This window comes from Papio anubis, chromosome 1 (genome assembly GCF_008728515.1).
Source record: "Papio anubis isolate 15944 chromosome 1, Panubis1.0, whole genome shotgun sequence".
Lineage (NCBI taxonomy): Eukaryota > Metazoa > Chordata > Mammalia > Primates > Cercopithecidae > Papio > Papio anubis.
The window spans coordinates 65536659-65656879 of NC_044976.1; the positions used below are offsets into that span (position 1 = coordinate 65536659).

Genomic DNA, 120221 nt, shown 5'->3' on the forward strand with positions numbered 1-120221 from the left:
TCAGATATTCTGCTACAAGCAACAGAAAATGGACTAAGATAGCATCTTGCAAGTCTTCACTTACTATACATGCAAAAGCAAAATATTTAAAGTAAAAGATTGTTAGATCTGACTTCATAAATATTTAAAATTTCTGTATGTCAAAACAAGTCATTAAAAATGTAAAATGGGTTAAACTTGGAAATGTGTATAAACCAAGAATATCTTAAAATTTTACAAATCACTAAGGACAAACACCATAATGAAAAAGAATGTATGTTGAGTATAGTCACTTTACAAAAGAATACCTACAAATGATCGTTAATTATATCTTTGATGTTCAATGGCATAGTCGAAGTCATGTGCATTAAGCCAATAAAATATAATCTTTTTTATCATCTTGGCAAGCTGGGGAAAGGAACAGAGAAAGATGCACATCTATGCTCTACTGGTTGAACTGTACGTTGTTAGGATGGGAATTTACAATTTGTATAAAAACCTTCAAAACTGTTTTAATCTTTGACTCAACAATTTCACTTCCAAAAATTAATATTTAGAAATTAATCATAGAAATGCACAAAAAGTTGTAACGATGATTTTATTTAATATTTTTTATAATGATAAAAAATTTTAAAGTGGGATAATAATATCTATCATCTATGTATTGAATTCTCACTTATTGGGTTTATTATGTGTCAATTACTGCATTTTCACATACATTGTCTCATTTATTCTTCATTTTATCGATTAAAAAATGAATTTAGAGATAGTAAATATTCTGATCAAGATCATAAATCTACTAAATGGCAGATTCAGAATTTAAACCCAGTGATATTTTTTTCCAAAGCCTATGATCTGAATTACTATTTTTAGATTTTCTTGTCAAAATTTTTATCTAGCCATAGGATGATATATATGATACAGCTATTACAAGTGGTATGAAGAAATACATAACATAGGAAAATGTGTATGATAATGTGTTAATTGAAAAAATTATAAGATTAGAAAGCTTCATCTACAGAATGATTCTTTTAAGACAAAGTATGAGTCTCTGTTGAAAGAAAAAGATCTGTAATTAAGCATCCTCAAAAGAATTATCTTAAGGTGGTAAAGTTATATCTTGGAAATATTTTTCTACTTTGTATACTTTTGTATTTTCTTAATGCACAGACTAATTCATAGTAGAAACTATTAATGTATTATTTTTGCAGCCAACAAGTTATTAAAACACTTCAACGTGGCCAAAAGACTTTTTTGCGAAACTGGAAAAGTCAAAAACCTCTTAAAAAAAAAAATTTGAAATTTCTTTCCATTGGGTGCCCAAAAAAGTTTTTACAAGTCAGTTCCAGGACTCATGACTATAATCCCGGCACTTTGGTAAGCCGAGGTGGTAGGATCATTTGAGGCCAGGAGATCAAGACCAACCTGGGCAACACAGCAAGACCCCATCTCTACTAAAAATAAAAATAAAAAAAATTACCTGGGTGTAGTGATGCATATCTGTAGTCCAGCTATTCAGGAGGCTAAGATAGAAGGATCCCTTGAGCCCCAGAGGTTGAGGCTGCAGTGAGCCGAGATCACGGCACTGCACATCAGCCTAGGTGACAGAGTGTGCAGCGGGATAATTAAGGAATCAGAGAGACCGAGGGGTTGAGGAGGAATTATTTAATTATTTAGGTGCACAGACCCAGTCGGATTAACATCCAAACGACTGAGCCCCGAACAAAGAGTTAAGCCACCTATTAAGCATTTCGTGGGGCAGGGGGAGATTTGTGCAGTGGGAAGCGTATTACAGAAGTGAGAAACAAAGACAGTTATTCGATTAAGACATGCATTACATTATTTCTTACTTTTTAAGGAACAACATGTTTTATGACTTGAGATTATCTGTTTAGTGACCTTGCAGCTGCACAGCTAGAGAAACAGTCTTCACAATGTCTGGGAAAGGGAGAGATAAGGCTCACTAGCCACAGAAAAACAGGCAGTCAATTTTTAAAGGACTTCAGCTCTTTCTCTTCCTCATGGGAAATTGGTTTTTCTTACATACAGCTGAGTTTTTGCTTAAACATTTTAAAATTTCTTTTAATTCCTGTTCCAAGTGAGATCCTGTCTCAAAAAAGTAAAAGATAAAAAATTTAATTTTTTTAAATTAAAAAGAACATTTTTACAAATTGTATAAAGCTAAAGACTAAAACAATAATTTGGTGAGTTTAAAAGTAAAAGATAAACCAATGGAAAATAGAAAAACTCAGAGTGGATTAAAGAAAATTCTGTAGCCATCCCATTTTAAATGCTTCTCTACTCTTTATTCCAGTTTTATGGCACTTTTACCTAAAGGAATAGCAGAGACACTTTTGTGTTATGCAGAGCTGAAGCCTCTCCCATTGGCCTGCTCTCACAGGTATTTTATAAATACAGCAACACAAAAATAATTTTTTAAAATTTATTTTTTATGTTTTGGGACAGAGTTTCACTCTTGTTGCCCAGGTTGGAGTGCAATGATGTGATCTCAGATCCACCTCCTGTGTTCAAGCGATTGTCCTGCCTCAGTCTCACGAGTAGCTGGGACCACAGGTGTGTGCCAGCACGCCCGGCTAATTTTTTTGTATTTTTAATAGAGACAAGGTTTCACCATGTTGGCCAGGCTGGTCTCGAACTTCTGACGTCAGGTGATCCACCCGCCTTGGCCTCCCAAAGTGCTGGGATTATAGGCATGAGCCACTGCATCCGGCCTGGTCTACCTAATTTCATTACAGCATAAACCACTTTTAATTGAACCTTGTGTTCAGAGTATAGCCTTACTTTATCTTCTCCATAGCTTTAAGAGGTAGGTATAACTATGCCCATTTCATAAATAAGACCACTGATTCTCAGATAGATTAAATAACTTGACAACTTTCTTAGATAATGAGAGGTTAATTCTTTTTCATTTCAAAGCCCAGGATCTTTCCACTTTGTCTCACAGCATAACAAAATCAAAGGCTATGCATGTGCTCCCCAAAGAAAACTTAGGGTAAATATCCTGTCTGTGACTCAAGATATATTTTACAAGTGGCTAAGAGAAAAACAATCTTTAGACTGTTTGAAAATGAGTAGCATGACTTTTAATATAGTGCTGGGGAGGATTTTTGCTTTAAAAGTAAAATTAAAGGTGAAATGATAATGAATATATAAATATCATTATAAAGGGTAGTATTGTCTTATTTTTGGCTCTTTCAAAAGCAGACCACGCGAAAACAAGGATTTTTAGTATAAGGATTTATCTGGGAGGTGATCCCAGAAAGTGTGATGAAGTGAAGCAAGGAAAGATGAAATGTCAATGCATTAATCAGTGGGTCACTGCTGTGGGAGACCGGGGCTCAATTTCTCTGAGTAGCATCTAAGAGTTGACGGAACTGATGTAGAACACAGTGCAGAATTGCCCTTTCAATGGGTGAGGAGGCTGGAGTGTTTTTATTCACCAAATCCCATCTATCATGAATTGATGGTTGTTTCTGGGACATTATGTCTCTGGCACTTCCAGCCTGCCCTACAAGTAGGCTGAGCACATTCCTGAGACCAGAAACCATCCTTAAATGGAGAGACACAGGGGCTTGAAGTAAAATGCCACTGCGTGTAAAAAAAATTTTCTGTGAAGCTGTAGGTGACCTTGAGAATGGACTGAGGGAATCTAGGCAGGATATCAGCAGAATATGTCACAGGGATCAATAATAAGTAAATGCACGTTTGTGTGTGTATGTGTGTGCAGCTTGAGTAGAATAAAATGCAATTTCATAAGTAGTTTCAAAAAGTAAAATGCAGAGAAAACTATGTTCTCTTACTGTTATAGACCCTCCTACCACTTGATGGCAGCATACCAAAGTTTAGGTGCTTGAAACTAAAATATCAATAAATAAAAAATAATAATTACTTGATATGATGACAAATATTGACAATAGCTGCAAAACAACTTTCCCCAAATGTGCCCTTTTCCAGTTGATGGTGAAGCTACTGTTACTATATTGTGGGTTTTCAGAACGATTCTTTCAACACGTCGCTTCTCCTTCAAATCCTGCCCATCTTGACACCTATTCTAGATTCACGAAATCATTACTACAGAGCAGTGAAGCGCTTGAATTAATGCCTAAACCACTTTCTTACTTTGTCTATCTCTTTACTTTTCACTGCTACTGGGCCTGATTTGTCTCTTTTATATTGGCATTCCTTATAGAAACAGGAAGATCCTTTTTAAAAAACAAATTTTTTAAGAGAAGAGTTGTTTTCCTAATTCAAATGTTGACAAAAAGGATTGTTAATGCTGATAACTATAACCATTCTTCTGTATTCACTTCTATTATAGTCACATGTCTTCTTAAGCTAGTTAAAATGATTTATTTTAAAACCCTATGAACGAAATTTAATTGAAAGTTAATGTCAAATACCATTATTATCTTAAACTAAATGTAAAATTAAATATTGATAAATTTTCATTAATTCTAGAATGATTGATATTCTGTCAAAGTCCTCCTATAATTCCTTTGATTTCCCCCAACTGATTTGGTTGTAACTATGTGGGTTCTTTTTTTCTTCTAGCTTCTTTTTTTTCTTTTCTTTTCTTTTTTTTTTTTTTGAGACGGAGTCTCGCTCTGCCGCCCAGGCTGGAGTGCAGTGGCGCGATCTCGGCTCACTGCAAGCTCCGCCTCCCCGGTTCACGCCATTCTCCTGCCTCAGCTTCTGGAGTAGCTGGGACTACAGGCGCCCGCCACCACGCCCGGCTAATTTTTTTGTACTTTTAGTAGAGACGGGGTTTCACTGTGTTAGCCAGGATGGTCTCAATCTCCTGGCCTTGTGATCCGCCCGCCTCAGCCTCCCAAAGTGCTGGGATTACAGGCGTGAGCCACCGCGCCCGGCCTCTTCTAGCTTCTTAAATGCTGGTATTCTCCAGGGTTCTCCCTTCAGATTTCCATCTTCCCACAACCTATTCTCTTTTCCTATGTAATCTCACCCATATCCAAAATTTAAGTTATCACCTACTTATTGATAATTCCTGGATTAATATTTCTCACTCTGATCTATCTCTGAAACTCCAGTTTCATTTTGTGAATGCTACCAAACATCTCCACTGGGAGTCCCACAGGCACTGCAAATTCATCATGTCTACATGTTAATTTATATTCCTTCCCAAATTTGCTCCATCTCTGAAGGGGGAAGAAAGAGAGATCAGATTGTTACTGTGTCTATGTAGAAAGGGAAGACATAAGAAATTTCATTTTGACCTGTACCCTGAACAATTGCTTTGCCCTAAGATGTTGTTAATTTGTAACTTTGCCCCAGCCACTTTGCTCCAACTTTGAGCTCACAAAAACATGTGTTGTATGGAATCAAGGTTTAAGGGATCTAGGGCTGTGCAGGACGTGCCTTGTTAACAAAATGTTTACAAACAGTATGCTTGATAAAAGTCATTGCCATTCTCTAGTCTCAATAAACCAGGGGCACAATGCACTGCGAAAAGCCGCGGGGACCTCTGCCTTGGAAAGGCGGGTATTTTCCAAGGTTTCTCCCCATGTGATAGTTTGAAATATGGCCTCGTGGGATGAGAAAGACTTGACCGTCCCCCAGTCCGACACCCATAAAGAGTCTGTGCTGAGGTGGATTAGTAAAAAAGAAAAGCCTCTTGCAGTTGAGATAGAGGAAGGCCACTGTCTCCTGCCTGCCCCTGGAAACTGAATGTCTCGGTATAAAATGTAATAATAGTACACTGGATACCTATTGCTTTGTTTATCCAACATCCTATTGTTACTGGTGGGTCTTTGTTCCTACAGCTCCCAAGATGGGGTAGGCCACTCCCAAGATGGCGGCAAGCCTTTTGTTCTCTGACCTGGGGTTCTTGGCCTCATGGATTCTAAGGAATGGAACCTTGAGCCATGCGGTGAGTGTTAACAGCTCTATTAGAAGCTGTGGGTCATGGAAGAGAACCATGGGATCCCAGCCACCAGTGTTCAGCTCGATTAGGATGAACCTGGACACTTAGCTGCGCAGGAACAATGGCGAGACTAGCCCAGTTGGGAGCGGCAATGGGTGCCTCACTGGATCAGAAACGCACTGGACACCCTGCCAGATTTAGAGGGGTAAAAGTCATTAGTGGGTCTGCGATGACGGCGATCAGCAGTGGTGGATGGCCAGTGAAAGCTCAGCTCGAGCTGGAACAAACATAGACCAGAAGAGTGCAAGATTTAATAGAGTGAAAACAGAGCTCCCATACAACAGGAGGGGACCAAAAAGGGGTTGCTCCTTCCTGCTGGAATTCCTGGGTTTGTATCCCGATCATCATCCCTCCCCTGTGCTCTCAGGTGATAGATGATTTGACTATTTCTTTACCTCCTGCTTTTAGCCTAATTGGTATTTTAGTGAGCCCTCTTTACTACCTGATTGGTCGGGTGTGAGCTGAGTTACAAGCCCTGTGTTTAAAAGTGGGTGTGGTCGGTCACCTTCCACAGCTAGGCTTAGGAATTCTTAGTTGGCCAGGAAATCCAGGTAGTCCTGTCTCTCACTATCTTCTGAGAATTGTTTCTCACATTAAACCCTTGTGGTAGATTAAATGATTGGTGCCACCCTTCCCGCTTCCCTGCCTCCCACTCTTGACAATAGCTTCACTGTGGGCAGAAGGTATTTCTTTCCCCTTGACTTAGTGTCCAGTCATGTGACTTTTGTTGACCAATGGCTTGGTCAGGCAGTAGCAGCAGAGTTAGGATGGCTCTGAGCCTAAACTTCAGAGGCTCTTATGTTCCCTGCCTAGCTTAGGGGCCCAGGAGGAGTGTGATCTGGGTTCGTAAGACCCACTATTCCACTAGAATGGAGTACAGCCACTCTAGTCATCACTGCCTGGCAGAGCTGCCCAAGTCCACCGTCAGATCCGTGAAAATGAATGATAGTGGCGTTAAACCACTAGTTGGGGCACTTTGATGTAGAACTTTGTAGTGATAATAACCTAACCAATATACCTCCCACCCAGGCCAACTCCCAATCATAGGGTTCCCACATGATTTACCAGGTTCTTCTTACATGATCAAATCCTCTTTCCTGTCATCAGTTAGTCCAGAGGCTGAATGGGCCCCTGGGAGCTCTTCTTAGCGTTCTGTACTTGGAGCGGGAGCATTGGGCACTCTTTCTTGTGGCAGAAAGTCTGAAGTGTGAGACCTGGGAATTGTTAGCCTTGTTGGCCACCCTGTGGGGAAAGCAGATTTGCAGTGAGAAAGAAGACAAGTCAGGAGGCAGAGGGTGACACCTAGGGGCTTTTTAGAGTCCCTAGCTGCAGTTATTCCACACTTCGGCTTGAACCTCCACGACCTGTCTCTGCTTCTCCATGGCTCTTAATCGCATTTTGCTTATTTTAGTCCCCGTTTTTTTCTGTTGCAATGTTTCTGAAGAACAGGACAGGGTCTTATTCACGTTTGTATTTCCCGAAGTACTCGATCAAGTGTCTTATGTGTTATAGACACTCAATAAATACTTGTGAAATTAAAGTGATTAGAGCTGCCCAAATCCCTGAGTTAGAGCTAGATCCTCCTTCTTTGTCTGAACAAGTCCATATGTACTCTAAGCTACCTAATTTATACTGGAGGTTCATTTTTCAATCTTTTCCCGTAATTTGACTAAAACTAAATCTGTAAGTTGAAATTGGATGACCCGGTAAGCTAGTTTTTTAAAGTTCAAAGTATTTGTTGTTGAAGAACCAATGGGTTGAATTTTATCATCCTTTAGCTTAAGGTCTATTTTAGCTCAAGATTCCATAGTTTTATGGTATATGCTATGGTATATACAGTTAACTACTTTTCCAGTCATAAACACAAAAATGTTCTGGTAACCCTCTTAAGGATCGTTACTCGAAAAATTGCTTTGGTTCTGAGTTGCTTAGCTAAAAAGAAAAAGAAATGCCTTGGTTTATTTTTCCTGATGTCTTTACATAGGAATTATCTGGGCTCAATCCTAGAACTTCTTTCTTTTTCTATCTATAGCCTATATCTAATTTCTTGGTAATCCCATTAATGCCTGTGGCTTTAAATTTCATCTATATGTAGATGACACTCAAATTTCTATATCCAGCTTGGTCTTTCCTCTGAATTCCAGGTTCATATGACCCAACCAATTTAACATCTCTATCTGGATAACAGGCATTTCAAACTGTTTTTTTTTTTTTTTTTTTTTTTTACTTTAAGTTCCAGGATACATGTGCAGAACGTGCAGGTTCGTTACATGGGTATAGATTTGCCATGGTGGTTTGCTGCAACTATCAACCTCTCATCTAGATTTTAAGCCCTGCATGCATTAGCTACTTGTCCTAATGCTCTCCCTCCCCTTACCCCCCACCTTCTGACAGGCCCCGGTGTATGTTGTTCCGCTCCCTGTGTCCATGTGTTATTATTATACAACTCCTACTTATGAGTGAGAACATGCAGTGTTTGGTTTTCTGTTATTGTGTTAGTTAGCTGAAAATGATGGCTTCCAGATCCAACCATGTGCCCGCAAAGGACATGATCTCATTCTCTTCTATGTTTGCACATTCTGCACATGTATCCTGGAACTTAAAGTTAAAAAAAAAAAAAGTTTGAAACGCCTGTTATCCAGATAGAGATGTTGAATCAGTTGGGTCACATGAACCTGGAATTCAGAGAAGAGACCAAGCTGGATATAGAAATTTGAGTGTCATCTGCATATAGATGGAATTTAAAGTCACAAAGTATTACATGGTGTATATGTACCACATTTTCTTTATCCAGTCTATCATTGATGGGCATTTGGCTTGGTTCCATGTTTTGCTATTATAAATAGTGCTGCAATAAACATACATATGTGCACGTATCTTTATAGTAGAATGATTTATATTCCTGTGGGTATTTACCCAGTAATGAGATGCTGGGTCAAATGGTATTTCTGGTTCTAGATCCTTGAGGAATCACCACACTGTCTTCCACAATGGTTGAACTAATTGACATTCTCACCAACAGTGTAAAAGCATTCCTATTTATATTCCTATGGGTATCTACCCAGTAATGAGATGCTGGGTCAAATGGTATTTCTGGTTCTAGATCCTTGAGGAATCGCCACACTGTCTTCCACAATGGTTGAACTAATTGACATTCTCACCAACAGTGTAAAAGCATTCCTATTTCTCCACAGCCTCACCAGCATCTATTGTTTCTTGACTTTTTAATGATTGCCATTCTGACTGGTGTGAGATGGTATCTCATTGTGGTTTTGATTTGCATTTCTCTACTGATCAGTGATGATGAGCTTTTTTTCATGTTTTTTGGCCACACAAATGTCTTCTTTTGAGAAATGTCTGTTCATATGCTTTGACCACTTTTTGAGGGGGTTGTTTTTTTCTTGTAAATTTGTTTAAGTTCGTTGTAGATTCTGGATATTAGACCTTTGTCAGATGGGTAGCTTGCAAAAATTTTCTCCCATTCTGTAGGTTGCCTGTTCACTCTGATGCTAGTTTCTTTTGCCATGCAGAAGATCTTTAGTTTAATTAGATCTCATTTTTCAATTTTGGCTTTTGTTGCAATTGCTTTTGGTGTTTTCATCATGAAGTCTTTACCCATGCCTATGTCCTGAATGGTATTGCCTAGGTTTTCTTCTAGGGTTTTTATGATTTTAGGTTTTATATTTTAAGTCTTTAATCCATCTTGAGATAATTTTTGTATAAGGTGTAAGGAAGGGGTCCAGTTTCAATTTTCTGCATATGGCTAGCCAGTTTTCCCAGCATCATTTATTCAATAGGGAATCCTTTCCACATTGCTTATTTTTGTCACGTTTGTCGAAGATCAGGTGGTTGTAGATGTGTGGTGTTGTTTCTGAGGTCTCTGTTCCATTGGTCTATATGTCTGTTTTTGTAGCAGTAGCATGCTGTTTTGGTTACTGTAGCCTTATAGTATAGTTTGAAGTCAGGTAGTGTGATGCCTCCAGCTTTGTTCTTTTTGCTTAGGATTGTCTTGGCTATATGGGCTCTTTTTTGGTTCCATACAAAATTTAAAGTAGTTTTTTCTAATTCTGCAAAGAATGTCAATGGTAGTTTGATGAGAATAGCATTTAATCTATATATTACTTTGGGCAGTATGGTTATTTTCATGATATTGGTTCTTCCTCAATGTTTTTCCATTTGTTTGTGTCCTCTCTGATTTCCTTGAGCAGTGGTTTGCAGTTCTCCTTGAAGAGGTCCTTCATATCCCTTTTAAGCTATATTCCTAGGTATTTTGTTACCTTTGTAGCACTTGTGAAAGGGACTTCATTTATGATTTGGCTCTCAGCTTGTCTATTGTCGGTGTGTAGGAATGCTTGTGATTTTGATTGATTTTGTATCCTGAGACTGCTGAAGTTGGTTATCAGCTTAAGGAGTTTTTGGGCAGAGACGATGGGGTTTTCTAAATATACAAATATGTCATCTGCAAAGAGACAATTTGACTTCCTCTCTTCCTATTTGAATACCTTTATTTCTTTCTCTTGCCTGATTTCCCTGGCCAGAACTTCCAATACTATGTTGAATAGGAGTGGTAAGAGAGGGCATCTTTGTCTTGTACTGGTTTCTAAGGGAATGATTCCAGCTTTTACTCATTCAGTATGGTATTGGCTATGGGTTGTCATAAATAGCTCTTATTACTTTGAGATATTCCATCAATACCTAGTTTATTGAGAGTTTCTAACATGAAGGGATGTTGAATTTTATCAAAGGCCTTTTCTGCATCTATTGAGATAATCATATGGTTCTTTTCATTGGTTCTGTTTATGTGATGGATTAAATTTATTGATTTGTGTATATTGAACCAACCTAGCATCCCAGGGATGAAGCCAGCTTGATCGTGGTGGATAAGCTTTTTGATGTGCTGCTGGATTCGGTTTGCCAGTATTTAATTGAGGATTTTCGCATTGATGTTCATTAGGGATATTGGCCTGAGGTTTTCTTTTTTTATTGTATCTCTGCCAGGTTTTGGTATCAGGATGATGCTGGCCTCATAAAGTAAGTTGGAGAGGAGTTCCTCCTTTTCAATTGTCTGGAACAGTTTCAGAAGGAATGGTAGCAGCTCCTCTTTGTGCCTCTGGTAGAATTTGGCTGTGAATCCATCTGGTCCTGGACTTTTTTTGATTGCTAGCCTATTAGTTACTGCCTCAATTTTAGAACTTGTTGTTGGTCTATCCAAGGATTTAGCTTCTTCCTGGTTTAGTCTTTGGAGGTGTATGTGTCCAGGAACGTATCCATTTCTTCTAGATTTTCTAGTTTATTTGCATAGAGGTGTTTATAGTATTCTCTGATAGTAGTTTGTATTTCTGAGGGATCAGTGGTGATATCTCCTTTATCATTTTTTATTGTGTCTATTTGACTCTTCTTTCTTTTCTTCTTTATTACTCTGGCTAGCAATCTATTTTGTTAATTTTTCAAAAAAAAAAACAGCTCCTGGATTCGATTTTTTGAAGGGTTTTTCGTGTTTCTATCTCCTTCAGTTCTGCTCTGATCTTAGTTATTTCCTGTCTTCTGCTAGCTTTTGAATTTGTTTGCTCTTGCTTCTCTAGTTCTTTTAATTGTGATGTTAGGGTGATGATTTGAGATCTTTCCAGCTTTGTGATGTGGGCATTTAGTCCTGTAAATTTCCCTCTAAACACTGGTTTAGCTGTGTCCCAGAGATTCTGGTACATCGTCTCTCTGTTCTCACTGGGTTCAAAGAACGTCTTAATTTCTACCTTAATTTTGTTATTTACCCAGGAGTCATTCAGGAGCAGGTTGTTCAGTTTCCATGTAGTGTGAGTTTCTTAATCCTGAGTTCTAATTTGATTGCACTGTGGTCTGAGAGACTATTTATTATGATTTCAGTTCTTTTGCCTTGCTGAGGAGTGTTTTACTTCCAATTACGTGGTCTATTTTAGAATAAGTGTCATGTGGCACTGAGAAGAATGTATATTCTGTGGATTTGGGATGGAGAGTTCTTTAGATGTCTATTAGGTCCACTTGCTCTGGAGCTGAGTTCAACTCCTGAATATCCTTGTTACTTCTTTGTCTTGTCGATCTGGCTAATATTGACAGTGGGGTGTTAAAGTCTCCCAGTATTATTGTGTGGGAGTCTAAGTCGTTCTGTAAGTCTCTGAGAACTTGCTTTATGAATCTGGGTGCTCCTATATTGGGTGCATATATATTTAGGATAGTTAGCTCTTCTTGTTGTATTGATCCCTTTACCATTATGTAATGCCCTTCTTTGTCTTTTTTGATATTTGTTAGTTTAAAGTCTGTTTTATTAGAAACTAGGATTGCAAGTCCTGCTTTTTTTTTCTTTCCATTTGCTTGGTAAATATTCCTCTGTCCCTTTATTTTGAGCCTATGTGTCTTTGCATGTGAGATGGGTCTCCTGAATACAGCACACTGATGGCTCTTGACTCTTTATCCAATTTACCAGTCTGTGTCTTTTAATTGGGTCATTTAGCCCATTTACATTTAAGGTTAATATTGTTATGTGTGAATTTGATCCTGTCATCGTGATGCTAGCTGGTTATTTAGCAAATTAGTTGATGCAGTTTCTTTATAGTGTCATTGGTCTTTATATTTTGGTATGTTTTTGCAGTGGCTGGAACTGGTGTTTTTCTTTTCATATTCAGTGCTTCCTTCAGGAGCTCTTGTAGGCAGGCCTGGTGTTGATGAAATTCCTTAGCATTTGCTTGTCTGGAAATGATTTTATTTCCCCTTTACTTATGAAGCTTAGTTTGGCTGGATATGAAATTCTGGGTTAAAAATTCTTTTTTTTTAGAATGTTGAATATTGGCTCCCACTCTCTTCTGACTTGTAGAGTTTCTGCTGAGAGATCTGCTGTGTCTGATGGGCTTCCCGTTGTAAGTGACCTGGCCTTTCTCTCTGGCTGCCCTTAACATTTTTTCCTTCATTTTGACCTTGGAGAATCTGATGATTTTGTGTCTTGGGGTTGATCTTCTCATGGAGTATCTTAGTGGTGTTGTCTGTATTTCCTGAATGTGAATGTTGGCTTGTCTTGCTAGGTTGGGGAAGTTCTCCTGGATAACATCCTGAAATGTGTTTTCCAACTTGGTTCCATTTTCCCTGTCTCTTTCAGGTACTCCAATCAATCATGGGTTTGGTCTTCTTATATAGTCCCATATTTTTTGGAGGCTTTGTTCATTCCCTTTCATTCTTTTTTCTCTAATCGTGTCTGCATGCCTTATTTCAGCAAGGTGGTCTTCGAACTCCGATATCCTTTCTTCCACTTGATTGATTCGGCTATTGATACTTGTGTATGCTTCATTAAGTTCTCATGCTGTGTTTTTCAGCCCCATCACATCATTTATGTTCCTCTCTAAACTGGTTATCCTATTTAGCAGCTCCTGTAGCCTTTTATCAAGGTTCTTAGCTTCTTTACATTGGGTTAGAACATGCTCCTTTAGCTCGGCAGAGTTTGTTATTATCCACCTTCTAAAGCCTATGTCTGTCAATTTATCCATCTCATGCTCTGTTCAGTTCTGCACCCTTACTGAAAAGGCATTGTGATCATTTGGAAGATAAGAGGCATTCTGGCTTTTGGAATATTCAGTGTTTTTGCACAGGTTTTTCCTCATCTTCATGGATTTGTCTACCTTTGATCTTTGAAGCTGATGACCTTTGGATGGGGTTTTTGTGGGGGCATATTTTTTTGTTGATATTGTTGTTGTTGTTGTTTTCTGTTTGTTAGATTTTCTTCTGACAGCAGGTCCCTCTTCTGTAGGTCTGCTGCAGTTTGCTGGAGGTCCACTCCAGACTCTGTTCTCCTGGGTATCACCAGTGGAGACAGTAGAACAGCAAAGATTGCTCCCTGTTCCTTCCTCTGGAAGCTTTGTCCCAGAGGGGCAATGGCCTGATGCCAGCCAGAGCTCTCCTGTATGAGGTGTCTGTCGACCCCCCTTGGGAGGTCTCTCTGAGTCAGGAGGCACAGGGGTCAGGGATTCACTTGAGGAGGCAGTCTGTCCCTTAGCAAAGCTGGTGCTCTGTGCTGGGAGAATCCCCTTTGTCAGGATCCGCCACTCTCTTCAGAGCCAGCAGACAGGAAAGATTAAGTCCGCTGAACCTGCGACTGCAGCTGCCCCCTCCTGCCAGGTGTTCTGTCCCAGGGAGAAGATGAGAGTTCTGTCTACAAGTCCCTGACTGGAGCTGCTGTATTTCCTGCAAAGATGCCCTGCCCAGTGAGGAGGAATCTAGAGAAGCAGTCTGGCCACAGTCACAGTGGCGGCCGCCCCTCCACGCACCAACTGATCATCCCAAGGCAGACTCCAGACTGTTGTACTGGCAGTGAGAATTTAAAGCCAGTGTTTCTTAGCTTGCTGGGCTCCATGGGAGTGCGACCTGCTGAGCAAGACCGATTGGCTCCCAGCCCCCTTCCCAGGGGAGTGGATGGTTCTCCTGTCTCACTGGCATTCCACCTGCTGCTGGAATATGAACAAACTCCTGTGGCTCAGTTCCTGCTCAAACAGCTGCCTGGTTTTGTGCCTGAAATCCAGGGCCCTGATGGTGTAGGCTCAGGAGGGAATCTCCTGATTTGTGGATTGCAAAAAATCCTTGGGAAAAGTGTAGTACCCCGGATAGGTAGCACAGTCCCTTACTGCTTCACTTGGCTGGGGGAGGGAGGTCCCTCAGCTCCACGCACTTCCCAGGTAAAGCGACACCCCACCCTGCTTCTGTACTCTCTCCATGGGTGGCACGCACTGCATAACCAGTCCCAGTGAGATGAACTGGGTACCTCAGTTGGTAATGCAGAAATCACCCGCCTTCTGCATAGGTCTTATTGGTCTTGCTGGGAGCTGCAGACCAGAGCTGTTTCTATTTGGCCATCTTGCACCCCGCCCCGACCCCGTATTTCAAACTTAACATGTTCCAAAACAAATTCTTCATTTCCTTCCCCATTCCTCTGCAAAATATATTCCTTTTAAAGTTTTACCCATCTCAGTTAATGGCCACTTTACCCACCCTTTCTAGTTACTTTTGCCAGAATCTGTAGAATAAAATTGTTTTCACTTCTTGGCTTATAACCCTTCAACAGCTTCCCATCTCAACCATCAAAAGAGCTTCCCTACACGACTGTGCACTATTCTTCACTGCAGTTACGTGTCTGAACCTCATTTCCTTCTTTTTTCATCTGCTACTGTTCTCCTCTTGCTCTTGCCACACCTGCCTCCTTACTGATCCTCAAATGTAGCCCTGGGACTCTTTTTCTTACTCCTTGCCATCCCCTGTCTGTCTGAAATGCTCTTGTCCAAATTAACTCAGTGGCCTTCTTCTTTGCTTCTATTAGATCTTTGCTCAAATATTATATTTCAGAATGATCTACTCTGAGCATATGAAACTTGCTGTCTACCTTTCCCACTTAATTTTCTCCAAATGTTTATCACCATCTAATACTGTATTTTACTTTCTGTCTCTCTTCTCAGACTAGAATGAAAGCTCCATGGGGACCAAACTTTTGTCTGTTTTGTTTACCCCTTTATCCTCAGTGCTAGAATAATTATTGGAACATAGTACACACTCAAGAAATATTTTCTGAGGCTGGGCATGGTGGCTCATAACCGTAATCCCAGCACTTTTGGAGGCCAAGATGGGTGGATCAACTGAGGTCAGGAGTTTGAGACCAGCCTGGCCAACATGGTGAAACCCTGTCTCTACTAAAAATACAAAACTGGCTGGACATCATGGTGGGGGCCTGTAATCCCAGCTACCTGGGAGGCTGAGGCAGGAGAATAGCTTGAACCCAGGAAGCTGAGGTTGCAGTGAGCCAAGATTGTGCCACTGCACTCCATCCTGGGCAACAGAGCAAGACTCCATCTCAAAAAAAAAAAAAAAAAAAAAAGAAATATTTTTTGAATGAATGAATGTTGTAAAGTGATGTAGGACAGGTGAGCCCCCAAACTGGGGCTTAACCCAGGAGCGTTCTTGGTTTCACCCAGGAGGGAATTCAAGGGTAAGCTGGAGGTGTTCACTAGAAACTTGTATTGAAGTAGCAGTGTACAGCAGCATCAGAGATACTGCTCCTTGTGGAGCAGGGCTACTCCATAGGCAATGTGCCCAATGGCCATTTTGAACTTATATTTATACCAATTTTAATTATATGCAAATTAAGGGGAAGATTATGCAGAAATTTTTAGGAAAAGGGTGGCAACTTCACAGTCATCAGGTTGTTGCCATGAAAAGGGGTGGTAACTACCAGGTGTAGCCATGGCAATGTTAAACTGACATGGCATGCTGGTATGCATGTCTTGTGGAAAGCTACTTTGCTTTGGCCCTGTTTTAGCTAGTCCTCAATTTGGTCTGGTGTCCAAGTCCTGCCTCTGGAATGAGGTACCATCTCCTACCTCAAAAGTAGATAAGTATTGATAAGGTTTGGATTTGTATCTCAACCTAAATCTCATGTCAAATTGGAGGAGGGGCCTGGTGGGAGAGGATTGGATCATGGGGCAAATTTTCCCTTTGGTGTTCTCCTGATAGTGAGTGAGTTCTCAGAAGATCTAATTGTTTTTTTTTTTTTTTTTTTTAAATTTATTTATTATTATTATACTTTAAGTTGTAGGGTACATGTGCATAACATGCAGGTTTGTTACATATGTATACTTGTGCCATGTTAGTCTGCTGCACCCATCAACTCGTCATTTACATCAGGTATAACTCCCAATGCAATCCCTCCCCCCTCCCCCCTCCCCATGATAGGCCCCGGTGTGTGATGTTCCCCTTCCTGAGTCCAAGTGATCTCGTTGTTCAGTTCCCACCTATGAGTGAGAACATGCGGTGTTTGGTTTTCTGTTCTTGTGATAGTTTGCTAAGAATGATGGTTTCCAGCTGCATCCATGTCCCTACAAAGGACGCAAACTCATCCTTTTTTATGGCTGCATAGTATTCCATGCTGTATATGTGCCACATTTTCTTAATCCAATCTGTCACTGATGGACATTTGGGTTGATTCCAAGTCTTTGCTATTGTGAATAGTGCTGCAATAAACATACGTGTGCATGTGTCTTTATAGCAGCATAATTTATAATCCTTTGGGTATATCCCCAGTAATGGGATGGCTGGGTCATATGGTACATCTAGTTCTAGATCCTTGAGGAATCGCCATACTGTTTTCCATAATGGTTGAACTAGTTTACAATCCCACCAACAGTGTAAAAGTGTTCCTATTTCTCCACATCCTCTCCAGCACCTGTTGTTTCCTGACTTTTTAATGATCGCCATTCTAACTGGTGTGAGATGGTATCTCATTGTGGTTTTGATTTGCATTTCTCTGATGGCCAGTGATGATGAGCATTTTTTCATATGTCTGTTGGCTGTATGAATGTCCTCTTTTGAGAAATGTCTGTTCATATCCTTTGCCCACTTTTTGATGGGGTTGTTTGTTTTTTTCTTGTAAATTTGTTGGAGTTCTTTGTAGGTTCTGGATATTAGCCCTTTGTCAGATGAGTAGATTGCAAAAATTTTCTCCCATTCTGTAGGTTGCCTGTTCACTCTGATGGTAGTTTCTTTTGCTGTGCAGAAGCTCTTTAGTTTAATTAGATCCCATTTGTCAATTTTAGCTTTTGCTGCCGTTGCTTTTGGTGTTTTAGACATGAAGTCTTTGCCCATGCCTATGTCCTGAATGGTACTACCTAGGTTTTCCTCTAGGATTTTTATGGTATTAGGTCTAACATTTAAGTCTCTAATCCATCTTGAATTAATTTTCGTATAAGGAGTAAGGAAAGGATCCAGTTTCAGCTTTCTACTTATGGCTAGCCAATTTTCCCAGCACCATTTATTAAATAGGGAATCCTTTCCCCATTTCTTGTTTTTCTCAGGTTTGTCAAAGATCAGATGGCTGTAGATGTGTGGTATTATTTCTGAGGACTCTGTTCTGTTCCATTGGTCTATATCTCTGTTTTGGTACCAGTACCATGCTGTTTTGGTTACTGTAGCCTTGTAGTATAGTTTGAAGTCAGGTAGCGTGATGCCTCCAGCTTTGTTCTTTTGACTTAGGATTGTCTTGGAGATGCGGGCTCTACCAGAGGTATAAGGAGGAGTTGGTACCATTCCTTCTGAAACTATTCCAATCAATAGAAAAAGAGGGAATCCTCCCTAACTCATTTTATGAGGCCAACATCATCCTGATACCAAAGCCTGGCAGAGACACAACAAAAAAAGAGAATTTTAGACCAATATCCCTGATGAACATTGATGCAAAAATCCTCAATAAAATACTGGCAAACCGGATTCAACAACACATCAAAAAGCTTATCCACCATGATCAAGTGGGCTTCATCCCTGGGATGCAAGGCTGGTTCAACATTCGCAAATCAATAAACATAATCCAGCATATAAACAGAACCAAAGACAAGAACCACATGATTATCTCAATAGATGCAGAAAAGGCTTTTGACAAAATTCAACAGCCCTTCATGCTAAAAACGCTCAATAAATTCGGTATTGATGGAACGTACCTCAAAATAATAAGAGCTATTTATGACAAACCCACAGCCAATATCATACTGAATGGGCAAAAACTGGAAAAATTCCCTTTGAAAACTGGCACAAGACAGGGATGCCCTCTCTCACCACTCCTATTCAACATAGTGTTGGAAGTTCTGGCTAGGGCAATTAGGCAAGAGAAAGAAATCAGGGGTATTCAGTTAGGAAAAGAAGAAGTCAAATTGTCCCTGTTTGCAGATGACATGATTGTATATTTAGAAAACCCCATTGTCTCAGCCCAAAATCTCCTTAAGCTGATAAGCAACTTCAGCAAAGTCTCAGGATACAAAATTAATGTGCAAAAATCACAAGCATTCTTATACACCAATAACAGACAAACACAGAGCCAAATCATGAATGAACTTCCATTCACAATTGCTTCAAAGAGAATCAAATACCTAGGAATCCAACTTACAAGGGATGTAAAGGACCTCTTCAAGGAGAACTACAAACCACTGCTCAGTGAAATAAAAGAGGACACAAACAAATGGAAGAACATACCATGCTCATGGATAGGAAGAATCAATATCGTGAAAATGGCCATACTGCCCAAGGTAATTTATAGATTCAATGCCATCCCCATCAAGCTACCAATGAGTTTCTTCACAGAATTGGAAAAAACTGCTTTAAAGTTCATATGGAACCAAAAAAGAGCCCGCATCTCCAAGATCTAATTGTTTAAAAGTGTGTGGCACTTTCCCCTGCTCTCCCTCTCTCCTGCCACCATGTGAAAAAGGTGCTTGCTTCCCCTTCATCTTTCATCATGATTGTAAGTTTCCTGAGGCCTCCTAGTCATGCTTCCTGTTAAGCCTGCGGAACTGTGAGTCAATTAAACCTCTTTTCTTCATAAATTACCCAGTCTCAGGTAGTTCTTTATAACAGCGTGAGAACAAACTAATACAAGTATATAAGTCAGAACGAAGATGGATGGACCAAAATGATAAAGAACAATTCTCTTGCTGTGTGCAGTGGTGTGTGCTTGTGGTCCCTACTTGGGAGGCTGAGGCTGGAGGATCCCTTGAGGCCAGGAGTTTGAGGCTGCAGCAAGCTATGATAGTGCCTGTGATAGATGCTATGCAAACATTCTTATTTAATAGCCATATACTTCTTTTAATGTGTATCAGAAAAAATAAAACAGCATATCACAAATGTGAGTTTCTGGATATGACTTATTAGGATGGGGCTAAAGCAGGTAGAGCTGTAGTAATCTGTACAACTCATTAATTACAGGAGAGGACTCAGACCTGCCCATGATTGTCATAAACCTGCAGGGACTGAATTTTCTCCTATAACTGTTCATAAGAATGTATAACTTGGATGATGCTATTCACTAGGATGTTTTTAAATTTTTAATATTTATTTATTTATTTTTTAAAAATACAGACAAGGTTTCACCATGTTGCCCAGGCTGGTCTCAAATTCCTGGACTCAAGCAATCCATCCACCTTGACCTCCGAACGTGTTGGGATTACAGGCATGAGCCACCGCGCCCAGCCTGGTATGTTCTTATGTACTGAATTTTTTATTCCTGCATTACTTTCAGCACTAAATTGAAATATGACTTTAAGAAGCTGACAATTGTTGAGTGCTGAAGTATTAAAATGATTGCCTTGAAAGCACAATCTAGTCACTGTTGTATGCTCCAGTAAAAAACAAAAACAGAAAATACCTGAGAATGCACTTGAAGTTTGGAGAGAAGTGTTTAAATGGTGCTTTTCAAATTGCCAGTTGAATTGTAAAACCACTGAAGACCACTGGCTTCCATGCAGACGGATCCACACTCTTTCATTTGAATAGATGGCACCCTAAATCTCTCTGGAGAAAATCCTCATGTTTTAGGATTGTTTGTATGAATAGATTTGCAAACTAGACTATCTTATTGATATCTTTGTTAATTTAGACAACTTAAAATCACTCTTACAATGCACACTTACATTATATGTGAAGGGCGAGTGAATGAGAAGATCTGCAAAACAGAATGATGGGTGTGCACCTTGATCATGTGAACTGTATTCTTTTTTGTTCCCCCCCTTTTTTTTTAGAGACAAGGTCTTGCTCTGTCACCTAGGCTGGAGTGCAGTGGCATGATCATAGCTCACTGCAGCCTTTATCTCCTGGGTTCAAGCAATACTCCTGCCTCAGCCTCCTGAGTAGTTAAGACTACAGGTGTGTGCCACCATGCCCAGCTAGCAGAGCTCTATTCTTTATCTGAAAAATTCTCTGAAAGTATTTAGGACATTATGAAAGACTTCATAAGATTTTGTTCTTATTGATTGGCAAGATTGAATCAATAAAACTTTATCTTATCATCAGCTATTGTTTATAGCAATTGATACCAATTTTCCATCCAAACAATAATACTAATAAATAATAAAAATGTGTCACTGTTAACAATAATTATCATCATTGCATTTCTGATATGGCCTTTTTTACTTAGAGTCACTGAGGCTCTAGGTCAATTTTGAAGCAGACAGAACAAGCAGGAAGGGGAAGTTAATGAGATAAAATCCTTCTCTCCCCTTCTACTCATAGTTGAATTTGCCTAAATGAAATCTGTACATCAGTAGGCCAGTCAATAATTCCCTGCAACTGTCTCATATTCTAGAATTGACTAGAAAGAGTCCTCTATTTACATTCCTTTCTTTGAAGTTTTTCTTGTCTTTAATGTGTTCAGTATTTTTAAAATTATTTACAAATTATCATATATAATATACTCATCCTAAAAAATAGGAAGTTATGGAAAAGCAAAAGGAAGAAAAAAAATCATAATTCCATAATCCACAGAAAACCACTATTGATAGTTTGGTGTATTTTTTACTACATATAGTTTTTGTTTGGCTTATAAAGTTGAGCTTCAGCGCAGTGGTCTTCCAAATGTTTTCCTTGAGTCTTCTTAAAAGAAGATTTTTAAACTATGTACTCCCTTGCATATTTTACAACTAAAAAAATATATATATATTTATATATTATATAAAATATAATATATAAAAAATATATTATTTATATATTACTCTCACTCTGTCACCAGGCTGGAGTGCTATGGTGCGATCTCAGCTCACTGCAACCTCTGAATCCCTGGTTCAAGAGATTCTGCCTCAGCCTCCCGAGAGCTGGGACTACAGACATGCGCCACCACGCCCGGTTAATTTTTGTATTTTTAGTAGAAATGGAGTTTCACCATGTTGGCCAGGATGGTCTTGATCTTCTGACCTTGTGATCTGCCCGCCTCGGCCTCCCAAAGTACTGGGATTACAGGGGTGAGCGCCCAGCCCAAAATATTTTTAAAGCTCTAAATAAACTTACTTTCTTTTAAATATAATAGAGTGATTGAACATTTCAAAGATGAAAAAACTAAGACTAGGCTGTTATAGAAACAGATATGCCATGATATGATTTGATAAAATAGCTTTTTACTGTCTTATTGAATAAAGTTAACCAAATCTGAAAGAAATCAAGTAAAATTTTACATATAAATTTTATCCAATGTTTTAAAAAAAAAAGTAATGGTTCATCAAAAATCCCATTTATGGCCTGGCGTGGTGGTGGCTCACTCCTGTAATCCCAGCACTTTGGGAGGCCAAGGCGGACGGATCACGAAGTCAGGAGATCGAGACCATCCTGGCTAACACAGTGAAACCCGTCTCTACTAAAAATATAAAAAATTAGCTGGGCATGGTGGCACATGCCTGTAGTCCCAGCTACTCAGGAGGCTGAGGCAGGAGAATCGCTTGAACCCGGGAGGTGGAGTTTGCAGTGAGCCGAGATCGCACCACTGCACTCCAGCCTAGGAGACAGAGAAAAAAAAAAAATCCCATTTGTGTTCAAGAGGATAGCCATAAGTCTCCCATATTCCTTCTGATATCCTATATTCAGAGTTCCAAAATGGGCCCAAATATCCCTGATTTGGCTAAAATTCAGAGTATCCCAGCATGGGCTGAAATAGAAGTATTTTAGTAAGCTTCACATATAGCTATATGACAGGAAAAGGCTTAAAGTCTTAGATGTTTAAAATGCCCTGCTTAATTATCCAAGAAGGCCTCCCTAAAACCAGTATTTCCAATTATCCATTTGTTTGATATTCTGGAGCTATTGACACCCAAGGCAATGCACTAAATGAGATTTGAGATGGAGGGATACTATTCACTATGAATCTAGAGAATGACTACTGTGAACCCAGGAAAGAGCACATATAGAATTTGAGAATCTGGAAACTGACCTCCTTAAAGGTGCGCATGTAGTCTCCAAGAGCTAGAGTTGTATGTTGAAGGTTTTGAATTTACCTTCACTTACTGGCGTTGTAAAGTCTCTAAGAAGCTCTTAGGAAGTAAGTCAACATTGGCTTTTAATACACACCTCACAGGAAGTGGTGATGATTCAATCTGTAGCACTCTTTCCAACAAAGCTGAATGAGCCATGAGGTGCTTGACACTGAGAAGAACAGAGCAGCTGCTGCAGATACCATCCTTTGGATGAGTCAAAAGATGAATGTGGCTGGGTGTGGTGACTCACACCTGTAATCCCAGCACCTTGGGAGGCCAAAGTGAGCAGATCACTTGAGGTCAGGAGTTTGAGACCAGCCTGGCCAACATGGTGAAACTCCATCTCTACAAAAAATACAGAAATTAGCCAGGTGTGGTGGCAGGTGGGTGTAGTCCCAGCTACTTGAGAGCTGAGGCAGGAAGATCACTTGAACCCGGGAGGCAGAGGTTGCAGTAAGCCAAGATCATGCCACTGCACTCCAGCCTGGGCCACAGAGCAAGACCCTGTCTCAAAGAAAAAAAAAAGAGAAATGTAATCCCCAGTGCTGGAGGTTAGGCCTAGTGGGAGGTGTTTGGATCATGTGGGCAGATCCTGCATGAATGGCTTAGTGCCATCCTCTTGGTGATGAGTGACTTCTCATTCAGGGTTCAGGTAAGATCTGGTTGTTTAAAAGTGTGTGGCACCTCCTCCTGGTCCTCTTGCTTCTGATCTCTCCATGTGATCCACCTGCTCCTGCTTTGCCTTCTGCCATAATTGTAAACTTCCTAAGGCCTCACCAGAAGCCAAGCAGATGTTGGTGCCGTGCTTGTACCGGCTACAGAACTGTGAACCAATTAAGCCGCTTTTCTTTATAAATTACCAAGTCTCAGTTATTCCTGTATGGTAACACAAGAACAGTCTAATACACTCCTAGAATAAAACATAGGGAAAAACCTCTTTGACACTGGTCTAGGTAAAGATTTTTTTTAGATATGACACTGAAAACACAAGCAACAAAAGCCAAAATAAATAAGTGGGACTATATCAAACTAAAAAGCTCAGCAAAGAAAACAACCAACAAAATAAAAAGACAATCTACAGAAGGGAAAAAAAAATTTGCAAATCATTTATCTGATAAAAGGTTAATATCCAAAATACATAAAGAACTCGGGCCGGGCGCGGTGGCTCAAGCCTGTAATCCCAGCACTTTGGGAGGCCGAGGCGGGCGGATCACGAGGTCAGGAGATCGAGACCATCCTGGCTAACATGGTGAAACCCCGTCTCTACTAAAAATACAAAAAACTAGCCGGGCGTGGTGGCGGGCGCCTGTAGTCCCAGCTACTCGGAGGCTGAGGCAGGAGAATGGCCTGAACCTGGGAGGCGGAGCTTGCAGTGAGCCAAGATCGCGCCACTGCACTCCAGCCTGGGTGACACAGCGCGAGACTCCGTCTCAAAAAAAAAAAAAAAAAAAAAAAAAGAACTCAAATGACTCAATAGCAAAAACAAAAACAATAAAGCTCAGAAAATCTGATTTAAAAATCAGCTCTTGGGCCGAGCGTGGTGGCTCACGCCTGTAATCCCAGCACTTTGGGAGGCTGAGATGGGCAGATCACTTGAGGTCAGGAGTTTGAGACCAGCCTGGCCAATATGGTGAAACCCTATCTCTACAACAAATACAAAAAACCAGACTGGGCACAGTGTCTCACGCCTGTAATCCTCGCACTTTGGGAGGCCGAGGCAGTGGGATCACCTGAGGTCAGGAGTTCGAGACCAGCCTGGCCAACATGGTGAAACCATGTCTCTACTAAATACAAAAAAAAATTACCAAGGCATGGTGGTGCATGCCTGTAATCCCAGTTACTTGGGAGGCTGAGGCAGGAGAATCACTTGAATCGGGGAGACAGCAGTTGCAGTGAGCTGAGATTGCACCATTGCACTCCAGCCTGGGCAACAGAGCAAAACTCTGTCTCAAAATAAAATAAAATAAAATAAAATAAAATAAAATAAAATAAAATAAAACAAAAATCAGCTCTTGATTTTCAATAGCCTCCTAACTGGGCTCTTCATCTTCAATCAATTCTCTGCACAGTGTTGGAGTCATGTGTTGCTTAATGACTGGGATACATTCTAAGAAATGTGTCGTCAGGTGATTCTGGACCTGAATAGATTTTTTTTTTTCAAGGAGGACGGACAAATGGCCATTAAGTACATGAAAAGGTACTCAACATTACTAACCATCAGATAAATACAAATCAAAACTACAGTGAGCTGGGCGTGGTGGCCCATGCCTCTAATCCCAGCACTTTGGGATGCCAATACCGGCAGATTGTTTGAGTTCAGGAGTTCGAGACTAGTTTGGGCAACATGTTGAGAACCCATCTCTACCAAAACTACAAAAAAATTAGCTGAGTGTGATGGCATGTGCCTGTGGTGCCAGCTACTCAGGAAGCTGAAATGGGAGGATCACCGGAGCCCAGGAGGCGGAGGTTGCAGTGAGCTGTAATCATGCCACTGCACTCCAGCCTGGGTGACAGAGCAAGACTCTGTCTCAAAACAAAAACAAAAACAACAACATAAACCAAAAGACAAAACTACAATTAGATACCACCTCCCACCTTTTGGGGTACCTGGTATAAAAACACAAGATATAAGTATTGGTGAGGGTACAGAGAAAGGGCAGCCTTGTACACTGCTGTTGGGAATGTAAACTGGTACAGTTATCATGGAAAACGGTGGGAAATAAAAACAATTGTATTTAAAAAATTAAAATAGACCTACCTTAGGATACAGCAATCCCTTTTCTGGATCTATAGCCCCCCAAAGAATGAAATCAGCACCATGGGAGATACCTGCATTCCCATGTTCATGAAGCATTAGTCCAAATAGCCCAAACTTGGAAATAACCTAAGTGCCTATCAATGGATTAATTGGTAAAGAAACTGTGGGCTATACAGGAATATTATGCAGTCATAAAAAAAGAAGGAAATTCTGCCATTGTGGTAACATAGATGCAACTTGAGGGCGTTATGCTAACTGAAATTAGTCAGACAGAAAAAGACAAATGCTGTGTAATCTCACATACATGTAGAATCTAAAATAGTTGAACCCACAAAAACAGAAGATAGAATGGTGGTTACCAAGATTAGAGGGTGGTGGTGGGAAAAGAAGTCATTGGTCAAAGGGCATAAACTTGCAGTTATAAGATGAATTAAGTTCAGGAGATCTAATATACAGTATAGTGATCATAGTTAACGATACTGAATTATACAGCATACTTGAAATTTGCTTAAATGTTCTCTCTGCAAAATAAAGAGTAACTAAATAGGATGAGAGATGTGTTAACTAACCTGATTGTATAATAATTGCACAAAATATGTGTGTATCAAATCATCACGTTGTTTACCATCAAATTGTAGAATTTTATTCATCAATTATACTTCAAGAAAGCTGGAAAACTAAAAAAAGAAACAGGTGTATAATTAATAACAATGCTGGTTGTAAATTAAAACTAAGCGCCATATTTTTGGTGTCAAAATGTTTGACATTTTTAAGAAAACATGTATAAGTGTTCTGCCTCTTGGATGAGACAATTTTAAATTAAGCTGTAAAAAAAAAAAAAAGTACTGACAAAACAGTTCACTTTCAGTAATCTGGGTTTTCCCAAGTAGTTACACAAGAGCCAGTCATTTCGAATTGGACAGTTTGAGTGCCTCTTCAAGAGTCTGAAATGTAGGTCAGGGCTCTGCTGACATTTCCATTGACCTCAGAGCTGAAAATCTAAAGTGATCACTGACAGTCAGGCAGTGAGGAAAGAAGACATGACACAGCCAACAAGGGTGGCAGCCTGGCTCTGAAGTGGAATTATGTCCTTCAAACAGGTTGAAAGGTAAATAGGCAGCGATCATTCAAATACTTAAAGACAGATATATTTCCTTTTGAAAATACATGGGCCAAGTTGTTTTCTCTTGCAAGTTTTCATGATATTGCATGCAGTGGTTACTGATGAAGAGGGAATCTATAATGTTATATGGCATCACATCACTTTAAATAATAATTATTGTATATTTCCATCAGTTAACTTCTAACTAGGAACATTTTTAGGGCTTCTGCTTCTTCTATGAAGAGAAGAATTACAATTGCTAACAAATTATGAAAGGGATCCTTATATTTCTGAGCCGGGGGACCCCAGTTTTTTTTAATGTTACTAGATATTTTATGCGATTTGATGAGCTATGCATTGCATTCTCTTGTTTTACAGAAAAAGCTCAGGTTTTATTAAACAGATAAAATAACTGAATAATGTTGATTGTTGAGTAAATGAGTTAATTAATGTAACTGATTAATTGAATAATGTAACTTTAGTTGTCAACACGACGGTATTATTAGGAATTTCTATAATGTGTTCCTTTCGAGTTCTCTACAGATGAAAGCTTTTTTCCTCTTTTTTGGGGGGTGGGGGGACAAGGTCTCACTCTGTTGCCCAGGCCAGAGTGCAATGGTGTGATCATGGTTCACTGCAACCTTCACCTCCTGGGTAGCTGGGATGACAGTCACATGCCACCATGCTGGGCTAATTTTTAAATTTTTAGTAGGGACGGGGTTTCACCATGTTGCCCAGCCTGATCTCGAACTCCTGGGCTCAAGCAATCCACCGACCTCTGCCTCCCAAAGTGCTGGGATTACAGGCATGAACCACGACGCCTCCCCAGATGAAAGGCTTTTTACAGTCTAACTGGTGATAGCACATATTGCTTAATCTCACTTCACTTTTCTTCATTTTGAATCCATTTTCTGTGGGAATTCTGAAATTTTTGGCTCTTCCCAGGTTTAGCTCATTAAAGACTAGTATTTCTAGAGTGTGATAAGTACATAACTTTGGCAGGCAGAAGAATTCATCACCAAAAGTTAGCTCAGCCCAGGCACGGTGGTTCGTGCCTGTAATCCTAGCACTTTGGGAGGCTGAGTTGGGAGGACCGCTTGAGCCCAGGAGTTTGAGGTTATAGTGAGCTATGATAATGCCACTGCACTCCAGCCTGGGCTACAGAGCCCAGCCCTTGTCTCTAAAAAAGTTTAAAACATAAAATAAATACAGAAGTTAACTCAGAGGAGGAGGTTTCTGATGAGAAAGGCTAGATTAGGAGGAATTGTAATGAATCAAATGCCCTACTGAGTTAATTCATAGTCACTTTTGAAGAGTATAAAATTCCATTTGTTTGCTTTACTTCTCCATCTCTTGTTATATCTCCTAAATATACCAGTAACATTTCTTTGCTCTGTTTCCTTTCTTCCTTCCTTCCTTCCTCCCTCCCTCCCTTCCTTCCTTCTTCCTTCCTTCCTAATAAAAGGTTCCCATCAAATACAATAACTCTTAGGGAAAAATGTAATGCTTTTTATTATTTTACTAAAATACTACAATTTAAACATTTTTCATATTTTTTTCCAGAGGATAACGTCTTTTCCTGCTTCCAGACATGAATCAGGTCACTATTCAATGGGATGCTGTAATAGCCCTTTACATACTCTTCAGTTGGTGTCATGGAGGTATGGTGTTTTGTGTATCTACTGCTGTCTTTCATTCAACAAATGGAATATTGAGTGATTATTATTTTCATAGTGTTATGTTAGAATCTCTGAAGAATACAAATATTTTTAGACTGGAAAAAATGTGTGCATAAAAATTACACAGAATGAAATAGAAATGGCCCAATCATCCAAATGCAGGATTTCTTTCTCAAATTTCCCTTCTGGACAGCCCTCTTACATGTGAATATTTCCACAAAGGAGCTTATTAGTTTGAGTTGGCATTTTCTATCTTCAAACTATTATAACTGTTATATAATAACCTGTCAAACATTTGAATGTAATTCTATTTCACAAACCACTTATTGATAGTTACTATGTGCCTAGCACATAGTAACTGTGTGGGCCATTGGCAAGAGTATGGTTTTATTCATTATATTCAAACTTTACTGAAACAAGTAGGCTTTATCTAAAAAAGAACAAAAGATTGGTTGAGTAGCTAGAGAATGGGGTTCAGATTCTACAGTGCCCAGTGTTATTTCTAATCTTACCTTTGAAAAATACTGTAGCTTCATAATCTCTCAGTTCTCTAAAGTAGGAGAGCTAATTATATTTGCTCTTTAGACACTTAGAGAAGCTTCCAAGCTAACTCTAGTCTTGTGCCATGGTGCTGAACATCAACAAAAGCGTAACAGAGGCTGGACAAGGTGGCTAATGCCTGTAATCCCAGCACTTTGGGAGGCCGAGGTGGGTGGATCACCTGAGGTCAGGAATTTGAGATCAGTGTGACCAACATGGTGAAACCCCATATTAGCAGGGCGTGGTGGTGCTCACTTATAATCCCAGCTACTCAAGAGGCGGAGGCAGGAGTGTCACTTGAACCTGGAAAGTGGATGTTTCAGTGAGCCGGCATTGCGACACTGCACCCCAGCCTGGGTGACAGAGCAGGACTGTCTCAAAAAAAAAAAAAGCCTAACAGACTAGTTTATGAAAGATACATCTAGTCCTAAAACAGTTTTCAATGGAATCATTTAATTAATAGAAATAATAAATTTAAAATGCAATAGTATGTTCTTCTGAATCTCTTGTTTTAATGTTTTACATGTAATTTATTATTTTTCCATTTATTTCTAGGAATTACAAATATAAACTGCTCTGGCCACATTTGGGTAGAACCAGCCACAATTTTTAAGATGGGTATGAATATCTCTATATATTGCCAAGCAGCAATTAAGAACTGCCAACCAAGGCAACTTCATTTTTATAAAAATGGCATCAAAGAAAGATTTGAAATCACAAGGATTAATAAAACAACAGCTCGGCTTTGGTATAAAAACTTTCTGGAACCACACGCTTCTATGTACTGCACTGCTGAATGTCCCAATCATTTTCAAGAGACACTGATATGTGGAAAAGACATTTCTTCTGGATGTAAGTGTTGGGGCACATTCAAAATGCAAACAAAAGCTAGTCTAACAATTACCTGGTCATTACCACACTAGTCTAAAAATAGGGACAAAATGATATAGTTCAGTTTTTAGATTAGTTTCATACAGGAGCTGCAAACTCAAATGTCTCCAGGGCCAGATCGGTGAACTATATGAATTGTAGAAGCTGATAGGAGCTATGCAGAGAAGAAAGTACACAGGTGGTCTCCTGGGGGGAGCCACTGCCCAGATCCAGTAATCACAGGGGCCCAGTATTCCTACATCTTTTGGCTCTTCAAAGGAAGGCAGAAATGTAAAATTTTAATGTGTACTCTCTAAATTTTAAAATGTTGCCAATACATTCAAAAAACATTTTTTCACCTCTACCCTGAATGAACACTACATATGTGAGGGCCAGCACGCTTAGATTTAAAATGTTGCTTTTTTAATCTTCTTGTTTTATTTTTCTAAACTAATATAATTAACCTTGAAGCAGATCCCATTGAGAAATTTTGAGGCCAAGGTTTAGGGGGAGTTGCAAAACTAGTTTTGTGCTCCCACTGTACTCCTAGGTTTGCGACCTTGGGCAAGTTGCTTAAGCCTCAATTCCTCGCCTGTAAAAGGAGGCTAATTTTACAGGCTGTGTTATGCACCTGATTTCAATAATTTATTTGGAAGCATATGATAAAATTTAAAGTACATCAGTACCCAAATCCTTAAAAATACATCCTTTTGATAAAACATAGGGAGAGTCTTCTACAATCCTCTGTTCCTAATCTCACTATTCCAATTTACAATCACTGTGTTTGTTACTGTAACTATTAATTTTTTTTCTTAAAACCCACCTTGAAGGGAATAATTATTAATTTATTTAAAAGCTTAGTCAAGTTAATCTTAAAAATATATGCTAAATTCAATCTGTGCTCTGAGTGTCCTGGAAGTGTTTAAATCACTATAGTGATATGGGCTGGCTTGTATATTTATATACCTAGTTTTGGTTCTACTATTATGAAGGGGGTAAATCAATAAGTTCGGCACTGTTTTAACTCAGATATTCATTCTCTATGGCACTTGAACCCATTTTCAGTAAAAAAAATAAAAGAGTTTGTGTCTTTGCCATGTTCCCTTCCTCCATACTTTTGAGACTCAAACCTCAGTTCTTGCTTCTTCTTCACGTTTACAACTTAGCTGGGGGCAGACCCATATCACCACTACCACCTGACCCCATTGTGGCTGCTTGGAAAGTAAGAGGCTTCCTTGCTCTATAATGAAGCCATTGTCCTACTTAACTCTGAGCAGCTGATCTTGCATGCTTTTCAACAGAAGGAACTATAGAAAGTTGTAGAGGTGAGTTGAGGAAGGAAAGTCATAGGTTTTGGAGTCAAAGAATAAACCTACCTTAAACTAATGCCTTAAAGCTGCTAAACTTGCCCTAAATTGTGGAAATTAAACCACAGGCAGACATCTTATCTGATGTATGAAATCTCCTTAGCTTGTCCACATCCTCAGGAAACATAACCAAACCTCAATGCTTAAATACTTTACTATTTATCCTTTGGGGGTGGGAGTGGGGTACAGAGACCATACAATTTCTTTGGAGGGCAAATAAGCAACTTTCACAGTTACAGGAAAAGGTTAGTTATTAATTTAAGCCAGAGGGAAAAAAGGAAGCAAAATAAACATTGTCTCTGTTAAAAAACAAAATTTCAGCAAATTTAGTTTTTAGATCTGATAGGTTTTTGTTTGTGATTCATGAATCGGCAGCATCTCATTCTATAAAGTTAATCTGAGTATCCTGGAGGTGTTTAAGTTACTATAGTGATATGGACTGGCTTGTATAATTATGTACTTAGTTTTGGTTCTACTATTTGGTTCTACTATTAGAACAGATGGTTTTTGTAAGGTAGGAACAAGAAATGACATTTTTATAAAACCTACCAGATTGGTTAACATTGTTACTTCGGGTTATTTTCCTTGTATGATTAAAGCGGAGGGGGTTTCCTTATCATCCCCACTCAGGTTGACTGGGCTCTTTCTACGTGGTTGCTTTGAATTTTCTGTTTTCAGGAAAAACTAGTCTGTGGGAGTTTTACCTGCTTCCTTAAAGTTTTAGCTTGATTATATGTCACTTAACAGGAGTGACTTCGTTTTGATTTGGTATGTGGGGGCCTAGTGCAGGAGCTCAGTCCAAAACAATGGCCTCCTATACATTTTCTTTAACACCACCTTCCGTGTGTTGCAGTTTGTATCACTGATTACTCCTAAGAGCCCTCTCAGTGTTGGCTGACGGGCCTCTGTCCCCAAACCTAACACCAGGCAATGTAGAAGGTAAGACAATGGACTTTGTTCCTCTTCCAGGACAGTCTAATAGAAATACATTCTCTGCTGATGGCTGCTTAGAAAGAACATCACTCTTTCCACTTATTTAACTTGTGAGTTGTAACTCCTTACATAGGCCTCTGGTTATGAGTATAAAAATGTAACTGCCAGGTGAGAATTTACTCAAACCCCTGGATTCAAGCTGAATGTCTTCTTGAGCTCTACATTCTTAGCAAACAAAACTTCCTATTTAAGTAGGTCAAAAAAAGGTTTTTGAGGGTTTTGCGGCATTCTAGAAATCACATTGCTTTCACTGGACAACTTTGATCACAGGATATTTGTCATGTGAGATTTACTATGTCAACTTATCATCATTGCTTTGAACAAAATGATTATATGTATTTTTTTAGACTAGAGACAAATTGTAAAAGACAAGATAAATGAGTCATTGCTTTCCTTGAAAAGCTATCCAAATATATTTTAAAGTGCTGTGCTTTAATGTATAATTTATGAAATATAAACCATATTATCACAATTTCCATTTTTAGCCACAATCCTAAAAACTTCTTAGATTCTTATCTAAGATTAAATGCACACATATTATGGGAAATTTGTTGTAATCAGACCATACCAATCATTGGATAAAATACAAGATGTCTTTATTCATTTAAAAATATCAAATTAAGCTGTGCACAAATAGTCACGTTTCCACTTAATCATTTGTTTAAAATTTTAAGTATCTTTGACTTTTTAAATTTTAACTTTCTTTGGCCTTCATTTACAATGATGAAAGCACATTTGTTATTCAATAAAAGCCTCTGAATATTTGTTTCTAGCATTGCCATTAAGTATGATTACAGAACAATTAGGCTGGCCTGTGCCCTGCTTGAGTAAGAAATTGTAGAGTGATCTTTGCCAGAAGCATTGCATCTCTCTCCACTTTAATCCTTCTCGTTATTATCTTAATTGAGACAATCAATTCATGGAATAAACTTTATTGAGTGGTTACTATGCACCAAAAATGTGTTAAATGCTAGAAGTACAAAGAAGAGGAAATCACAGGCTGCTTTCAAGAAGCTCTCAGTAGAAAAGGATCCTTGGCTAGACTCTGAATTAACAAAAAACCTGGCCTGTGATTCCTGAGTATCCCAATAATAGGGGAAGGGTGGGATTGGCAGGAAAGAACAAAAACATAAGCCCCCTTTTGTAAATCTCAGGGTGTTCTCTAGTATCTAGTTGTATAGCCAGGTTTTGTTCTTGGATATTGAATAACCTGGCAATGAGGCCTAACAACAACTTGATGTTATTTTCATAACCATACTCACAGGCCCATCTTAAATTGCTTCATATTAACAAATACTTATTTGCGTGTGTGTGTGTATAGTCATCTTTTTGATCTTTCGCAAAGTTAATTAACTACCAGACATTTGTAACCCCAAGAATTCACTTCACGTAGGATGCTGTGGTGTAACACAGCCCAAACGATCTGATGGCCAAATCAATGACACTCTCTATCTGAAACCAGAGGGAAAAATAACTTCAGCACCAATCATTGTAATCAATGAGGGATCACAACTGAATCTCCAAAATGATTTAAATTTATGTTTCCACACCTACTTCATTTAAGGCTCAATTAAAACAAAGATTTATTTTACCCTACTTGGAACCCAGTTACCATTGTAACTCAATGCTACAAGTTACCAAAACGTTGTAAAGTACTTTTTAGTGTGTTCTTACTGTTTGAAAATAGCTTTTTTGAAAAGGATATTAGACCTTCGATATATGAAAAGAGTTTTTTAAGTGTAAAATCAAATTGCATTCAATATAGAGAGTTTTTAAAATGTAGACCAGCAAAAAAGAAATACCTATCATTCCCATAATCCTATAACTTTACTAGTAACCATAATCCCTCTTTAATAATTTGGAATATGTCTTTGAAATTTCAGACCCTCTGATTCTCAATCTCTCGCTTAAATGAAACCACTAATTGAACCATTTTGCAACCTGCTTTTTTCACTTTGCCATATGATCATTACTTCATTAAATATACTTTTAATTCCTTCCAAAGGCCAAGTACTTAAATTGTCTTCTACAACATTGCTTTTGGATGTGTTTAGGACTGGATTGTAGTTTATTTAACCTTATTTTGGAAAATTGAGCTTGTTTACAATTTTTTCATTGTTATGAACAATACTTTAAGGGCACATCCTTTAAGCCAAATATTTTATATATCTATGAATGTTTCATTAAGGATGCATTCTTAGATGTATAATTGCTGAGTTGCAAAATATTACACCTGCTTTTACAGATTGTGGTATGTAAAGTGCTCTCTATAAAGGCTGTACCAACTTGTACTTCCACCAGAAGCATGTTAGAGGACTTCCATGAGTCCACTCCAACACTGTGTACTGTCATTTTTCAAAATCCTTGCTAATTTGATAGGTTTAAAGACATCTAGTACTGCCTTGATTTGCAGTGAGAATAAAATTTTTAATATATTTGTTTATTATTTTACAAGCAAAATTTTTGGTAAGCCATTTGCAGGTGAAGTGAAAGCAATATGTACTTAAGATAAATCTTTGGATGGAACTTCAGATGCCTAAATGTCTGTATTTTTATTCTTTATGAGCCTCTATCCTTCCACTTGTCTTGTCATTCTCTGAGCAGTCAAGTGTCCCAGCAGTATTTCACATGTAGGGATGAACTAAGAGAGCCACACCTGAAAAGTGAATATTTAATAAACACTCAATATTTCTACATTTTTAAAAATCTTAATCTTATTCACTATTGAATGATATAACTGAAAATTTTGGGTGTCATTCGATAGTTGTTGGAGTTTCATAGGCGTTAGAGGCCCTAAAAAGTCAATGTCATCAGAACTCTCTCATCTTTTCCTGTCTGCTAGGTATTGTTTTCCCCTGTGTTGGCTTCGTTCTTACATAGACTAAAGACTGTGAAAAAGTCTGTTTCACAATGACAGCAAGATGGCCACCAGCAACTTACAGCTCACATGCTACTCAGAGATAGCAGTTTCAGGAGCACAGAGTGTGCTTCTTTTACAATGGTTTAGAAAAAGTGCCTTGGAGAATTCTGATTGGTTCATTATGAGTCATATGTTCATTCCCAAGGGAAATTCTCGTATTAGTCAGCCTACCTCAAAGGCACACTTCTGTGGAGAGCTTCTTGATTGACAGGCCTTGGGGTTGGGGTGGGGGTGAGATTGGAGTGAGGGGCTGGAGGGGATGTCAGTTCTCAAGAGGGAAAGATGCTAGCCAACGAAAAATAAAAATGTTCCCCATATTATGGCCACCTGGAGAAAGAGCTGGGCAGGAATAGGGGTGGGATGAGTTGAGTGGAGTGACGGGAAAAGAGCCTTGAAATAGAATTGTGTGAATACCAAACTTTCAAAAAACCTTGTTGTGGTGGTGGTAAAATACATAACATAAAATGTACCATTTTTACCATGGTTAAGTATACAGTTCAGTGGCACTAAGTACATTTACACTGTTGTACAACCATCACCACCATTTATCTCCAGAACCCTCTTATTGCAAGCTGAAACTCTGTATCCTTTAAACAAATATCCACTTCCTTCTCCTCCAAGCCACAGCAACTGCCATTCTACTTTCTACGAGCTTGACTATTCCGGATACCTTGTGGAAGGGGAATCGTGCAATATTTGTCCTTCAGGGTCTGGCTTACTTCGCTTAATATAATGTCTTCAAGTTTCATCTACATTGTAGCATGTATTAAAGTTTCCTTCTTTTTTAAGGCTGAATAATATTTTATTGCATGTATGAACACTAAACTTTACACTGTTGTACAACCATCACCACCATTTATCTCCAGAACCCTCTTATTGCAAGCTGAAACTCTGTATCCTTTAAACAAATATCCACTTCCTTCTCCTCCAAGCCACAGCAACTGCCATTCTACTTTCTACGAGCTTGACTATTCCGGATACCTTGTGGAAGGGGAATCGTGCAATATTTGTCCTTCAGGGTCTGGCTTACTTCGCTTAATATAATGTCTTCAAGTTTCATCTACATTGTAGCATGTATTAAAGTTTCCTTCTTTTTTAAGGCTGAATAATATTTTATTGCATGTATGAACACTAAACTTTTAAAATGAGTAGTGGAAAATGTGCAAGAGAAGAAGATAGTCTGCCAGAGTAGTAGAAGAAAACTACAAAGAACCCATTTGCAAGAGCCAAAAGCAAAGAGGTTTCTTTTCTTGTCTTGTTTTTGAGACAAGGTCTCACTGTGTCACCCAATCTGGAGTGCAGTGTGTTGATCATAGCTTACTGCAGCCTCAAACTCCTAAGCTCCAGGGATCCCTCCAGTCTCAGCCCCCCAGTTAGCTGAGACTACTGGGTGAGCCACCACACGCACCTTTAAAACAGAGAGCTTTCAAGGAGGGAGTGGGCAAAATATGAAATGCTGCAGAGATTTTCTGTGGACTTTTATTTTAATTACAAAATAGATGAAAAGGAACAAATAGCCTTCTTCCTTATAAAAAATTTTCAGTGACAAATGACAAGAGATGGGGTCTGTTGAAGAGAAAGTCATCGAAGACCTTAGCAACAATGGTGGAATTGTGGAAGCTGAATCCTGATTGTTTTGGGTTCAAAAGCATATGGGAAATGAAGAATAATAGGCTCTTTAAAAGTGTTTAGCTGTTAAGAAAAAGAGAAAGATATAGGAGTAGCTGGGGGAGACTGAATTTAGGATAATATAGTCAAGTATAAGAAGAAGAGGAATGGATACTTGATGGTAAAGTGGGTTGCAAGGTAAGGTAGTAGGGATGGAATGAGGAGCAGGGAGGTGCTGAGTGCTAATTGACCTGATTTTCAAATAAAATTGTCAGTTTCTCAACTGACTACTTTATCGAGAACTTCATATTTCTTATGGCAGCTCCTAAGTGATATGTTTTGTTGCAGATCCGCCAGATGTTCCTGATGAGGTAACCTGTGTCATTTATGAATATTCAGGCAACATGACTTGCACCTGGAATGCTGGGAAGCTCACCTACGTAGACACAAAATACGTGGTGCATGTGAAGAGGTAGGTCCCTTCCTCACGGCTTCATATAAGCAGTTCCACCCTGGTTCAGCCAGAGCTCTGCCTCCACCAGAGATCCAAGAAATCAGCCTCAAACATTAAATATGTACCCTGATTTATCCCTAATTTCCTACTTATGATCAGTGAACCTACCAATGCCCTTTTCGGGCCATTAATATTTTCACTCTGGCAGGAAAGTATTCTATGATCTTTCAACCCTTTTTATTCATTTGTAGGTAATTGGTAGCAGGGGCCTAATGGTGGTACAGCCCAGCACAGTTTTAAATCATTGCTTAGGATGGGCACAGTGGCTCACACCTGTAATCCCAACACTTTGGGAGGCCGAGTTGGGCGAATAACCTGAGGTCAAGGGTTTGAGACCAGCCTGGCCAACGTGGTGAAACCTGGTTTCTACTAAAAATACAAAAATTAGCCTGGCATTGTGGCGGGCACCTGTAATTCCAGCTGCTCGGGAGGCTGAGGCAGGAGAATAGCTTGAACCTGGGAGGCAGAAGTTGCAGTGAGCCAAGACTGCGCCACTGCACTCCAGCCTGGGTGACAGAACAAGACTCCATCTCAAAAAATAAAATAAATAAAATAAAATAAAATAAAATAAAATAAAATAAAATATTGCTTAAATACCTGCTCTATTCTTCTTCTAGGGTTTCAACAACTTAATTTCCCCGAATTGCTATGATTTTTAATCTTTAAATGGGCCTAAAAATAAAACCTAAATACACAAGTTTGTTCTAATTCATTATGTGGAATTTGGCTTTTAAAGTATGTATAATCATGCCACATTACCACTAAATTCATGGAAGCTATTAATTGTTAATACTGACCCTCAAATCTTAAATTTAGTGTCTGTATAGCTGATCAACTTTCCTGTTTGTCTCATACTAAGGGGGTTTTCAGGACAAAGGATTTTCAGTTTTAAAACCTGGAAAGTTGTGGGCAAACTAGGACAAGTTGCTCACCTTATTCGTGTTTCTTGTTTTGTTTAGTTTATTAAAAAATAAAATTCCAGGCCAGGCACAATAGCTCATGCCTGTAATCCCAGCACTTTGGGAGACTGAGGCTGGTGGATCACCTGAAGTCAGGAGTTTGAGACCAGCCTGGCCAACATGGCGAAACTCCATCTCTACTAAAAATACAAAAATTAGCTGGGCATGGTGGTAGGTGCCTGTAATCCCAGTTACTCAGGAGGCTGAGACAGGGAGAATTGCTTGAACCGAGGAGGCAGAGGTTGCAGTGAGCTGAGATCATGCCACTGCACTCCAGCCTGGGCAAAAGAGTGAGACTCTGTCTCAAAAATAGTAATAAATAAAATAAAATAATTTAAAATGCCGGCTGGGCGCGGTGGCTCATGCCTGTAATCCCAGCACTTTGGGAGGCTGAGGCGGATGGATCACCTGAGATCAGGAATTCAAGACCAGCCTGACTAACATGGTGAAACACTGTCTCTGCTAAAAATGCAAAAATTAGCCGGGTGTGGTGGCACACACTTGTAATACTAGCTACTCGGGAGGCTGAGACAGGAGAATCGCATGAACCCGGGAGGTGGAGTTTGCAGTGACCCTAGATTGCGCCATTGCACTCCAGCCTGGGCAACAAGAGGGAAACTCCATCTCAAAATAAAATAAAATAAAATAAAATAAAATAAAATAAAATAAAATAAAATAAAATGCCTTCTGTGGTGTTTTTGAAGTACACTTTTTTTTCTGTCAGTAATTCTTAAACATTTCACAAACTATGTTTTAAAGCATTTATTGGACCCTTACTGTTTGCCAAGCACTGGGCCAAGAGCTTTATAAATGCTGCCTAATTTAATACCTGTACAACCATGTGAAGCACTGGGATCCTACAAATGCTTGTTTCCTCCTAAAATTCATATGTTGAAACCAACCCCCAATGCAAGAGTAACAGGAGTTGGGGCCTTTGAAGTGAGATTAGGTCATGAGGGTGAAGCCCTCATGGATGGAATTATTGCCCTTCCATAAGAGGCCTGAAAGAGAGCTTCTTTGCCCTTCTACCCTGTGAGGACACAGCCAGAAGGTGCTATCTATAAAGCAGAGAGTGAGCCCTCACCAGACACTGAATCTGCTGATGCCTTCATCTTGGACTTCCAAGCCTCCAGAACTGTAAACAATAAATTTCTGTTGTTTATAAATTACCTAGTCTAAGGTATTTGTATAGCAGCTGAAAGAGACTAAGACAGATGCATGCAATTATTTTTCCCATTTGTATAGACAAGGGAACTGAGACTTAGTGAGGTCAGGTATGTATCCAGGACCACACAGTTGCAGAGGAGAGGTGGAATTTGAACATAGGTTGCCTGACTGTCTTCTTAACTTATTTTCTGCCGCAGGCATGTGGAGGTCTAGATCGCAGGGCATCTTTAAAATATTCTGTTCAGTTCTCATCATTATGGAAGGGAATAACCTTCTTTTTAAAAAAGTAATCTTTTTATTTATTTATAGGGTGTTTGTTTTCTGTTTGTTTGTTTGTTTTGTTTTTGTTTTTGTTTTTTGAGTCAGGGTCTCTGTCATCCAAGCTGGAGTGCAGTGGCACAATCTTAGCTCACTGTAACCTCTGCCTCCTGGGTTCAAGCAATTCTCCCAGTCACCAAACCTGGTCTGTATTGAAGAGAATAACCTAATCTTGCTCTCTCTCTCTCTCCACCTGTTGGATACTCAGAATAATTTTGATTAAGTGAAACATAAAAAGAAATACCTCTTCATTCAAGAAAGTGCATGTAGAAACTAGACAGATTTAATGAACACATTACTAGACCTGGAGCTACCAGCTGCATACCATGGGCAAGAGGCATACACCTTTCATTCTGAACAGGAGTTAAACGGAGGCATATTCCAGTACCAAAGAGATGATGAAAACTCTGATATCAGGGATGAGTAGAGTTGATGGATGAGATGCAATATACTAAGTACTGTGCTCTGTACTTCATGTGCATGACATCTTCAATTCTCAATCTTGTGGGGGAACGACTGTTATTGTTCCTGTCTTACAGATGGCTTGAGGAGCTCACATTACCTCTCCAAAGTCACTTGACTAAGAAGTAAAGGAGCAGGGATTTTCACGGGGATCTCTCTGGCTAAACCATTGGAGACTAAACCTCTACCCCTTGCCTGTAGGGTAAAGTAGAAAAGCCACGAGAGCGAGACAACTAGAGTCTCATTGCTAAGTCAACTTTAGGGATTTGAAGGTGAGGGCAGTATGGCAGCAAACTTTGCACTTCAAGCTCACAGAAAAACCACGCAGTGCCAGACTGACAGAGAGCCTAGTGTCTTGAGGATATTCACTATCTCCCCGAACCTGGAAGGATCTCCTGAACTGCTGATCCTGGTTGTTTGGTTAATTCATTCTTCCTTTGTTTTTAATATAACACTTTATTAAGTATAGTTCATCTACCATGCAATTCTCCTTATTTAAAGTATATCATTCCTTGAGTTTTAGCACCCATCACTACAATCAATATTGAACATTTTCATCATGCCCAAAAAAATCACATCCACCCATCACTACAATCAATATTGAACATTTTCATCATGCCAAAAAAAAGCACATCCATTAGCAGTCACTTCCTATTTCCCCTCAATCTTCCCAGTCCATGGCAACCACTATCTGCTTTCTGTCTCTGTGGATTTGCCTACAATGGACACATCATATAAAAGGAATCATATAATATGTGGTCTTTTGTGACTGGCTTCTTTCATTTAGCATAATGTTTTCAAGGTTATCTATGGTGTGACATGTATCAGTACTTTATTCCTTTCTTTCTTTCTTTTTTTTTTTTTTTTTTTTTAGATGAAGTCTTACTCTGTCGCCTAGGCTGGAGTGCAGTGGTGCGATCTCGGCTCACTACAACCTCTGCCTCCCGGGTTCAAGTGATTCTCCTGTCTCAGCCTCCTGAGTAGCTGGGATTACAGGTGCACACAACCACTCCCGACTAATTTTTTTTGTATTTTAGTACAGACGGGATTTCACCATGTTGCCCAGACTGGTATGGAACTCCTGAGCTCAGGCAACCCTCCCGCCTTGGCCTCCCTTAAGTGCTAGGATTACAGGCGTGAGCCACCGCGCCTGGCCCTTTATTCCTTTTTTAAATAATGTTCTATTATTTGGAACACATTTTATTTATTTATTCCTTGGTTGATGAACTTTTTGGTTGTTTCCACTTTTCAGCTATTATGAATTATGCTTCTATTAATATTTGTGTACAAGTTTTGTGTAGACATATTTTTATTTCTCTTGGGCATATATTTAGGAATAGAATTCCTGGGTCTCTTGGTAACTCTGTGTTTAATCTTTTGTTCAACTGCCATAATGTTTTCCAAAGCAGTCACACATTTTACATTCCCACCAACAGTGTATAAGGGTTCCAGTATTTCCACATTCTTGTCAACCTTTGTTTTTATCTTGGTTATTGCCATCCTAGTGGGTGCGGGCTAATTCTTTCAAGCCTGACTTACCTGCCTTCTGAGGTTCCTGATAGTAAATCTGCATTGCAAATTCCGGATAGATGAACCACAATTTGAAAAAATATATTTGTTTGATACAATTTTAAACTTGCTAACCCCCACCTAATTTCCTATTTAGTATCATAAAAATATTTTCTGAATATTTTATAAAACTATGTATTATATATTTCTTTTAAAATCCTTTAATGTGTTCAAAATTATATATGTTTAAATTTATTTACACATGACGTTTGAGGAACACATTCACGTTATAAAGTAAGGAATATTTGTAGTAGTTATGACTACTAAGATTGTTCTCAGTACTCAAAAAGTCACTCTGAAAATACTAAGTTTACTAAAGAGAATGCTTTCAGAAATATTCATTGCAAAGAGCATGAGCTTTAGAGTTTTAGATTTAATTTCCAGTTCTGAAACTCATCAGTCAGGTGTTTTTTATGATACAAATATCAGAAAACTCAAGTGCAGGCCAGGCGCAGTGGCGCTCACTTGTAATCCTAGCACTTTGGGAGGCTGAGGCAGATGGATCACTTGAGGTCAAGAGTTCAAGACCAGCCTGGCCAATATGGTGAAACCCCAACTCTACTAAAAATACAAAATTTAGCAGAGCATGGTGGCATATGCCTGTAATCCCAGCTACTCAGGAGGCTAAGGCAGGAGAATCGCTTGAACCTGGGAGGTGAAGGTTGCAGTGAGCCAAGTTCATGCCATTGCACTCTAGCCTGGGCTACAGAGTGAGACTCCATCTCAAAACAAACAAAAAGAAACAAAAACAAAAAAACTACTCAAGTCCAGTCACTTAAATAGACATGGCCTTGTTTATATCAGGTCACAATTACATGTAATAACAGGTGGCATGATGATTCAGCAATACCCCAGGGATCTAGGCTCTTTTCCTCTTTCTACTCTGCGATATGCAGCGTGTTGACCTTAATCTTCAGATGCTGTATCTCCAGGCTTCTCATCCAAGTTCCAGGCAGGAAAAGTGGTAAAGAGCAAAGGAGTTCCTCCTGTGGACTTCCACCTACATTGAGTTGACCACAACGGTGTCACATGTCTACTCTGTCTGGATGGGAACCTGGCAGAAGGGCATTATAAATGGAGTTTGGTACCGTCATCCAACAGTATTAGCCATAGTTGCTAGCTGTGTAATCTTAGAAAAGTTATTTAGCCTCGCTGAGCCTCAGCCTCCTGTGAAATGAAGATAATTAATACCACAAAGCTTATAAAAAAGCAAATTATAGGAAGTGACTTGCATATAGGAAACGCTTACAATTAAGTACAACACAAAATAGTGTCTTAGTCCATTCAGGTGACTATAACAAAATACCTAGACTGGGTAATTTGTAAACAACAGAAATTTATTGCTCACAGTTCTGGAGGCTAGGAAGTCCCAGATCAAGTGTCAACAGATTTTGAGGGTCTGTTCCTCTTAGATGGTGACTTCTATATGTTCTCACATAGTAGAAGGGGCCAGGCAGCTCCCTTCAACCTCTTTTATAGGGGCATTAAATTGATTCATGAAGGTAGAGCCCTCATGACTTACCCACTTTCTAAAGGCCCTACCTCTTAGTACTATTACATTGGGGTTTAAGTTTCAACATGCAAATTTTGAGGGTACACTAATATTCAGACTATAGCAAAGGATATTATAATATTATGGCCCAAGGGAAACCTGACTGATTTGATTGAGGGAAATATTAATGTAAAGCCATAAAAATTATTATTTATAGGATATTATAGATAATTTTATTCATATATTTTTAAGTAATACAATAATTTTGGAAAAATCTAGAAAGAGATGTTGCATGTGCTCTAATAAGAAAGACTTATCTTTTATATGTCAATAGTACATTTATTCATTCAAACTAGAATGTAGGCTTAATGTGGGCAAGGATTTTTGTTTGATTTGTTCATTGCTGTATTGATTGAGCCTAGAATGGGGCCTGACACATAGTAAATGCTCAATAAATATTTGTTGAGTAATTATTCTAGTTGATAACTAGGAATAGACATTTCCTGCATCTCCCTCTCATTGTCTAGTTAAGTAATAATATAAGGTCATATATATTTTAAGAATTATTTCTCCCACCTTCTTTCTTAAAATCCAGCCTGGGTGACAGAGCAAGACTCCGTCTCAAAAAAAAAAAAAAAAAAAAAAAAAAAAAATCCAACAATAAACTATAGCCAAACTCTGATAAACCTAACCAAGTTCTGAATTGATGGAGGCCAGATTAATGGGATTTTATTACATTTTAAAGAGGACATAAAAGATATAAAAGGTTAGCATAAAAAGGACGTTCTCCTCTAGTAAAGTCAAAGGACTAACTTCCATAAATATAGACAGGTCAGAAAAGGAAACAAACACCTATTTATCTAATGATTAATTACAAACAAACTAATGTGTTGAAAAAAAGTAGAGAAGAGGGCTGGGCGCAGTGGCTCATGCCTGTAATCCCAGCACTTTGGGAGGCTGAGGTAGGTGGATCACTGGAGCTCAGGAGTTTGAGACCAGCCTGGGCAACATGGTGAAAAATACAAAAAATACAAAAATTTCTACAAAAAGATAAAAAATTAGCCAGGTGTGGTGGCGGGTGCCTGGAGTCCAAACTACTTGAGAGGATGGCTTGAATCCAGGAGGCAGAGGTTGCAGTGAGCCACTGTACTCCAGCCTGGTTGGCTTAGCCAGACCCTGTCTCAAAAAAAAAAACAAACAAAAAAAGAGACAGAGAGAGAGAAAGAAAGAGAAAGAAAGAAAGAAAGAGAGAAAGAGAGAAAGAGAGAAAGAGAGAGAGAAAGAAAGAAAGAAAGAAAGAAAGAAAGAAAGAAAGAAAGAAAGAAAGAAAGAAAGAAAGAAAGAAAGAAAGAAAGGGAAAGAAAGAAAGAAAGAGAGAGAGAGAGAAAGAAAGAAAGAAGAGAGAAAAGAAAAGAGCAAGGGCCGGGCGCGGTGGCTCAAGCCTGTAATCCCAGCACTTTGGGAGGCCGAGACGGGCGGATCACGAGGTCAGGAGATCGAGACCATCCTGGCTAACACAGTGAAACCCCGTCTCTACTAAAAATACAAAAAATGTGATGATGCCTGTGGTCCAGCTACTCGAGGCTGAGGCAGGAGAATGGCGAAAAACCGGAGAAAAAAGAGCTTTGCGTGGAGCCTAGATTCTGCCACGCACCAGACCCAGCTCATGACAGAGTTTTAGACCCAATAAAAAAGAAAAGAGTAAGCCGACTTTCTAGGACCATGTAATCTTTTTCTTCCCTCCAGGAGAAAGATCTGATAATATCGTTGGTCGAGGGTAGTGATGGTTTAAAGTTTTTCTAAATGTTCAGTTATTAGGGTATTTTCCACGTTGGCAACTAGGTAGAGATCAGCATGTGCAAGGTTTCACTTCTAGCTCATGTGGTTCAGTTTTCCAGTAAAATCACATGTACAGAGAAGCTTTTTACCTGAGACCACCTACTCGTTTCTCCAGTTGCAGAAAGGCAGTGTTTCCCCTATGGCAACATAGGTGCCATCAGGGGCCTCCTCGTGTTGGGGTGAAGTTGTGAAGTAGAATTTTGTCTGTTTTGCTTCATCTTCCCAGCACCTTTGTGGTGGCATGGCCAGACAGAGCCTCGTAGCTGTTCACATATTTTCTTTTACCTCCTGTATTTTGCTGTTTCAAAGGGTAATGATAGGAAAAAAAATTAAAAATAACCTGTGCTAATAACCATCTCCCTACTGTAGTCCCACTATCTTCAGCAATTTCATGTAAATATATTTTTTCTTTATCTTGGAAGCACTGGTAATGTCTGTCTCAGTGCATTCTACTCCATAAATATTTGTTGAATAAAAATGCATGAATGCATGAATGATAGCCCTGAATTCTGTCCCATTCAAGTCATCTTAGCAAATATTTATTTAGCATTTGATGGTTTCCTGGAATTGTGTTAAACTCTAGATATTTAAAAAAAAAAAAAAAGACATCATCTCTGTGCATGACAAGCTCATAAACAGTTTAGAATAACACCAATTTTGGGATTTTTCAGGCACCATGAAGACCAATAAGGCAAATATTTTTAGATGTGATATCATTTTAGAGTCCTTAAATTCAGCGGCCTCCTCTGTCGATTCATAAGGCCTGTTTGTTTTTGCCACATCTTCTTCTCTACATGCGTATTTTTAATAACCAGAAAGAGTTCTTAGATGTGATTCCAAATATTATTTTTAAGGCTATGTTAGGTTTCAGTAATTCTTTTAGGACTCAAAATGCAGTTTATATTTTAGAATTCATTTCCTCACTGATTGTGAGCCCAGAGAGCTAATTGCGGCTGGAGACAAACACAACCTTGCTGACTGATACTGTTTTATATTCATGACCACTAACCTCAGCTGGGCCGGGAGAGCCACACAGTAGTCCTACTACATTTCACTAGCCAAGTCACTGTCTTGCTAAGCCAGGTCATTACTTCATTACTTTTTCTCTCATCTCTCCTCTCCAGTATCTTCCCTTCCTCATTCTCTATTGAAGGCCTGCTTCCTATTTTCCTGAGAAAACAGAAGCAATGAGAAATACCACAGCCTCCCCCATTGACTAATGCGTTGACATCTGTACCCGTATGCTTGATCTTTCCTGCTATTGCTATGGATGAATTACCATTGCCCTAAGGTCAACTCTCCTTTAGGGTACTAGATCGTATCCTGCCTGCCTACTGGAGGACACTGCTCCAAAACTTTCCTCTCTTCCTTCTGCATTGTCATTGTCTCTGTCTTTACTGGATCATTCCCATCAGCTTTTAAGCATGCTGTAGCCTTTGCCCTTTTGAAAAACATAACCCTCCCTTGGTCCTTGTCCTCTACCACCCAATTTCTGTTTTTTTTTTTACGAAAAAATTCAGAAGAGTTTTCTGTACTGTCTGTCTCTATCTTCCCTCTTCTCTCTTTTATCCAGTTTAGTCATGTTTTGTGTCCTTACCACTCCACTGAAACAGCTCCTATCAGAGTCACTGATGATTTCCCCATTGCCAGATTGAATGGTTTAGTCTCAGTCTTTATCTTTCTTATCAGAAACATTTACTCTCCTAGCATTTAATGTAGTTCTTCACTTCCTTCTTTCGGCTTCCAGGACAGGACTCCCTTTTGCTGCTCCTCCCACCTTCCAGGAAGCTTTATCTCAGTCTCTTTTGCTGATTCCTCTTCATTTCAGATAAATTCATAGTGACCCAGAGCTCTATATTTTGTCAGCCTAAAAAAAGACACTAGGGAAAATTATCTCCAAATATGTTGCATTTACCTGAGAATATAAATAAGGATTATAATACAGAATGCATGACATGGCAAGGCAGCAGTGCATTTGGTGAGGGAAAGGATAAAGGGAACCTTTTATTACCAAAAAGGGATATCTGTGAGCTGTTTAGAAACAGAGTTCATTGGTTGCAGAGACTCAAAGCCAGAGTGATTGTCAGTTAATTAGTGGAGATGTTTTACTGGGTAAGCGGTCTTCCAAAAACGTCTTATCTGGATTACTGCAGTCCTAAAGAATGTCTAGTGATAAACCTTATCAAAGCAGGGGATGAATGAAAGGTTTTTAGAAAGTCCTTGGAAACAGTTCTTATCTTAGACATGTAAGCATGGGCCTCCTCTCCTTCAGGCCTTTCCTGCCCTATTTTGTCTGGGTCTGATAAAAGTGATTTCATCCTGGTATGTGCAACTTTCACACCTCAGACCTCTTATTATCTCTATCTACAGTCATTTCCTAAAGGATAGCCTTCAAATTTATGGTGTAAAACTCCCCAGTGTATATCTCTGTCTGAATATCTCCACCAAATACAGCTGCCGTGTTTCTAACCTGTCATTCAAGGTATCTTGAAGTTAACATTTTCAAAACCAAACACCCAGTTTTCCTCTCCCCAGACTTGCATTTCCCATTTCAGTAAATGGCAACTCTATCGTTTGCATTATTCAGGTCAAAATCAGGTATGTCCTCCTGGATTCCTCTCTATTATGCCCGTCATCTAATTGATCAACAAAACCTTCTGGCTCTATCTTGTAAAATGACCTCACCACCTACACTGAAATCCAAGTCACATCATCGCTCACTTGGGAGTACAAGAACTTTCTAACTGGTCAACTCGCTTCCTCCAGAATTGCTTACTCATAAGTTTTCACATTAATCCTTTTCACATGCACCTCAGGCCATGTCACCCTTCTGCTCAGAACCTCCCATTTCACTCAGAGATCAAAGCCAGAGCCCCTCAAGGACTCTTTGTGACCTTACAAGTCTTCTAAACTTTCCCCTCTTTCAGAACTCTCTGATTTCATCTTTAATTCCTTTCCTAGTAAAACCTCACTGACCTCTTTGCTGCTCTTTGAACAGGCCAAGCAATGTCCTACCTCAGGGCCTTTGCACGTTACCCAGAATGCTCTTCCTCCAGAGAGCCGCAGGGTTCTTTATTGCCCTAATGTCACCCTCTCAGATAAGACTTCCCTCATCTCTCTAAAAAACAAAAACCAAAAAACCCGCCCTTACTCTCAGAACTGCCTAACCTTTCTACTCCACTTTATTTTTCTTCTGAACATTTCTCACCATACATAGATCAGATTCTATATTTATTTGTTTCCACCAAAATGTGTGCTCCATGACAGTTGGGACTTTATTTGTTTTGTTCATTGTAGCCCCGATATCTAAAAATATACTTGTAATATAGTCAATATTAAGTAAATATTTATTGAATGAGTGATTAAATGAATGAAAGACACTATTTACCATTATCAAGATAAATCTGTAATGTTTATTGAAAATCTGTAAATTACAACTACATCTAGGTGCTCAGGGAACATCAGAAAAATATGCATTATACTAACTCCCTTCAACAAATCAACTGTCATGTATTAGCCCATGAAAAAAAGAAATAGAAATAAGATATTTAAAAACTTTGTAATATACAGTTCTGTAAACGAGGAAAAACCAAAGTGTTTTTCTCCTTTCTACTCTCAACAGCACTTCTGACACCAGATGTGGGAAGATTTTCCCCACACACCAATCATTTCTCCTGCAGACATCAGCTAGATGTCCTCTAATTTAATTCAATTCTGACTCTATCTACCTGGAGGTAGCATCAGATCCCACAGGCTAAAGGCTTAGTCCCACAAGAGTCAACCCTATCTTAAATGCCAATCACAAGCCCTGGGTCATGACCTGTGCATTTGACCAACTGGCTAAAAATTGGGATTTCCACGATACACTCCTCAGGTTTGATTAACTTGCTAGAGTGTTTCATAGAACTCAGGAAAACACTTTACTTATATTTATCAATTTATTATAAAGGATATTACAAAGGCTACAGATGAACAGCCAGATGCAAGAGATGCATGGGGCAAGGCATGCGGGCACGCCACCCTGCAGGCATCCTCATGTGTTCAGATATCTGGAAGCTCCCTGAACCCAGTCCTTTTGGGTTCTTATGGAGGTTTCATTACATAAGCATGACTTATCATATCATTGGCCACTGGTGATCTACTCAACATTCAGCTCTTCTCTCTTCCGAGGATATGGGGGTGGGTGAAAGGGGGAGGGGGTTGGGGGGACTGAAAGTTTCAATCTTCTCGTCACATTGTTGGTTCCCCTGGCAACCAGCCCCTACCCTGAGCCTCTCCAGGAGCCCCCAGCCATCAGTCATCTCATTAGCACTTTGGAGATTCCAAGGGTTTTAGGAGCTGTGTGCTGGGAACCAGACAGAGACCAAATATATATTTCTTATTATGTCACAATATCACAAGTTCTATATAAAAATAACCCTAAGGTGTAATTAGTCATTATTATCGGATTCTTCAATTAAAACAGTGCTTTGTGGTCTAGGTGCTAATATGGGGTAGACTTTAAGAGCAGAATTAAATTACTTAGTAACTATGGTTACTGTCAGTTTGAAAATACATTTCCATTTTGACTTGTGGTCTCAGTATGTGTGGTAAAAGAATTAGCCACAAACCAATGAAGAACATACAATGTGGTTTTCTCTAACTGGAAAATATTCAAAGATGTCCTACTTACTACTTACACAGAGTTGCCATTTCCTTGTTTTCACATTTGAATTCTGACTTAGCATGAGGTTAACATACCTTATAACAAGTTCTCTGTTAAGGTATTTATATTTCATCTTATTTCAGAAAGAATGTAAAGTAACTATGTAAACGTCTTGATTTAATGGCATAAGTTAACTTAAGATACAGTAATACAACAGAAATTTCACTGATAAGAAATATAGCAATTTTAAAAGTTTCATTTGTATTCTTTAGAATGTGTCAAAGTCACATATCATAAATATCTTTTTTTAAAAAAAAAAAAAAAAAGGAGACATAGTCTCACTCTGTCATCCAGACTGGAGTGCAGTGGTGCAATGTCAGCCCACTATAGCCTCCATCTCCTGGGCTCAAGCAATCCTCAGCCTCCTGAATAGCTGGGAGGACGGGTACCTGCCACTGTGCCTGACTAATTTTTGTATTTTCAGTAGAGACAGGGTTTCACCACATTGGCCAGGCTGGTCTCAAACTCCTGACCTCAAGTGATCTGCCCGCCTCGGCCCCCCAGAGTGCTAGGGTTACAGGTGTGAGCCACCACGCCTGGCCTCAGCCAGTATCTCTTCATTCAGAATAATTGTTGTTTAATGAGTCCTTCATTATGTGGGAAGCCATCTACTCTGTTTCTTATTTCATTTACTCATGATAGCAACATTACTCCTATACTGAGGATGAGTAACCTGAACTGTATACACCTTCAGTAACTTGCTCTAAGTCTTACAGCTTATCAAGGGGCAGAGCTGGGATTTGAAGGTAGGTCTGTCTCTAAAACCCAACCCCTGTGATTTTAGTCGCCATGACATATCCTTCTAGTCCTCTCATGGTGTTCATAGTGATCTCACGCTGGTATGAGGAAAGGGGCAACACAGAAAAAATACACTGGAACTGAAAAACCTGAGCTGAACAGGAGGAGTTGCTCCTCAGTCCTCCAATGACTATCAGCCTTAGAGAGATTCCTTGACCACTTGCGGAGGTTGTCTTGTTCTGGTCGTAGCAATAAGTTTATATAAATTATATAAAATATAGAATTTCTATAGTACTTAGACATGTGCTTACTACTTGGTATTAATAGCATTAGGCTGGTTCCTTTTTTCTGTGTCTCAGCAAGCGTGTTTCTTGGATTCCAAAAGATGTAAGTGGCTGGCAGGTTTAATCCTGGTAGGATATTTTGGGGCTGGAAAAATTTAGGAGCTGCTGAAAAGATATATGGTAGTAACAGGACTGGGTGGAGCCGCAGGGAGGTACAGTGATTTTTAAGCTCCATCGTCTGCACAAATCCAGTCAAGGCTGTCCCTGAGAGAGAGGACTGTTGATGGTATTATATTTAAAAAATCAGGTTAGAGTCTGCCTCAACGGCACAGACACTATAATTGGAGCAGGACAAAGAAGATGGCATGACTCCTGATCAAGGACGGCATGCAAATGTGTGAAGTATTTCCATCTGATGAAAATAAGAATGTATATGGCTGAGCACAGTGGCTCATGCGTGTAATCCTCATGTGGGAGGATCCCTTGGGGCCAAGAGTTCGAGACCAGCCTGGGCAACATAGCGAGGCTGCATCTCTTTAAAAAAAAATTATTTTAAATAAAAAATTAGTTGGGCCTGGTGGCACATGCTTGCAATCCCAGCTACTCAGGAGGCTGAGGTGGGAGGATCACTTGAGCCCAGGAAGTCAAGGCTGCAGTGAGCTATGACTGTGCCACTGCACTCAAACCTGGGTGACAGAGTGAGACCCTATCTCTAAAAAAATAGAATAAAACAAGAATGTAGGCTACTTGGCTTTCCAGCATTGTTCAGATTTCAAGGTTATTTTCCTTCTAAAGTAGTATATCTGTATCGGGTTGTTTCACGATGTAATGCAATTAACTTAGGAGTCTGAAAGTAATATACCACACAGGTAATAAAGACCTAGAGCATTGCCTTAGCTATCAAAACAGGGAAAAAAGATAAAGTAAGAAAATAATATTTTAATGCTTAAAAAATGCTTAACCTTTTTTTTGAGATCGAGTCTCGCCGGTCGCATAGGCTGGAGTGCAGTGGCCAGGATCTCAGCTCACTGCAGCTCCACCTCCCTGGTTCCCGCCATTCTCCTGCCTTCAGCTCTCCCGAGTAGCTTTGGGATCATGCTTCCCCACCTCCTCGGCCTCGGCTAATTTTTAGAATTTTTAGTAGAGACGGGGTTTCACCGTGTTAGCCAGGAAAAATGCTTAACCTTCTTTAGTAATTGGTTGGCTCTTGAAGGTGACGAAGAGAAAGTTGTTAAAAATGGGAGATTGAGAAAGGAGGATAGCATGCCTTTGACAACAATGAAGATACTGGCAAGAAGTGCTGATTTGCATGGAAAGATAATTTAGTTGTCAATTTTCTATAGTTCTGTTTCCAGTCAGACATCCAAATGAAGCTCCCAGTGAGGGCACGGGTATGTGGGAGACACACATGTGAAATCGCAGTTGAAGCTGGGAAGAGAGTGAGCCCAGAAAAAAGGGGTCACGGAAAAGGCAAGCGCCAGGACTGACCTTCAGTGTGAGTGGACTTAGAGAAAACCAGATGGAAGACTGGAGGGGCACATGTCACTAAGCAGGTGTGCGAGAGGGAGGCCCTCTAACCCAGAAAACAGGCTTTGGGTAGCAAGGGAAGTAAGAATTATAACCAATCAAGAGGGATAAATGCTTAAATGAGGATTCAGAGGACTTCACCTTGCAAAGGACACCATTTTAAAAGAGCCATTTCAAGGAAAAGTAAAGGCAAACATCACAATAAAAGGACTAAAGACCAAATGGGAATAAGTTGAATACAGTTACCAAGGAGGCAGAAAATCTGAGAAACTTAAGAACATGAAATAATGGAGTAGGTAGTTCAAAGGGCTCAAGAAATGGGAACTGAGGAAAGTCTAGTGAAAACACTTCCATGTCACAAATGAATCTGATTACAGATTACGTTGTGTTTTGGAGTCTGAGGGGGGCCTATTTGTCTCTGCAGAAGCATGAGTGAACGAGGAGTGGGACAAGAGGTTAGGAGATTTGAGGACACTCCTGCGTTAGTCCATTCTTGACTTGCTATAAAGAAATATCTAGATCAGGTGTGGTGGCTCACACCTGTAATCCCTGAACTTTGGGAGGCCAAGGCAAGAGGATCACTTGAGCTCAGAGCTCGAGACCAGCCTGGGCAATGTGGCAAAACCCTGTCTCTACAAAAAATTAGCTGAGAGTGGTGGTGCGTGCCTGTAGTCCCAGCCACTCAAGAGGCTGAGGTGGGAGGATCTCCCGAGCCTGGGAGGTTGAGGCTGCATTGAGCTGTGGCCACACCATTGCACTCCAGCCTGGGTGACAGAGTGTGACCAAGGAAGGAAGGAAGGAAAGAAGGAAGGAAGGAAGGAAGGAAGAGAGAGAGAGAGAGAGGAAGGAAGGAAGGAAGGAAGGAAGGAAGGAAGGAAGGAAGGAAGGAAGGAAGGAAGGGAGGGAAGAGAAAAGAGAAGGGAAGGGAAGGGAAGGGAAGGGAAGGGAAGGGAAGGGAAGCGAAGAAAAATACCTGAGGCTTGGTAATTTATGAAGAAAAGAATTTTATTTCAGCTCACGGTTCTGCAGGCTGTACAGGAAGATGGTGAACAAGACAGAGGGAGGGGGGAAGTGCCACACTCTCTAAAATAACCAGATCTGCCTGAACTCAGAGCGAGAACTCCGTCATTACTGCCAGGAGGGCAGCGAGCCATTCATGAAGGGTCTGCCCCCCAGGCCTCACCGCCAACACTGGTGATTACATTTCAACATGAGATTTGGAGAGGATAAGGGTGGAAACAATATCAAATCTCTTTGCAGAAATCAGAGGAGCAAAGAAACATTCTCCAGCACTCCTTTCACCGCTGCCTCCAACTCTCGTCCACTAAAAACACCGTGTGATTATTTGGGGGTGGAGATTTAAAAACAGAGACTCAAAGTTTCTGTCCACAGTGAATGAATACAATTTGAAATTTTGGCATTAACATATATCATTTGAAATTCTACCATATTGGGCTTCTTGGAGATTCTCATTCAATTATAAAAACTTAGATAAATATGCTTGGAAATGATACTTAATAGCCCTCTCTATTCCCCTGTTCTAAACTAGATCTTTCTTCTTTATCTTTTCCATCCTCTTCCACAGTGCATGACTCCCTTTCCCCTCATCAAACCTGTCATTAGGTCCAGTCAGTTCTACACTCAAAATCCTTCATGGGCTGGGCGAGGTGGCTTATGCCTGTAATCCCAGCACTTTGGGAGGCCAAGGCGGGCAGATTGCTTGAGATCAGGAGTTAGAGACTAGCATGGGTATCATGGGAAAACCCCATCTCTACAAAATACAAAACTTAATTGGGCATAGTAGTACGTGCCTGTGGTCCTGGCTACTCAGGAGGCTGGGGTGGGAGGATCGCTTGAGCCCAGGAGGTCAAGGTTGCAGTGAGCCATGATGGCCCCACTGCACGCCAGCCTGGGTGACAGAGCCAGACCCTGTCTCAAAATCCTTCATATCCACCCCCACTGGCTTCTGCCTACTTCAGACTAATAATCCAATTCCGGATTGTTGTATAGCCTTTTGGTTTTTCTACTACCACCACTTTCATTTCCCATCAATCCTCTGTAAAGGTGCCAGACAGCCCCAGAGACCCTCAAAATGGTGTGAATCTCACTATATGCACTCTCTTTCTATCACTTACATGACATGTCCCGATCCATCAGTAGCTCACGGAAGGTCTTCTGACAGGCCTGTTCTGCTACAAGTGTCTTCTTGCATTTTCAGGATCCAGGCTATTGCACTTGTTGAACCTTCTCAAAAATGTCATGTAGTTTCATGTATTTGTTTCAGAACATGCTGGTTGTCTCTGTCCAGGAGGTTGGCCTTCCCCTACGCTATCATGATCTCTTACCCCATCCTGACTCTTCCCCACCACTCCATCCTCACCCTATATCCTGATAGAAATGTCTGACTTCACAGTCCTTGCACTGAACCAAAATGCAGTACTCCTTTCCAAAGGTAGCTATTCTGGCTATTCCAAACTATGTCCAGTGCTGACTTCACTAATACGCACAGTAGGCACGGTGGCTAGGGCCCACGATAATTTTAGGAGTCCATGAAAATGTTTAATTTTACTTAAAGTCAGAAGAGAAAAATAACTGTTACGTTCATGTATATGCATGCATATGTATACATCTATGTATATGTGTGTATATTTATGTGTATTTTATATATTTATATAATATATATACACTCTTTTTTTTTTAATGGAGGAAAGGGTCCATGAAGGCAGAAGTGTTCAGGGTCCACTGAAGTCATACTGTGGCCCTTGTCAGATTTGAATTTACTTTTTAAAATTCTGAAAATAAAATCAATTTTGAAATATTTTTCAGTAAAGGGTTGCATGTTTGAAAGCAGGCTTAAAAAGGTAGCATTTTTGTCCAGGCACAGTGGCTCATGCCTGTAATCCTACCACTTTGGAAGGCCAAGATGCATGGATTGCTTGAGCCCAGGAGTTTGAGACCAGCCTGAGCAATATAGCAAGACCCTGTCTCTATTGTTTAGAAAATTAAATTTTAATTTTTTTAAAAAAAGGTAACATTTTAAAATTCTGGAATAATTAATTCAACCTTTTTTTTTTTTTTTTTTTTTTTTTTTTGAGACAGAGTCTCACTCTGTCTCCCAGGCTGGAGTGCAATGGCGTGACCTTGGCTCACTGTAGCCTCCACCTCCCAGATTCCAGTGATTCTCCTGCCTCAGCCTCCCAAGCAACTGGGATTACAGACACATGCCACCAATTTTTGTATTTTTTAAGCAGAGACAGGGTTTCATCATGTTGGCCAGGGTAGTCTCGAACTCCTGACTTCAGGTGATCCACCTGTCTTGGCCTCCCAAAGTGCTAGGATTACAGGTGTGAGCCACCATGCTCAGCCAATTAATGCAAACTAAATACAATTTATGATTATCTTTTTTTGTTTAAGTTTAGAGACAGAAGAAGAGCAACAGTATCTCACCTCAAGCTATATTAACATCTCCACTGATTCATTACAAGGTGGCAAGAAGTATTTGGTTTGGGTCCAAGCAGAAAATGCACTAGGCATGGAAGAGTCAAAACAACTGCAAATTCACCTGGACGATATAGGTAAAGAATAAGAAATTCTGTAATGTCTTTAATAATAACCAGTTTGCGGTGATCTAGTCAAATGAGGTCTAGATCTGAAAAAAGTTCCCCTAAAGTTCCTGCAGAGCATGATAAAGGAAACAGAAATTACCCATAATTCTATCTGCCCAAGACAATTTAGAGATGAGGAGTGCTGCTGCCATTTTGTCGTATATCCTTCCAGTCTTATTTCTAAATTGCTGTATGTGGCCGGGCCCAGTGGCTCACGCCTGTAATCCCAGCATTTTGTGAGGTCGAGGTGGGTGATCACTTGAGGTCAGGAGTTCGAGACCAGCCTGGTCAACATGGTGAAACCCTGTCTCTACTAAAAATACAAAAAAAAAAAAGAAAAAGAAAAAAATACAGCCGGGCATGGTGGCAGGCACCTGCAGTCCCAGCTACTCAGGAGGCTGAGGCAGGAGAATTTCTTGAACCTGAGAGACAGAGGTTGCAGTGAGCCAAGATTGTGCCACTGCATTCCAGCCTGGGTGACAGAGCAGAACTCCATCTAAAAAAAAAAAAAAAAAAAAAAAAAGATGTATGTGTTTTTACAAATATTTATTGGAAACTTCTTGTTTCTAAGCATTGTTCTAAAGGCTAGAGTGAATAAGATAGACAAGGTACCAGCCCTGAAATAACTTACCATCTACTAGGGAAGGCAAAAAACAAAAACAAAAACAAAAAACACACAAGAAAAACCCACAATTATCATGATAAAGTTTGTTGAGTCTTATGTTGTCTAAAGTACAGCATGCTAAAGTCATACTCTATCTACTACTTGGGGACTTATGTAAGGTTTGTTTGTTTGTTTGTTTTTTATTTTGAAAAGTTTTACAAAATACATAGAAAATTGCAGAGAATTATGTAGACCTCTCTGTTCATCAGCCAGATTTAACAAACATTAATAGTTTTTGTTTCAGATATTTTTATACCCTACCTTTTTATACTTACATATTAGTAATAAACAATTTCTATTAATTTAATCTATAGTTTTATTTTTAATGTTGTCTGAATATATAGCAGTTTAATCCCTATTGTTGGAGATTAACACTGTTTTCAGTTTTGAACCATATAAACTATATTGCCATGAACAACTTTGTGGCTATTTTAGCATAGTTTTTGATTGTTTCCTTAAGATAAATTCCAAAAAGTAATTACCCTTGAGCCTTTTACAACTACATCCAAGTCCTAAAACCACAATTCAGCCAAATGACACCAAGTCTGAATCATCTTCTCTTTGGAGATCCCAGTAACAATGATTCCTGTTGTTATAATTAAAGATTATTTCAATAAGCTAACATTTATTGAGCACTTTCTTACGTACTAACTACTTTTTTTTTTTTTTGAGGCAGAGTCTCACTCTGTCACACAGGCTGGAGTGCAGTTGCATGATCTCGTCTCACAGCAACCTCTGCCTCCTGGCTTCAAGCAATTCTCATGCCTCAGCCTCCCTAGTAACTGGGACTACAGGTGTGTGCCACCACGGCTGGCTGATTTTTGTATTTTTAGTAGAGATGGGGTTTTGCTATTTTGGCCAGGCTGGTCTCAGACTCCTGAGTTCAGGCAATCAACCCACCTCAGCCTCCCAAAGTGCTAGGATTACAGGCGTGAGCCGCTGCGCCCAGCCAGCTAACAGCTTTTCACATACATTATTTAACCCTCATATCAACCCTATTTTATATGAGATTATAATTTATATATTATAAAACAGGTTTGATGGCATTAAAAAAATTTGAGATCACAGAGGTAGGGAACATTTAATTCCAATATTTTTGACTCTGATCCTCAGTCTTTATGAGAAAAATAAAAGCACATTGCACTGTATCTGACAACTTTTCTGCTGATTAGTGTTCTAGGGAATATGAAGCCTTCACTATGGGTACCCTTCTGGGATCACTGAAGTCTTCTATTGCAACTAATGAGCTCTACTTTTCAACTAACCTCAACTATCTCAACTAATGATATTGGTGTAAAAATCTGTTCTTATGCTCTGAATATATATATACACACACACACATATATATGCACATATATATACATATATGTATATATACACACATATATATGTGCATATATATACACACACACACATATATTTTTTTTTATAGAGAGAGAGAGGGGGTCTCACTCTGTCATCCAGGCTGGAATGCAGTGACACGATCACAGCCCACTGCAACCTTGCCTGGGTTCAGGGGATCCTCCTGCCTTAGCCTCTCAAGTAGCTGGGATGACAGGCCACATGCCACAGTGGCTGGCTAATTTTTTTAAATCTCTTTTAGAGACAGAGTCTCATTTTGTTGCCCAGGCTTGTCTCGAACTCTGGCTCAAGTAATCCTCCTGCCTTGGCGTCACAAAATGCTGGGATTTCAGGCATGAGCCACCATGCCCAGCCTGAATATTAGATTTGAAAACACACTCTGTTGAATATGATGATGGACAATTACTCCGTTTTATTGTATATCCTTGGAGTTACAGTTCTCTTGACTATGCTCCATACATTTTTATAAATTTACATTTGCAGGTAGAATGCAGTAATATACCCTTTTCTTATAATAGATGCCCCTCAATGAATTAATGATGTTTAAAGGCTACCATGACCAGTATCATTTTAGCAGTGCAATTTTTAGGAACTGAATTATAATAATAATACTTTTATTATTATTATCATTACGATCTTATGATCTTAATATCATTGCATCCATTTATTTAGTACCTCCTGTGTTCCAGACACCTCTCATGAACATCACATTTCATTCTGGAAACAGCCATGCATAAGTACTACTGTCCCCATTTTACAGATGAAGAAAGTGATAAAATAATTTGTGCAAAGTCACTTAGCTAGTAATGAGGAAAGCCAGATTTCATCCCAGACATGCTGACTTGCCATAGTGTACCACCACCCCACCTCCCATAGAGGAAAAAAATCTCATCTGGCCTCTAGTTCCAGACTGACTTCTCACAATGGGAACTAGGAGTTTGTAGTCGTTGTTCCTTTTCCTTCTTCTCCTTCTTTCTCTTTCCCTCCTCCTCTTGCTCCACCTCCGCCACCTCCTCCTCCTTCTCCACCTCTTCCTCCCCTTTCGTCTCTATTTCTTTCCTTGCCTTTTCATTATCCTGAAATGTACTCAGAAACTCAGGTTGAAAAATACAGATTAATTGTATAGGAGGCCCCAGCCAACAAAACCACCAGATTATTAACAGATGAGCCGTCTTCATGGGTAACACTTTAAGAATGAGACATTTCATATTAGATAAACGAACTGTTCTATGCCACTGAGAACAGAAGACTGTCCTGGGAACAATTTCCACATAGCAGCTACGGGCTGGGCTTTCATTACATTAGGGAAGTTATGCTGAATGGCAGGGCAGAGTTAGTAGCACAGTAACACTTGGCAGAAAAGCATATGAGAGGAATGCTTTTAACTTCTCTTGTAGGGAAATAAATTCGAGTACAGAAAGTGTTGTGCTTTCTACCTGCCATTTTGAATATTAATTCTCCCCATTATACAAATATGGATAAATGTGTTGGAAATATGCTAAAAGGCTAAAATCTCACTTTTATTTCAATACAAGTAGAATTTTAAAATATGACATCGATAATGAAATTGATACTTTTTTGTTTTTGTTTTGAGACGGAGTCTCGCTCTGTCGCCCAGGCTGGAGTGCAGTGGCCGGATCTCAGCTCACTGCAAGCTCCGCCTCCCGGGTTCACGCCATTCTCCTGCCTTAGCCTCCTAGCTGGGGCTACAGGCGCCCGCCACTATGCCCGGCTAATTTTTTGTATTTTTTTAGTATAGGCGGGGTTTCACCATATTAGCCAGGATGGTCTTGATCTGACCTCGTGATCCACCCTCCTCGGCCTCCCGATACTTTTTTAAAATGTAAGATCTGGTGGAAATATGTGAAACCTACTTAGTAAGAATAAAAATTCAACATTTAAGTCTTGTGTAACAAACTAAATATTCAAGTATGTATTATATAATAAATGCCAGTTTGCAAAAATATGAACTCATTCAAACCTAAAGACTTAAATCTGGATTGCACTACCCTGCTTTATGGCTATGATTCTTACTGTGCTATCTGCATTCCTTATAAGACTAAACAGATTTTTGCTTTCTCCTCAGAATAATTCTTTTGCCAAAAGAGTCCTAGAATGCTTGTGCTGCTGTAACAGTGGCCAAGCCGAACTCAGAGGCGGGAGACAGGTGGAGGTGGGTGACAGGAGGAGGTGGGAAATTTATGACCTTGAGGGTGCTTACATAATCCTAAGCAATTTCAGAGCCCCAGGGATCCACGCCCTTGACTCTAGAATCTCTGAACACTGATTTTTTTTTTTTTCGGGGTGGCAGTTAGGCAGTCTTGCTCTGTCACCCAGCCTGGAGTGCGGTGGCATGATCTCAGCTTACTGCAACCTCTGCTGCTTTGATTCAAGTGATTCTTGTGCTTCAGCCTCCCAAGTAGCTGGGATTACAGATGTCTGCCACCACACCTGGCTAAGTTTTGTATTTTTAATAGAGACAAGGGTTTCGCTATGTTGGCCAGGCTGATCTTGAACTCCTGACCTCAAATGATCTGCCCACCTCGGCCTCCCCAAAGTGTTGGGATTACAGGCGTGAGCCACTGCATCCAGCCTGAATACTGATTCTTATTACAAGAAGCTTGCACTAGTAAAAGGAAATCAGCTATGGAATTCAGATGATAAAAGTTGCGTACAGTAAGCTTGTTAACTAAATTAAAGCTGCTGTTACTTCTACACCAGGTTTAGCCCCAAAATTTTATTATAGGACTGTGCTACTAGACAGCAAATCCTTAATTTTTATTTTTCTCTGTAAATCATCTACCTTTGCACATAATTTTAGATAATGATAGTATAATAGTCATTGTAGTAAAACAATACTTTTCTTAAAGCTTTATAAACTTAGAATAAATGAAAATAAACTAATTCATAGAGAATATTAACCTGTAATAGTGGTTTCTAAAAACATGCCTACAGGCCCTTGAGTTCTTTGTTAAATAATACATCTAGCAAAGTCATAGGTTTTCATTGTTCCTTAGGGAGAAATGGAAAGTGTTAATGATTCTATTCTGTTCAGACAGAACAAACTTAGAACTACTTACACAGTTTAGAAACATAGAGATTCCAACTATATACCTCCTACTCTAACAAAACAACTAATAAAATAATCAGTCAGAATTTCAGTTCCCGCTTTGAAGGTTATTATTATAGAACATGCCAACAATTTATAAAACCTTAGAGTCTTATGAGACCTGCTTTCTTCAAGTCAAAGTTTCAAGGAAGAGCAGATTTATTGTAATGGAGAACAAAACAAGTTAGCAATAGATATAAATATTCATATGTTTCCCTAATACACAAGAGAAGGAGAAAATTATTGTGGTAAAACATCTCAATTGAACATCTTTTTTTCTTTCTTCTTTCTTTCTTCCTTTTTTCTTTTCTTTCTTTCTCTCTTCTTTCTTTTCTTTTCTTTCTTTCTTTTCTTTCTTTCTTTCTCTTCTTTCTTTCTTTCTTTCTTTTCTTTCTTCTTTCTTTTCTTTCTTTCTTTCTTTCTTTTCTTTCCTTCCTTCCTTCCTTCCTTCCTTCCTTCCCCTTCTTCTTTTTCTTTTTCTTTCCCTCCTCCCTCCCTCCCTCCCTCCTCCTCCCTCCCTCCCTTCCTTCCTTCCTTCCTTCCTTCCTTCCTTCCTTCCTTCCTTCCTTCCTTCCTTCCTCCTTCCCTCCCTCCCCCTCTCTCTCTCTTTCTGTTTCTCTCTTTCTCTCTTTCTTTTCTTCTTTTTTGACAGAGTCTCGCTCTGTCACCCAGGCTGGAGTGCAGTGGCATGATCTCAGCTCACTGTAACTTCTGCCTCCTGGGTTCACGTGATCCTCCTGCCTCAGCCTCCTGAGTAGCTGGGATTGGCACATACCATCACGCCTGGCTAATTTTTTCTAATTTTAGTAGAGACAGCATTTTGCCGTGATGGCCAGGCTGGGTCCCAAACTCCTGACCTTAAGTGATCTGCCCACCTTGGCCTCCTAAAATACTGGAATTACAGACATGAGCCACCATGCCCAGCCTTTCTTTCTTTCTTTTTTTAAGACAAGCTCTCATTCTGTTGTCCAGGGTGGAGTACAGTAGCACCATCATGGCTCACTGCAGCCTTGAACTCCTGGGCTCAAGTGATCCTCCCATCTCAGCCTCCTGAGCAGTTGGAGTTTAGGCACACATCACCACACCTGGCTCAATTTAACATCTTATCAAATCTGATCATCTGAACTAAATTTGGGTGCATATCGTCTCTTCGTCAACAGATGCAGGGAAGAGGAGATAGCTCCTTTATCTCATTTTTGTACTCTTTTGTTAACAAGGCTAGGCTCTGGAATTTTATTAGTTAGGATTATAAGGGAGTGGAAGGTCAGGGAAAGACAGGACTATTAGAGTTCAGTTGTTTAAAATGGGGAATGGGTTGAATAGAATTGTCCTTAACAGCAGTTTTCTTCTACATTACAAATTAGTGAATAAGAAAATGTTCATTAATTGTTCATTAGATCATGAATTTTATTTTATTTTTTTACTTTGAGCTTTCACATGTCTAGATATTGATGAAAAGATGACAGTTTCTCTCTAGGCAAGTTTTAAACAGCCAGGTCTTTTTTTTTTTTTTTTTTTCCCTAGTGATACCTTCTGCATCCATCATTTCCAGGGCTGAGACTAGAAATGCTACAGTGCCCAAGACCATAATTTATTGGGACAGTCAAACAACAATTGAAAAGGTTTCCTGTGAAATGAGATACAAGGCTACAACAAACCAAACTTGGAATGTAAGCTCAACTTTCGTTATTCTTTAGCATGTGAATGAATGATTTAAAAGCCAACCATCAGTGACTACAGTGGACTTATTATGTCTATTTTACATGTTTTTAATCTGATTGTTTGCATGATATTGAAGCCACTTTAGTTTTTGTTTTATAAAATAATTTCAACTTTTATTTTAGATTCAGGGGCACATGTGCAGGTTTGTTTCCTGGATATATTGCATGACACTGAGGTTTGGGGTATGATTCCTGTCACCCAGATGCTGAGCATAGTTACCAATAATTAGTTTTTCAACCCTTGCCCTCCTACCTTCCTCTGCACTCTAGTAGTCCCCAATGTCTATTGTTGCCATCTTTATGTCCATGAGTACCTGATGTGATTTGGCTGTGCCCCACCAAATCTCAACTTGAATTGTATCTCCCAGAATTCCCACGTGTTGTGGGAGGGACCAGGGGGAGGTAATGGAATCATGGAGGCCAGTCTTTCCCATGCTATTCTAGTGATAGTGAATAAGTCTCACAAGATCGATGGGTTTATCAGTGGTTTCTGCCTTTGCTTCTGCCTCATTTTCTCTTGCCACCACTATGTAAGAAAAGCCTTTTGCCTCCTACCATGATTCTGAGGCCTTCTCAGCCATGTGGAACTGTAAGTCCAATTAAACTTCTTTTTCTTCCCAGTCTTGGGTATGTCTTTATCATTAGCATGAAAATGGATTAATACAGTATACTGGTACCAGTAGAGTGGGGCATTGCTTAAAAGATACCCGAAAATGTGGAAGCAACTTTGGAACTGGGTAATAGGCAGAGACTGGAACAGTTTGGAGGGCTCAGAAGAAGACAGGAAAATGTGGGAAATTTGGAACTTCCTAGAGACTTATTGAAAGGTTTTGCCCAAAATGCTGATAGCGATATAGACAATAAAATCTAGGCTGAGGTGGTCTCAGATGGAGATGAGGAACTTGTTAGGAACTAGAGGAAAGGTGACTCTTGTTATGTTTTAGCAAAGAGACTGGCAGCATTTTTCCCCTGCCCTAGAGATTTGTGGAACTTTGAACTCGAAAGAGATGATTTTAGGATATCTGGTAAAAGAAATTTCTAAGCAGCAAAGCATTCAAGAGGTGATTTGGATGCTGTTAAAGGCATTCAGTTTTAAAAGTGAAACAGAACATAAAGGTTCAGAAAATTTGCAGCCTGACTATGCAATAGAGAAGAAAAACCCATTTTCTGGGGAGAAATTCAAGCCAGCTGCAGAAGTTTGCGTAAGTAGCAAGGAGCCTGATGTTAATCCCCAAGACCACGGGGAAAATGTCTCCACACCATATCAGAGACCTTCACAGCAGCCTCTCCCATCACAGGCTTGGAGGCCCCGGAGGAAAAAGTGGTTTCATGTGCTGGGCCCAGGGTCACTGTGCTGTGTGCAGCTTAGGGACTTGGTGCCCTGTGTCCCAGCTGCTCCAACCATGGCTGAAAGGGGCCAACATCCAGCTTGGGCTGTGGCTTCAGAATGTGGAACCCCCAAGCTTTGGCAGCTTCCACATGGTGTTGAATCTGTGGGTGCACAGAAGGCAAGAATTGAGGTTTGGGAACTTCCACCTAGATTTCAGAAGATGTATGGAAACGCCTGGATGCTCAGACAAAAGTTTGCTACAGGAATGGGGCCCTCATGGAGAACCTCTGGTAGGGCAGTTCAGAAGTGAAATGTGGGATCTGAGCCTCCACACAGAGTCCCTAGTAGGACACTGCCTAGCAGAGCTGTGAGAAGAGGGCCACCATCCTCCAGACTCCAGAATGGTAGATCCACCAACAGCTTGAACCATGCACCTGGAAAAGCTGCAGACACTCAATGCCAGCCCATAAAAGCAGCTGGGAGGGAGATTGTACCCTGCAAAGTCACAGGGGTGGAGCTGCCCAAGACCATGGGAACAATCCACTTGCCTTTTATGAGTTGCTAAATAGACAAATCTTCAACTAAGAGGAATCTATCTGATTAGCTATTTATAATTCAGTTTCTCCTAGGGTGAAATTTATATCAATGATCATGGATAAAAAATTTAAGTATTCCGTGCTGAAATTTGACAGGCATCCAGGGAAACAAAAATTCTTCAGAAAGGAGAACTAAGATTTATGAATGTTTCTTTTTAAGTGAAAAGTGTACAGTTCGGAGTGTAATATTTATTACCAGTATAGGCCTGAGTCTTAGGTGAGCTTAAAGATGATGATAATCTGAGTAAAGATGAGTTTTAAAAAGTGGATGTCTAGAGAAATAAACGAACCATCCTTAAATGCCAAGGATAAATTATCTAGTGTCTTAAGAAAGGCATAGCTGCAAGGTTCATTAATAAAGTCATATCAGATAACAGCACCTGGGAACAATGTAATAAAAACTCAGTAATTTCTACTGTGGAGGAACATTAGCCTGATTTAGGAAGAAGTTTCAATTTTGATATATTTTAAAAGAAATGCCGTTTTATTATTTTTAAGTGTAACAAACTGCCATTTAGTCCAAATAATTAAGAAATAGTTTCTGGGCTTTTTTTTTTTTTTTTCTTCAGATACTTTTTTAAGGTTTCTTTTTTAGAGATAGGCTCTCACTTCATCACCCAGGCTGAAGTTCGGTAGTGCAATTGTAGCTCACTGCAGCCACAAACTCTTGGGCTCAAGTGCTCCTGCCACCTTAGCCTTCCAAGTAGCTGGGATTACAGTCACTCACCACTATGCCTGGCTAATTTACTTTTATTTTTATTTTTTGTAGGGTCTTGCCATGTTGCCCAGGCTGGTCTTGAACTAGCCTCAAATAATCCTCCCCCTAGCTTTCTCATCAGCCTCCCGAAGTGCTAGGATTACAGGCATGAGCCACAGCACCTAGCCTGGCTTTTCTTACTTAACAGTTATGTATCAGCTGTGAAATTACCAGTTTTCAGAGAGTTAAATAAAATTATGTATATTTAACACTAAAACATACATGAAACATAACTTAATTTTTCTTTGGTGCTAAGCATGATTCCAAATCCTTTTACTGTTTAAGACTGATTCTGCATATCAGTTTTGCTATAGAGTAATATATCTTAAAAGTATCAAGAAGATGGGGATAAAACTATACTAATTTTATGATATACCCTAAAAATTACTCATTAAAAATAAATTCCTTATGTCAACTTGTTTACCTGTGTTCACTCAAATCATAAATGTGAACTTTCTGGTAGTTTGCATTCCACTTAAATGGGATCCATGTTCTGCATCATTTGGTCCATAATCAAGTGAAGATCCTGCTGAATTCCTTTTGCAATATGCAGAATTTAGATACATTTCAAAACAACACAAATAAAATTCTCAAGTCTTAAATTCTGAACTAATGGGGTTTTATCCTAATAAGACACCTGGGGCCCTTGTATAGTATCACAGTCATAGAATGATATTAAAGAATACCAAGTTTCTTAGGCTGGGTGCAGTGGCTCATGCCTGTAATTCCAGCGCTTTGGGAGGCCAAGGCAGGCAGATCACCTGAGCTCAGGGATTGAAGACCAGACTGGCCATGATAGCAAAACCCCATCTCTACTGAAAACACAAAAAATTTAGCCGAGCGTGGTGGTGCATTCCTGTAATCCCAGCTACTCAGGAGGCTGAGGCAGCAGAATCGCTTGAATCTGGGAGGTGGAGGTTGCAGCGAGCCAAGATGGAGCCACTGTACTCCAGCCTGGGTGACAGAGTGAGACTGTCTCCAAAAAAAAAAAAAAAAAAAGATACCAAATACTCTTACTTCATGTAAATAGGAGTAGGTAATAGACTAGAAAAAATGTTTAGAAAATAGAAAGTAACTGTATTATCAATGTCTCTGAATAAGTTTTCAGAAGCCAACTGTTTTCTGGTTGAAAATTCTTGTTCTCTGCTCCCCCTGGTGGTGCTACATAGGCCATCTTGGTAACAGGTACATTTGAGCTCACTTTTCTAAATCTTCTCTTTGTCAGAAGTGGCAAATAGAGCAGAAAGAATATGTGTTATTTCATCTGCTCTTCATAACAATCCTTCGTGATAGGTAGTATTAGCTCGATTATATAAATAGGGAAATAGAGTTTGAAAGAGGTCAAGCCAGATTTTTTTGAACTTATACCATCAGTAACTAAGTGTCTCTCACAGACTCTACATCACTTCAAAGACCAAATAAATATTTACAAAATGAAAAGATAGGTTTCAATCCAAAGCCAGGTTCTCTCTCCTCCATCATTATTTTTTTTTAAGTTTTTTTAAACTCATGACTCCCTCAGTCAATCTACCATGTTTCCGTTAAACACAACCGCTAACACAGAAAAAGTGAATTACCATTTCTATCCAGATCACTGAAGCCAAGGCACTGTAGCAGAATGAAGCTTTGTTTACATTTGCTACTATCAATTTCATCTGGGTCATGCATGAAGTGTTGTCTCTGCATTTCTGTAGGAAGACAGGAAAGTCAGAGTCAAGAGGAGTGGGAGGATACCAAAGATTACAGGTCTCTTCTACCACTTCAACCTCCATTAGATACTGTTGGAGGTGGGAGGTTTACTTCAAAGCGACAGGAAAGCCTTGTGGCCAAGAGCACAGGCTCTAGAGTTCAAAGCCTGGCTCTGCTACTTTCTAGTCATGCAGTCTATTTTTTTTTTTCCCCTTTTGAGACAGGGTCTTGCTCTACTGCCCAGGCTGGAGCACAGTGGCACAATCTCAGCTCACTGCAGCCTTGACCTTCTGGACTCAAGCAATCCTCCTGCCTCAGCCTCCTGAGTAGCTGACCACAGGAGAATGCCACCATGCCCAGCTAAATTTAAAAAATTATTTTGTAGAGACAGGGTTGTGTCATGTTGCCCAGGCTAGTGTCAAGGTCTCTAACTCCTGAGCTCAAGCAACCGTCCGGCCTCGGCCTCCCAAAGTGCTAGTATTACAGACATGAACCACTGCTCCTAGCTGAGTCATGCAATCTTTTTCTTTTTTTTTTCTGGAGTGCAGTGGTGTGATCTTGGCTCACTGTGACCTCCGCTTCCTGGGTTCAAGCAATTCTCCTGACTCAGCCTCCCTAGTAGCTGGGATTACATGCGCCAGCCCCCACGTCTGGCTACTTTTTGTATTTTTAGTACAGACAGGGTTTCACCATGTTGGCCGGGCTGATCCCAAGTGATCTGCCCCCCTCGGCCTCCCAAAGTGCTGAGATTACAGGAGTGAGCCCCTGCGCCTGGCCTAGTCATGCAATCTTGAGCAAGTTTCTTATCTTCTCTGTGCCTCATTATTCCCACACATAACATGGGGATAAGATAAGCACTTACCTCATCTGTTTGTTGGGGGAAAGGGGATCCAATGATGTAAAAAGTTAGCTACAAGCCTGGAATAGAGTAATTGTTCACTAAATGCTAGCTAGTAATGTTACTCTCTAGCCTCTAGGGGAGCCATGCAGCAGGGATAGTAGAGCAAAGGAATCCACCTGAAAGTCACAGTATTGAGGGTGCTTTTCAGCCCCTTTAGCTAAGGTACATACGGATTGTGAAGTATCTAAGGGAATTAGGTGATGAGGCAAGGAGAATATGTGCCACGCAGCAGTCCATGTTTCAGGCAATGATGGATGGCATATATGATGGTGGTCCCATAAGCTTATCATGCAGCTGAAAAATTTCTGTCACCTAGTGATTTATATTACAATTGCCTGCAGGATTCAGTACAGTAACATGCTTTATATGTTTGTAGCCTAGAAGCAATAGGCTGTACCATATAGCCTAGGTGTGTGGTAGGCTATACCACCTGTGTAATTACAATCTGTGATGTCCGTACAATGATGAAATCGCCCCATTGTTAAGTGACACATGACTGTAGTTATCTCTTGAGAGATGGTTCCAGGTCAAAGCTTCAGATTTTGTCTCTGGAGACACAACTGCCCCTGGGAGAACATTTACAAACATCTTGCTCTAACCTCATTCACCTCTCTCCCTTCTGAATTCCCTAGCAGTCTAGCTTGGACCACCGGGTTGGAACAGATACAGATTTTAGTAAAGGCTCAGAGATAGCAAGAAGAAAATAAATCTCAGTTGGCGGGGGGAGGCACAAGGCTATATTCAGCTACCTGAGAGACTGAGGCAGGAAGATCACTTGAGCCAGAGGTTTGAGGCTGTAGTGCACTATGATCTCACCTGGAATAGCCACTGCACTGCAGCCTGGGCAATATAGTGAGACCTCTATCTCTATAAAAAGAAAGAAAATAAACAGAGAAAAACCACCTACTATGTAGTCTTGATTACAAAATATAACTAGCTTTTCAAAGTTGGTTTGAAACCTGTCTTTTCATTTTCTGATAATCTATCGAGTCCCTAAAGTGATGTAGAGTCTGTGAGAGACACTTAGTTACTGATGGTATAAGTTCAAAAAAATCTGGCTTGACCTCTTTCAAACTCTATTTCCCTATTTATATAATGGAGCTAATACTACCTGTCACAAAGGATTGTTATGAAGAGCAGATGAGATAACGCATATTCTTTCTGTTCCATTTGCCACTTCTGACAAAGAGAAGGTTTTGAAAAGTGAGCTCAAATGTACCTGTTACCAAGATGGCCTATGTAGCACCACCAGGGGGAGCAGAGAATAAGAGTTTCAACTAGAAAACAGTTGGCTTCTGAAAACTTTTTTTCAGAGACACTGGTGATATAATTCCTTTCTATTTTCTAAACATTTTTCTAGTTTATTACATACTCCTATTTACATGAAATAAGAGGGATTGGTATATCAGCTATCTACTGCTACAATAATGTGTAACAAACTGCCGCAAAAACTGGAGTGACATATAGCAATAAACTTTTATTTCTCACTGTCAATGGGGCCCAGCTGGTCTAAATTGAGCTTGCTGGGATTGGGCATGTGTTTACAGCTCAGCTGGCTCACTCCTATGTCTTTCATGAGCTCTCTTCTACATGTCTCCCGGTCTTCTTTCTGCATCAACAGGCTAGCCTGGGCATTCCTTATGGTGATGGCAGAGGGCAAGAGCACCTACACCCAATCTCTCCAGTGTCTTTCAATCCTCTGCTTGTATCAGGCTCACCAATGTCTGCTGGCTCAAAGTAAGCCACATGGGCAAACCAGAGCCAGAATGGGAGAATGTTCAAAGCTACATAGTAAAGGGACAGGATATATGGCAGGGAAATTACCAGGGCTATTGCAATCCACCTCAAAATGTCATCAGGCTCTCCACCTGCTGCTGGAACCAGTTCGTGCGAGGAGAGGAAGATGGTAGCATTTTTCCAAACAACAAAGACCAAGAACCTTGGCAGTCTTCATCCTACTCTAGCATTTGACACTGTTGACCACCTTGTCCTGAAAATGTCTCTCCTCTTGGTTTTCCCATTTCAAGAATGTGTTAGTCTTCTATCAGTATTTCTGGATGCTCTTTCCTTTGTAAATTATTTCTCCTGCCAGTTCCCTAAACATTGGCATTCCCTTCATACCTACCATCTCACTGTTTCCTCTCTTTCTTACTCCTTTCACCTACTGCCAAGGCCTCAGCTACACCTGTATGTAGGCTAGAACTTGGAGCCCTCCCAACTCTCATGAAAGTCAGACCTACATTTCTAGCTATTTGTTGGTATCTTTATGGGCTGTCTCCTAGGCCCCTCAAATTCATGTCAAAAATTGAGCTCCCCGTTGGAAACAGCAATCCACACCTACTTCCATATACTGTATTTCAGGGGCGTTTGCCACATTGTATATACTTGCCTGTTTACACTTCTGTTTCTCTACTCTTTAACTATGAACTCATGGAAGGCAGGGATGTGCCATGATCATTTTTTGCATCTCTATTGATTTTTATAATGTCAAGTTCATGTAGCATTAGCTACATGAAACATTTCATTGAAACATTAGCTATTACTATCATTATTATTATTATTTGTCTTTAATGGTGTCCAATTTTAGTGACAGAGGCAGAGAAATCTTAGCTATGTGTTCAAGTAAGTGGATTATTGGTGACTCATTTCTCTAATTAAGCTACACCAGGGTCTCAGCAAACTTTTTACTCGAGGGCCAAATGGTAAATATTTTAGGCTTTGCAGAACATAAGATTTCTGTCTCAACTACTCAACTCTGTGTTTGTAGCGTGAAAGCAGTCTTAGACAATTATGTAAATGAATGGGCATAGTCTGTTCCAATAAAATTTCATTTTTGGACACTGAAATTTGGATTTCACATAATTTCCATGCATCATGAAGTAGTCTTTTAAAAATATTTTCTTTCGACCATTTAAAAATGAGAAAACCATTCTTAACTTAGGCCGCACAAAACCAAGTATTTATTCTTTTCTTGGAAGGGCTGATAGAACAGCATACAGATAGCAAAGACAAATCCTTGGCTTTGGCATTTCCAAGTCTAAAAGTTGGTATAAGACAGAAAATGTGGAAGAACATATGATTAGTCACAAATAAGTTTCCCCGTCACCACCCCATTTCCCTCCTCTTCCAAACACTAGAGAAAAATTACCTGGGCAGAAAGAGGAGGAGATTGTAGGGTAAAGGGAGAAACCAAGGGTTTAGACACTGGTGGGTTACCAAGGACCCTCTGATCCTGTGCCATGTCCCACACTGATAGTTGGGAAGGGTAGAGGGATTATAGAACTCTAACTGTATTGGAGACTTTTCTTCCCTCCACCCAAGGATGTTCCCAGGAACTTATATTTAACCTAAGAAAAGAGAGATCTCAAACTGATGAACATTAAGTTTCAATGACCCCCAACCTTCAGAGTTGAGGCTCTAAGTAGAAATTGACTTATTTCAAAATTTCTTGCACTCTTTAAATTATATTATTTACAGAGGTGTTCAATTAAGTCCAGCTTTTTCAATATTCGTTTTAGCCTCCAAAGATATCATCCTGGGGTATCATGTTGTACTTGCAGGGCCCTAAGCAGCCACCTGGTTTGTCTCATGGTTTAAACAACTGAGAACAGTTCCGTAACATTCTTCTGACTATTTCAGAATTCTGGCTATACTTTAGGGTATTTCTTTCCTTCGAGAGGACTTATCTATAAATGTAATGGTAAGAAGCATATTGGAGAATAACAGCTTCCTTACAAGAGACACTAATATGAAGCAGAGTGCATTTGAAAGTCAAATCTTTGGCACAGTAGGTAAAATTTCTCTAGATCCCAGGAGACCTCAGACACTCTCCAGTTATATTAACATTGCAGAAAATTTCCAGGGCCATGAATAGAGACATGGCTTATGGAAACTCTGAATGATATCTTTCATGCAGAATTTGAAAAATATCATTCAGAGTTTCCATAAGTCATCTCTCAATAGACAAAACTATTCTAGGGCAGATGACATCCCCAAACAAATATTTCCATGAATTTTACATTTTTAGTGCATTGCAGGTTTTAAAGATTAATGCTAAGGTTGGGTTTTAAATGGAAGTATCCCTGAGAGAGGTTGATACCTCATTCTTCTTTTTTTTTTAAATCTCAATCGTTCTAACTTTCTCTTTCATGAGTATCTGATAACTGCTTTCACCTAGTTGTTGCATAAATGCATTTCTAGACATATTGACATATTTTATGTCTGCCTTTCAATCATGCTTCATTTTTCCCGGTAAATCAGTTACTAGAACATACTGAAGATGCTGTACAAATGCCTTGGTTTCTTTCTGCCAACTGAAACAGCTTGTTTGGGGCTCATTTTTCATTGTTTTATAGCAGGGTGTAGTGCTCCAGGGAAAAAAAGATTTTTGTGTTTATCCCTCAGCTATTTTCTTTATCCTCCGTTGGATTTCTCAGTTCAACATTCTTAATATTTTAATTTTTCTCTGACACATACACATATATATACACACACATATATATAGATATATACATATATGTGTGTGTGTATATATATTATCGGGCCTTATAGAATCTGCAATAACCTGCAATGAGGACCAATTTACAGCTTAGCTTATAGGTATTTTTTTCTAAAAGTCACCATTAGCGAGTAAAATTATTTCATCATTCAGGAAGAATTATTGATCTAAATATCCAGCTGCAGGGGAGAGGGAAATTCAAACAGGTGCTATCAGCTACCATTTCTCCACCCCATTAAAAGAATATATTCCAAAATTAAGAATATATTCCAAAATTAAGACTGGGCATGATGGCTCACTCCTGTAATCTCAACACTTTGGGAGGCCAAAGCAGAGGATGACTTGTGTCCAGGAGACCAGCCTGGGCAATATAATGAGACCTTGTCTTTACAAAAAAAATAAAAAATTATCCAGTCATGGTAGTGCATGCTTGAAGTCTCAGCTACTTGGGAGGCTGAGGCAGGAGGATCGCTTCAGCCCAGGAGGAGGTGGAGATTGCAGTGAGCTGTGATCGAGCCACTGCACTCCACAGTCCAGCCTGGGCAACAGAGTGGGACCCTATCAAAAAAAAAATATATATATATATATACACACACACACACACAAATAAATATATACATATACACATATAAATATATATATAATATTATATTTGGACTTTCTCAAGATTTGAGACAGTTGTCAAACATAAAGCAGTGTGGGCTGGGCACGGTGGCTCACACTTGTAATCCCAGCACTTTGGGAGGCCGAGGCAGGCGAATCACTTGAGGTCAAAAATTCAAGACCAGCCTGGCCAACATGATGAAACCTGATCTTTACTAAAAATACAAAAAATCAGCCAGGTGTTGTAGTGCACGCCTGTAGTCCCAGTTACTTGGGAGGCTGAGGCAGAAGAATCGCTTGAACCTGGGAGGCAGAGGTTACAGTGAGCCGAGATTAAGCCACTGCACTCCAGCCTGGGCAACAGAGCGAGACTCCATCTCAAGGAAAGTAGTGTGTATTTCAGTTTTAATGTTTGAGACAGTATTTGGTTATGTATGGTCATGTTTTATATAAAGAACACTTTGTTTTCCTAGAGTCTAGAAGAGAGCTTGGAACATAATAGGTGTTCCATACATTTCCGCTAAATAAAATAACTGTTTTAAAAGCACACCATATTTTATTCTTGTTATCCGTCCATTTTAGGTTAAAGAATTTGACACCAATTTTACATATGTGCAACAGTCAGAATTCTACTTGGAGCCAAACATCAAGTACATATTTCAAGTGAGATGTCAAGAAACAGGCAAAAGGTACTGGCAGGCTTGGAGTTCACCATTTTTTCATAAAACACCTGAAACAGGTGAGTGCACTTATATATTTTATTCTCTTGGACTTTTCTTTATGTATCTTTTCTGCTGAGCTCAGTGGCTCACACCTCTAATCCCAGCACTTTGAGAGGCCAAGGCAGGAAGATTGCTTGAGCCTAGGAGTTCGAAATGAGCCTGGGCAATGTAGTGAGACCCTAGTCTGTACAAAAAAATAATAATTATTATTAGCCTGGGTGGTAGAATGCATTTGTAGTCCCAGCTACTTGGGAAGCTGAGGTGGTAGGATTGCCTGAGCCCAGGAGTTTGATGCTGCAGTGAGCTGTGATCATCCCACTGCTTTCTAGCCTGGAGGACAGACCAAGACTGTGTTTCCTAAAAAAGTTTAAAACAGCCAGGTGCAGGGGCCTATGTCTGTAATCCTAGCACTCTGGGAGGCCAACGTGGGTGGATTACCTTAGGTCAGGACTTCAAGACCTCCTTGGCCGACATGGGGCAACCCTGTCTCTACTAAAAATACGAAAATTAGCTGGGCATGGTGGCGGGTGCCTGTAATTCCAGCTACTCGGAAAGCTGAAGCAGGAGAATCGCTTGAACCCGAGAAGTGGAGGTTGCAGTGAACTGAGATTGTACCACTGCACTCCAGCCTGGGCAAGAGAGCGAGACTTGGTCTTAATAATAATAATAATAATAATAATAATAATAATAATATAAATAAGTTTAAAACAAAAACAAAATAAACTACAAAATATTTTTTTCTCTTTAACTTCGACCAAAATTGACAAAACTATTCTAGGGCAGATGGTAACATTTAAATTGTTATTTTGATTTGATTTTCTTAAGGCTTACTGTAATTTGTATAATGGTTCTCAAACATTCCTGGGCATAAAAACCACCTGAGAGGCTGGGTGCAGTGGTTTACACCTGTAATCCCAGCACTTTGGGAGGCCAAGGCAGAAAGATTGCTTGAGCCCAGGAGTTCAAAACCAGACTGGGCAAGATAGAGAGACCCCATCTGTACCAAAAATACAACTAAAATTACCCGGGCATGGTGGCCCACGCCCATAGTCCCAACTACTTTGGGACTACAGGAAGAATTATTTATCTAAACAGGCTCTGATCATAGCTCACTGAAGCCTCTACCTCCTGGGCTCAAGCAATCCTCCTGCCTCAGCCTCCCAAGTGGCTGAGACTACAGATGCAGTCTACCATGCTAGCTGAGGCAGGAGGGTCACTTGAACCTGGGAGGTCAAGACTGCTGTGAGCCATGTTCACGCCACTGAACTCCAACCTGGGTGACATCCTGGGCAATTGTGAGCCATACAATAAGCTAAGAACATGTATTGATAAATATAATCTGGGTGTGGTGGCTCATGCCTGTAATCCCAGCACTTTCAGAGGTGGAGGCAGTTGGATCACTTAAGCCCAGGAGTTTGAGACCAGCCTGGCCAACATGGCAAAATCCCATCTCTACTGAAAATACAAAAATTAGCTGGGCACGGTGGTACATGCCTGTAATCCCAGCTATTCAGGAAGCTGAGGCAGGAGATAGAGGTTTCTGTGAGCCGAGATCACACCACTGCACTCCAGCCAGGCCAACAGAGTGAGACTCCATCTCAGAAAATATTATTCAGAACATATTCTCCTAAAAGAGACACCAAACAATCATACCGATAAACGTTATCTACTATATGCAAAGCAAAGCAATCAGAAAGTTAAAACTCTTAAACACAGAATTAATTCTCTTCTCATCAACAGGATTTAGCTGATTTATTATCTTCAGATATTTTCCTACTCCTAATATTATTAGCTTATATTCATTTACTGATGGCCATTCACCATATTGGACAGTCTTAGTCTCGAAATCATGACTTCAGTTGAAGCGAATAATAAAATGAATCTATTGTAATTGTAGTAGTACTAATGGCCCCACTAACCTAAAGATGTCTCCCTACTCAGTATCGGTACTCTTTTATAAAAGCTAGTTTTTAATTGAACATTTTCTTTTCAGAAATGAAGGACTTTATTATAATCACAGCATGAATAGCACCATTATTATAACATTCTGGAATTGTAGTTGATAAGCCAATTATTTTTTAATGAACTCTATAACTGCCTAGCAAGATTATGAAATATTGATGGCTGCCTACAATTAGTACGACGGCAGCATAAGCTAGCATGACTATGCTGTCAAAGCTCTTCTGGTACCTCCTACTGCCCAAATCTTAGAAATACTTTGGCCAGGTGCAGTGTCTCATGCCTGTAATCCCAGCACATTGCTAGTGGGTAATGACACCTAAACTATAACAAAAGTTTTCTTATTCAAAATATTGAACTGCCTGGCTAGCTCAGTTGGTAGATTATAAGGCTCTTAATCCCAGTGTCAAAAATACTGTGCATTTTCCCCACCATCCCTTAGCAATTTCATTCTTTAATTTCAGGGAAGCAGAGGAGCAGCTTACTTAAGTGTTCTAAGTATAGGACTACAAATATTCTTCTTTAAACATAAAAGTCTTGGCCGAGTGTGGTGGCTCATGCCTGTAATCCCAGCACTTTGAGAGGCCAAGGCGGGCGGATCACCTGAGGTCAGGAGTTTGAGACCACCCTGGCCAACATGGCGAAACCCCATCTCTACTAAAAATACATAAATTAGCCGGGCATGGTGGCAGGTGCCTGTAATCCTAGCTACTTGGGAGGCTGAGGCAGGAGAATCTCTTGAACTCGAGAGGTGGAGGTTGCAGTGAGCCAAGATCGTGCCACTGCACTCCAGCCTGGGCGACAGAAAGAGACTCTGTCTCTAAATAAATAAATAAATAAAACAAAGATAAAAGTCTTAAGCTTCAGGTAGAAGGGAATAGGAACACCCAGTTTAAATTTAAAGTCTGTTTCCTAAGGAGAAAAATCACTTAAGAGACAAAATTACCAATTAAAATTAAGTACCCCTGAAAACTTGGATTTATCAAAGTTTAACATGTTAGCTAAGAGAAATCATAGACTATTCTCTTGGTACAAATTCCTTTCTAAGACACGTTACATGAGAAACAGTAAAGGTATGTTAGGAAAAGTGCTCATATTAAATCTCTTTGGAAATGTACCTTTTTTTCTGTGTGTAAAAGCAATGTAAGTTTATTGTAGTGTGCAACCTAAAAATACCCACTATTTACATTTATTTAATTTAATACTAGTTCTTCCTATGCATTTTTTCAATGGGTGGGGCTATGGTGTATATACTATTTTATATCCTGGTTTTCTTACTTAATCTACCCTGCTAAGTTTTTGAAAACTGATTTCATGGCTGCACAGCATTCCTGTTTATGTATGTACTATAATTTATTTAGGCATTTCCCTGCTTAAATAACATCTAGGTCATTTCCATTTTATCTATTATCAATAAACTTCTTTGCATAGCTTTGTATATAAATGGTCTTTATTCCTTTAGTTCTAAAGAGGAATTATTGCATCAAGAGTTAGGCATATTTTAAGATGCTGATGTATGTTGTCAAACTGCTTTTTAGCGAATCTTTAATATTGATTGCTTTTTAAAAAGGGATCTCTGAAAAGACAGTCATTCACAAAATACTCATTTAGCCTCTACCATGTGCTAGGCATTTTTAGATCCTTGCAGAACCTCAGTGAGCAAAGGAAACAAAATTCCCTGTCTTGGAGAAGTTTCCTTCTGGAGAAGACACACAGTAAAAATCAAGCGTAATAATTATATAAATTACATTGCATCATACATAAAGATCTAAATAAAAGCAGTAAGAATCAGACTTCACAGCTGAAGAGTGAATTGCCTCACAATTGAAAAAATAAAATGATATCATTGCTGTAATTCTTTATTTAACCAACTTGTTTGATAATGAGGTTTTTTGGCCAGCCAGACTCTTCCAGTACTTAAAGGTTTATTTATGTAGAAACACAGCCCAGGCAATAATGCCTCTTCCAAGCAGGACTTTCCTGAGTTAGTCTCTAAAATTCTGACATGTGTATTACTGAATTGATTCATCTCAATACAATGTGTTTGCAAAATTCTGCCCAGCTAAGACCAGAGGACAAATCCTAAAGTGGGCATGGCTTGTCCTGCAGCCTCAGCATTCTTATTCTTTTGCATCGCTTTCCCTCTGAATAGTGCTTGGCTTGGCCATTAAAAACCTGGTCTCAGAAATGAACTCACTTATAATCAAGTTCAATGACTTATTCTGTTTTTGTTTGTTTGTTTGTTTGTTTTACTTAGAGTGTTTAGACTTTAATAGGACAAACAAAGCCTTATGCTGAAAAAGAAAATCAATCCTCCAGAATACCCATTTATTCTATCTGGTATAATAGCAAGAGACCAATTAACAGACTGAATCCCGGGGTGACTTCAGGATAATAAATAAAAATAGCTAACATTTATTGGATGCTTACTAGGTGTTGGGCATTTTGATAAGCATTTTACATATGAATTGTTCTTTATTTATCACTGCAGCTCTATAAAAGGAGTATAATTATTATCCCAGTTGCACAAATGAAGACCATATGGCCCAAGCAGTTTTGCCAAACATTACAAGGCTGGTAAACGGTACAGCCAGGGTCTAACTCAAGCTATGGGATTCCAGCACCCATGTTATTTATAGCTCTGCTAGTCTCCTTCCTAAGAGACCTAGTAGGGTCCTGCATCTGCCCGCCAAACAAAATCGTTCACTGCACATTAGCTAGTAATAAAACTATGCCAACAGAGCTTCATTTCTAATGCAGTGTTTGTTATGGAAATGCAAATGCATGAGAAAAGAACCAGAAGATGCTATTGACTACTGCTACTTTGGCATGAATACAAGATGTGGAAGCAGATTTGGGATAGGTGCTGAGAATGAAACCATAGTACTACAGGAGGTTTCGGATAGATAGGTAAGAAAGGGGCAGTCTGAGATGAGGATAAAGGATAGGTTAAAAAGGTGGTCTTAGCCAAGACAGGACCATCATGGGCAATTCATCATGTGCTTTACCAGCTAGTTATGGGCCATCTAGAAAGCACTGTTTCTCATAGGAGGGTCTGTGGACAATCTACATTAAGAATGCTTGGGCACTTTTTTTTTGTTTTGGGTTTTTTTTGTTTTTTTTTTTTTTGAGACAGTCTCGCTCTGTCACCCAGACTAGAGCGTAGTGCACCGTCTCAGCTCACTGCAACCTCCGCCTCCTGGATTCAAGCAATTCTCCTGCCTCAGCCTCTTGAGTAGCTGGGACTACAGACATGTGCCACCACACCTGGCTAATTTTTTTTTGTATTTTTAGTAGAGACAGGGTTTCGTCATGTTGGCCAGGCTGATCTCGAACTCCTGACCTCAAATGATCCCCCTGCCTTGGCCTCCCAAAGTGCTGGGATTACAAGCATGAGCCACTGTGCCTGGCCTGAATGCTTGGGCACTTCTTAAAGTACAGATTCTTGAGCCCTTTGCCAAGTGATACATCTGCAGTGACGTGTAAGAACCATTGCTGTAGAGGTCAGACACACTCTTTAAGAGAGGGAAGTGTCATCATAAAAAACAATATAGGGAATGGGCAGAAAATGTGGACAGAAAGGCAGTGTGGATATGATCGCCCAAGTCATTGAAATGGGAGAGTTCCCTGACCCCTGTCGCATATCTTGTGGCTCATCTGTTTGGCCAAGGCACCTGCTCACATCCCTTATGGGAGGGGGAGCACACAAACGGGCAAGTATAGGAGCTGGGGCGAGCACCTTGGGGCTTCAGCCCCACAGTAGCATCTAGGGGTGGATGTCTGCGACTCCCAAAGGCCAAATGAAATGTGTTACAGTGCACTATTTTAGCTTTGCTGTCCGTAGACAGCTTAACTGTTAACCAGCTCAGTGCCCTCTTGGTATCCAGGTCCTTGTCCAGTGTCCAGGAAGAATCGGGTCACACACCGATTTGAAGGATGAATGTGGGGGTTTTATTGAGTGGTGGAGGTGGCTCTCAGAGGAATGGATAGGGAACGGGAAGGGGGATAGAGTGGGAAGATGATCTTCCCCTGGAGTTTGGCTGTCCAGTGGCTGATCTCCTCTCCGAATGTCCCCAACCGAACTTCTCTTGGCATTCAGATTCTCGTTTTCTTCTCTCCTTCTCTGCCGAGCCATTCTGTCATTCTTCTGCTCTTCTGTTTATCTCTCTGTCTGCTTCTGGAACCTGGGGTCTGGAGTTTATTATGTGGTTACAGGATAGCAGGGCATAGTGGGCCAAAAGGCAACTTTTGGGCATGAAAACAAGAATGCCTGCTTCTATTTAGGGCTGTGGGTGTCCAGGCTTGAGGGTGGGACCTCTGCCAGGGAACCACCCTCATTTACTCAGTATTTTCCTGTTTCCTGTCTGTATCACCATAGCCTTAGTAGTAGTGGTTTGGGGGACAGAAAAGGGTGGGCATGTGAGAATCTTAGGCCATTATCTCTAGTACTATCTGGTCCCCTCTCTGTTTCCTGTTTCTCCTGAGTCACTGGCCACCCCAGTCCACCTGGGTGTTACAGGAACCCCGCAAAGCACAGGATACAGGACTGTTGTCGTAATTAACCATCACATCACACATGACCCTCTTCTGCCTAGAATGCACCCTGTCTCTGGATGTGAGGTTTCAGCTGAGATCATGAGAACCACTGAGAGCTGCTGAAGTTAGAGCTTCTGATCCACCAATCTTGATAGCCACTGTTATCCTGGGGTTTTTCAGCAGTGCAGAAAGAGCCCCAAAGGGGAAAAGACAATTTGTCAGTGTAGAAAACCAACACTGAAAATGTATAAGTCAGTCATCTACATTTGCTACTACTGACTTTAAAAAGGTGAAAAAACAATGGCTAGCCAGGTATCTTTTTCAATTCTGCATTGTAATATAGGTCCCTTTTTAACGAAGAAAAGATACAGGTTCTATAATCCCTTTAATAACAGGTTAGAGGCCTGAGGGAAGGGCAGTCACATTTCACGATGACTAATTAACTTGCTTGTATTGCTACTTGCCATAGAAAAGTTTCCCAGATAAATCATATTGCTCTTTTTTTTCTTTGACAGTTTTCCAGAGGAAGGCAAGTGTGAGCAAGATATTAAACATTTTGCTTTCCTCTCACAAAACAGTATTAGTTGTTGGACTGCCAGTGGCTCCTTAAAGATGCTCATTAATTTTTCAGGTTTTTAAGTGGCTAAAAGGGAAAAAGCAAATATTATGTCAATGGAACTAAATATTGGTGCTATTAAATATAATGCAAATTAGATAATGCCGCACAGAATGTATTTTTCAAACATTTTATTATTTGTAATTAGAGATTTGTGAATTGTCCACATAGCGATGGGTTCTGAACTTGTAGACTCTTGGTTACTAACCCATGTTAAACAGACACAGTGTTTCTTGAAATACTAATCACTTTACACTTTTCATTTGGATTTATTTAACCTTCTTCAGGTCCTGCCTCTAATAAACCACCTAGTTCCTGCAGAATAGGAAACAATTCAGAAGAGTTCTGTAATTTCCCTGAAGTTTGCAACCTATTAGTACAGAAAAAAGAACCAACCTTCCTTCCTTCCTTCCTTCCTTCCTTCCTTCCTTCCTTCCTTCCTTTTTAGACAGGGTCTCTCTCTGTCACCCAGGCTGGAGTGCAGTGGTGTGATCTCAGCTCACGAGATCTGGGCTCAAACAATCCTCTCACCTTGGCCTTTCAAGTAGCTGGAACTACAGGCATGCACCACCATGACCAGCTAATTATTTTTCTTTCTTTTTTTTTTTCTTTTTCTTTGTAGAGACAGGGTTTCACCATATTTGCCAAGTTGGTCTTGAACTCCTGGACTTGAGCAATCTGCCCACCTTGGCCTCCCAATGTGCTGGACTCACAGGCAGGAGCCACCATGCCTAGCCTATGATTATGCTTTTTCTTGAAGTCATCATCTTCTGTATTAGTTTCCTATTACTACTGTCACAAATCATCACAAACTTGATAGCTTAAAACAACACGAATTTATTATCTTGTAGTTCTGGAGGTGAGAAATCTAAAATCACAATCACCGGACTGAAATCAGGGTGTCAATAGGGTTATGCTCCTTCTGGAGGCTGCAGGACAGAATCAGTTTCATTGCCTTTTCTAGATTCTAGAGGCTACTTACATTCCTCATCTCATGGCTCCATCCTCCATTTTCAAAGCCAGAAGCATAGCATCTTCCAATCTCTTTCTCTGACTCTCACCCTTCTCCCTTCTGCTTATAAGAACTCTTGTGATTTTACTGGATCAACCCATATCATCTAGGATAGCCACTCCCTCTCAATTCCCTTTTACCTTATAAGGTAACTGACTAGAAAGGACAAACTCAATTTCTCCTGCTGTACAGTACTTTTACAACACAGGTCACTTCTGTGACCTCTGGTTACCAACATGTGTGTGGGGATTTCTCCCCCTCAGCAACAAATTCTCTAGCAGATTCTTTGAGTGATACCAGCTGGGTGTCCTCTAAGTTAATTCACTCTGGCACTACCTGCCTAGACATAGTGTCAGATCCTACAACTCCCACCTCAGATGCCAGTCTCAAGTAATAGGTGGTTACCTATACTTCCATCTGATTGGCTATAGGGTTTGTTTGTTAGGGTTTGTTTCCATGACCTTTTTTTCTGATTTGATCAATTTGCTAGGATGTCCCACAGAACTTGGGAAAACACTTATGATTACTGGTTTATGACAAACAGCATTACAAAGGATACAATCGAACAGCCAGATGGAAGAGAGGCAGAGGGCAAGGCATGTGGGGAGGGGTATGGAGCTTCCATAGGCTTTCCAGGTGCGTCACCTGCCAGGAACCTCCAGGTGTTCAGCTCTCCTGAAGCTCCTAGAACTTAAGCCTTTGGGTTTTTCTGGAGGCTTCATTACGTAAGCATGATTGATTAAACCACTGGCCATTGGTGATCAACTTAACCTTCAGCCCCTCTCCCCTCTTGGAGGTTGGGGATGGGTTGAAAAACCCCAACCTTCTAATCATGCCTTGATCTTTCCTCTGAATAGCCCCCATCCTGAAGCTACATAGGAGCTGCCAGCCACTAATCAACTCATTAGCATACAAAATAACAGTTATCACTTTGGGCATTCTGAGGATTTTAGAACTTGTATGCCAGAAAAGCAGAAAATATGTACTTCATAATATTATAGTAACCTATTCACAGATTCCAGGGATTAGGTCACAGACATCTTTATGACGCCATCATTTGTCCTGCTACATTTCCCTACCTCCCCAACCACTACCACCAATTGCAGTTTTTACTAGTCAGGGTGCTTAGGTGTAAGCAAAAGAAATCAAGCCTGGTTTTCTTAAGCAGAAAGAGAATGATTAGAAAGGTAGCTGAAAATCTGTAGAAAGCCTGGCAGAATTGGCATGAGCAGGATCCAAGTGAGAGCAGGAGCCAGAACCACAGCCAAAATCACAGCCTAGGAAAAGTCTGGCGAGGACCCTGCAGCTGACACTGATCACTGCCACTGCCTGCCCTGGTGCCACTGTCACTGTATCCTGGATACAGCTATGGTGCCCACATTGGATTCTAAGTGGTTTCCTGCAGCCCTGTGTCACCCCGTCCACATTCACAGCCTGGGTGTTAGGGGAGGGGCATCTGGTTGGTGAGGTTTAGGCCATTTGCTTGTAGCCCTACTGCCTCTCGGCTTTTTTAGGATGCCCACAAAGAAGTATATCCTAGTGCTGACCAAATAAAACATGGCAAATGTCCACTAGACTATTCAGATTGGAGCATGCTATGCCTGGAGAGCAAGGGTGTACTTCTGAGGAATCTGTTGACCACTGTGTAGACTTGGAAGCTGTCCATTGTTTCATATAGAGTTTTGCTACACTTTGACATCAGACCTTCTCTGTATGGTCCTTGTCATTTAGAAAAATTTCCTGGGTGGCTACTGCTTTTTGCCTTTTCCTCCTCTTTTTCTTTCTTTTTAACAATGTAACTGCCATATGTAGATTTCTTACCTTCTCGCTACATACCAAGTACCTACAGCCTAGGAATATAGGAAGGAAGATAAACCCTTGAATATGTCTATGTGTACCCTGCTACCCTTATATGCACCGCTGACACTGTAATCCACTAAATGATTCATTGCTTGACTTGTTTTTCAAGATGTGGTAATGAAATTGTTCTGACACATCGTTTTCCCTGCCCTGGGTTTCTGGTGCCTATTTGATATGTTGGCATTAGTTTTGCCTTTCTAATTGACATACTCAACTCTTTACCCTTGGCCCGATAATGTTGAATTCTGACCACAGAGCTAAACTGGCCTGGCTTGGAGAAATGGCATTTAAATGCTGTGAAACAGCTGAATTATTAAAAGGAGATTCGAAAGAGAGAAACCAAAAGAAGGTATTTGTGTTTTGAGAAAAATAGGAGGGAGGGTGGGGTGAATCTTCAATGATTTAAAAAAAAAATCCTTTGTCTCCTTTAATATGACTCCTCTTTCTTGAGTATCTAGAACCTCCTGAAAGGTCCAGAAAAGTTCATGTGTCTGCTCTAATCAAAGCCTTTATGATGCAGGTCTTGGTTAGTGTGGTTTCAACATCAAGATTGGCAAGCGCAAAAGTAAATCAAGAAACCTCAGAGATGTCTACACCCTTTGGCTCAGTAATTCCTCTTGTAGAGATCTGGCCTTAAGAAATAATCCATGGAAAGGAAATTTATGTACAATGATATACATCCAAAACCTAATTATAATAGTAAGAATTTGGAACCAGTCTAAAAGTTCAACAATAACAATAATTAATGCTGATTAAGGTTTTATTTGTGTAAAACATGGTACTAAGTGCTTGATATGAACTGTCTCATCAAAACTCATGACCTCACTGCTTTTATCTAATTTTACAAATGAAGAAACAGTCACTGAGAGGTTAAACAACTTGCCCAGGGCCGTGGAACTCCATCTGGTAGGGCCGGGACTTGGACTGAGTTTTGTTTGAGTGTGCAGTTGGTGTTTGAAACCACTGAGCTATACAGTTTCTCTGTAGGGGTATGATTGAATAAATACAGTAAAACATGATGAAATATTAACTAGCCATAGCATCATAGCATGATGTTTTGAACAATTTTTAATACAATGAGGAAATTTTTATTAAATAATATTGAATAAGGCTGGGTGTGGTGGCTTATGCCTGTAATTCTAGCACTTTGGGAGGCTGAGGCAGGCAGATCACCTGAGGTCAGGAGTTTCAGACCAGCCTAGCCAACATGGCAAGACCTCATCTCTACTAAATGTACAAAAATTAGCTGGGCGTGGTAGCGTGCACCTGTAATTCCAGCTACTCAGGAGGCTGAGCCTGGAGGATAGCTTGAGCCCAGGGGATAGAGGTTACAGTGAGCTAAGACCACACCACTGTACTCTAGCCTGGGTGATGGTGTGAGACTCTGTCTCAAAAAAAAAAAAAAAAAAATTGAATACAAAAGGCAAGACAAAACATTTACTAAGAGTATGATCTCCACTAGGCTACCGATATACACAAAAGACTGTTAACATATTTTTTTAAAATAATAGTTTCTAGTTGGCAAACAAATATAAAATTGTGTTATCTTCTCCATACCCTTCTATACTTTTCAAGCATCCTGTAATTAGCATGTATTACTTGAGTAATAAAGGAAAGTAGTCAGTTTTAAGAAGAAAATAACTCTACGCTAGAAGATTTAAAGCATCAGTGCTAAATGGGTTAGCACAGTAGGGCTTGTGGGGTTGAGAGCCTCACAAGGCCGGGCAGCCCCAACACACCATGGCGAGCCCTCAGTGAAGCAATGCTAAGTCTCATCCTGGGAGAGGCTGTTTGCAGGGCTGACTCTGCTGCCCACCCTGAGCCATCCTGCTGTGGAAGTGAGTTATTAATTTAATGAGATCGGCACAGACTACATGTCAGAACTGGATGGGAATTTCCACTCTTCACTCTCTACCTATGTAACTCTGAGCAAGTTATTTATCCATTCTACTCTTTTGTTTCCTTATCCGTGTGATGAGGACAATAATATTGTCTGTGTGATTGGGTTGTTGTGAGGATTAAATGAGAAAAAACGTGTAAAGTTTAGCATGTTACCTGCGATATAATTAATACTCATTAAACGGTCACTTTAAAAGGATGACAAAACACACTTTGCCCCATGGTCGATGATATGGTTTGGCTGTGTCTCCACCCAAATCTCATCTTGAATTGTAGCTCCCATAATCCCCGTGAGTCGTGGGAGGTAATTGAATCGTGGGGGCAGTTACATTCATGTTGTTCTTGTGATAGTAAGTTCTCATGAGATACAATGGTTTTATAAGGGGCTTTTCCCCCTTTGCTCTGCACTTCTCTGGCCTGTCGTCATATAAAACATGCCTGTTTCTCCAGTCGCCATGATTATAAGTTTCCTGAGGCCTCCCCAGACATGTGGAACTGCGAGTCAATTAAACCTCTTTTCTTTATAAATTTCCCAGTTTTGCCCAGGTGTGGTACCTCACGCCTGTAATCCCAGCACTTTGGGAGGCTGAAGCAGGTGGATCACCTGAGGTCAGGAGTCCGAGACCAGCCTGACCAATATGGTGAAATCCTGTCTCTACTAAAAACACCAAAAAAAATAGCCAGGTATGGTGGCAGGCGCCTGTAATCCCAGCTGCTTGGTAGGCTGAGACAGGAGAATTGCTAGAACCCAGGAGGCAGAAGTTGCAGTGAGCCAAGATCATGCCACTGCACTCCAGCCTGGGCAACAGAGGGAGATTCTGTCTTAAAAAAAAAAAAAAAATCCGGTTTCGATTATGTCTTCATAGCAGTGTGAAAACAGACTAGTATGGTTGATGTAGAAAGAAGAGCGGAGGTGATGATTTGGCATCACCCTTAAGATGCAGATGGAATACATTATTGCTAAAACCAGGTCCCTCTGAGTGGATTTGATTAAACTAGCCTGGTGTTTTGGTAGGCCAAAAAATATAGTTGTAATGCTTTAAATTTTGTCCAATAATAAGAAACATATTTTTTGCTTGCAATCACTCTAAATTCCCACAGGCACATTGTCTTCTTGTAAGACTAAAGTTTGATACCAGTGTGTATAAGTTATATAAAAAATTCTTCCCAAATTAAAGATAATTTGGATTTTTTTATTATATTCAAGTATGTCCTGTGAGATTAATAGGCGTAAGTTAATATTCTGTTGCAAGGACAGAACTGTCTCATTATGGATGTAACACTATAAACACCAAATACAATAAGATATCATGAGGTTTTTTTTTTTTTTAGCAAATTAGGCAATGCACTGATGACAGAACTGATATAAACAACAGTTTCCAGTCATAAAGGCTCTGTGCGTGTGTGTGTATGCATGTGTGTGTGTGAGATTCTGTGCTTGTGAATGCTTTTGTATGTTAAAATACTTGCAAATACCATAAAACACTAATAGCAGGTGGATTAAAAGGGTGGGATTAGGGATGGTTCTTTTTTTCTCCTTTTTATTTCTCCTGTTGAAAATTTTTCTGTACTTTAATTACTGCTTTTACAAACATGTTAAGTATAATTTAAAAAGAAATGACGTAGCCACTTGGTGGCAGTATTCCATGAAGAATGTAATCTACATAGCTTTGTTTCAGTCCTGTGCCTAACATTGGCTTGATTTCTTCTCCGACAATTGTGTTTATGAATTGTCTTATTTTAGATAACTGATTCCTTGTGAAATTTCCCTCTGAGAATTAAGCACCTCTTATGAATGACTTTAATTTAATGCACCTGGTTAATTTGGAACTATGATAACAAATAGATTCTAAAGGAAGATTGTATTTATTCCCTGTTTGGGCTAATAAAATCCTAGTCAGATATGAAAATTGTTTTTATATGATGTAAATTAATAACTGAATGAGGTTTCATTGCCAAATAATCACCTGTAGTTTATACAACAGAATTATATTAACCTGTATTAAAAGCCAACAACACCATATATTACTTTTAAATTAAAAATGCTAATTTTAAAATAATAAAAGTGAAAACAAAAATACGACAGCAGCATATGCTATAAGCCCATGATCTTGCTAAATTGAAAAGTGTGTTACCTTTTAATGTAGTATTTTTACTCTTTTTTGTTTGTTTGTTTTTGAGATGGAGTCTTGTTCTGATGCCCAGGCTGGAGTGCAGTGGCGTGATCTCAGTTCACTGCAACCTCTGCCTCCTGGGTTCAAGTGATTCTCCTGCCTCAGCCTCCCAAGTAGCTGGGATTACAGGCACCTGCCACCACGCCCAGCTAATTTTTGTGTTTTTAGTCGAGACAGGGTTTCACCATATTGGCCAGGCTAGTCTCGAACTCTTGACCTTGTGATCCACCCCCGCCCCCGACACTCGTCATCCCAAAGGGCTGGGATTACAGGCATGAGCCACTGCAACTGGCCAGTATTTTTATTCTTAAAATTTCAAAATAATGGAGATTCAGAATCCTGCCTGAGTTCCATGCCAGTGAATGTTGGCCTGTAAAGATACCACTTTAGATGAATACAGCTGACTGTTGGCCATCAGGGCATAACCTTGTTCCCTCAGTTTGGTGGAAACATATACCCACGGAGCAAAAGAGACTTAGTGAGGCATTGAGAAGCCAAAAAAAATTTCTAATTTGTCACAATTCCCGGTGAAACATTTTCCTCTTGCTGTAGAGAAGCCAGAATAAAAAAAAACACAGGAAATAACTTTTGGCTTTTCTGATGTTTTCATCTCCTAATATTCCTCAACCATTGTTCTCAGAAAACTACCCTCCTCCTCACACTTATGCCTGCACCCAGAACAGCTTTTTTTTTTTTTTTTTTTTTTTTTGAAATGGAGTCTCCCTCTGCCGCCCGGGCTGGACTGCAATGGCACAATCTAGGCTCACTGCAGCCTCCACCTCCCGGGTTCAAGTGATTCTCCTTTCTCAGATGCCCAAGTAGCTGGTATTACAGGCATGCACTACCACACCCGGCTAATTTTTGTATTTTTAGTAGAAACAGGGTTTCACCATGTTGCCCAGGCTGGTCTCAACTCCTGGCCTCAAGTGATCCACCTGCCTCGGCCTCCCGAAGTGCTGGGATTACAGGCATGAGCCATTGCGTCTGGCCAGACCAGCCTTTTTCAAAAATTTCTGAAGCCCCATAGAAACCTTTTCATTGGAAATGGAGGATTCTTTTCTCAAAGACAGTCACATGAGTCACATTGCTCCTTATACAAGCCTGTGATATCTCAGCCTCAAGTTGTGATTTCTCCCTGCCTCCAAAAGTAATTTTTTTAAAAGAAAAATTTGAGCACTGAAATCAGAATGACGGAATACACAGGGCTTGAATCAGTCTCAGGGATCCAAGGCTTAGAGCCATCTTCAGAAATGTCTTCTGCCAGTTGGGAGAATTGTGACCTTGAAGTCATTTCTGTCAGCTTTTAATTATCAGGAAGGGCAAGACCGGCAAGGCTGCACCAGGACCCCTTTGAGTTCAGACTGAAAGTAAGGTGCCAGGATTGCTCACCCCGCCCTGGTCAGAAGCATTCATTAGCAGTGTCCTGACAGCCTTTATAACTAGACCAGGCTGCCAGGATCTTTGCCAGCGGGAAGAGAGCAGAGAGAAGTCATTGGTGACATCCCACGCCGGTGTTACAACACCAAAGTGCCTGCTAACCAAAATTAGGTTTCTTATGAGGAGCCAGGAGAAGGTGAACAGCATCCCAAAGATTGTGCAAAGGCAAAAGTGACACATCTTGGAGACCTTCAAGGAAATCTGAACCTTATTGCATCATCAATTGCAAGGAATCAAATAGAGATCAGTTATCGTGCATTTTTTCTGGCTCAGTAAAATAAAACTCCTTGGTATTTGCCACCTAGAAGCCTCATGAAATTAGTGGACACACCCTGAAGTTTTACAACCTAGGTAGATTATAATTGCCCTTGCAGTGTTTTCTCCTTTGAGATTTACCCAATTAAATAAAAGGAAGAAAAGACACACACTCGAAGGCCATTGCTTTTATTCCACCCTTCAAGTCCATTAAAGTTATTGGTTTACTTTAGTCCTCTCTAAACAAGGGAAGAAACTCTGTTGGGAAATTTGGCAAGCGGAGTGCAAAATGTAAGAAACTGATGCTCTTTCCTTTTGGTTTAAGTTCCCCAGGTCACATCAAAATCATTCCAACACGACACATGGAATTCTGGGCTAACAGTTGCTTCCATCTCCACAGGACACCTTACTTCTGGTAAGAAAATACCACTTAGACTTTTCAAGTAGTCTTTTAGTAATTGCCCATTTTAACCCATCATACTGAAAAAATCACATCAGGTGTTAAGTTTCTGGACAATAAGATATGCCTTATGCCCTCCATAGGAAAATATAGACAAAGTACAAAGATCTGCTTAAAACTGAATGTAAGAAGTGGCTTAGGTAGATTTTGCCAGCTTTTGCAATAGATTGTACACATTTTTAAAATTTATTTATTTATTTTATTTTATTTTTTGAGACAGAGCCTTGCTCTGTCACCCAGGCTGGAGTGCAATGGTACGATCTCGGCTCACTGCAACCTCCGCCTCCCAGGTTCAAGCAATTCTGCTGCCTCAGCCTTCTGAGCGGCTGGGATTACAGGCATCCACCATCATGCCCAGCTAATTTTTGCATTTTTGTAGAGATGGGGTTTCACCATGGTAGCCAGGCTGGTCTTGAACTCCTGACCTCATGTGATCCACCCACCTCAGCCTCCCAAAGTGCTGGGATTACAGGCGTGAGCCACCGCACCCGGCCACATTTTTATTTTAATAGCTGCTAGGGCTGAAGACCCAAAAACTTCTTTCAAAACAAATTAGTTACCTATCTTGTGCTAGGACTTCTTGAGACATCTTCAATCTTCAAAACAACCCATGAGATAAGTGTTATGCATCTATTTTATAATGAGGAAACTGAAACTTAGGAAAATTTCATGAGCAGTAGATTTTGAAGAATGATGACAAATTTCACACATTCTATCTCACACAAAAAGTTAAAAAAAATCAGTATGATTGTGACCAGCTTTAGACATTGTTACAGCGTCAGGAATTCTCACCTGTGTCAGACAAGCCAAATGAAGTTCACCACTAAGAATTTACATGAAATTTGCATGCACAAGCTGACCACATTTGCTAGATGCACTTCTAAAAACCCACTGACATCAGATACATGTAGCCCAACTTTCTCAAACAAAAAGTTGTTTCCTGGGGTAGTTGTGCACTCTGGGAAAACAGTCACTTTGTGGCCCAAGGTGAAGGTTAATGTTGCTTCCCCCTACCCTTTCTCCTTTGAGACCTTTGCTTTGAGCAGAGTAGACAGAATCGTAATTCTGGTATCACGTGAACACTAATACTTGGTTTAAATTATTTTTCTTTCCTTTCATTAGACAACAGAGAAGACATTGGACTTTTATTGGGAATGATCGTCTTTGCTGTTATGTTGTCAATTCTTTCTCTGATTGGGATATTTAACAGATCACTCCGAACTGGGTAGGTTTTTGCAGAATTTCTGTTTTCTGACTTAGACTACATGTATATGTGTCACCAAAATTTAGTCATTTCAGTTGTTTACTAGAAAAATCTGTTAACATTTTTATTCAGATAAAGGAAAATAAAAGGAACAATGTTTAATAAGTACTTACCCATGCCAAACTCTTTACAGATGTCTTTCCTTTAATCCTCAAAACGACCCTGCCAGAAAAGCTTCCTGATCTATTTTGCAGATGACTTAAATGAGGCTTAAAGAGGCTAAGTCCTCAGCCCAGGATCACTGAACACTAAGCCCTGAGGCCAAACACAGCTGATATTAAAGCCCATTTCTCTCCTTTACTACATGGCCTTTTCCATTGTGCCTCAAATTTACCTACAGTGCCTGGATTTTTGAGAGTGGTGAAGTCACAAATTGCCTTGTTTTAAAAGAAAAACTTCAGTCAAATTAAATTGAAAGGAGTTTAATTGAGCAATGAATGTGTGAATTGAGCAGCCCCCAGAATTACAGCAGATTCAGAGAGACTCCAGGGATGCCTTGTGGTCAGAGCAAATGTACAGACAAAAAAAAAAAAAAAAAAAAAAAAGGGAAGTGACATACAGAAATCGGCAGTGGAGTACAGAAACAGCTGGATAGGTTATGGGTTGGTGTTTGCCTTATTTGAACACAGTTTGAACACTTAGCAGTCTATGAGTGGTTGAAGTATGGCTGCTGGGATTGGCCAAGACTCAGCTGTTGTTACAGACACATACTACTAAGTTAGGTTTTCAATCTTGTCTGCCTATTAGGCTAGGTTACAGTTCATCCACAAGGACTCGAATATAGAAGTATGGAGTTCTTCTCAGATCATATTCAGTTTGCTTTAATAATTCCCCCCTTTTGATGATTTTCTCAATTTTGAGAGACTGACCAAAACTTTAGTCATTGATGTCACTATCACCATTGTAAATGTACTTACATGGTCTTGAAACCCACTGGGAAACAGTAGAACAGTGGGTTCTGTAAGGTGGGAACAAGGACTGAGTAGAAGGTACCTTCTTATGCTGAAACATCCTGTTTATAGGAGAAAAACAAAACCTGGTCTGTTCTAGGATCTATGTGTTTCCTTAAAGTCTTAGCTTGATTATGTCATATTTAGCATGAGCAACTCCATTTTGTTTTGGTTTGGTCTGTTGGAGTCTAGTGCATGAGCTCAGTCCAAAACAATGGCCTCCCATAATTTTGTTTTTAAAAAAAATCCCCGTTTTTGGTCAGGTTCTCACTTAGGTGAGAGTATGACCAAAACTTAGGGCCTCAGTGCCACTCTCAGTTACCATCATTTTGGGTTTCTGGTCTCAGCATGTAATTCATAGGTTACGGTGTCCTGATGGTCACACATTTCTTTTAGCTCTTGTTATTCCAGTTGAAGAGAGACCATTTGACATTCTAGTGATAGCTGCTTGTAAACATTTAAAATCTTTGAGAGAATACAGTGTACCAGGGAGATTACTATTAGGACTATTGGGAGAATAATACTAAGAGTCTGGAGCATGTTCTTTAACCAGGGTCCTCATAAGCCAAACCAACCATCTAAAATCAAATACATGAAAGAATGAGCTAGACGAAGAGTCTACTCACTCAACTAAGTGATTTTTTTCATTAACCCCCTACAACTGAATCACTATAAATACCCGATGTTTTCTCCATAGGCCATAAGTGCCAGCAGCTGTTTAGCCAATACTTTTCTGTTTGGCAAATTATATTATTTCACGTAACTTTCACAAGAGAATTTAAAGTTTGTTGTGTAACCATAGCCTTTACAGTAGAATCTGCTATAGAACCTATCATGAGGGATACATTTCTAATCAGTGCCTCTTTTACCTCAAAGTATAGAAAAAAAGACCTAACAAATGATGTCCTTCTAGAAGAGTGAAGGCCTCCTGGCAATGTTCTCTTTAGCCCATGATGTGGGTTAAGAGGAATGAATCAATGTTCTGTTTCTGACTGATTATGAGGCAACATATGAACTCTTAAAATTTCTCAGATGCATTGGGCCTTCATCTTTTATCCACCAAAGTATAACGTTATCCATGTATAAGCCTGGCTGCAAAATCCTTCACAAATAAACATATACCCCATAATACACACATAACGGAACTCCTTTTCACTTCTACTGTTCATAGAGGCATAAGCAAGAAAAAAAAATATTCAAAGGTAAGAGTCTCATGATAGCAGAGAAATCTGAATCCATGATTTTGGGATAAGCTGTTCACATTAAGCACGCTGTCATCTGGGGAGAAACTGTCCTGGTTAGCTCTACCTTAAGGGTTGCAATGGGTGTGGAAGGACCCTTCTCAGTTGTGAGATTATGAAAGTTGTGGGACCTCTGAAACTGAAGTTCAAGGTCCCAAAGTTTTGCTGTTGTGTGGATGGCAAGGACAGTCTTTCTCTAATGTTCTCAGAAGATTCATTCTTTGGGTTCTAGATTGTAAAGGGGTGGATTGTCCTCAGTGAACCATAAACAGCTTTTTTTAACCATGTAAAAATATACTGTAGCATAACAATCTACTATTATAACATCAGTCTTCTTGCATGGGAAAGCTTTCATACAACCAGAAAATATGCATTGAAAGTGACAATTGAGTGAAATCTCTTACAAATATTTAAATGTCTCATCAAGTAGCCAAATGTACTTGAAGCTTTGATTGTTTTCCCAGGAATATGGGTTGGACAAACCAAACATTGTTTATAAGCATTTTAGTAGTTTATAAGTCACCACGCAAACATATTTAATTTGGATCATTTTATCTTTTCCATTACGAGTCGTGGAATGCAGAACTTTTAATAATAAAAGCCTTAAGGACTCTGGAAGGACAAAGTGGCCATCTTGGTTCTCCATAAGTCCATGCTTAAAAATGGGTTTATGTCCTCTTGAATACCAGTTGTTTCTCCAATTTAGGTGCATAGCACTGATAACTGATGAGTTATCATAGGTAATTTGACATAGATCATGGAGTTTATTCAAATTGTATATCTAAACAATTTTAGTATTAGCTGATTTAGCATGCTGATTTCTGTTTTTTTTTTCTTATACTTTAAGTACTGGAGTACATGTCCAGAACGTGCAGATTTGTTACATAGCTATACATGTGCCATGGTGGTTTGCTGCACCCATCAAGGACATAACCCATGCAAAGGACATTAACTCATCCTTTTTATGGCTGCATAGTATTCAATGATATATGTGTGCCACATTTTCTTTATCCAATCTATCATTGATGTGCATTTGGGTTTGTTCCAAGGCTTTGCTATTGTGAACAGTGCTGCAGTAAACATACACGTGCATGTGTCTTTATAGTAGAATGATTTATAATCCTTTGGGTTATACCCAGTGATGGGATTGCTGGGTCAAATAGTATTTCTGGTTCTAGATCCTTGAGGAATTGCCACACTGTCTTCCACAATGGTTGAACTAATTTACACTCCCACCAACAGTGTGAAAGTGTTCCTATTTCTCCACAGCCTTGCCAGCATCTCTTGTTTCCTGACTTTTTAATGATTGCCATTCTAACTGACATGAGATGGTATCTCATTGTGGTCTCGACTTGCATTTCTCTAATGACCAGTGATGATGAGCTTTTTTTCATATGTTTGTTTGCCACATAAATATCTTCTTTTGAGAAGTGTCTGTTCATATCCTTCACCCACTTTTTGATGGGGTTGTTTTTTTCTTGTAAATTTGTTTAAGTTCCTTGTAGATTCTGGATATTAGCCCTTTGTCGGATGGGTACATTGCAAAAATGTTCTCCCATTCTGTAGGTTGCCTATTCACTGTGATGATAGTTTATTTCGCTGTGCAGAAGCTCTTCAGTTTAATTAGATCCTATTTGTCAATCTTGGCTTTTGTTGCCATTGCTTTTGGTGTTTTCATCATGAAGCCTTTGCCCTTGCCTATGTCCTGAATGGTATTGTCTAGGTATTCTTCTAGGGTTTTTATGGTTTTAGCTCTTATGTTTAAATATTTAATACATTTGAGTTAATTTTTGCATAAGGTGGAAGGAAGGAATGCACTTTCAGCCTTACGCATATGGCTAGCCAGTTTTCCTAACACCGTTTATTAAATAGGGAATCTTTTCCCCATTGTTTGTTTTTGTCGGGTTTGTCAAATATCAGATGGTTGTAGATGTGTGGTGTTATTTCTGAGGTCTCTGTTCTGTTCCATTGATCTATATATCTGTTTTGGTACCAGTACCATGCTGTTTTTGTTACTGTAGCTTTGTAGTATAGTTTGAAGTCAGGTAATGTGATGCCTCCAGGTTTGTTCTTTTTGCTTAGAATTGTCTTGGCTATGTGGGCTCTTTTTTGGTTCCATATGAAATTTAAAGTATTTTTTTCCAATTCTGTGAAGAAAGTCACTGGTAGCTTGATGGGGATAGCATTGAATCTATAAATTACTTTGGGCAATATGGCCATTTTCACGATATTGATTCTTCCTATCCATGAGCATGGATTTCCATTTGTTTGTGTCCTCTCTTAATTCCTTGAGCAGTGGTTTGTAGTTCTTTTTGAAGAAGTCCTTCACATCCCTTGTAAGTTGTATTCCTAGGTTTTTTATTCTCTTTGTAGCAATCGTTAATGGGAGTTCACTCATGATTGGCTCACTGTTTGCCTGTTATTGGTGTATAGGAATGCTTGTGGTTTTTTGCACATCAATTTTGTATCCTGAGAGTTTGCTGAAGTTGCTTATCAGTGTAAGGAGTTTTGGGGCTGAGATGATGGGGTTTTCTAAATATACAATCATGTCATCTGCAGAGACAATTTGACTTCCTCTTTTCCTAATTGAATACCCTTTATTTCTTTCTCTTGCCTATTGCCCTGGCCAGAATTTCCAATACTATGTTGAAAAGGAGTGGTGAGAGAGGGCATCTTTGTCTTGTGCCAGTTTTCAGAGGGAATGCTTCCAGTTTTTGTCCATTCAGTATGATATTTGCTGTGGGTTTGTCATAAATAGTTCTTATTATTTTGAGATACATTCCATCAATACCTAGTTTATTGAGAGTTTTTAGCACGAAGGGCTGTTGAATTTTGTCAAAGGCCTTTTCTGCATCTATTCAGGTTATCGTGTAGTTTGCATCTTTAGTTCTGTTTATGTGATGGATTACATTTATTGATTTGCCTATGTTGAACCAGCCTTGAATCCCAGGGATAAAGCTGACTTGATTGTGGTTCATAAGTTTTTTGATGTGCTGCTGGATTCCGTTCACCAGTATTTTATTGAGGATTTTCGCATCGATGTTTATCAGGGATATTGGCCTAAAATTTTCTTTTTTTGTTGTGTTTCTGCCAGGTTTTGGTATCAGAATGATGCTGGCCTCATAAAATCAGTTAGGGAGTATTCCGTCTTTTTCTACTGTTTGGAATAGTTTCAGAAGGAATAGTACCAGCTCCTCTTTATACCTCTGGTAGAATTCGGCTGTGACTCCGTCTGGTCCTGGACTTTTTTTGGTTGGTAGGCTATTAATTACTGCCTCAATTTCAGAACTTGTTATTGGTCTGTTCAGGGATTTGACTTCTTCCTGGTTTGGTCTTGGGAGGGTGTATGTGTCCAGGAATTTATCCATTTCTTCTAGATTTTCTAGTTTATTTGCATATAGGTGTTTATAGTATTCTGTGATGATAGTTTATATTTCTGTGGGATTGGTGGTGATATCCCCTTTATCATTTTTTATTGCGTCTATTTGATTCTTCTCTTTTCTTCTTTATTGGTCTTACTAGTGGTCTATCTATTTTGTTGATCTTTTCAAAAAACCAGCTCCTGGATTCACTGATTTTTTGAAAGGTTTTTCATATCTCTATCTCCTTCAGTTCTGCTCTGATCTTAGTTACTTCTTGTCTTCTGCTAGCTTTTGAATTTCTTTGCTCTTGCTTCTCTAATTCTTTTAATTGTGATGTTAGGGTGTTGATTTTAGATCTTTCCAGCTTTGTGATGTGGGCATTTAGTGCTATAAATTTCCCTCTACACACTGATATAAATGTGTCCCAGAGATTCTGGTATGTTGTCTTTGTTCTCACTGGTTTCAAAGAACATCTTTATTTCTGCCTTCATTTTGTTATTTACCCAGTAGTCATTCAGGAGCAGGTTGTTCAGTTTCCATGTAGTTGTGTGGTATTGAGTGAGTTTCTTAATCCTGAGTTCTAATTTGATTGCACTGTGGTCTGAGAGACAGTTTGTTATGATTTCCATTCTTTTGCATTTGCTGAGGAGTGTTTTACTTCCAATTATGTGGTCAATTTTAGAATAAGTGTGATGTAGTGCTGAGAAGAATGTATATTCTGTTGATTTGGAGTGGAGAGTTCTGTAGATGTCTATAGGTCCTGCTTGGTCCAAAGCTGAGTTCAAGTCCTGGATATCCTTGTTAATTGTCTGTCTCACTGATCTGTCTAATGTTCACAGTGGGGTGTTAAAGTCTCCCACTATTATTGTGTGGAAGTCTAAGTCTCTTTGTAGGTCTCTAAGAACTGACTTTATGCATCTGGGTGCTCCTATATTGGGTGTATATATATTTAGGAAAATTAGCTCTTCTTGTTACGTTACTCCTTTTATCATTATGTAATGCCCTTCTTTGTCTCTTTTGATCTTCGTTGGTTTAAAGTCTGTTTTATCAGAGACTAGGATTGCAACCCCTGCTTTTTTTTTTTCTTTCCATTTGCTTGGTAAATCTTCCTTCATCCCTTCATCTTTCCATTTGCTTCATCTTTCCATTTGCTTGGTAAATGTTCCTTCATCCCTTTATTTTGTGTGTGTCTTTACATGTAAGATCGGTCTACTGAATACAGCACACCAGTGGGTCTTGATTCTTTATCCAATTTGCCAGTCTGTGTCTTTTAATTGGGGCATTTAGCCCATTTACTTTTTTTTTTTTTTTTTTGGAGACGGAGTTTCACTCTTGGTGCCCAGACTGGAGTGCAATGGCGCAATCTCAGCTCACTACAACCTTCACCTCCCAGGTTCAAGCAATTCTCCTGCCTCAGCCTCCCTAGTAGCTGGGATTACAGGCATGTGCCACCACACCCAGCTAATTTTGTATTTTCTTTTCTTTCTTTTTTTTTTTTTTGAGACGGAGTCTCACTCTGTCGCCCAGGCTGGAGTGCAGTGGCTGGATCTCAGCTCACTGCAAGCTCCGCCTCCCGGGTTCACGCCATTCTCCTGCCTCAGCCTCCCGAGTAGCTGGGACTACAGGCGCCCGCCACCTCGCCCGGCTAGTTTTTTTTTTGTATTTTTTAGTAGAGACGGGGTTTCACTGGGTTTCATCAGCCAGGATGGTCTCGATCTCCTGACCTCGTGATCCGCCTGTCTCAGCCTCCCAAAGTGCTGGGATTACAGGCTTGAGCCACCGCGCCCGGCCTAATTTTGTATTTTCAGTAGAGATGGAGTTTCTCCATGTTGGTCAGGCTGGTTGCAAACTCCCGACCTCAGGTGATCTGCCTGCCTAGGCCTCCCAAAGTGCTGGGATTACAGACATGAGCCACCACACTCGGCCTAGCCCATTTACTTTTAAGGTTAATATTGTTATATATGAATTTGATCCTGTCATTATGATGTTAGCTGGTTATTTTGCCCGTTAGTTGATGCAGTTTCTTCATACCATCAATGGTCTTTACAATTTGGTATGTTTTTGCAGTGGCTGGTACTGGTTTTCCTTTCCATGTTTAGTGCTTCCTTCAGTAGCTCTTGTAAGGCAGACCTGGTGGTGACAAAATCTCTCAGCATATGCTTGTGTGGAAAGGATTTTATTTCTCCTTCGCTTATGAAGCTTAGTTTGGCTGTATATGAAATACCGGGTTGAAAATTCTTTTCTTTAACAATGTTGAATATTGGCCTCCACTCTCTTCTGGTTTATAGTGTTTCTGCTGAGAAATCCACTGTTAGTCTGATGGGCTTCCCTTTGTGGGTAACCAGACCTTTTCCTCTGGCTGCCCTTAACATTTTTTCCTTCATTTCAACCTTGGTGAATCTGATGATTTGTGTCTTGGGGTTCCTGTTCTCGAGGAATGTCTTTGTGGTGTTCTCTGTGTTTCCTGAATTTGAATGTTGGCCTGTCTTACTAGGTTGGGGAAGTTCTCCTGGATAATATCCTGAAATGTGTTTTCCAACTGGGTTCCATTTTCCTTGTCACTTTCAGATACACCATTCAAATGTAGATTTGGTCTTTTCACATAGTCCCATATTTCTTGGAGGTTTTGTTTGTTTCTTTTCATTCTTTTTTCTCTGATCTTGTCTTCTTGCTTTATTTCATTGAGTTGATCTTTAATCTCTGATATTCTTTCTTCTGCTTGATTGACTCGGCTATTGATACTTGTGTATGCTTCACAAAGTTCTTGTGCTGTGTTTTTCAGCTCCATCAGGTTATTTATGTTCTTCTCTACACTGGTTATTCTAGCTAGCAATTTGTCTTTTCTTCAAGGTTCTTAGCTTTCTTGCATTGGGTTAGTACATGTTGCTTTAGCTCAGAAGAGTTTGTTATTACCCACTTTCTGAAGCCTACTTCTGTCAATTCATCAAACTCATTCTCCATCCAGTTTTGTTCCCTTGCTGGCGAGGAGTTGTGATCCTTTGAAGGGGAAGAGGCATTCTGGTTTTTGGAAATTTCAGCTTTTTTGTGCTAGTTTCTCCCAATCAAGCCAGTGGATATTAGCTTGCTGGGCTCCATGGGGGTGGGACCCACTGAGTCAGGCACCAGAAGGAATCTCCTGATCTGCTGGTTGTGAAGACTGTGGAAAAAGTGCAGTATCTGGGCTAGAGTGTACCATTCCTCCCAGTACAGTCTCTCATAGCTTCCTTTGACTAGGAAAGGGAAATCCGCCGACCCCTTGTGCTTCCCGGGTGAGGTGACACCCCACCTTTCTTAGGCTCACCCTCCATAGACTGCACCCACTATCCAACCAATCCCCATGAGATTAACTTAGTACCTCAGTTGGAAATGCAGAAATCACCACCTTCTTCATCAATCTCTCTGAGAGCTGCAGACAGGACCTGTTCCTATTCAGCCATCTTGCTAGCTCTCTAGCATGCTGATTTTTCATGCTGGTTTAGCATGAAAATCTGGCAGAGTATTTTCATGGTATTTAATTAATTTTTGTTCTACTTCAGTTAGCAGTTTTATAAACCAGTTAGTCTTTTTATTAAAGTTTTAGGGATTCTTACCCAGTCTAAATGATATGAATTTAAAGTTATTAGAAACCTGTATTCAAGAGTGCTTTTTAGGGTCCTTTTTATCCTTTCATGAACTTTCTAAAAGATACCATATTCTAGGATTTTGCGTGTTTGTGAAGCTTTCAGAAATTGCATTAGCATTAAGTAATTAACTTAATGTAATGACTTTAAATAGTGATAGTTAAAAACACAGTTCACAAGGAAATATGGTTATCTTTGTGGTCTATGATAACTTAACATAATAACCTTAACTATGATTGAAAGGATATATTGAGACACTAGAATTTTAGAAATCCTATACAATTTTGGAACATATATTAATGTTATTCATTAAAATATAACCTGAAGAAGATTAAACATTGTTTTTATTTTGACAATCCCATGTAACTAAACATATCAGATAATTCTGTTTACCTCTCCTTTGGATGCTTCAAGGGCCCTCTGTAGCACCCAAAATATGGGGTTAGAAAGATAATTTTGAAGCTGAAATTTCATTTTGGGAAGTCTATAAAATACATTAAAAGTTTAAAACACTTGATATTATGCTTAACCAGTTTTGACCATGAGGTGAGATTCTTATAAACATTTTATAACCCTTTACACATTTTTGTCAAAAAGCAGATCAGTGCTCTAAGAAAAACTTGTTGTGCTTTTATTTCAATTTTAATTTACAGAAAAACTTAACAATACTCATTTATCTTTAGCCAATGTCTGCACAGAATTTCTTTTTATAGGATTAACTTTTCACAAACCTTCCACAATGTATTCAAACCTTTAGCTTTATTTTAATTTAAAACAATCTTTTCACCCTCTAACCTAGACAAAAATTTACATTCCTGCACCTTATAACCTTCTAGTAAAAATGCATTTTAGTTTCCTTACACACCTTGCATGTAAATCTATTTTCAGTAGTCGTGACTACATGTTGTAATGGTAACTGTTAGCAACTTTTAATTTGGGTGCATAAATTTCCTTTCATGTATCCTTTCATGATTTATACAGACCATCTGTGACATGCTTAGACTTTGTGAATTGTCCTAATCATCTCTCTTTTTAAGCAACCAGTTATTTTACTTTAAGACAAGAATTTACCATACAATATCCTTTCTTATATAAAATCTATTTTCTTTATAACCTATTTTGCATAGCTAGGGGAGCATGGCTAATTCCACATATCCCCAGGCCTTGTTGAGAATCTAATGTCTCCAAGGTAGGTAAATTGAACAATTTTCAAAAGTCAAAGCAGTTTTTGACCTTAAAGCATTAATCAACCTAATATCTGACCTAATTTAGACAAAATGCCTTTATTTTACCAATAATCTTTAAAGCTGTTTTTATTTCCCAAATATTACTAAAGTTACATGAACTAAGACATTACAGTTTTTATTTTTTCTTCCAAAATGTTTTATCTAAGCACTTATTTTTCTTTAAGCCAATTACTTAGAGCTCTTATACAAACATCATACACACAACATGTATATAACTACACAGAGAACAAGATCCAGTAGTTGTAGGATTTTTCATTTGCCAGTTTTTTCACTGGATTACTGAACTTGGAGTGGAGCCCATCAAGAAATGGCTAGGAAAACATGCAGTTTCTGGGATCTAATAAGCAGGCACAGCTGGAAGTCAAAACGGATTTTGAGAGAGATCTATTTGCTTTTAATTCTTGGGGTTCCATGAGGAAAACAGAGGGGTTTTTTTTTCCAAAACAGGGTCAGTTGCACCTTCTTTATTTTTCCCAAGGAGTCCTAGGCTATCAGAAGCTATCTTAGGGCCTCTCATGTGTGCCTTAAGAGTGACAAGACAAAATGGAGAAAAATAATTCAGTCAACTGAGAAGAAAAAACCTTTTTCAGCAAAACAAGATCCACAAAAAGAAAGATATAAAGGCAGCCAGGCGCCATGGCTCACACCTGTAATCCCAGCACTTTGGGAGGCCAAGGCGGGTGGATCACAAGGTCAGCAGATCAAGACCATCCTGGCTAACACGATGAAACCCCATCTCTACTAAAAATACAAAAAATTAGCTGGGCATGGTGGTGGGCACCTGTAGTCCCAGCTACTTGGGAGGCTGAGGCAGGAGAATGGCATGAACCCAGGAGGTGGAGCTTGCAGTGAGCCGAGATTGTGCCTCTGCACTCCAACCTGGGCAACAGAGCGAGACTCTGTCTCAAAAAAAGAAAAGAAAAGACATAAAGGCCTTTTAAATATACCTATAGCTTGACTATCCACTTTTAATTAAGCTGACTCTTAAATATAGTGCTCTTTAAAAAATCCTTTTAAAGTTCTTGTTACCCAACTTTAGCCATGCCAAGTGGCCAATATTTCTGGCTTTTGAACTTTACCTCCCAGGTGCTCAGAGAAAGGAAAATTCAAGACAATTCATGGAAGGGAAGAGAATCAACAAATGGTAAAGTTCATGCAGGTATCAAATCAGAAAGGACTCATTCCTTAACCCAGGAATCGAACCCAGGCCACCACTGTGAAAGTAAAAAACTTTTGCTACTGAGCTACAGTACTGGGCAGTCTCCATTGTGCTTCCCAGAAGGACTCCAGAGTAGTTAATTTTGAACTTGCAAAGGCTTTTAACTAGTCAACATAATTTTTAGAGCTAACTGTGACATGAATCCTGAAATTCCTGTTCCCTTGAAGGCAGAGACCAAGAGAAAGTACCACCATGTGGCTACAAAGTCAAGCTCCCAAGGATGTAAAACAAGATGGAGACCTCATCCAGTTTTTTTTTTTTTTTTTTTTTTTAAATGTACTTCAGTGTGTTGTTGTTCGTTTGGAATGTTCCATTGTAAGCTATCTTTAGTAAGATTTTGTGATTTCTGTAAGACTATGCTGCCTCCCAAACCTAATGTATAAACCGGAAAGAACTCTGCTTTTCAGAAATTAAAGATCTCATTTTTACCTAAAATATTGGCTTTGCTTTCAGGTTCCCTTGATAAACTTAGCCAATGACTTTTCCTACCTAAATGTGCAAGAAAAATGAAACAAAGGTGTAGAAAACAAAAATCCCTGTGAATTTCCAAATGCCAAATTTTACAAACCCCTGCAATAGTACCATTTACTACCAGTTTTTTTCTGACCTAGTCAAATCTAAGAGGCCTCTAACTGGATCCAATCCAGTTAATTACTGATCAAATCCCATCCTGGACTCAGTTCAGTTTCTGTTGTGACTTCTGAACCCAGTTTGGAACAGAAATTTGCTCAAAGAAACTTGGAGAGTTCAAAACACAAATCTGTGGAGCTCTGAAATTCAAGAGAGAACTTACCATGATCCTCAGCTACTCTGAGAGATCAAAGGACACAAGTAGGCCCAACAGGTTCCTTGCTTGTTCCCTCAGTGCTCCTGGGAGTCATTAGAAGGTCTAATTCATATCCCACTTCTGATACCATCTAGTAAAAGAAAAACTTCACCAGTTTAAAGGAGTTTAATTGAGCAATGAACAATTTGCAAATTGGGCAGCCCCAGAATCACAGCAGATTCAGACAGACTCTAGTGATGCCTTGTGGTCAGAACAAATTTGTAGACAAAAAAAAAAAAAAGAGAGAGAGAGAGAGAAGTGACATACAGAAATTGGCAGTGATTTACAAAAACAGCTGGTTGGTTACAGGTTGGCATTTGTCTTATTTGAACACAGTTTGAATACTTAGCAGGCTATAAGTGGTTGAAGTATGGTCCACTGGGATTGGCCAAGACTCAGTTATTGTTACAGGCACATACTCCTAAGTCAGGTTTTTGCTCTTGTCTGCCTGTTAAGCTAGGTTATAGTTCATCCACAGGGATGCAAATACAGAGGTATGAAGTCCTTCTCAGGCCATATTTAGTTTGCTTTGACACTTGAATTCCACCCAAACAAATCAGCTTGAATCAGTGTGAAGAGAAGTGTGGCAACTTTTAAATTTGTCAATTCCTTACCAATTGTGTTGGTGTTTTAGCATTCAGCCCGAAAGTTCCTTACTCTTGGCCCCCTTCAGTTTTTTCCCTCCTGTGATGGTATTAATAAAGATCTATGCTTAGTTATTTAAAATGAGACTTTGAGAAAAGCAAGACACTTAGATTTCTAAATTTTACTGATGCATTGAGTATTTCTTTTTTTTTTTTTTTTTTTTTTTTTGTGTGAGATGGAGTCTCGCTCTGTCACCCAGGCTGAACTGCAGTGGCCGGATCTCAGCTCACTGCAAGCTCCGCCTCCCGGGTTTATGCCATTCTCCTGCCTCAGCCTCCCGAGTAGCTGGGACTACAGGTGCCCACCACCTTGCCCGGCTAGTTTTTTGTGTTTTTTTAGTAGAGACGGGGTTTCACCGCGTTAGTCAGGATGGTCTCGATCTCCTGACCTCGTGATCCACCCATCTCAGCCTCCCAAAGTGCTGGGATTACAGGCTTGAGCCACTGCACCTGGCCGCATTGAGTATTTCTAAGCTGCTGATCAACTAGAGTTGTTTGGTGTGGCAGTTCCCCAGTATGTCCAGTTGCTCACAAATTTTGACTTGAATGTTCTTTGCCAAATTGGCACTGAGTTTCTCCTTCTTGCCATCATTTGCTTCATGAATAATCTTTGTTTCATTTACATTTATAATCAAATGCAGTAGAAATATTTTGAATGAGCTATTCTAAATAAAGTCTACTAATGATTTCTTATCTAGATAGGTTTTTCACTCACAACTTAATATTTCAAAATTTAAATTACACATTAATAAACATATCCCTAATACCCTTGTGAGGAGGGCAAACTAATATGGAATTTTATTTGAGGCTGTTTTAAAATATACTTGATTATAAAGTCCCTTGAAATATTTTAATGTTCAAATTAATACCCCCAAAAAATCAATATTTGTGTTATTATTTAAACATGTCCTAGTGTAAAAGTTTAAGTAACACTAAGTTCATAACTAAGAATAACTTAAAAACTAATTTTCAATTCGTAACAACAAAGGAGGAAATAGGGCAATTCTTTGCTCATTTAATTATTTAAATAAGTACTCTTTTTAAAAAGATAAAACAAGAGATAATTTCAATATATTTATTTTACATTTGAACAGATACTTTTATTTAATACAACTATTCATTATCTAGAAAAGCCTTAGTTCAGAAACAGAAGTGAGCAAGACAAAGCAAAACATTTTATTTATTTATTATTATTACTTTTTTTTTTTTTGAGACAGAGTCTCGCTCTATTATCCATGCTGGAGTGCAGTGGTGCAATCTCGGCTCACTGCAACTTCCACCTCCTGGGTTCAAGTGATTCTCATGCCTCAGCCTCCCAAGTAGCTGGGAATACAGGCACACACCACCATGCCCAACTAATTTTTGTGTTTTTTGGTAGAGACGGGATTTCACCATGTTGGCTAGGCTGCTCTTGAACACCTGGCCTCAAGTGATCTGCCTGCCTTGGCCTCCCAAAATGTTGGGATTACAGGTGTGAGCCAACGTGCCCAGCCCAAAACATTTTAAACATAATAAAATCAAAAGTAGGTAAATATATATATAAAATATATATTTATTATATTATATATCATATTATTATAATATATAATAAATATAATGTATCATATATTAATTATATATTATGTATATATTATAATATATATTCCTTATATATTATGTATATATTATAATATGTATTCCTTATATATTATGTATATATTATAATATGTATTCCTTATATATTATGTATATATTATAATATATATTCCTTATATATTATAATATGTTATATATTATAATATATTATATATTCCTTATATATTATAATATATTATATATTATATAGTCCTGGGTTAAGGAATGAGTCCTTTCTGGTTTGATACCTGCATGAACTTTACCATTTGTTGATTCTCTTCCCTTCCATGAATTGTCTTGAATTTTCCTTTCTCTGAGCACCTGGGAGGTAAAGTTCAGAAGCCAGAAATATTGGCCACTTGGCATGGCTAGAGTTGGGTAACAAGAGCTTTAGAAGGATTTTGTAATATATATTATATAATATATATAATATAATATATATATTCTCACTGTATCAGTGTGCTGTGTAAAAAATTACTCCAATAGCATGAATTTGCTAATATGGTCTAATTTTAAATACAGAAGAGAATGCGAATTAGTAAACAAAACAAAAAAAACGGAGTCATAAAACATTGTATAAAGATGGGTAAATAAATAATTTTTACCCTGAAGTCCAAGGTCAAATTGGGCTAGCAAAGTTCACTCAGCCATTTTGGTTGTTATTTAGTACGGGTCCTTAAAGAACCTATGTAAACAAATAAGTTTGATCTGTTGCTAACAGATCCATTGTTAATATGTAAAAAGTTGTCTGAGATCAGTTTAGTCTCTTCTAAGTTCTTGGTACAACATTTTTGCCCAAACCAATTTGTGCTGTCAATGCAGAGAGTGTTTTTAAACACAGTGGCAGTGCTAATAGATAGCTTGGGGGAAGAAGTGGGATGTTTATGGCTTCTCCCTTTTCTTTCCAAAGCCCCACCCCACTGATCCTTAATAAGCATACAGTCTAGGTAGAAACCAGTTCTCACTATGCCACACAACTGCAAGACATGTTCCCCAGCCTCCTTCTTCATCCACATCAAGAAAGTTTGGAGCTGTCACCATCATGACTACCCTATTTGAAATAATTACAAAATCTAGAATTAGAAGAGCTTAAATTTTAGGGCTTTGTTATATAACATTCTCTTTTTAAATATTCGATAGTTATGGTCACCTTGGAAAGTTCTACAAAATATCCCTTAAGTTTTGCAGACTTTCCCACATGGGTATCTTCTGGTTATAATAGTTTGCTCTATTTAATATGTGTACAGTTTCACTGCTAGGGTAGTTCTCCCACTTATCTTGAATCTAGTGTGAGTGTTTTGAAATGTTTTTGCTCATTAAAAGAAGCAGAGCAATAGAGATGAGAGGAAAATCTGAAAAGATAATGACACAATTTCCCACTTAATTTTCATTAAGTAAGAGATGAAAACTTTAGCTTCTGCATCAGGAAGTTTGATTTTTTAAATTAATTTTTTCTTTGAGTAAGGGTCTCACTCTGTTGCCCAGAGTGAGTGTAGTGGCATGGTCACAGCTCACTGCAGCCTTGACCTCCCAGGCTCAAGCAATCTTTCCACGTCAGCCTCCCAAGTAGCTGGGACCACAGGCACGCACCACCACACCCAGCTAATTTTTTAATATTCTGTAGAGACAGGGTCTGGCTATGTTGCCCAGGCTGATCTCAAACTCCTGGACTCAAGCAATCCTCCCACCTCAGCCTCCCAAAGTGCTGGGATTATAGGCATAAGCCACTGTGCCCGACCTAGGAAATTTGATTTTTAATATACATTTTATTATAGTTGACTTCCTAATCTCCTATATGATTGCCTGCTTCTTCTAATGTGTCATTTTTGTTTTTTAGGATTAAAAGAAGGATATTATTGTTAATACCAAAATGGCTTTATGAAGATATTCCTAATATGAAAAACAGCAATGTTGTGAAAATGCTACAGGTAACCTAACATCATCCAACAAAAACTGAGTGGCAATTGAGACCAAGAGTGCAGTCTAATAATTAGGATAGAATTTCCATTCAAATAAATAAATGTGCACACATATTAACATAATTATATAGACATACGTAAAAACAAAATTGTACCTGTTTCAAACCATACATAAAAGATGAGACAACAGAGTTTGGGGGAAAGAAAGCAGAAGAAATAAAGAAACAAAACTGTTCAAAAGAGAAAAGTGAAGTGGAAGATTGTGTGCCTCATGCACGAGTCACCTGGTGACCAAGCAATTGGTAGATGTCTTCAGGAACAAAGGGAGTAGGGAAGAAAAGCTCAATGAAATGAGCCGCAAAGACTCAAAGGGCTTCTGTTTCACATGAGATGGAGAGCCAGGTGGAGCCCAAGAAGGACATCATTTTACTCTTTAAACCCGGTGGAATTTGAGAAAAGCAATATGAGAGAACTGTGAACAATAGTGTCACGTGGGTGGGCTAGGTTTCCATTCTGGCGAAGAGAAGGCCACACACCAGGAAGCCCCTGAGGGTACAGGGACTTCACTGATTATAAAGGAGGGAAGGAACAAGCTAAAGCTATGTGTGTTCCTGATAACCCCTGGCCCTCGGGCTTGGCTGTCAAGGGGCTCAAAACCCAATCCAAGGGACAGACACATCATCCAAGGCTCACAATGCAGTGATGTGAGTGCAATGATAGAAACGAGCCCAAACATGTGATGGGAGTGGAGAGAAGTCACTGAAAGGTGAGGAGTTGCTCAGGAGAAACAGAGGAAATTCAAAGTCAGGGGGACACCTGGGGGTTAGAACAGCATGTTGGGTAAGAAGATGAGGTATTTGTAAAACAAATAGAAGTGACTCTGTTTCAAGCCCTGGTGAGCCTATTAGCTAACTCTTTCCTCAACCTCATTTCATCTGAACAAAGGGTTTCTAGGCTAAAAATAAAATACTTTTTAAAAGTTCAAAGACAACTGGTCAACAGAATAGAGTCTGAGTTCTGTAACACAAGACTTCTGTGATCTGATCCACTCACCATCCAGCTTTTACTCCAGCCACTCCTCACGTCAAGCTTTTTGTTGAAGCAACACCCATTGTGCTGTTCTTGCCAAGACCTGGCAAGCTCCCTAAGGAGGTTGGGCCCAAAGAACATTGGAATGACACTTCATGTCTCTTTATTCAAGAACTCCCTCTTTGCTACATTCCCTTTCTATTCTGGGCTCCTGGAATTAGAGGCAAACCTTAGGGTTTCCCTCAGATAAGGTTTTGTTTTCTGCCCAAGAGACTAAGGAATGGTGTCTTGGTCTGCTTGGGTGGTTTAAACAACAAATATTTATTTGGCACGGTGCTAGAGGCTGGGAATCCATGATGAGGGAGCCAGTCAATTCACTTGCTAGTGAGGGCTCTCTTGTGGACAGCTGACTTCTCACATGGCAGAGGGAGAAATCATTTCTCTCCTGTCTCTTCTTCACTAATCCCATTCATGAAGGCTCCACCCTAGTGACCTAATTACCAGCCAAAGGCTCCACTTTCAAATAACATCATGTTGGTTTCAACATGGCGGGGGCTGGGGAGAGAGTACACAAACATTCAGCCCATAACAGGGAGCTATAATATTATAATTGTGTTGGGTAACAGTTTGCCCAGGAAGGCCAGCCATCTGTTGGAAGGCCTCAAGTCCATTTATTGCCCAGAAAAGTCATTAGGCTAAAAAACCTTCACCCACCCTCCTGATCATCACAAACATGTCTGAACTGTGAGTAGCTTTATTTATTTATTTATTTATTTGTTGTTTTTTGTTTTGAGACAGAGTCTTGCTCTGTCACCCAGGCTAGAGTGCAGTGGCATGATCTCAGCTCACTGTAACCTCAGCCTCCTGGGCTCAAGCAATTCTCCTGCCTCAGCTTCCCGAGTAGCTGGAATTATAGGCTTGCGCTACCATGCCTGGCTAATTTTTGTATTTTTAGTAGAGATAGGGTTTCACCATGTTGGCCAGGCTGGTCTCAAACTCCTGGTCTCAAGTGATCTGCCCGCCTTGACCTCAAAGTGCTGGGATTACAGGCCTGAGCCACTGCTCCCAGCCACTATACACCTTGAGAACCTCAGTACCAAGCGTTTGTCACATGCTTATTCTCAGTATGTGAGCAAAATAGGATTCTCCCCAACCTTTTTTATTTAAGCAACAAAATATTTTCTTGTAACAAGAAATATTAATATTAATATTCTTGCCTCAGAAGACCAATTTTTAAAAGGCCCTAAAATCAAGTAATAAGTTAATATGTAAGACTCAACTTTTCTCTTTAAAACTTTTAAACTGAGAAATGTGCTTAAGAAATGGATTATTTTTACTATTCCTTTTCTCCAGTCTTCTCATGTAGAATTTAATAAAGATTTGGAAGCAAGCAGGATGACAAAAGACAAAAGGAGGAAATCATATGGGAAGATAAACAATGTGAGAAAAGGGAGGGAGAAAGCAAAGTTGAAAGAAAGCAAAATTCCAGTCCTCATTCAATTATCCAGTTGGTTCCTTTAAATGTCTTTTGTAAAATAAAACAATGTCTTTTTTTCTAGGAAAATAATGAACTTATGAATAATAATTCCAGTGAGCAGGTCCTATATGTTGATCCCACGATTACAGAGATAAAAGAAATCTTTATCCCAGAACACAAGCCTACAGACTACAAGAAGGAGAATACAGGACCCCTGGAGACAAGAGACTACCTGCAAAACTCGCTATTTGACAATACTACGGTTGTGTATATTCCTGATCTCAACACTGGATATAAACCCCAAATTTCAAATTTTCTGCCTGGGAGAAGCCATCTCAGCAATAATGATGAAATCACTTCCTTAACGTTTAAACCACCAGTTGATTCCTTAGATTCAGGAAATAATCCCAGGTCACAAAAGCATCCTAATTTTGCTTTTTCTGTTTCAAGCGTGAATTCACCAAGCAGCACACTATTTCTTGGAGAATTAAGCCTCATATTAAATCAAGGAGAATGCAGTTTTCCTGACATACAAAACTCAGTAGAGGAGGAAACCACCATGCTTTTGGAAAACGATTCACCCAGTGAAACTATTGCAGAACAGACCCTGCTTCCTGATGAATTTGTCTCCTGTTTGGGGATCATGAACGAGGAGTTGCCATCTATTAATTCTTATTTTCCACAAAATATTTTGGAAAGCCACTTCAAAAGGATTTCACTCTTGGAAAAGTAGAGCTGTGTGGTCAAAATCAACATGAGAAAGCTGCCTTGCAATCTGAATTTGGGTTTTCCCTGCAATAGAAATTGAATTCTACCTCTTTTTGAAAAAATGTATCCACATACGTATTTTCATGTGGACACATGTTTTCATTCCTTTGGATAAATACCTAGGTAGGGGATTGCTGGGCCATATAATAAGCATATGTTTCAGTTCTACCAATCTTGTTTCCAGAGTAGTGACATTCTGTGCTCCTACCATTACCGCGTGAGAATTCCAGGAGCTCCACGCCCTTTTAATTTTAGCCATTCTTCTGCCTCATTTCTTAAAATTAGAGAATTAAGATTCCGAAGGTGGAACATGCTTCATGGTCACACATACAGGCACAAAAACAGCATTATTTGGATGCCTCCTGTATTTTTTATGAAGTGTCAACTATTTCCTCTTTCTTTTCCCTCACTGAAAGATACAAAACAGCTCTCTATTGTATACAGAAAGGGTAAATAATGCAAAATACCTGGTAGTAAAATAAATACTGAAAATTTTCCTTTAAAATAGAGTCATTAGGCTGGGCATGGTGGCTCATGCCTGTAATCCCAGCACCTTGGGAAGCCAAGGCAGGTGGATCACCTGAGGTCAGGAGTTCGAGTCCAACCTGGCCAACATGCTGAAACCCTGTCTCTATTAAAATTACAAAAATTAGCCGGGCATGGTGGCAGGTGCTTGTAATCCCAGCTACTCAGGAGACTGAGGCGGGAGAATCGCTTGAACCAGGAAGGCGGAGGTTGCATTGAGCTGAGATTGTGCCACTGCACTCCAGCCTGGGCGACAAGAGCGAAAACAAAACAAAAACAACAACAACAACAACAAAAACAAGAATAACTAATGTTTGCTTGCAAAGGGAGAGGCAAGTTTAATTTTCATTTTATCACTTAAAGTTCTCTTGAGTAGATAAAAATGTAGCCCCAAATAACAAAATAAGTGAAGAATAGAAACAGAAGAGAAGTTAATTAGTCGTTTGTTGTATTATTTTTCTCCCCTACTCTCCATTCAGGTATCAGGGATTTGATCTTAGTGTGATTTGGGAGTAACAGAGCTGTGAAACAATGATGTGTGGAATCATGGGTTGCTGTCTTCATTTAAGTCAAGAGTGATGGTCTTGTTCTCCTGTGGCATAGTTGGGATATTATTTACACTATAGTAGAATCTATGAGAGGTAACAGATGCAGGATCAGCAAGATGTAACTTTTTGGTTACAAACCAGATATATGCTAGAAAATTATTGTTAAAACAGGTATTTGTTCAGTACCTGTTTTGACGGCAAATACTTGCTGAACCTTCCATTGCCCCATATCCCATGTCTCCTGCAGATATCACTAGTCAATCAGAACAGGCCTTTCTGCTGAGCTGTACAAGTGGCCACAGAAGCCTCCCAAGCAGTGCTCCTTATGGCCACAATCCATAAGGACTGGGGTGGGAGATTAAATCCGTCTACCAATGAGGTCAATATGGAAAAGTAGTTGATCTTTAAAATGTGAAATGCATATTTTAAGCTGAGAAGTGTTACCCAGCAGACTATTGTGATTAATATTTATGGACAAGGACAACTTTTTCGAATGACCGGAACAGTTTAAAATAGAGTAGAGCAGGGCATGTAAATTCATGCCTATAGTCCTAGCTACTCTGGAGGCTGAGGCAGAAGGAACACTTGGGCCCAAGAGTTAGATACTGCAGCGCCTCATGATTGATGATCATTTGCCAGAGCGGCAGAGCGAGACTCCATCTCTAAAAAATAAATAAATAAACATTCATTCATTCATTCATTAAAATAGGTAGATTACCAACTGAATTTCTTTTATCTCCTCTAACAGTTGTCAATTTATACTCATATTTAGTCATTTAATTTTATTATGAAAAATCAAGCAGTTAACTTAAAAAAGACTCATTATTTACTATGTCTTTAACAAAGGAGCAGACTATATTGTTTTACTTTTTTTTTTCTTGACAAAAATCTAAAAGCAATTTTATGGTCATTAAATATCCCTGAAATGAGGTTGAGTATATATCCCAGTTTGCCCTGGTTTCTGTCCATTGTCCCAGTGTTAATTATGACCAGTAACTGCCTTCATTCACTCTCAGAAGCATCCCTTATTTGGATAATAAATCTTATGGTCATTCAAGACTTCTTAATGTCCAGCATATAAGTAATCAGAATTTATCTTTTTTTTTTGCACTGACAATCCTCTTTATTTTGCTTTTTATCGTTTACTAAGGCCATTTTGCTCCAAAAGGGATATTACTATTCATTGTGTTTAAAAAAAAAAAAAAAAGTATCCCCTGATGTAAAACTCTATTCTGTTTATCCTAAAATATGTATATATTTTTTGTACTTTGCATATTCTGAAAGGAATATATTTTAAATCACTAATGAAATGCTAATCTTAAATATCTTGACTTGTAAATTGTCGTATGCCTTTGCTTGATTCTTTTGCAAAAGGAGAATCATAAAGAAGCCAAGAAGGAGATAGTATTTGAGATCGAAATAACGAAAGACTAAGATAAATCTTTAATGTTTGCAAACCTGATGAAGACATCTGGTAACATGTGAAGAATATTTTTATAGTACGTTTCACTATAATTGTAATCTATCACACATGAAAAAAAGCTTTTATCAAGCTTAAAGGATTACAGCATTATTTGATCTTCTGCAAATGTTTCCACTGCAGCGAGTGCCTCCTTCTCGCCCCCTAGAGTGGGAAGGAAGCTGCTTTCTCATTCTGTGGTGTCTTAACCCACATCACTATTCAGCACAAAAGATACACTTCTGATTCTGTCTTTGCCATTAGCCCTTGTTGGTCCCAATAGACTAGAAATTGAGGCTATAGCTGCAATGGGAACAATGTACCTGCCTTTGTCCCAACTCGGGGGAAAAATTTAAGCTGCTTTATCACAATGCAACCTTCGCAGGGGAGAAAAGATTTCGTTCTATAAATCTTTTATTAAAGACGGATTCATTGAACTATTGAATGCCCTTACTGTTATATGTGCAAGACCCTTTGAAGGATATGGATTTAACAAAACGAGTCAATCCCTGCAGTCTTGGGGCTTATATTCTAGGGGGAAGAGACAGACAGTAAATTAGGACAAGTCATTGCCCCCAAGGAGCTTACATTTTAGTGGGGAAGAGGCCAGAGGTAGGGGGTGGAGAGAGGCAGAAAAAAAAAAGGAAAATGTCAGATAATAAGTGCTGTGTAGAGAGGTAAAATGGGAAAATGTGGTGGATAGCAACTCGGTGGCCACTTTACACCAGGTGGTCAGGAAAGATCATTCCCAAGAAGTGATACTGACATTCATCTGAGTCCCGGGTAAGAGCCAGCTTGCCACTGACAAATCCTTCTATAGAGAAAGTCTTGAGTGGCTAATATCTTTACTTCTTTGCCTCCTGTACAACTTGCCCATGATTATCTCCCACCCTAACCACACCCCACCTCCCATCTTTACTTTCTTAAGCCAGAATTTTCTGCAGATTCTGAGGACAAGTGCATACCTTTTCATCTTTCTAGCTAGCTCTTGGGCCTATTATTAACTTTCTTTCTCTGAGTCTCACAATCTTTTAAGTCGCTGATTCCTAAAGGGGCATGTCCTGCTTCTTGGTATGGGTAAAGGGGAAGGAAGAAGAGAGAAAAAGCCTCTCAAGTTACCAATCAGAGGGAAGAAGGGAAGAGAAATACAAAGAAAGTCAGGTTAATACCTAAGAATGCTGAAGCAAAATGGAGTGCCATAGTTCTGGACAACACTAATGCTGATTAAGGAATATCGTTTCCTCCTGTTCTAGTATCTTTCTCTCCCTCTCCCTCCCTTTTCTAACATAAAAACAATAGGAGGAGGTGCAAGTCAAGTACAGTTTAGGGGTGTTTGCTTTGTGTGCGTGCAGGTGTGTGTGTGTTTAATTAGAATTTCTTTCATTTTTTTTTTTTTTAAACAGGGTATTGCTCTGTCACTCAGGCTGGTGCACAATCATGACTCATTGCAGCCTCAACCTCCCAGGCCCAAGCGATTCTCCTATCCCAGCCTCCTGGGTAGCAAGTGCACACCACCATACCCAGCTATATTTTAAATTTTTTGTAGAGACAGAGTCTCACCGTTTTGCCCAGGCCTGGACTCAAACTCTTGGGCTCAAGCAATCCTCCCGCCTTGGCCTCTCAAAGTACTGGGAATTATAGGTATGAACCACTGCACCCAGACTAAAATTAGGATTTCTTTTTAGTTATAAATAGTATTGAAGAGAGGCTTATGAGTTTTTAAGATGTGGTTCTCAGGTAATGTGGGTTGCTGTTTGGCCTTCCAGTATGTTCCCTTGAGTGGCTAGTTCTTACATATTTAGTCATTCTCCCTTTCACAAAGAGACAGCACATGCCTATGGCATTGAGCAAAGGTTTTCAAAAATAAATTTTAACAATTGATTGTCTTTCTCCAAATGCAATCTGTTGGCTAGGCGCAGTGGCTCACGCCTGTAATTCCAACACTTTGTAAGTCTGAGGCAGGCAGATCACTTGAGGTCACGAGTTCGAGAGCCGCCTGGCCAACATGGTGAAACCCAATCTCGACTAAAAATACAAAGATTAGCTGGGCATGGCAGTGCCTGCCTGTAATCCCAGCTACTCAGGAGACTGAGGCAGGAGAATTGCTTGAACCTGGAAGATGGAGGTTGCAGTGAGCCAAGATTGTGCCACTGTACTCCAGCCTAGGTGACAGAGAGAGACTCCATCTCAAAAAAAAAAAAAAAAAGCAATCTGTTCTAGAATCCTCAAATGTAAAATGGATGAAAGCAAATCTCCTGTTGAAACACACCTTGGAGGTCATACCTGCACCCTCTGCCTCTCCCTCTCTCTTCTCCACACTTGCCTCTGAAGCAACATAAAAAGCTGAGGCTAGGAGCTCTGTTCTTCCGTACTTAGGAGACTGGGGTCCTGGACAAACCTTGAGAAGCCAGTAGTTTAGGACTGAACCTTACTCTGCACTTCAGCCACAGGCTGTTAATGCAGGCTCAGGGGACCAGAACCAAACCTTCCTATACTCAGATTAATGACTGCAAAAAGGGCTTTGTCTCAGGGGCTGCTAATAGAGGCAGTTCTATATGCAATAATTAACTTGATTTTCCCAATTACTTTACCATAAATGTCTGGGCTTTGTTCAAGTTTATGTTCTTTTTAAGATCACTAAGAATAAAATATTGTGTTGTGAACATAATTAGATTTTATAAACCCAAAGACTGTGGAATTATGCTGTGGTTTATCTCTTTATGAAGCAATTATATCAATTATAGAAGATAATGTTTTAATGGGAAATATTACCCAGTTGGCAGACACTATTGGTTTAAAATAAAAGAAGTGATTAAAAACAAGTTATGAATCTCTCTTGGGTAAAAGAATGAAAACAATATAAAATAAATGGATTCTGATTCATAAAATGAATTGTACACAACTTTCTTCGATGCTATAGTTAAGACAAAATTACAAGGAAGGCTAACAAAGATTTGATAGAATGTTATTATGTGTCTTTCCCACTGCTAAGATTACATCATTAAACCCCAATTAATGTTTTATGTTAAGGCTTTCTTAGCCATTTTGCTATTTTCACTTTTCAATTTAAGATAACCACACTGCATCTTTTATATCCAGAATTCCCATCAATTTCCCGAAGATGCTTTCCCATTATGCTTATTTTCAGGAATACAAGTTATTATCTAATTCTCATAATTAGCGTTTAACAACAAATTAGGAACCTATTCTTAAATGGTCCATTTTTGTCTGGGGTAGTAAAAGCATTCTGGGCTAGTTTTATGAGATAGGGTCCAAAAAAAAAAAACCCTAAACAACAGTGTTACAGAAGCATAGCTCTTTCCTGAGATTGTTGGCTTAAAAACTCAAACAAAACAAAAAGCTGTTTCTAACCATAAAGGCATACCTAAAATTAGAGACTGTCAGAGCACAGGAAGGAAATCATAAATAGCCAAACACTGGAACACAAGTGTGAGATACGGAAGTCAATAAAAGTTACTGTTTTCTTTCTGTCACATCCTGCCTGAGAATTTTATTAAAGGAGAGCAAGAGAGAAAGAATACAATAGTAAAATAAAGGGAAAGCATTTATATTTCTAAACTACACAGTAATTCGTGAAAACACATTTTTTAAAAATCAAAGTAATACCAATGTAAATGGAGTGAAAAGTGACAGTTCCTATTCACCCACCTTTTTTCCCACTTCTATCCCATCATCAAAGGTAATGACTCTCAACAAGTTATGGGGCTTTTCCCACTATTTTTATTAAAATGGTGAAATATGATATTGTCCTATGACATGTTATTTTTAACATGACAATATGTCTCAGAAATCTTCATATATCATTATACATAGCTTTACCTTATTCTTTTAAACAATTGCCCTAATAATCTATAGAATAAATTTCAATAATATATTCACTAAATCTATTAATGAACATTTAGGTTATTTCCAATTTTTCACTAGTATACCTATTCCTTTAATAATTTCTCTTGTACATATGCTTATACACATATAAGAATTTTATGTGTTGGGTTGTCAGGGACAGATACCTAAATGTGGAATTGCTGGGTCAAGAGAAAGAAAGGAAGATGAAGTCACTTACATTTTGCAGCCAGGTGTGGTGGTGTGCTTCTGTGATCCCAGCTACTTGGGAGGCTGAAGTGGGAGGACTGCTTGAGCCCAGGATTCCTGTCTCAAAAAAAAAAAAAAAATTAGATTTTGGTAAGTGTAACCAATTATTTCTCTAAAAAGAGTATGCCAATATTATTAGTATGTAAAATGTTTGCCAACCTGATGGGCATCTTGTTTGCATTTTTTCATAAGATGAGGTTGAATATTTTATTTGTTTACTGCTTTTTTATAATTCTTATTTTTTGGTTCACCTTTGTTATATTCTTTGGTCATTTTTCTACTGAGTTGTTGGTTATAGTCTTAGTCATTTGCAGGAGTGCTTAACATAAATCTTTTCTGTTATATATGTTCTAAATATGTTTTCCCAGCCTGTGTGTTATCTTTTTATCTCCATGTTTTCCTTTGCCAAACAAAAGTTTTAAAGTTGTATGTAGTCAATCTGTTGCCATTTTTCTCTATGACTTCTAGACTGGGTATCATGTTTAGTGTCAAAAGACAAAATCACAACAAATTTAGTTTTAAGATCTTATTTGGGGCCAAGTGCTGTGGCTTACGCCTGTAGTTCCAGCACTTTGGGAGGCTGCAGCAGGTGGATCACCTGAGGTCAGGAGTTCGAGACCAGCCTGGCCAACATGCTGAAACCCTGTCTCTACTAACAATACAAAAATTAGCTGGGAATGGTGGCATGTGCCTGTAATCCCAGCTACTCAGGAGGCTGAGGCAGGAGAATTGCTTGAACCTAGGAGGCAGAGGTTGCATTAGACCAAGATCGCACCATTGCACTCCAGCCGGGGTGACAGAGTGAGACTCCACCTCAAAAAACGAAAACAACAACAACAAAAAAAGATCTTAATTGAGGTCAGGTGCCGTGGCTCATGCCTATAATTCTAAAACTTTGGGAGACTGACGTGGGAGGATTGCTTGAGCTTGGGAGTTCGAGACCAGCCTGGGCCACATAGTGAGACCCTATCACTATTAAAAAGAATAAAGAATTTTAAAAATATTTTTTAAAAATTTTAATTGGCTTTTATTTGCAATCTAGAATCGGGCAACACCTCATACTATAAAACAGAATGAGTGTTCTGATGAGCTGAGCAGAGGAGGTTGATTTAAGGAACTTTCTTATCATCCTGGCGAAAACTGGCCTGTTTAGGGATTTGGCTGTTATCTGTGTCCTGGTTTGTTGAAAGGTCAGATAAAGATCCTAGTTTCGGCAGGTTGGTGTAGAACTTCAGCATGACTGACTCCACTTTGGTTTTGTCTGTTAAGCCTAGTACAGGAGCTCAGTCCAAACCAATGATCTATTATACATTTGATTTAACATTAGCAAAATATATATTTACACTAGAACATGAAGTGGTGTAATGTAGTCTGAACGTTGTCCCCACCAAATGTCGTGTTGAATTGTAATCCCCAGTATTGGGTGGAGGTGGGGCCTGGTGGGAGGTGACTGGACCACAGGGGCAGATCTCTCAGGAATGACTTTGCACCATCTCTTTGGTAGTAAGTGAGTTCTCAAGAGAGCTGGTTGTTTAAGAGTGTGTGGCACCTTTCCCTTCTCTCTCTCTCTTGCTTCCGCTCTCCTTGCATGAGATGCCTGCGCCCGCATCACCTTCCACCATGATTGTAAGCAGCCCAAAGCTTCACCAGAAGCAAAGCAGCTACCAGTGCCATGCCTCGTGTACACCCTGCAGAACTGTGAGCCAATTAAACCTCCTTTCTTTATAAATTACCCAGCCTCAGGTATTTCTTTTTTTTCTTTTCAAAACATTTTTTTTTCAATTTCATGGAAAAGAGGTTTTTCATTTTTCCAAAAATCATACCACGGTAAAGCAAAGTTCTAGTTGATGCAGGTGCGTTGTATAGGCATTAGCAGTACCGCCCTCATTATGCACTCATTAGACAGTAGTGCAACCCCAAGAAAAGGATGGTTAGGTATTTCTTTATAGCAATGCAAGAACAGCCTAGCACATGATGATATTAAGCCATGGGAGAACAGTGGGCATTAGAAGACACAGATCAGATTAGAATCTACCTTTGTGGCTGGATGCGGTAGCTCACACCTGTAATCCCAGTACTTTGGGAGGCTGAGGCAGGCAGGTCACCTGAGGTGAGGAGTTTGAGAACAGTCTGGCCAACATGGTGAAACCCTGTCTCTACTAAAAATACAAAAAATTAGCTGGGTGTGGTGACGCACACCTGTAATCCCAGATACTTGGGAGGATGAGGCAGGAGAATAGCTTGAACTGGGGAGGCGGAGGTTACAGTGAGCCGAAATCACACAATTGCACTCCAGCCTGAGCGACAGAGCAAAACTCCATCTCAAAAATAAATAAATAAATAAAAAGAATCTACCTTTCTCAGATCCTGGCAATGTGGTTTCCAGCAAACCCTTAACCAGGGGGATTCAGTTTCTTTTTCCTTAAAAAAGATCCTATTAATATCTTCCTCTGGCCATTCGTTGAGAACATTAAATTAAATAACATTTGAAAACACTGGCA

At 39.6% G+C, this 120221-nt stretch overlaps 1 protein-coding gene and 1 non-coding gene across 2 annotated transcripts; one reads left to right on the plus strand and one right to left on the minus strand.

Moving 5' to 3' along the window:
• The first annotated feature begins 26435 nt into the window (after positions 1-26435).
• On the plus strand, positions 26436-111584 carry IL23R (interleukin 23 receptor). The gene is made up of 11 exons (XM_009210427.3): positions 26436-26585; positions 28143-28240; positions 29354-29650; positions 36905-37028; positions 55545-55705; positions 62395-62540; positions 73548-73704; positions 89761-89850; positions 91018-91120; positions 107720-107810; positions 110390-111584. Exons 2-11 carry the CDS (start codon positions 28171-28173, stop codon positions 111038-111040), a joined length of 1890 nt encoding a protein of 629 aa, XP_009208691.1. The 5' UTR covers positions 26436-26585; positions 28143-28170; the 3' UTR covers positions 111041-111584.
• A 7942-nt stretch (positions 111585-119526) lies between these two features.
• LOC116272424 lies at positions 119527-119652 on the minus strand. Its single transcript, XR_004181109.1, has one exon. It is a non-coding gene; the product is annotated as a U4atac minor spliceosomal RNA (small nuclear RNA).
• Positions 119653-120221: the final 569 nt, after the last annotated feature.

Coding starts and splice junctions, on each gene's coding strand:
- IL23R (XM_009210427.3), top strand. CDS start 28,171: ATGAATCAGGTCACTATTCAATGGGATGCTGTAATAGCCCTTTACATA. Junction 37,029..55,544: donor TACGTGGTGCATGTGAAGAG/GTAGGTCCCTTC, acceptor TTTTTGTTTAAG/TTTAGAGACAGAAGAAGAGC. Junction 89,851..91,017: donor CACAGGACACCTTACTTCTG/GTAAGAAAATAC, acceptor TCCTTTCATTAG/ACAACAGAGAAGACATTGGA.